Genomic DNA, 135,517 nt, shown 5'->3' on the forward strand with positions numbered 1-135,517 from the left:
GCACCTGGCATTTTCCAATCTTCTGCTTTCGGCCAGGTGACTGGAAGCAGACTGGTGTATTTGGTGGTTTTCACGTAATTGCCCCTGAGTCTGAGCCTCTCTTCAAAAGCAGAGGGGGCACTCACTCCATGAACTGCTTGCTGTCCGTCTTCTCTGTCCCTGTGCCTTTCTAACCTGAGAGCTCTGGGGGGGTAGGGGGCAGGGGTTGGGGTTTGGGGATGGGGTGGGGTGGCAGTTTTCAGGAAAATGCTTAAAAAATAAATTTGCTCTGGGGCGCCTGGGTGGCTCAGTCGGTTGAGCATCCGGCTTCGGCTCAGGTCATGATCTCCCGGTCTGTGAGTTCGAGCCCCGCGTCGGGCTCTGTGCTGACAGCTCAGGGCCTGGAGCCTGTTTCAGATTCTGTGTCTCCCTCTCTCTCTGCCCCTCCCCTGCTCACGCACTGTCTTTCTCTCAAAAATAACTAACATTAAAAAAAAGTAAAAATAAATAAAAATAAAAATAAAAATAAAATAAAATAAATGGGCTCCGAAATGCTGGACAAAGGGCCAAGTAAAGATTAGCAATTGATTAAGTCGGCACAGAATACACCCTTTTGCCAAGCGAGATTGCGCGTATGAATTTTACCTAATGAGGGATGTGGGTGTGCTTTAATATGCTGGGGATGAGCAAATAGGGCCCACAGCCAGGTGTGTGTGTATATGTGTGTGTGTGTGTGTGTGTGTGTGAGTGTGTGTGTGAGTGAGTGGGTGTGGGTGTGGTTGTAGCCGGTGAGTCTGGCAGGGTGACTCAGGAACAGGGAAAGTGAAGTAAGAATGTGGTCCTGGGACTGCCCCCCCACCCCCCAGGCGACATTCAAATCCCAGCTCTACCCATTTGTGGCTGTGTAACATCACATAATTGACTTTAGACTTCTGTGCCTCAGTTTCTTCTTGTTTAGGTTTTTTTTTTTTTTTTTTCCAAGTTGAGAATAATTACACCACCAAGTATTATGGAACCCATGTACCAGGCCCAGTCCTGTGTTGAACTATGCCTGGGGACAGCAGTGATGGGGCATATAGTCCAGCAGGGGAGACAGACCCATCACCAGACAGTGATGAGCCAGAGTGGGCAGGGCTGGGATGGAGATGCTTGATCCAGCGTGGGGGTTAAGGAGGGCTTCCTGGAGGAGGGGGCATCAAAGTTTCCTTGGAGGGTGTGGATTGTGTTGATCTTTTTCAGGGCTCTAGCCTATGTCCTCCCCTTGCTCCCTTCCACATCCTTCTCTATTTCCCATTTTAAGTGTAATAAACACCTACTGTGTGCATGGTGATGAACCAACCTGGGGTCCCTCGTTTTGGGCAGCCCAGTCAGGGAAGACTATGGCAGAGCAGTAGCCTCAGGTTGGGGTCCAACCCAGCTCTCCCCTTCCTGACAAGTGACTTCACCTCTCTGGGCTTCATAACTTTTTTTTTCCCTAATGTTTATTTATTTTTGAGAGAGAGAAAGGGAGAGAGAGTGCGAGCACAAGCGGAGGAGGGGCAGAGAGAGAGGGGGGACAGAAAATCTGAAGCAGGTTCTGTGCTGACAGCAGATAGCAGGATTGGGGGCTCGAACTCACAAACCATGAGATCATGACCAGAGCCGTAGTCGGACGCTCAACCGACTGAGCCACCCAGGTGCCCACCCCTCTGGGTTTCAATGCCCTCATGGAATTAACAGGGCCCAGATCCCAAGGTACTCATGAGGATTCTTTTGGGATCATGAAGGTCAAAGTCTTCAGCACAGGACAAGCAGAGAATTGCTCCATACATTTGAATCCTAGCCCCTCTCCCCCAAAGGCGCAACCCCTACCCTGTCCCATAGCCTTCTGCCTCCCAGCAAGGAAGCACTCAGAATTCTCTATGGTATTTTTATTGGAGGGTGGGGTCGATATGGACATCACAAAGTCCTCCTGCTGAGAGCCGGGGTATGGGAAATTTTGGAGCCCCCTCCTGGGGCACAGCCCAGAGGACAGAGGCAGCTCTCTTGGTATTCAGACCACGGGAAGTCTGAAATTTTTGAGCCCTTCAGCAAAGGAGGTCATTAATTTCCTGTAGGGAGAGAGGGAGAGCAAGAGAGGTCATTGTGTTTTGTCTCCCCTCAGGAAGCCCCAATCCTGCCCCTTACCTGACTCCCTATCTCCTCCTTCCCCCAAAGAAACAGCATAGCTCCCACATCTGTGAGACTGGGTAGAGCCTTGGGGTGGGTGGCCCAAGGTCGGGGTTTCAGTTTTCCAGATGGATCAGAGCCCTTTGAAGTCAGAACGCTTCACCCTGGCCTAGCTGTCAAGGCTTGCTGTCTCTTGCTACGGAGCACACTCTTTCCTAGCTTTCTTCTCCTTACTTATTCAAGGGCACTCTTCAGAGCCTCCTTATCTTTGCCCAGGATGTTCCCCTTGCCTGGAATGCCAGTCTCTCCTTGATTATGTACGTGTCTTCCTGGCTCAGGGCCTTTGTAGTCACAGGGAACATTCTTCCCATGTTTCTAGGCCTGGCTGGATTTTCCTAATCATTCAGATCTCTCTTTTTTTTTTCTAAGTAAGACAGCCAAGTGCCCCATGAAGCGGTAACGCTTTACTTTTTTTTTTTTTTTAATGTTTATTTATATTTGCGAGAGAGAAACAAAAGTTGAGTAGGGGAGAGGCAAAGAGACAGAGCCTGAAGCAGGATCCAGGATCTGAGCTGTGAGCACAGGGTCCGCCGCGGGGCTTGAACTCACCAACCGTGAGGTCATGGCCTGAGCTGATGTGGGACACTCAACCGACTGAGCCACCCAGGCGCCTTAGCACTAACACTTTAAATTGAGATCTGAAAAAGGAGCACCTGGCTGGCTCCAGTCAGTGGAGCATTCGACTCTTGATCTCCTGATCTCGGGGTCATCAGTTCAAGCCCCATGTTGGGCATAGCGCTTACTTAAAAAAAGAAAGTGTCTCCACTTCAAAGGGGACCCAATAACCAAATCTACAAAAGCCCCTCCCCAGTCTTTGGTTGTCTGTAAACCTACCCTGTTTAATGTCATCTGGGTGCTTAGCTCTGTTTGGGCTAATCTCCTGGAAATTCACTGGTTTTACAGTCTGTTCCCCGTGGGCTGGGACTTTATCTTATTCACCACGATTATTCCCCACATTGGAACAGTCCTGGACACTTAGCCCAATAACTATTTGTTCCTGAATGAATGATTCTCTAAGTCACCGGATGGAGTCAGTGTTGGTTAAACGGCGTATTGAGCATTTACAATGTGCCAGGCACTACGCAAATCCCCTCCATTTTAAATTCTTGGAAAAAGGCTCAAGATCTACTCCCGAGATCACACTGAGAGTAGTGAGTCTTGGCTGGCCTGTGGACCCAGGTCCGACTGATTCCCAAGCTGGTCTTAACACCACCACGCAGCACCATTTCTACAGTGTGGTCTAGATGGGAGTCGGCAACCTGTCCCCCACATCTGAGCACTCTGTGAGCCAGCTGCGACCACGGGGCAAGCTGTCAGCCGCTCCGAGCCTCAGTTTCCCCACTCTGCTAATCGACAGACCCAGCCCTCCCAAGCCCTGGGGAGATTCCTAACCGGGTCGCCTCAGGAATGTTCTCGAAGGCGTCCTTCAGGTTGTTACCAAACTCCTTCAGCGAATTGGGGATGTTCCTGAAGGTGCCGGCGATATCTGGGGCCCCCTGGGCCGGGGCTGGACCTGTCCAGAGAGAGGCAGGGGTACAAAAATTTCAGTATTGGGAGCCCTTAGGATGAGATACCAGAGATGAGAGAGAAGCTACTGTACTTGAAAGTGATTCTTGGAGGTCGTGGTGCTAGAATCGGAAGGAACGGAGTGGGGTGCGGGGGGCGGGTACTAACGCGACCAGATGGAGCTCAAGCTGCTGGGTGGTTATTCGCGTGCTCTCAGCACAGCCTCCTCCCCCGCCCCTTTCCAGACTGTAAACGCATGACAACCAATCGTGGAGGGGCGAGTGCATACATCATCGGTTGCTAGGGCTTCCCGGACAGATTTGCCCGTCGCTGGACCGCCCCTCAGAGAGCCCTCACCCATCTTTGCAGGGGTCGGGTGTGGGGGTGTCGGTGACACATAGGAAAACCAGGGCACAGAACGGGCCGCTGCGCTCCCAAGGGACCTCCAAGTTTGGGCCCCAGGCCCGTGTCCAACTTCAAGCTTCCAAATCTCAAATTCGCAGATTCTCCTATCCCACTTTTACCTTCCAAAACCATCAACAGAACCACCACCAAAACCGGGAGCCACAGGATGAGCCTCATGGCTGGACCGAAGGGGCGCTCTGGAAGCAGAAGCAGGGGTGGGAGTGATCGGTGACACCCCTCCCTCCTCCCTCCCCGAAGTTCCTTCCACCCCCTTTGTAGTGCTCTTGGAAGGGCATCCCTCCCGGGCATTGAGCACCAACCTGGATCCGCGGAGCCACAGCAACCAGGGGATGGGAGGTCCCGGCCGGGCCCAGGCCTTTATCGGGCTGGGGAGGGGGAGGCGGAGGGGGCGGGGAAGGTTAATCCCTCCCCTTCAGCCTCCTATCCCGTCCTGTGCCCACCTACCTTTTCCTCTTCTGCCCCTGGCTGCTGGTGGCGGGCGGGTCAGGTGCGGCCTAGGCACACCCCTTAGGGACAGTGCCTCTTGGTGTTAAGCACCTGCACCTCCGAATCTCCCTGACGGTGGGTGGATCTCAGCCCCGCAATGGGGGACTGCCTATATTCTCCACCCCCCGCCCCCCAAGCCATCTTCCCTCTGGGCTTTCTCCTGCATAACACCTTTCTTCAGGCCTCAGGGCTTGTCTCGGTCACTCAGTCACTCTGTCACTCCATTCGCTGTAACGCCCCAGGCCTCCTCCTCTTCCACCGCCCCTCCCTTCTCAGCAAGTCCCTTCAGCGCCAGCAACTGGGGTCACCCAGTCTGCCCCCACATTCCTACTCCCATGCTCCCATGCCACCTGCAGTCTTTCTTTCAGACTAGCCCTCAAGCCCCCCCTCTCCCCCCCCATCTCCCTGCATCCGGGAGCATCCCGGACTTCCGTGGATGCGTCCTGGGGTCTTAGTCCCACAGCCCCCAATCTCTTCTGGGAGGGGGTCTTTTCAGCCAGTCTAAACTGCAAAGCTTCAGCTTCAAGGATCCCAGTGTGTGTGCTTCCATCCATTCCCCGAGACCCCTCCTTTCCCTCTGCCGACCCCCCCCTCCCCACTCCCCAGGCCTCCAGGCCCCCTGGTAAACACTCCATCTGCCCTGACTCACCCCCTCGGGCCCCTCCTGGCACGAAGCACTCCCCCCCTCGCCTCCCCTCCCACCACATCCGTCCCTCAGGGCTGGAGTCCAGTGTTTCCCCCACCCCCCTTCCCCTGGCTGCCTTTGACCGCCAGTGATCCCTGGCAGCTGTGGGGAGGGCGGCCCTGGCCTCAGACTCGAGGTTGGCTGGCCTTGTGCCCCCACAACCACGTGTCAGCTTGGGGGTGGCGGGGGGACGGTTGTGAAAGGGATGCACAGACATGACCCTGGCAGGATTGCGACAACCCCCTGGCCAGCTCAGTGCCTCCAGTCCCTGTCAGCCCCCCAGCTGTCTCCCCAGACATCTGCTTCCCCTGTGAGCCTAGCATTCTCCAGACATCCACCCAAGGGTCTGCTTCCCTTCCTTCCCCACCCCACCGGAATAGAACACCAGCTTTGCTTTTCCAAGTCCCGTCCTCAACCCAGCTCAGGGCCTTCCGTTTACAGATGGGGAAACCGAGGCACAGCCAAGCACATTCAATGGCTCAGCAAGGGGCTAAGGGCTAAGGGGCGGCGGGGTGTTTCCTTGTCCCTCCCCTTTCCGGACTCCTGGGAGTCGCCCTGGATCTCTGTGGGGATCAGCCTCCGCCCCCACAGCACCCCCTGCCAGCCTCTGTTCCCCCAAACTTCTTTAGTCCCTGTGCTACCTCTAGACCTGACTGCTCTCTTCGTCCATGAGAATTCAAGATTCAGCTCTTCGAGGGGAAGAACATGGCCGATGCCAGCCCCCGCATTGACATCTGTGGTTCAGAGGGCTCGGCCCCAGCTCCAGGGCATACCGTGAATCAGCAGCACGCTTGGCTGGGACTAGATCCCCTGCCTCTGAGCCCACTGACCCCTCTCCTCCTCACCAAGCCTGGGGTGAGTCATCTGGGGGGGTGGGGAGGAGAGCCTGCCTCCCCAAGGGCGCTGGGGGCAGCTGGCAAAAGCCAGGAGCGAAGAGTGTGCACCAGCCACACGGAGGAGCGCAGGCTGGGCCCGGGAGTTACCAAGCTCAAGTCCTGGCCTGTCCCCTGGGCTGGGAACCCTGCTCCCCTCGTCTGGGAATTGAGGGGGTGGGGAGAGAACGCCAGCAGCAGGGGCTCCAGGCTCCAGTCCTCACTGCCCTGAGTGTCCACTCCCACCTGCTCCCCACCGCGGACTCCAGGACTCTACCCGGCGGGGCAGACCCTCGTGAGGGTGGGCGGGATGGGCAGCTTCGAGGGGCCCAAGTACAACAGAATGGTGGAGAGGACACACCCCAGATGGAGGGAGAAGGGAAACAAGAAACAGGCAGGGAGGGGGAGGGGGGGAAGAAACTGGAGGAGGAAGAGATAAAAGATAGAGGTGGAGGAAAACAGGAAGCCAGAAGAATGAGGCTTCTCAGCCTGGACAGGCCAGGAGGCCAGGAGAGGGCAGGAGGCAGAATTAGGTGAAACAGGGGAGCAACAGGGGCGCCTGGGTGGCTCAGTAGGTTGAGCGTCTGACTCTTTGATTTCGGCTCAGGTCATGATCTCACCATCGTGAGATTGAGCCCCCCTGTCGGGGTCTGCACTGTCAGCACGGAGCCGGCTCAGGATTGTCTCTTTCCCTCTCTCTCTCTCTCTCAAAACAAATAAATAAACTTAAAACAAAAAAAAGTTAAGGGGTGCCTGCGTGGCACAGTGGATTAAGAGTCTGATTCTTGATCTTGGCTCAGGTCATTTCATGGTTTGTGAGTTCGAGCCCTGCGCTGGGTCTAGGGATTATTTAAAAATAAAATCTTAGGGGCGCCTGGGTGGCTCAGTCGGTTGAGCATCCGAATTCAGCTCAGGTCACGATCTCGCGGTCCATGAGTTCGAGCCCCGCGTCGGGCTCTGTGCTGACAGCTCAGAGCCTGGAGCCTGTTTCAGATTCTGTGTCTCCCTCTCTCTCTGACCCTCCCCCGTTCGTGCTCTGTCTCTGTCTCAAAAATAAATAAATGTTTGGGGCGCCTGGGTGGCTCAGTCGGTTAAGCGTCCGACTTCAGCCAGGTCACGATCTCGCAGTCCATGAGTTCGAGCCCCGCGTCGGGCTCCGGGCTGACGGCTCAGAGCCTGGAGCCTGTTTCCGATTCTGTGTCTCCCTCTCTTTCTGCCCCTCCCCCGTTCATGCTCTGTCTCTCTCTGTCCCAAAAATAAATAAACGTTGGAAAAAAAAAATTAAAAAAAAAATGTTAAAAAAAAAAGTCTTAGGGGCACCTGGGTGGCTCAGTTGGTTGAGCGTCTGACTTCGGCTCAGGTCATGATCTCGCATCGCAGTTCATGGGTTCGAGCCCTGCGTGGGGCTCTGGGCTGACAGCTCAGAGCCTGGAGCCTGCTTCGGATTCTGTGTCTCCCTCTCTCTCTTTCTGCCCCTCCCCTGCTTGTGCGCGCGCTCTCTCTCTCAAAAATAAATAAACATTTAAAAAAAAAAAGAAAGAAAGAAAGAAAAAGGAGAGTGATAATAGTAAAGGCTCAATCATAATGGAAGGGGTCCCGGGGCCTTTGAGGTCACAACTCCAGGAAGCAGGTACTATGAAGCTTCCGAGTGAGCCAGGCTCGGAAAGGTGGCTTTTTTTCTTGCCCCTCCCCCCCACCCCCCCTTTGTCAGAGGGGACTGCAAGGTTTAACCCGGGGAAGGGGGATCTGTTCCAGAACCATGTCTCAGAGACAGAAGGGAAAGAGAGGTACGCAAGAGACAGCGAGCGGGGCTGAGCAGAGACAGAGCGAAAAAGGGAGCCTCTGAAAGGGGCAGAAGGAAGCAAACACGGAGATCAGAAGAGACAAAGAAGCAGAGGGGACAGGGCAGAGCGGCGTGGTGGCCGGGGCGAGAAACGGAGGCGGGAGCCGGGAGAAATGACACACGGAGGTCCAGCGGCTGCTGTGGAGCTTGGTGAATCTTTATTAAGCTGGGGCCTTCCAGGAGGGCGGCAGGGACAGGGCCTCCTGTAGTCGGGGTGGGGGGGGCGGGCAGGGGCGCGGGGGCAGGAGTGGGGCCCTCACTGTTTCTCCACGGGCGCCGTGGTGGGGCTGGTGCCCACGGCCGCCTGCAACTTCTCCACCAGCCCGGCCCACTGGCGCTGCATGTCTTGCACCAAGGGCTCGAACCAGCTCTTGAGGCGGGCCTGGAAGGCCTCGGCCTGCTGGCGCATCTGGTCGGCCTGCTCCTCCATCTTGACCCGCATCTCCTCCACCTGCTCGCGCACCTCGTCCAGCCGCCCGCGCAGCTGCTGGCCCAAGGCCTCGGCCCGCTCCCGCAGCGGCTGCGCGGCCACGGCGGCCACGTTGGCGTTGCGCGCGCGCGCCTGCTCCACCAGCGGCCAGAAGCGCTCGCGGATGGAGCTGACGCTGCGCTCGGCGCCCTCGCGCACCCCGGCGCGGTACACGGCCAGGCGCTTGTGCAGGTCCTCGGCGTCGCGGAGCAGCCGCTTGCGCAGCTTGCGCAGGTGCGAGGCGAGGCGCCCCCGCAGTTCCTCCGCGCTCTGGCCCAGCATGGCCTGCACCTCGCTGCGGTACTGCGCCAGGCGGTTGCGCACGTCCTCCATGTCCGAGCCCAGCCGGGCCTGCGCCGCCTGCAGCTCCTTGGCCACGCGGGCCTGTGTCTCCGAGGCCATGGGGCCCAGCTGCTCCTCCAGCTCCTCCCTGTAGGCCTTCACCTCCTTCATGGTCTCCTCCATCAGCACCCTGGGGGGCCGAGAGGGCGGGAGCGTGCGCGTGGGGAGGGAGGAAAACCGAGGTGGGGGGGGGGAGGGCAAGATGGGGACAGAGACACACAGGAGCGGAGATGGAGAGGGAGGCGGTGCGAGAGACTGAGCTAGCCTGCGGAGGGGCGGCCAGAGGCGGGAGGAGCTGAGAAGCACAGAGAGCCAGAGACCGCCAGGAGCCCCGAGCGGAAAGAGGAAGCAAGATGTGAGCAGGGACGCCGAAGAGTTGGCGACAGGGACACAAAGAGTCCCGGACCGGGGGGGGGGGGGGGGGGGGGGGGGGGGGGGGGAGGCTTGGGGGTCCAGAAGGAACGGCCCACCAGGAGCGTCAGGGGCACTCACGTCAGTTCCTGGGTGACCTGGGTGTTGAGCACCTCCTCCTGCACCTGGTCAGACAGCGTCTGCACCCAGCGCAGGTAATCCCGGAAGCGGCCCAGCGCCTGCTCCCAGGGCTGGCTGGCCTGCCACGGGGCCTCCGGCTCCAGCTCCCGCTCCAGCTGCGGCTCCGGCTCCACATCGGCCCAACATCCTGCGCAGAGCAAGTTCACGGGCAGTCAGGCTGCTCTGCCCCCTCCAGGCACGCGGCACTGGTACCCAGTAGGTGCTCCACGAACGCGGGGCTGCTTTACGGGGCACTGGGAGCCGGAGGAAGAAGGATGCCCAGTGCGTTTGACCGGCTGGCAAGCGTATATGTGTCTACGCCTGCTCCACGCGGGGCTGTGTGGTGGTGATGGGGAATAAAACTAGTCACGGCTGACACTAATCTGGTGCTTGCTGCCTGACAACAACGCGTTAGGAACTGTTAGAACTCCCATTTTAAGGACGGGGAAACCGAGGCCCAGAGAGAGTAAAACAGGTCCACAGAGCCAGCGGATGTGAGAGGCCTCCCCTCAAGGGGGAGACAGACCCGCAGAAGGAGGGACCCAGGGATGGAAGGAGGGCAAGGTGGGGGGGGGGGTGCACGTGAGGATGGGAGGGGAAGGAGGCGGGGAACCCTGAGCAGGCCCCGCCCCCATACCTGCCAGGAGCGCGACCAGCAGCGCCGCCCACAGAACCTTCATCTTCCAGCCTGCGATTGGTCAGTATGGGTGAGAAATGTCAATCAGCAGCCAGTGGGGACCCCTCCCACCCAGAGCCCCGCCCCACCCGTTCGGGGCCTTCCAAGTCTCGCCGTCGCCCCGCCCCGTATCTGCATCAGCCTAATCCGACCACAAACATTTACCAAGCGGCCCCTCCATTGTCTATTTGGCTCCCTCATTGTCTCCTCCTATCTCCCCGTCCCCAGGTCGGCCTCTGCCGCCCAAATTCCATCCCTCTCTCCCGGGGTTCAAATTCCAGTCACCCTGCCCCGAGTTCCACGTGAGCCCCAACTCTGGTTTGTAAGTTCCAACTTCGCATTCCTCGTCCTGCCTTCACATTCTAAGCCCCAACTTCACATCTAAACGTCATTTCCCACCTATTAGCTAATTTAATGCTCACTTGAAAGTCCTCCGATGAGCGCTCTAGCTACCTGACCGCCACCCCTGCCTCCCGCCCCGCCCTCACCCCCACCCCTGCTCCTCCAACTAATGGAGATCTGAGGCGGCACCGAGTAGTGACAGTGACAATTCGTGGGCTCCTGACATGTCTCATCTGGGTCTTCCTACAGGTCCAGCTCCCCCCCCACCCCCCTTCCAGCCAAGACGGAATGCCCCTGGGGCCCGCTCCTCCCCTCGATCCGTCCCCTGCTTCGGTCCTGACCCTGGCGTAGGACAGTCACCTAGCCCCCCGCCCATCCCTCACAGAAGCCTTGAGCTGGTCCCTCAACTGTTTCTCACCGGCTCCTGGGGAACCTCCTCCTTTGCCTCCGCTGGGGCTGACTAGAACTCAGGGATCCCAGACTCGTCCAATTATAAAGTTCCCCCTGCCCCGCCCACTCCTCCAGGGCCAGGGCGGCTGGGCCAGCCCCCAGTCACGAGGTGGGCTGTTCCCCACCCCCCCCCCCCTTCACACAGCCGGCAGGGGGAAGGAGGTGGGGGTTGGAGGCTCTGTGACGCCCAGCCCCCGAGAACGAGGTGACATCTTACCCAGTAACTCAGGCACCCTCCTCCATTCTGGGGGGCTAGGCACGAAAGGGGAAAGAGCAGCATCTTCCCGGAGCACCCACCCCCTGCCCGTGTCTCTTTCTGTGGATGGAGGAATAACACTTGGGGAGGGGGCTCGGGGCGGAAATCCTGGGTCAGGGAAAAGACTGGGGGCTTGGATTCCTGGGCTCTGAGGGGAGGGGGCTGGACAGAGATGGGATGAGAGGGGTGGGGCAGGGTAATGCATCTGCTAAAGGCCTAGGCTCTTAGAGGGGAAACCCGGGTTTTAATCTTAGCTCCTTCTTTGTGATCTGGGGCACGGATGGGCACTTCTCTGAGCCCCCTTCTCCCTGACGCGAACTTCGCAGATCCCAGGAGCGCCTACACCCGCCCTGCTCGCTCCTGGAAGAATTTGTGCTGCCGGTTAGGACCGCAGACTCTGGAACTAAAAGGCCTGGGCTTCAACCCGCGCTCAGCTGCCAGCTGTCTGACCTTGGCCCGATGATCTAGCCTCTCTGAACATCCTACTTCTTGGTCCACAAAACCAGGGGAAATAGTTGCACCCATGCCGTCATTTGTTGATGCAACAAGCCACAGCATGCATGAAATACGGAGAGTTCCTGGTACACAGCAGGGCTCGTCGCGGTGACCCACAGTGAGCTCGGTCACCTTCCCAGCAGCCTGTTCTTGAATCCTGTTTCACAGAGAACCCCAAGCTGAGTGGACGTGGATGAAGCCACACGGTAAAGGGGCTGGGTTTCCCTCCCGGTCCCTGGAGGGTGTGTGGAACACGGGGTTCTAGGAGGTCAGGGGAGGCCAAAAGCCTGGTCCCAGGAAGGTGACCCCAGTGCCAGCCGGGCTCAGGCCTGTTTGCTTTGGCCTCAGAAGGCGCCGGCAGGGAACTAGTGGGTGGCTTCTCTGGGTAACGAGGGGTCATCTCTGCTCAACCGTCTCCCTCCCCAAAGCCCGTGTGTGGCGTGGCGGGTTTCGGTTCCCGTCTGGAGAGGTGTGGGGTGGGAGTTTACTGGAGACCTGGGTAATTAAACGGACACCTCACCTCCTCCCCACCTATGCTGGAGACGACTCTGCCCAGGCCAGAGCCAGACTCCGGCCTCTCTCCCGAGGCCCAGAAGCCCTTCATCCCCTCAGGCACAGCTGATTGCTTCTCAAGTCTCTCGAGGTGCTGGAATCCTGGCGTGGCTTCTGAAAGTGCTGACCTTCCGACCCTCCTCTGCCCCTTTTGGAAGCCGAAGGGCCCACGGAGTCCCAGCTTGTGCCCCAATCCCTGCACGGACACATCGTCCCTGTGGTTTCAGCTGGCAGGCACAGTCTTCCGTGGCCACTCCGGCCAGGCCAAGCCGGGGTGAGTGACCACAAGAGCGAGCCCTCCCGGCGAGGGAAGGCCTGTGATGTGCCGGCAGAAGTCACACAAGTCACGGGGAGGATGTGTGATCTCAGGCCAGGCGGGGGCTCCCTCGCCGTCCACTGGCTTCCAGCCTCCGCCCCGCGGCGCCCCCTGCTGGCCACTGTAAGGTCCGTCTGGGCGGACCGGGCAAGAGGGGGCTACACAGAGGAAAACAGAGGCCTCCTATTCCACTTTTTTTCATGTATATTTTTTGTTGGCTTTTTTTTTTTTTTCTGTAAAATGTCCCGGTTCTTCCATAACTTATAAACATGATTTATACTGAGGGATGGGTGGGGAAGTGGGTGGGGGCAGACTGACAGGGGATGGGGAAGCTCCTCTTCTCGCTGCCCCCTCAGGGCCGGGCCCAGGGCCCTTCGGGGGACTGGGACGCCCCAACACCTCCCTGAGGTTGTCTGGCCACCTCTGCCCCTGGTGCTCAGAATCTGGCGTGCCCCTCGATTCTGGAATCCCTCCCGGGACTCCAGGCCCACGGGCACCCTGCCTCTGGTGCCCCGAATCCTGAAGCGCCCGTGGTTCTAGAATCCCCCCTCAGCTGCTGGGGTGATGGGTCCCCTCCTTTCCGCTGCCCCCCTGGCCCCGAGGAGGGAGGGAAGGGAGGGGGAGGAGGGCTCAGGTCTCCCCTCCGTGGCAGGGGGAGGGGGAGGTGGGATCTGAAGGAGGAAGGGTGGAAGGCGGGGGGGCCAGCAGGGGCTCAGCCGATGGTGAGGCCAAAGCCGCACTGGAACTTGTTCTTTCGGTGATTCAGGAAGGCCCCGAGGGCCAACGTCAGGGGCAGGGGCGGGAGCTTCTTCTCCAGTGTGGCGCCCACAATCCAGTTGCTGTCCATGGAGCCTGCAGGTAGATGGCTGGGTTGAGAGCCAACTTCCCATCCTGTCCCCAAAGAGTCGCGCTCCAGGCCACCTCAGATACCACCAGCCGGACTGTCGGCTTCTAGATCTCTGCCCACACTGTTCCCACCACCCGGAGACCTCTTCTCGAACCCCAAGTTCTCCAAGCCCAGGAACAATTGGCTTAGTCGTCCTCTCCCACGCTCCCCCTGCCACTCCGGGCAGCCCTCTGCCCCACCCCCAACCGTGAGCCTTGGGAGGACGGTGCCCGGCCACCACCCTGTCCCCAGCACCCTGGCACAAAGGTTGGCCTCAGAGCAGCTGCTCACATCTGCTGAACGAGAGACTGAGCCCTACGCGTGTGCAAGCCCGTGGGGCCATCCCCACACCGTGCGAAGGGCCAGTCGCTCATCTCACAGGAGCGGAGGGCAGCGCAGTGGGAACGCAAGCCCGGCCTCGGAGAGCAGGCTGACTGCGGAGAGAGGGGTCAAGGGGCAGGCACAGAAGGTAGGCTTCAGAGGCAAATAAACCCCTGGGCCTCGGAAAAGCCCTGCCCGGGGCTGAAGGAAGCGGCTTTGCGGGGTGGTCTTCACATACCGCCAACCTGAGAACCACTGAGGTCCGAGGGGAAAGACTTAAGACTTAGCGTCAGGACCAGAGTCAGCCCAGGAGGAGGCTCTGGATGGGGCTGTGACCGTGCACCTGAGGGAACCTGTCCCCACTCACGTCAGAGGAGCGGGGTGGCCCCGATGCACTCCGAGTCGCCTCCGCTTGTGAGAAAACAAAGAAGAGGACCAGGAGTGCCAAGCTCAGGTCTCCACCAGCTTAACAAGAGTCTCCAGGGAATTTGGAGGCCCCCCCCCCCCCGCCCCCTCGCCAAAGTGCCAGCGCGCTGCCCTCCACCAACTCTTTTGGCCTACACACCCGCCCCGGGCCCAGTCACCTGTCACCTGTTTTCCAAGTATGGAAACTGAGGCCTGTACCTTTGAAGAGGAGGTTGGCCTTGGGCAGGTCCAGCTGGTACCCGAAGGAGACACTGGTGTCCTGCATCCTTGTGCTGGCCTCGAACTCCACGCCCACCTGCAGCTGGAGGGGCCAGGGCAACACGCAGACAGTCAGCCTCCCGGGCCGGACTCCCGGGCACACGGGCCCCTGGCAGCCTGTGCCTGCAAAGTGCGCCCTCGCAGCCGGTCCCTGGACCAGCTCACCTGGTCGCTGGCTTTGTGGTAGTACGTCGCGTGCATGCCTGCCTGGCCCAACGTCACTGTCGCCAACCAGTTGTTCACTGTAAGACAGCAGGGTGGAGGGTGGGGCGGACCACCAAGGGGGCTTGGAAGGCAGGCCCGTCTCCTCTCTCCTCCCTCAGACCCGGGCCCCTGGCCCCCGGCCCTGACCCCTGCCCTCAGGCCCCAGGCTCACGTGTGTATTTCCCAGCTAGAGACATGACCGTGCCTTCCTCCCCGGGCCGCCGGTGGTAGACCAGCTCTCCACCCAGGGCCAGACACGGCGTGATGCTCTGCAGGTAGTGGGCCACGAGGATACCTGCGGGTGAGATGGGGGAGGGGTCACCAGGGCTCGGTGGTCAGCTTCCGCCCAGCCAAGGTGCCGGGCCGGACTCCCACTCCAGGGAGCTTTCCAGGTTCGCCCCTGCTGGAGGCGCAGGGCCTGCCCTCAGGCCTCCCGCGCCCCGTGGGACCTCATCAGGTCTGTACCGCCCCACGAGGCTGGCGTTCACCTGCCACTCTATTTACAGAGGAGTCCACGGAGGCTAAGGAAGTAAGTCACTGATCCGTGGTCACAAGGTACGTGAGGGGCAGAATCTGGGCTCCTCTACCTCCCAGGCCTGCGTCCTGAACCACTATGCTGCTGGGAGAGGCAGGAGGGTAGGGCTGGTAAGAGCACACCTCTGGGGGCCAGACAGCCTGGGTTCAAATCCCAGCCCCACCACCCGCTGGCAGAGTTAATGGCGGGCCACTGGCGCCACCTCTCTGTGAACGGGACTGTCTTTCGAGGTTATGCTGTGGCCTAGAGGAGCGAATGAGGCGCAGGGTAGCGTGACCAGTGCTTGGTGATTGCTGGGACTGGCCACGGTGAGCTTTACGACTGGTTTCCTCTGCTCCCTGGCTGTAGGGACAGCCCTGAGACCCCTACTGAGCGCTGGCCAGCAGGCGACCGCCCCCTGGTGGGCGGAAATTCTCGGAGCCGGAGGACTGGAGCCTGGGAGCGTAGACACCGCAAACCAGGTAAACAGAAGAAGCAGGGGGAGGGCCGGTGACATAGAAAACAGGGCACGTTCATGGACTACACGGGCATACACGGAGTCGGAGTCGGAGACATGGAAACGGGGTCAGAAAGGGAGGGAGGGAGAGGGAATGGAAGATTCCCTGGGGGGGAGAATGAGCAGACACAGACAGGCTGAGAGGATGGCCCAGTGAGGAAGAGGACGGAGAAAAGGGGAAGGCCGGACGCAGAGGGACACGGGGAGAGCGGAGAGCCGAGTGAGGGGCAGGAGGCACGGAGAGGCTTCCCAGACCAAGAAAACCACTGGGCCTAGGGAGGCTGACGGTTCATGGCCACAGCTCTGGGGCTGTGTCTTCTGGGGTCCAGGGTGGGCCGAGCTGGCCCCCTATGGGCTTTTGTGAGCCTCAGTGCGTATTCCTTCCCCCCCCAGAGTAGACTTGGGGCACCCCTCCAGCCAGGCTTGTCCCCCCATTCAAGGAGGGGCAAACTATGGCCCAGAGGGGAAAAGTTAACAGTCTGTGGTCACAGAGAGATTGGCACTTAAACTCAAGGGTCTCTGGCCTCTCAGCTCTGGCACCTACTGAGACTCGGGGCCGGGGGACCCCCAACATCCCCTCGATCTCCCTGCCCACCCGCCCCCTGCTCTGCTGGTCCCAGTCTCACCCTCTCCAAGCAACTTCATGGGCAGCACAGAGGGACCTTGTTCACGCACACACCGAAACCTGTTCTCCTCCTTGCTCAGAACTTGCCATGGCTCCCCAGTGCCCAGGAAGGAGAGCAGGCTGCAGGGCCCTGCATGGCTGAGCCCCAGCTTCAAAATCGGGCCCCTTCCTCTTCCCGTGACACGGTCAGCTACACCCTTCTAGCAAATGAATATGTAGAGCTCACTCTTTCCTCAGGACCACGCACACGCTGTCCTTCCTGCCCCTACTGCCCCTGATGAGTCTGGCCAACTACATGCTCGCACCTAAGCATTTCCTGGAGCAGGTTACTTCTCTCCAGCACGCTCCCTGATCAGAGGCACGGTCACCAGAGGACCATGGCAGTCGCCCTGTCCTGGCCTCCCTGCTTTCACCTTGGCCCACACCTGCAGTTGGCAGGTATACGCTGAGAACTATGGTCAGAACACGGTCTCCACTGCTCGTCTCGCTCCAACGGATCCTGGCTAGTTTCCATACTTCGCCCCATTCTCCCTGCTCCCCAAGCACATTCCCTGGGCCGCTTCGTCCCGGGGCTGCCCGGCTTGCAGATCTTCACCGGCTTCACCTCTTCCCCCATCTCTGTCTCCCAAACTCAGCCTGTGCCTCCCGCGTGCATCCAGACCCAGTTCCCCTAAGGCACCGGGTGCCCCGAGGCAGGGGCTTCGCCAGAATGAGTGGTTCTCAACCAGGGGCCATTCTGCAGTGTCTGGAGTGGCCGGGAAGGGTCTTGGGAGTCCAAAACCCCATGAGAAGGAAAGAAACTGAGTTAGACCTGTGAGCAAAGAGGTGGCCTTGGCCAATGGGCAGAGCCAGGCCAACCTGGGCAAGAGTCAGGTCTCCAGTTTTGCCTCCCCAACCTGCTGGGCAGGGAGGCAGGGACAGATGGGGCAGGAGGAAGGCGTGGGCTGACTCCCCCCACCCCCGCCTTTCCCCTGCTTGCCTGGGACCCACGCACACCAGGAGTCCTTGGCGAAGTCCCCCATGGGGCAGGAAGGGCAGACACCTCAGAGCAGATGGGCAGGTAAGGGCAGCACCCAGAAGGAACGCAGTTCTCGGCCCCAGCCAGTCTGCTCCCCACACTCTGTGCTCCGTAGGCCTCAGAAGCAGTGCCCTCCTCACCCTCCTTTGACTAAACACCATTTTAGAGAAGCTGTTCCCGTCGCTTTAGGTGAAATGGAGTGTGTATGTGTGTAGGGGGGAGTGGTAGTTACAAGCTTTCGTGGCAACCTGAACTTTTTCCGTGTTGAGTTTTTCCCAACAGTGATGAAGTCACTGTGTGATTATTTGTTTTAAAAGCAAACGTCGGGGTGCCCGGGTGGCTCAGTTGGTTAAGCATCTGACTTGGGCTCAGGTCATGACCTTAGTTTGTGAGTTCGAGCCCCGCGTCGGGTTCTGCGCTGACAGCTCAGAGCCTGGAGCCTGCCTCGGATTCTGTGTCCCCGCCCCTCCCCTGCTTGTGCTCTCTCAAAAATAAACATAAAAAAAAAAAAATGAAAAGCAGATGTCTCCTGCACTGGGCTGGGAGCCCTGTGAGGGCAGGAAGGGGCCGTCTCAGGCACTGCTGGGTCCCGGCACCGCCCTGCCTGGGGCCGGGCACATGCCGGGTTCTCAGGAGAAGGCAAAGGCTCCAGAGAACGAGTTGAGGCCACGTAGAGGGAACCAAGAAAGAACACGGGCCCTTGAGGCAGGCCACGATTCATATTCCAGCTTCTCTGTGGGATCCCTGGGCCTCACTTCCCCCACCTGTGACATGCGGGCCATGAAAACAGGGACAGCCCCTGCCGATGGCGGGACAACGTGGAGACCCCACACGGGGAGAAGCCTCGCTGTGCAGCTGGCCCCGCGCTCAGGGCTGAAGACGGGCTCCCCCCCCCCAAATCCTTCACCGAGACGCGGTCGCTGTTTTTGTGCCCTTGTGACAGGGGAGGCTCCATGGGGTTGGAGCCACCGGGGGCCTGAGGCCGAGCTGTCGGTGGAAAGTTACTCGCGTGCTCAGCGCTCATCTGGGCCAGCAGTGTTCGTGTCTCAGGGAACGGAAAGACCCCTGGGAGAACTCAGCGGTGGACGGGTCACTGCTGGCCTTGGGCTCCGGGGCAGAGGGACCCGGACGGAGGCCAGTGTTGGGAGGCACTGGGGGACCATCCAGTGAGCGTGTGCGAGGGTGGGGGCGGGAGGGGTACTCAGTGCCAGAGACACAGAGCTCGGATTCACGAGTCTGACCCGCTGTGCGTCCTGGGGAAAGTGCTTGCCCTCTCTGGGGCTCGGGACGATGAGCAAGCTGGCAGCGCCCGCCTGGCTCTCGGGGACTCAGCGAATGGCGGCGGGACGGACACACGTGCAGGAACCCGCCCCCCCATCCTGCCAGGTGTTCAAACCCGGACCTACAGAGTCACGCCCTCACCCAGCTCCCACCCCCAACCCCCCGGCCAACCCCAGGGGCTCCGCTCTCACAGCCCGTCCGGGCCTGACCTCCGCTCACCCCTCCCTCCAACGGCTCCCGCAGCGGAGCCCCCTGTAGCCTGCTCTCCCCGGGGGGGCCCGTTAGAAGCTACACCATCTCCTGTCCCTCTCATGCTGACAGTGGCCCCTGACGCAGAGTGACGGCTCAAGTCCTACAGAGAGAGCCTCCTGCGATTTGGCTCCTCAGCCCTCGGGCTTCTAGCTCTCCCTCCTACCCCACCCGTTATAAAGCCTCCGGCCCCAGGGCCTTTGTGCCTGTTGCCCCCTCAGGCTCAAGACCTCCTTCCCCCCACCCCTCTCTGCCGGGTACCTCCCCTCCCGCCCTTAGTCTTTGTTCAAGTATCACTTCCAGAAGGGGGCTTTCTCCGAGGACCCCATTTTCGAAGGCCCTAGTCTTTCCCAGCCCCTATCGCCTGACACAGACACCTTGTCTTTTACGCGATGCTCTGCCAGCATCTGCGTCCTCCGGAATGGAAGCTCCCGGAGAGCAGACTTAACTCTCCTTTGCTCCCTTCTCCTCAGGGCCTGGAATGTGCATGGTACACGCCCAGGCAACGCGCATTATGAACGTTGAGAAATCAGACACGCAGAGCCAGAAAAAAGGGGAACCATGGAGAGACCAGACGTACAGACACAGGTCGGTCGGTCCCTGCCCACACCAACCCAAATGGGAACTTTCCTCGGCCGCTTCTGTCTCAAGACGGCCGGCCCCCCGCCCCCACGACTGCACGGGGACTCACCCTCCCCGTTATCTATGCAGCCCAACAATCCAAGCCCGTAAGCAGTCAGAGCAGCTCACGTTTCCCTGGGACCCATTACGTGTCCCACGCCCCTTGAAGTTTTTTTCACACGGATGAACTTACACGAACTTAACCAGCCTGTGGGGCAGATGAGGAAAAGGAGGCCCACAGAGGTGATGGAGCTCGCCTACAACCGCGGCGAAGTCAGTGGCAGAACTGGGGTCTGAACCTGCTCGCTTGCGCCCAAATGCTAGACTGCGGGAGGCTTCGAGCTCACGTCTGCCCCTGGCCATTTCCAGACGGTGGGAAAGGATCTCCAGACGAGGGACTGGACGTGCTGGGAAAGCTGGGACTGAGATCTACCCTCCAAGCCCTGCGTCTCTTACCTGAACCCACCAGGACGTCCGGGTTCCCCAGAGTGACGGCGGCCGTGAAGTCAGAACCCCGGTACTCCCCATCCACCTGCCAGTTCACGAACTTGGACTGCTGGGTCTGTAGGCGGAAGGGACGGTGTAGAGGGCAGCCTGGTGCTCGGGGTGGCCGGGGGAGCAGCTGACCGGTCTCTCACTTACCTGGATGGCCATCTTGGACCTGAGGCCAGGGCCCAGCTGGTGAATGACCTGAGCATTGAGGCTGCCGCTATTGTCCATGTCACCCACCAGCACGGGGAATGCCTGTGGCACAGAGGGCAAGGTTAGAGGTCAGAGGTCTAACACAGAAATACACGAGTGATGAGCCTAGGTGAGAGGCCTAGCATCACAAAAACCCACACTGAAGTCCCCCTCCCCCAGGAAGCCCTCCCTGACCGCCTAGGCTGAGTCAGGCTCCCCTCCCCCATTTCAGTCCTGGCTACCCTGGACTGTCTGGGGACAGTCCGAAAGGTCTGTTCCCTTTCTCGACTATGCTGAGAACCCCATGGCTGTGTCAGTCACCGCTCCGTCTCCAAAACTGCCCAGCACAGGGCTGAGCACAAAATGGGGTACAAGGAAGGTTTGTCAAACACGTGAATTTATGGAATGGAAATAGTCGATATTAGCAGAGACCCGATTCAATCCCCTAGCTCCAGCTGTGTCCTGCCCAGCCTCCTTCTAGGCCCCCCGTTTTGCCCCCATTCCCTTAGCTTAGCCTCTGCATGGCAGCCTGAAGGGTACTTCTAAAAAAAATCTTTTTTTTTCACGTTTATTTATTTTTGAGACAGAGCATGAACGGGGGAGGGTCAGAGAGAGGGAGACACAGAATCTGAAACAGGCTCCAGGCTCTGAGCTGTCAGCCCAGAGCCCGACGCGGGGCTCGAAACTCACTGACCGCGAGATCATGACCTGAGCCGAAGTCGGCCGCTTAACCGACTGAGCCACCCAGGTGCCCCTGAAGGATACTTCTAAAAGCACAAATTTGACCACCTTCGTCGTTCAGATCTTTCCGTGGCTCTCCACTGCCCCCTAGAGAAAGCCCACATGCCTTGTTTGGCATTCAAAGCCCTGCACGCTCTACGGCGCAGCCCTGCCCTACTCTGGGTCATCACTGCTTGGTGACCCCGGCCCTGACCCAGCACAGGGCTGGGCAGACGACAGGGCTTCAGGATGAAGGAATGACCGGCCATGTTCTAAAGCACCTCGGAAAGCCAATCCCTACCTCCCAACATCCTCCGCTCCCTCAACAGCTCCCGCCTCCTGCGACACTGAGCCTTGGTTAGAAGAAAGACACAATACGTTACAGATAAGAGGAACCTCACCTCTGTGGGACTCAGCTGCTTTGTCCCCACGTACGTGACCCCGAAGTGGTAGTTGGACTCCCCGATTGTGCTGAGGGCTACCGTGTGGTTCACCTGGGAGAAGACGGAGGGCTGTGGAGCCGAGTCTGTGGGCCAATCGCCGATAAACCCAGCTTCAACCTGCCCCAGCAAAGCTCCCTTCCAGGCTAGGATGGGGACGCTTGCCAGTCGGGCTTCCCCACCAGGGAGGAAAAGACACGTGGCTAAGGGCTGGGCGGGGGATGAAGACGGGGAGGTTCGGCCCCACCAGATCACGTACTCAAAGCAACAATAAGTTGGAGATGCGGCTACGTACCCGGTACTTTGCTCCTGCCTGGATGTTAAGGGGGGGGGGAGGGGTACCTCTGGATTCTGGGTCCCTAAACACTTCCACTGGACCCAATGAGCAGTCAGCCTGGCACTGTGTCTCTGAGAGTCTTTTCAGGTACCAAGGAGCCTAGCCCTTCAGGGGAGTAAGGGGGCTGTATGTGTCGGCGCAGGGAGATGGTTGGGGTGACCGCTGGAGGGAAAGGGCACCAGGAAGGCTCACCTGGAAATGGTTACTCAACCCTTTGTTGACTGTGAGCTTGACACCTTCCATCTGAATGGGAAATAGCTCTGAAGAGGACAAACACTGTCACTCTCCACTCTCCACACACGCACCCCCCCCCCCCCACGCAAACACATCTCATCCCTTCCTGCCCTACCATCCCCGCACTCCCTTCTCCAGGGACCCAGAAGCAGAGCACTGCACAAAGTACCCCGACCAGGAAAGAGACCGTCTAAGCTAGTAGATGGGGCCAGGACCAGAGCCTCTGCCTGCATCCAAATCCCAAAGCAACCACCTACTGCCCATTTGACTCAAGACAAGTCGCTTTAACTCTCTATGTCAAACTTGTCACCTATGTCATCTGTAAGCTCACCACGTGGAGACACCGCACACAGTTCGTGGGTTGACATACCCCGAATGCCAAAACAATGCTCAATAAGCCATCACCTCCTTTGCTATCATACTTGTTCCAAGCCAATATCCAGAAGCCTTGAATTCCACCCCCACCGGACCCTTGCTGACACAGTGACCTTGGGCCTCAGTTTCCTTCCCGATCACACAAGAAGGCTGGCTCGGCTGATCCCTGGGGCTCCTAAGATCCCTAAGGCTTTACTCCACTGCTCTGGCATTCCATCCTGAGGTTCTACCATTTGATCCCCTCGTTCTGTGCTCCAAGTCCAACATTCCACCTCTCGATCCTAACGTCAACTCCTAACGCTGTTAGTTTCCAATGGTCCGTGCCAATTCCCAAGGTCCTCAGAGTGCTCTCCCTCCCCCACTCCCCCGAGATCCGGGCCCTCACACCCCTGCCGGGTCTCTCGCCCCTCACCCTTGCACTTCCGGTGGCACTCCTCGAACGTGCCCGGGTTGGGCAGGCAGCCGCAGGCCCCATCGTCCGCAGTCCCTGCGGCGCTGCCGGCCGCAGCACCGGGGGTCCTTTCCGAACCTCGACCCGCACCGGCCCCAGCGCCCAGACCGCCCCCGAGTGGCGGCAGCGTGAAGCCCGGAGGAGAGGGCGGAGGCGGTGGCAGTCCCACGAGGGCGGGCGCGGGCGGCGGCGGCGGCCCTGCGGGAGGCGAGCTAGCGGCCAAGACGTTCCCCATGGTCGCCTGCAAGGGGAAAGGTCAGAGGGCGAAGGTCAGGGCCCGCGCACTCCAGGTCCAGTCCCAGCCAAACCCGCCGTGTCCCGGGCCCCCGTTCTCACTGGCGGCAGCGCCTGCACCCGGCCTGGGCTCCGCTCCCACCCCGTGCGCCACGCGCAAACCGAACCCGCTGCCGCCGCCGCCGCCACCGTCGCCCCGCCCCGCCTAGCCCATTGGTTCAGCATGCCCTGGGATCCGCCTACTAGCCCCAAGGCCTGGCCCTGCAATTGGAGTCATGGCTGGGAGTCCCACCCACCTCTTTGAGACGTCCTTTTCTATTGGTTCCCACTCACAGGCAGGTCAAGGCACACCTCCCCGCCTTTGCCATTGGCTCGCAGTGCTCACATCTATTGGCTCGCAACGCCGCGGGTTCCGGTGTTCGTCCGTCATTGGTCTGCGCTGCGCACTTTGAAACGCCCACTGACTCGTCGCCCCCGCCCCTCTCCAGAGGGCGTCCCTCTTTCGGCTCCGCCCCGCGGCGAAGTTGCCATTGTAATTGGTCTGCTTTGGCCCTTGAAGCATTCTGATTGGATCCGCGGGTACAGGAGGCCGACCCTGGTGACGTATCCGGCCTGGTATGGTCATTGGCTAACGTGCCAGGGTCGAGGGACGCGGGTAAAGGTGGGTTGCGCGGCAGAAGCTGCTAGGCAGCAAGGTCAGGCCTCTCGTCCCACCAGGCACCGCGGCGGACGGGCAGCCCCTTGGTCCAGAGTCGGCGACCAAACACCGGAAGTGCTGACCCTTCCCACAGTGCCTCGGGAGAACTCTAACCGGTTTATGTGAACCCTGTCCTGCTTCTTCTTACCCACAATGCCCCTTACCTGTTTAACGCGAGACAGTTGCCGTAGACCCACCCCTTTCGTTACCCATCGTCCCTTCTGTTCCCCGCCCCCACTTGCGTCACTGCGGCTTCTATCTTTGGCCCATTCATTGCCGTCCTATTACCCAGCATGCCTCTGTCCCATTCATTTCAGCCTCATTTCTTCAACTACCTAGAGCTCGTTTCTGCCTGTTCACTTCCATCATCCTAGCGCGTCTTTAATTAGCCATGATGTTTTGGGTCCATTACCCATCATGCCTGCCGGCCCTGTTTCTCTATTATTCCTCTGCCTCTGGCTCATTCATTCAGTTCTATTAACCATAATGCCCTGAGCTCCTATGCATTATTCGTAATGTTGCCTTTGGCCTATTCTTACTTGCCATTTATCCTTTAAACCTGAGTCCCTCAAACTGAATTACTGCCATTTCTATCTTTGTTCCGTTTATTCCTGTCCATTACCCATAGATTGTCGTTCCCTGTCATTAACCACCGTTCCCTGGACTCCTCCCCCCCCTTTCCTTCCATTATCCACCATTATGTTTTTGGCTTACGCGTTTTTGCTCATTATCCGCTCGCTTAATTTTTTTTTTTTTTAGATATCTTTGGCCCTTTTATTTTTTGCCTGTAACCCATCTTGATGTCTATCCTACTGATTCCTTCGAGCTCTAGGCGCCCTCTTCATTTCCCATCATGTCCCACTCCCATCCCCTTCACATCCCGCAGAAAACACAAGTTGACACCCGGTCAAAGTATAAACTCAGATTTTGTAGGAAATGGTGTATTACAAAACTGTATTATATCCCCACCCACCCCCTCCAACCCCCACCCCCTGCCAGGAGACGTTTGGGTTCCATCCCACTGGGCAGGAGTAAAAGGACTCAGTAGTCTTCAGCGTAACAGCAAATTCTTCTCCTAAGGCTGGGACTGGCAAGGCACACTGCATGAGGCTTGCCTCATCCTAACCCCGGGCCGGGGCTTAATTCCCTCTAGACAGGAATTGGGATAGTGGGGGCTCAGGGAAGGGTCTGGACCCCTGAGACTCTTGCCTGCAGGAGGGAGATGAGGAAGTTCTGCTTTGGGCTGGGGAATCCCCTCCCTCTTGCCTTTGGGGAACAGACAGGGTGGGGAGGAGGAGAGTGGGGCTCTGCTGCCTGGAGGGCTCAGGTCTGAGCAGCAGGGTGCCCCCACCAACTGCCCCAGGAGAGCTATTGGGAGTTTACTTCCTGAGGACACATCAGAGGTCTGGGGTTCTTCTTTGGGGTTTTGAGGGAGTCTGGAGAGGACGGGACGAGAGAGGTATGATCTAAAGTCACAGTCTTAGGAGTCCTCGGGTCAGACGCTGTGCAGGAACGTGCTTCCCCACCCCCACCTGAGATAAGGTTGCCAGGTTTCTGTTGTCATGACTGGTTTCTCTGGGTCAGAGATCATGGATTAGAGGTCAGCGTGGAGCCACCGAAGTAGAAGTCACAGATGAGATGCATTTTTGTGTGTTAACTGACAGTGGCCTGGCCTGGCAGAAAGTCGAGGGATCAAACAGTGAGAGGCAAGAGGCCAGGGCCACGGCAGCTCACACATACATGGCTCGGGACATGACAAAGCCTTTGCTCCGGTAGGAATCAGCGGGGCTAGAGTAGGACAGGGCATCATAGATGGGGTTGATCTTGTCCACATAGTCTTCCTCCTCCTCCTCCTCTAAGTCCAGGGAAACCCTCTCCACAGCAGGTGGCCCTGGAGGCACCAGGATGGGGGACCCCAGGCCTGTAGCCCCCAGGAGCAGGGGCCCTGACCTCTCTTCCAAGGTGGGCAGCTCATGATATCGAGGCATATCCTGGGGGCAGGGAGGGAAAAAGCCCAAGGTCATCTCCTGAGCACACAGAATCCCAACCCGCCCCTTGACCCCCAAATCTCAACCATCTCCCTATGCCAACCAGACCCGACCTTGCCCCTTGCGGCCTGGGCTGAAATTGCTCTGGGGCAATCATACGGCTTGTCCAGAACTCAAAGCCCAGACCCCTTCGCTCCTGGGCCTCTCCTTTGTCTTTTGATCTCTGACCACAAGTCTTTCTCCACGAACCTTTGACTTTAATCTTATCCTCAACTACTTAACCTTAAGGCCGAAACAGCTCCTTGAACCTCGGTTTGTCTCAACTTTGATAGGACCCCTGATAGATCTCCCCCACTGAATCCTACACACATCTCGATTCTCTAAGCTCTGACCAGAGACACGGCCCTGACCTTGAATTGTGACCTTTAATGTCAGGAGCTGACCCCGGCCCTAAACCCACCCCTGACCTGCCCTGAGCTCCTACCTGCTCAGCACAGGAGACGCCAGCATCAAAGTAGGGAGTCTTGAGCGGGCTGTGCTCCGAGGCCCCAAGAGTGAAGAGCTGGGAGGGCTGCAGGGAAGGAAGAGGGGCGGGTCAGGACAACCCCCCCACGGCTGGCCTCTCCCCACCAGCTCCCCCTCCTAGCCCCCGCCTCAGTGGGGAAAGGTGGGTGTGGGTGTGGGCGCAGCCGGGTACCGGGGGAAGTGCTCACCATCTCTGGCTCCTCGACCTTCGCCTCGGGGGTTGGTGGCTTGTACGAGGGAGGCCCCTCCAGACTGTGGGGTAGGAGGTAGGTCAAGGTGGAGGCTCAGACGGGAAGAGCCCTCCTATCCCAGGTAACCGCACCTGCTCTCCCCTCTGCCTGATCTCCCTTTCCACCGCCCGCGTGCCCCCTTGCCCAGCTAATGCCTAATCATCGCCATCAATTTCTCTTCTTCCAGGAAGCCTCCCTGATTCTCCAGGAGGGTCAGGAATTCTGGACATATGATTACATCTAGCTTTTCTTCCCTCTCAGAGCATTTACTGAGTGTGTGTTTGAAATATTATTTCTGATATCGTCCAATAACCGTATCCCACTGTGAAGCAACGTGAAGGAAAAAATGAAATCTGTGTCTTCAACAGTGTTCTCAGAACTCGCCATGAGGAAGTCAGGAAGTATTTGTTAATAGAAAGAATGAACAAGCGAAATGCTTGCCTGGCCTCCAACCTACGATACATTTCCCTCATCATACATACCCACAGACCAGAGCATCCTGCATGCATAATGAGTGCCTACTGTGCCTTCAATCCCCACCTCGGATGTTGCCTCCCCCAGGAAGCCCTCCCTGACCCTCCACGCTGGGTCAGGGGCCCCCTCTGGCCTCTCACAGCTCTCTCAGCTTTTCTAGCCCATCGCCGGCCATGCTGCACTGCCACTCGCTAGGGATGGGTCTGTTTCCTCCAGACTGTGAGCCCCAGGAGGGCAGGGCCATCTCAAGCACCACTGGGTCTCAGCACTGGGTTGGACAGAGGAGATCGATGGCAAGTTGTTGGTTTGAACTGACTCGATGATTAAGGCAGTGGTTCAGAAACTTTCTTGTGCATCAGAATAACTCGGGGAGCTTGTTATAAATACAGATTCCGAGCCCTTCCTGTAAAAGTTCTGATGTAGTAGGTTTGGTATAAGCTGGGGAATCTACATTGTTAACAAGTGTTCCACGCCTGCCGTGCACGCGCACACACACACACACACACACACACTGGGTAGTGTTACTTCAGAACCATTTTGCCCCCCAAATGCTTACTTGCTGGGCGAATTTCAGCAAGTGAGCTCAGCCCCCTCTGAACCTGTTTCCTTTCTGATAAAATGGGTACCATTGGCTCCCTGCGAGAATTTATGTTTCCATGATGTACTTGTGTGTGTGAACACTTTAAAAATGTTTGTCTCGGGGCGCCTGGGTGGCGCAGTCGGTTAAGCGTCCGACTTCAGCCAGGTCACGATCTCGCGGTCCGGGAGTTCGAGCCCCACGTCAGGCTCTGGGCTGATGGCTCAGAGCCTGGAGCCTGTTTCCGATTCTGTGTCTCCCTCTCTCTCTGCCCCTCCCCCGTTCATGCTCTGTCTCTCTCTGTCCCAAAAATAAAAATAAAACGTTGAAAAAAAAATTAAAAAAAAAAAAAAAAAAAGAGAAGAAAAATGTTTGTCTCATCAGTGCGTCACTAACCTCCAGGGCCTGGCCCTGGTGGATACTTTCTCAACGCTTGTTGAGTCAACGAATGGATGTGAGGCTTCATCAAGGTCACACACGTAAAAATGCATCTCGCCAAGCCTGGCACATAACAAATGTTCTACACAGAGACGTGTAGCTGGTTCCCTCCTGGCCCCCCTATCCAGGCTCCTTCTTTCTCATATTAAGAGATTTTAGTTGGGGGTGCCTGGGTGGCTCAGTTGGTTAAGCATCGGACTCTTTTGTTTGTTTATTTGTTTTTTTTTGCATCCGTAAAAGGCATTTATTCCGAGAATCTAAAATTTGGACAAAGAATAGTGAACAGCATCGGAACTCTTAATTTCAGCGCAGATCATGATCTCACGGGTTGTGAGTTCAGGCCCTACATTGGGCTCTGCACTGATGGCGCAGAGCCTGCTTGGGATTCTCTGTCTCCCTCTCTCTCTGCCCCTCTCCTGCTCTCTCTCTCTCTCTCTCAAAATAAAGAAATAAACATAAAAAAGAGAGAAAGAGAGATTTTAGCTGGACACATGATCACCCAGAATAAAGACTACATTTCCCAGCATCCCTTGCGGCCGGTGCACCATGTGACTAGATTCTGGCCAATGGGAAGTGAGGGGGAGTGACGGGTTCCCTTATAGGGCAGCTCACCGCCTTCTGTTTATCTTTCCCCCTGGCAGGAATGCCTGTTTTGAGGCCAGGATGGCCGTATCTGGTTGTCCAGTATGTAGACGGTGATAGAGCGGGGAGCTATCATGGAACGGGAGGGAAGGGAAGGCTGAGTAATAAGGTAGCAGGAGCCTGGGCTCTGACGGCTTCACGGCGCATAGCTGTCATACCCGTGCTTTGTGGGAGACAGAAATAAGGCCTCCCTCCCACTGAAGTCACAGTTATTTTGGGTCGCTGTTTCCCACGGCCCTCACAGGTGTTTCCCCTCCCACCCCCTTGGGCTCCCCAATTCTGGGATCCCTCCTCCACCCACTTCTCAGGGCCCGTCACTCACTCATCCTCCTCCTCTGCCCCCTGCAGCCTCTGCTCTTTCCGCTGCTGCCGGCAGATGAGGACACCTGTGGCGGCCACAGCGGTGGCAATGATGGCAGCGATGATGCCCCCAATGATGCCACCCGTGGCCCCTGCGCCTGCTGTGTTGGGGGTCTCTGCAAGAAGAGGGACAGTGTAAGGGGATCCCCAGGAGAGGAAGCCACAGCTCTTTACTCCCAGGCACCCTCTTCCCTAAGCCATCGCCCACCTGCCCACCCCTTCTCCCAAAGGCAGAGGGCGTTCGTTCCTTTGCCTAGTCCTCACTGAGCATTTGTTGGGTCGCAGTGGTGAACAAGACATACAGAAGTCCCTGCTCCCGTGGGACACACGTTCTAGCTGGGCAGAGAGACCAACAGCGCAGAAACAAATACAATAGCTAATCTGCCAAGCGGCAGTGAGTGATACGGGGTGAAAACATAGGGGAAGGTGACAAGGAAGTGACGGGGGGGGGGCAGGGGTCGCCAGAGAGAGAGACTTAATAGGAGGTGACATTTGAGCAACGACCTGCAGGAGCCGTAGGGGGTGAACCGTGAGTAAATGAGAGCATTGCAGGCAGAGGAAACAGCCAGTGCAAAAGCCCTGAGGAGGAAGCCTCGAGTTCCTTTTAAGGAACAGCAAGGAGACCGTGCGGCCAGAAAAGAGGGGGAGACAGGGGAGATGAGGGAAGGGAGGTGATGGGGCAGAGCTAAGAGGCGCGGAACCTAGGGGATTCTGGAATCGGGATAGGAACCCTTCACTCATTACAGGGAACGGAGTCATCGAGTCATGGGGGGGGGGGCGGAGGATGTAGACAGGAAAAGGAATTGAGAGGAGCTGTGGCCCCCTGGGCTTCTCGATGGTAGCACTTCTCACCCCCTGATGTCACCTGTTTACTTGCCAATTTCCACACTGCACTGTGAGCTCCAAGGGGCAGGCTCTGGCACACAGCTGGCGTTTGCCAGATGTAGGAGGAGGGGCCGTGTGCCAGGTTGGCAAAACTCCCGCCCCTGCCTGCTGGCGCTAGCCTCCCGTGTTGGGGAGGAGGGGGCGGGGACCAGAGTGGGTGACAGGACCGTAAACAACCAGAGGAAACCACGCACACACGCAAGAGCCCCACCCTCTGCGAACCCCATTGCACAGATGCGGAGATCAAGTTGCCCGGAGGAATAATGGCTGGGTCCCCGGTTTCCACCACTCCGTGCACCCCAGCCTGGCATCCTCCGGAGGGCTTCAGGGCTGGGGGGTCGGGGGGACAACAGTAATCGCCGCTCGCTCAAGCCACATATAGCCATCCTAAGAGTCCTGGGATTCCTGGGTTGTTTTTGTTTTTTTTTTTTTGACTGCACGCCCAGGGGGAGGGGGCTGTCTGAGTCACCTCTGTGTCCCCGGCAGAATAAGTGGAGGTCAATACTGGTGGGAAATGAACTCCCCGAGCCCCACTTAGCTGCTCAGTGCCGGTTGTTCCTGGCACAGGCTTATTACACCCTGCCCCACGACAGCTGCGGGGGCCCACACAGCTCTACCTGTGTCTCAGAGGGATGGCCAGGGGCCACTGGGAGAGCAGAGGTGACTGGGACAGGACCCTGTCTCCCCCCCCCCCCCCCCCCCGCCACCTCATTCCCCAGCCTGGGTTTGGGGGCTTTTCTAGCTGGGGGTGGGGGAGGGGAAAGAGGGATACAGACCTGCAGACCCTCCCCTGAATCACCGAAAAGCCCCTTGGGCCCAGGGCAAGGAAAGAGGAAGGAGGCTGAAAAAGGCCCCGGGTGTCATTGGTGTCAAGGTGGGGTTTTCCTGGTTCCTTAGTCCCCCAGCACCTGCCCAGGATCCTCAGGGCCCAGAGAACACAGCGGGCAGTGCTCCCTCCCAAGATCCTCAACAACCTCAAGAAGGTCAGGTTTGAGCTTCACGCCCCTCCCGTCCCCCCCCTCCCCCAGCCAAGGAGTCCAGGTTCCCAGTCCTGTTCTGGGGAGCATAGGGTTCTCACCAGTCTGGCTAATCCACCCGAAAGGCACCTGCAAGTCCTGGGGCCGCCCCCCCCCCCAAGTCCAACCTTCCCAGCCTCTAAGCCCAGAACCCAGCAACCGGCTCCCCCGGTTATACTGGCCTCAGGGGTCTCAGGCATCCGGTGCGTCATTGATGGATCCAAAGAGTCAAAACACAGCCCCTCCCCCATCCCGCCCCCGGGACCTAGCAGTCCCTGTCCCACCCCCCAGGGAGGGGGTCTGATGTATTACAAGACACCCCCGCTGTTTTCCTCCAAGGCGTTTATTAACTCCTGAGTGTCGCGGGGCAGGGTGGGGCAGGCCAGAGCCAAAAACAAGTCTCTGGGGGTGGGGTGTGGGGGGGGGGTTCCTCTCTGGGTCCCCACTACTGAGCTCCGCAGGGGCCTCTCCTTCCCCACGCAGCCCTGGAGACAGAAGTCCAGTGTGTGATTCCTGCTCCCTCCCAATCCCAGGGAAGTGGGAGGGAGCACTCGAGCTCCAGTGTCGTCCAGAAAAACGAGTCCAACCAGTCTGGAACCCTTGGCTGGGGCGGCTGTCTCTGTCTCTGTCTCTGTCTGTCTCAGGGTCACACGTAAATTGCCCGCCGGGAAATGAGGGAGCCGTCCAGCTGGGACTCCATGTCGTCCTCGAGAGACTTGGGTGGAGGCAACATGAGACCTTCCTCTGCCTTCTCCTCCTCTTCCTCCTCGTCCTCCTCATCCTTGCCATCTGGCTTCAGGGGACCAGGGGCGGCTGGTGTCCAGAAGACAGGGCCCCCGTTCCCAAACACCTGAGTTTTTGGATCGTAGGATCCTCCTCCATTGTCGCCTCCTCCTCCTCCTCCTCCTCCAGGGCTCTTCCTCCTCCTCCTCACCCTCAGCAAGATGAAGGCCAAGGACCCCCCAGCCAGAAGCAGCAGCACCAGCAGTGTCCCCCCCACGGCCCCCCACACCACTGGACCCACGTCTCGGGGCGAGGCCCGGGGTGTGTCTGAGGAGAGAGAAGCGGGGCGAGAGACAGAAAGGGAGACAAGAGGTCAAGAGGACACATCTGGGGGGCGGGGCACAGGACACGACAGGGACAGTGATGGGAAAATCCGGGATGTGATTCAGGGTGTGGGCAGAAGGTGGGGGAGACCGAGGGAAGGGAGACCGCGCTAAGCGGCGGGCACCTTGGACAAGTGGGGGCACCTTGGACAGAGTGGGCGTTGGCCAGATGTGGTTCCTTATACCTGCACAGGGTTTTTCAAAACTTAACACTTGCTGGGGGCGCCTGGGTGGCTCAGCTGGTTGAGTTTCCGACTCTTGATTTCGCCCAGGTGGTGATCTCACAGCTCGTGGGTTCGAGCCCCACGTCGGGGCTTGGGGTTCTGTCTCTGCCTCTCTGCCCCTTCAGCAACCCCCACCCTCTCAAAATAAATAAATAAACTGAAAAAAAAAATTAAACTCGCTAACATTTGAAAACCAGGCTATCTCGCCACAAATCCCGATTTCTTTTAGGGAAAAAGGAAATCAAACTGATGGTGACACCAATCTCTCATCTGCCCCTGGTGACGGGCAGTGGCTGAGTGAAGGCTGGCTGCTCGTATCGGAACAGGGTTCCGCATCTGGCCAGCCGGTCACTTGGGAGGACCCCGTAGGTGTCCGAGTTTGTGACCCGCTTGGGACAGGCCGTGGGGCCCTCACAAAGGCTCTGATGTTCGAGTCACAGAACCTTGGGTGGATCCAGCCATCAAGAGGCAGAGCTGGGTTTGGGCTCGAGACTGTCACAGATTCCAGAGCTCTCTGGGCTGGACAGAAGGGGACGAGAAGGGTGAGGGTTCTCCTGATAGTTCCCTCCCCTTGGAAGTGGCTGGGGGGCACCTGGTCCAGGCGACATGGCCTGCCTCCTGTCTGGCCATGTGTGGAAAATGGAGCCATGAAGCCCCCTGTCCCCATCAGTGGCCCAGCAGCTGGGAGGGGAGGGGTCTGAGGGAGGGGGAGAAGGAAGCCAGGGAGTGCTAAGGGTGGGGGCGGGAGAGATGAGGGAGGGGACCCTGGGCCCCACATCAGGGAGAGACATTGATGCAGCTGGAACCAGGAGCCATTTTCTACACACCCCTTGCCCCACCCCTGCATGCCAGGCCTGATGGGGAGAAACCAGGGGGAGGGGGATCCACTTACACCTGAGCCCCTCCTCCCCACACCCTGCACACAGGAGAGGCTGGGACCCACGCTCCTGAGGGCACCTGCTTCTCCAGGTGTTTCTTTTCAGAGTGGCATTTGCAAATAGAGCCACGACCCACAGGGCTGTCACCTCACTTTAGGGACTCGCAAGGACCGGTAATAATAATAATAAAAAGCAGACCAGAAAAAGTGTGTCCGCAGTGTGAAGGCCAAGCGGTATTTTGTGAACCGGTTTTTCTGGAATGTGTGTCTGTACCTGCGCAGCGGACGCTTATCAGTTAATGTCTGGGAACCTGCTTTAGCGCGCGCTGGAATGTTTATCTGTGCTCCTGGAGGTGGTATTTTGGAGAAGGCGGGCGTGTTCGTGAAGTCGGTGGGTCAAAAGTTCTCCAGTCGCCCTGAGGCGAGGTCTAGCCCGTGGCACGGCCTGTGGGCCCGCGGCTGCGCTAACGGGAAGCCCGCACCATGTGTCTGTGACCGTTTCTGTGTGTTTCAGGAGTCTTCGGGGGTGTCCGTCTTTTCGTGGTTGTGGATCCCTTGGACGACCCTCAGGCAGGGCTGCACCTGTGCTTTGCGGGGCTCTACCCCTTGGGGGTGCCTACTGACTGAGGGCAGACGCCCAAGAGGGTGTGTACCTGGGGCACGGGTTCAGGGGATGTATTTCCAGTTGGGCATCTTGCTGGCTGGCAGGTGGGGCTGACCCTCCCTCCCCGGGGTGTGCCTTCGACGGCAGGGACTGGCCTCTCTGTTCGCCACCGTGTTCCCGACATCAAGGAGGCGGCTTGGCAAAGAGGAGCCCTCGACAAATATTTGTCAGATGACGATGTGTTGAAAGCAACGGGGTTTCGGGGGACTGTCTGAGGGCGTGCACCTCTGAGAACGTCTTTGAGTTTCTCCCTTAGCATCTGTGTTTCCGCGTGTGGAAACTGTCGCCGTCCGCAGGGCTCTCCCCACTGCCGGCACGTCTGTGCGATCAGGTCTCCCTGCGGGGGTGTGCGTTTGTCGTGTGAGTGTCAGCCTTGCTGAGGGCAGGCCGCCTGTCTCTGTGGGTGCGTTGGCCGTGACCGTGACCCGGACCACGCGTGTCGTATCTCCAGGGCGAGGGAATTCCTGAGAGGGGTCTGTTTCTGTTTGTTTCTCTAGGTGTGTGTGTGTGTGTGTGTGTGTGTGTGTGTGTGTGTGTGTGTGTGTGTTGTAAGATTATGTCTCGGGGCGCCTGGGTGGCTCAGTCGGTTAAGTGGCCGACTTCGGCTCAGGTCACGATCTCACGGTCCGTGAGTTCGAGCCCCGCGTCGGACTCTGTGCTGACTGCTCAGAGCCTGGAGCCTGTTTCAGATTCTGTGTCTCCCTCTCTCTGACCCTCCCTCGTTCATGCTCTGTCTCTCTCCGTCTCAAAATAAATAAATGTTAAAAAAAATTAAAAAAAAAAAAAAGATTACGTCTTAGTAAGGGGATCTGTTTTTGTTTCTGGCCGTGGCGCCTGTCTGCCTGTCTCTAGGTGTGGGTGTGCCTGTCCTCACGCCTCTGTGCCTTTGTCTGCAGTCCTGTTTCTGAGGGGGGGGGCCTCTCCTCCTCCCCACTATGCCCAGTGTTGCGTGTTTGCACAGGTGTGTTGTGTAGAGTGTCGAGCTGGGAGGGTGTTTCCTAGAATGTTTTTTTTGTTTTTTCCTCCAGGTACACATGGCATCTCGGTGGCTCTGTTCGTTGTGCGGCCCTGTTCTCTTGGGGGGTGCGTCTGGGTGACGGTGAGTCTGAGAGTGTGGGTTGCGGTGGGTGAGTTTTCTGTTTCGGTTACGATGCCATCTCGGAGCACAGGGCCCGTCTCTGTAGACGTGGGCCCCGCAGGCTGCTGGCTCCGTTCTCAGCCCTGGGGTTCACATGTCTGGGTCTCGGGGCACACCGCCTTGTAACAGTTCCTGCCTCCCGCTAGGTGGGTGGCTCCGCAGCCGTGACCTCGACCCCGCCTCCGTCAGCCTGGGCCACAGGCCCGGCCTGGCTTCGTTCTTTTCCTCCCCTGTCTTGGGGCCCGTCCGGAGTTTGAATTCAGTATCGGGGAGCGGGGGGGACTCAGAGAACTTTTGACTCACAGACACATCAGCTGCCATTCCCAAAATACGCCCCCTAGAAACACAAATGTTCCAACACACACGAAAGCTGAGTTCCTGGGGCGCCTGGGTGGTTCAGGAGGTGGAGCGTCCGACTCTTGGTTTCAGCTTGGGTCATGATCTCCCGATTAGTGAGTTCGAGCCCCGCATCGGGCTCCTTGCGGTCAGCATAGAGCCTGCTTCAGATCCTCTGTCTCCCTCTCTCTCTGTCCCTCCCCCACTCGCTCGCTGGAGCGTGCTACCTCTCTTTCTCTTTCTCTCTCTCTCTCTCTCTCATAAGGGGCTCCTGGGTGGCTCAGACAGTTAGGCGTCCAACTTTGGCTCAGGTCATGATCTCACAGTCCGTGAGTTCGAGCCCCCTGTCAGGCTCTGTGCTGACAGCTCGGAGCCTGGAGCCTGCTTCGGATTCTGGGTCTCCCTCTCTCTGCTCCTCTCCCCGCTCATGCTCTGTCTCTCTCTTCCTCAAAAATAAACATTAAAAAAAATAATAAATGAATGAAAATTAAAAAAAAACCAAACTGATTTCCTAATGTTACTTGACCAGCACTCCCTGTAAGAAATCAGTGTTTGAGTGTGTTTCTGTTTGCCTAGCTGTCTGACATGCGTCGCTCCAACTGGAGCCCAGGGCAATATCCCCGGGTCTCTTCCTGAAGACCCTTTCCAAGCCTCTAGTCTCGAGCAAGCCCCTAGCAGAGAGGCCTCATCCTCCCGATTCTTCTGCCAGTGCCTACCCTATCGTCCTGATCCAGATCCAACCGGGGTGGGGGGGGGGGGGGGGCGAGACAGAAAAGCCACACTGCCCTCCATTCCCATCGGCGAGGCGGGTCTGGATCCCTCCCCAGGCCGGCGGCACAGCCTCCCCGCAACGCGGCCCCGGAACCCAGGAAGGAGGAGCACGTGGGGGGTTGACCCGATCTTCGCCCGCCACCTCCAAGACCCGCTCACCTCGGACGAGGACCACCTGCTCAGCACGACCCGTGCCCACGGCGTTGGTGACGGTGCAGATGAACGTGGTGTTGACGAGTTTGTCCACCGAGTGGATGATCAGCTGGGGGCCCTGGGCTACTGCGGAAGCTGGGAAGACGCCTGCGGTCCTGGAAGGCATGAGGGGTCACCGGAGGGGAACATCAGGGCCCATAGCGGGGCACAGGCCTGGTCCCCGATGACGCAGCCTTTAACACCCAAGCTCCAGGGATATAAAACTTAATATTTAAGACCCGACACTGCCAGCATTCTCCTGGAGGACTCATGGGTTCAGATCCCTGGTGCTGCTCCTGCAGACCCAGAGTCCAGGCCCCCAACCCCTCCTCCCTCAGACCAAGACTCCAGCCCTGCACCCCCTCCACCCTCAGACCTAGGAATCCAGCCCCCAGGCCCTCCTCCCTCAGACCCAGGAGTCTAGGCCCCCAGCCCCTCCTCCCTCAGACGCAGGAGTCCAGGCCCCCAGGCTCTCCTCCCTCAGACCCAGAGGTCGAATGCCTCAGCCCCTCCTCCCTCAGACCCAGGAGTCCTACCCCCAGCCCCTCCTCCCTCAGACCCAGGAGTCCTGCCCCCAGCCCCTCCTCCCTCAGACCCAGGAGTCCTGCCCCCAGCCCCTCCTCCCTCAGACCCAGGAGTCCAGCCCCCAGCCCCTCCTCCCTCAGACCCAGGAGTCCAGCCCCCAGCCCCTCCTCCCTCAGACCCAGGAGTCCTACCCCCAGCCCCCTCCTCCCTCAGACCCAGAGTCCAGGCTCCAGCCCCTCCTCCCTCAGACCCAGGAGTCCAGCCCCCAGCCCCTCCTCCCTCAGACCCAGGAGTCCTGCCCCCAGCCCCTCCTCCCTCAGACCCAGGAGTCCAGGCCCCCAGGCTCTCCTCCCTCAGACCCAGAGGTCGAATGCCTCAGCCCCTCCTCCCTCAGACCCAGGAGTCCAGCCCCCAGCTCCCTCCTCCCTCAGACATAAGGAGTCCAGCCCCCAGCCCCTCCTCCCTCAGACCCAGGAGTCCTGCCCCCAGCCCCCTCCTCCCTCAGACCCAGAGTCCAGGCTCCAGCCCCTCCTCCCTCAGACCCAGAGTCCAGGCCCCCAGCCCCTCCTCCCTCAGACCCAGGAGTCCAGCCCCCAGCCCCTCCTCCCTCAGACCCAGAGTCCAGGCTCCAGCCCCTCCTCCCTCAGACCCAGAGTCCAGGCTCCAGCCCCTCCTCCCTCAGACCCAGGAGTCCTGCCCCCAGCCCCTCCTCCCTCAGACCCAGGAGTCCTGCCCCCAGCCCCTCCTCCCTCAGACCCAGGAGTCCTGCCCCCAGCCCCTCCTCCCTCAGACCCAGGAGTCCAGCCCCCAGCCCCTCCTCCCTCAGACCCAGGAGTCCTGCCCCCAGCCCCCTCCTCCCTCAGACCCAGAGTCCAGGCTCCAGCCCCTCCTCCCTCAGACCCAGGAGTCCAGCCCCCAGCCCCTCCTCCCTCAGACCCAGGAGTCCTGCCCCCAGCCCCTCCTCCCTCAGACCCAGGAGTCCTGCCCCCAGCCCCTCCTCCCTCAGACCCAGGAGTCCAGCCCCCAGCCCCTCCTCCCTCAGACCCAGGAGTCCTGTCCCCAGCCCCCTCCTCCCTCAGACCCAGAGTCCAGGCTCCAGCCCCTCCTCCCTCAGACCCAGAGTCCAGGCCCCCAGCCCCTCCTCCCTCAGACCCAGGAGTCCAGCCCCCAGCCCCTCCTCCCTCAGACCCAGGAGTCCTGCCCCCAGCCCCCTCCTCCCTCAGACCCAGAGTCCAGGCTCCAGCCCCTCCTCCCTCAGACCCAGGAGTCCTGCCCCCAGCCCCTCCTCCCTCAGACCCAGGAGTCCTGCCCCCAGCCCCTCCTCCCTCAGACCCAGGAGTCCTGCCCCCAGCCCCTCCTCCCTCAGACCCAGGAGTCCAGCCCCCAGCCCCTCCTCCCTCAGACCCAGGAGTCCTGCCCCCAGCCCCCTCCTCCCTCAGACCCAGAGTCCAGGCTCCAGCCCCTCCTCCCTCAGACCCAGGAGTCCAGCCCCCAGCCCCTCCTCCCTCAGACCCAGAGTCCAGGCTCCAGCCCCTCCTCCCTCAGACCCAGAGTCCAGGCTCCAGCCCCTCCTCCCTCAGACCCAGGAGTCCAGCCCCCAGCCCCTCCTCCCTCAGACCCAGAGTCCAGGCCCCCAGCCCCTCCTCCCTCAGACCCAGGAGTCCAGGCCTCCAGCCCCTCCCCTCTCAGACCCAGGATCCAGGCCCCCAGCCCCTCCTCCCTCACACCCAGGAGTCTAGGCCTCCAGCCCCTCCTCCCTCAGACCCAGGGGTTCAGGCCCCCAGCCCCTCCCCTTTCAGACCCAGGGACCCAGTCCCCGCAGCCCACCCCCCCTCAGACACTGGAGTCCAGCCCCCAGCCCCCTCCTCCCTCAGACCCAGGGGTCCAGCCCCCAGCCCCTCCTCCCTCAGACCCAGGAGTCCTGCCCCCAGCCCCTCCTCCCTCAGACCCAGGAGTCCTGCCCCCAGCCCCTCCTCCCTCAGACCCAGGAGTCCAGCCCCCAGCCCCTCCTCCCTCAGACCCAGGAGTCCTGCCCCCAGCCCCTCCTCCCTCAGACCCAGAGTCCAGGCCCCCAGCCCCTCCTCCCTCAGACCCAGGAGTCCAGGCCTCCAGCCCCTCCCCTCTCAGACCCAGGATCCAGACCCCCAGCTCCTCCTCCCTCACACCCAGGAGTCTAGGCCTCCAGCCCCTCCTCCCTCAGACCCAGGGTTCAGGCCCCCAGCCCCTCCCCTTTCAGACCCAGGGACCCAGTCCCCGCAGCCCACCCCCCCTCAGACACTGGAGTCCAGCCCCCAGCCCCCTCCTCCCTCAGACCCAGGGGTCCAGACCCCAGCCCCCTCCTCCCTCAGACCCAGGGGCCCAGACCCCAGCCCCTTCCTCCCTCAGACCCACGGGCCCAGCCCCCAGCCCCCTCCTCCCTCAGACCCACGGGTCCAGCCCCCAGCCCCCTCCTCCCTCAGACCCACGGGCCCAGACCCACCCAGGACTCACGTGCTCCAGTCGTAGCCTGTGGGCTCTGGTTTGCTGCGGACATCACAGTTCAGGGTGGCCTCGCTGCGGCCGAGGTACCAGTTGTCATCATAGCCGGAAATGGAGACCTCAGGGGGGTCTGGAGGAAATGGGGGGGGGGGGGCTGGCTCAGAGACGGGCGGAGTCCCCAGAGAGCGGATAGGTGAGCAGATAGATGGGAATCCTAAAGAAATAAGGTGGGCTGGCAGGACGTGGACCCGTGGAAACTGGGGCAGGTCAGTTTGGGCTACGTCTGCTGAGGCCAGCGCACCTGCTGTCCTGGGATGCCACCTGGACCATTTCGAGGAAGGTATCGTTCAATGGCGGCAGCGTCTGAGGGTGCCACAGAGATCGTGTTATTGCTACCACGACGGGGCCCACAGGGGCCAACGTGAATCATACGGGGGGGCAGGAGCTGGTATGGCGACCCCAGCAGGGTCAGTTTAGATGGTGTGAATGGGGGTGGGGGGGCGTAGACAACGTTGGGTTGGTCGCTACAAACCCACAGTAGTCGATGCACACGGTAAAGCAAGTGTCAACCGGGGCCCCCGCGGGAGCCACAAAAGATGTCCTTGGGGGCCGGTGGGGGCTGGTAAACCGGCTTTTTGAAAAGGGGGTTGGGGCGCCTGGGTGGCTCAGTCGGTTAAGCGGCCGACTTCGGCTCAGGTCACGATCTCACGGTCTGTGCGTTCGAGCCCCGCGTCGGGCTCTGGGCTGACGGCTCAGAGCCCGGAGCCTGCTTCTGATTCTGTGTCTCCCTCTCTCTCTGCCCCTCCCCCGTTCATGCTCTGTCTCTCGCTGTCTCAAAAATAAATAAACGTTAAAAAAAAAATTTAAAAAAAAAAAAAGAAAAGGGGATGGAAAAAAAAAAAAAAAAGAACAGGCCTGATTTGCAGTGTTTGCCGATTTCCTTGGTGTAAGTAGCCCTCAGCGATCGACACCAAGCTGTCAGTGTGACCTCGCTGGATGTGGGACTGGGAAGAAATGTATAAAACCGGCCCCTGCAAACCTTGCTTTACCACCGATGGGGGAGGCAGGGAGAGAGCCTGGAGAAGGCAGTAAAGACAACGAGGAGGCAGGGTGTAGACGTTGCCCATGAGAGCCAGTATAGACAACCGGCGGGAAGGCAGTGCAGAATCTGGCCCCGGGGGGGCTAACGCAGCCAGCACTCGGCGGTAGTGTAGACAGTGCCCTAGAGAAGCCAGCGTAGACAACACGGGGGACGCGGTCACATCCTGAAACACTCACAGCGCACGGAGAGGGTAACGGGCAGCAAGATGGGCTCCTCCAAGCTCTCATGCTCCACTTTGCAGGTGACCTTGACACCATCCGCTCGACTCAGGGCACCAAGGTGAAGCGGCTGGTGACGGTGACTGTGCCGGGCACAGGTCCGGACACCTGGCTCTCTCTGATCTCCCCGTCCAGGGGCGAGAACCAGGAGATTCGGGCGGGTGGCCGGCCCCCCTCGGAGACACAGCGGGCCACGGGCACAGGTTCCAGGCTCAGGGTGACCTCCTGTGTTTCGGCGTGGTTCTGGGGCTGTGCTGGGGAGAGCAACAGAGGGATGACGTCACCACTCACCCGCAGTCACTCAACAAACACCTCAGCCGTTAAGCCCCAACTGCCTGGGCTCCAATCCCAGTTCTGTTCAGCAGCTGCACGGCTTTGGGCCAGTCATTTCCCAGCTCCGGATCTCAGTTTCCTCTTCTGTAAAGTCGGGATAATAAAAATTCCCACCCCAGGGGGCCTGGGTGGCTCAGTTGGTTGACTGTCCAATTCTGGACTTTGGTTCAGATCATGATCTCACAGTTTGTGGGATCGAGCCCCACACTGGGCTCTGGGCTGACAGTGCAGAACCTGCTTGGGATTCTCTCTCTCTCTCTCTCTCTCTCTCTCTCTCTCTCTCTACTCTACCCCCCCCCCCGCCCCTCTCCCGCTCTCTCTTTCTCTCAAAAATAAATACATAAACTTAAAATAAATGCCCAGGGCGCCTGGGTGGCTCGGTCAGTTAAGCGTCCAACTCTGGATTTCAGCTCAGGTCATGATCTCACGGTTCGTGAGTTCGAGCCCCACATCAGGCTCCATGCTGTCAGCACAGAGCCTGCTTGGGACTCTCTCCCTCTCACTCTGCCCCTCCCCTGTTCACTCTCTCTCTCAAAATAAACTTGGGGGTGCCTGGGTGGTTCAGTTGGTTAAGCGTCCGACTTTGGCTCAGGTCATGATCTCGCGGTTTGTGAGTTTGAGCCCCACGTTGGACTCTGTGCTGACAGCTCGGAGCCTGGAGCCTGCTTCCGATTCTGTGTCTCCCTCTCTCTGCCCCTCCTCTGCTCGTTCTCTCTCTCTCTCTCAAAGAATAAACATTAAAAACAACAACAAAGGGTGCCTGGGTGGCTTGGTGGGTTAAGCATCCGACTTCAGCTCAGGTCACGATCTCACGGTCCGTGAGTTCGAGCCCCGTGTCGGGCTCTGTGCTGACAGCTCAGAGCCTGGAGCCTGTTTCCGATTCTGTGTCTCCCTCTCTCTCTGACCCTCCCCTGTTCATGCTCTGTCTCTGTCTGTCTCAAAAATAAATAAGCATTAAACAAAAATTAAAAAAAAAATAAATATAAACAACAACAAAAACAACAAAATAAACTTCAAACAAAAATGAATTTAAAAATGCCCACCCCGTAGGAACGTTGTGCAGATTAAATAAATTTCTACGTATAGCACTTGCTGCATCGTGTGCCACGATAGAATTCTGTCTGGAAGAGGCTAAGTGGTTTTTTTTGTTTGTTTTTTTAAGCCAAAGCAGAATAATGTAGTTCAAAGGTCCAGCTCAAAAGATTTCTACTTCTTTCCTGAAATCACCAGCAAATTGCGGGCCAGAAGTGGGATAAAGGTTACGGAGATTCCCAAAGCGGGAGATTTTTTGCCCTTGTCACCTACCTTCCTGGAAAACATGGAAAGATACGGGGAGGGAAAACAATAAAACCGCCATGAGGAATAAGCAACCCGCGGCTATCACCAGACTGTCCCGGGTGGTGCCTCGGCTCTCCAGCTGGCTTGTGGAAATCTCTATCTGGGATTCTCCTGAGCTCATCCATGCGGTAGGGCTCTCCTCTCCTTTCCCCGGACTGCCAGAGCCTCCGAGGGGCCTCCTCACATCCTCCCCGGTCACCCTGCTATCTGTCCTCTGACCGTCCTGGGCACCTGCCCCACGCCGCCCTCAGACCCTGCTCCCACCCGCTGCGGGGTCTTCTCCTGCAGATCCCAGCCTCACTTCCTCAAGGGAACTTCCCTGACATCTGACTCTCCTTTGGGGGGGGGGGGGGACTCACGGCACCTGCTCCTCCACGAAAAGCAGAGGTCTGGCTGGTCTGTTCCGTGCACCTGAACCAGGAGGCACCTGGGGTGAGACAGGTGCTCTCCGCGTATATCTCTCGAACAGAACAAGTGACGGCATGGGAAGAGACCTTTGCCAGGGGTGGGGTGGTGAAAGTCTTGTGTTTTGAATTCTGCAAAACAACCAGGGTTTTCGGGCGCCTCTGAAATGAAAGCCTCTGCCCAGGGACGGTACAGCCAGGGTGGACTTCTCAAACCCTCTGGGGCCGAGAGAGCAAAAATGAGAGTCCCGAGCGAGGTGGCTTGCGGGACATTGCCCGGGGAAGGTGGGATCCCGGGCGGGTGCCCGAGATGGAACAAGAAAGAGCATCCTTCAAAAAAAAAAAAAAAAAAAAAAAAGAGCATCTTTCAAAAAAAAGCCCTTCCCAAAGTCTCCCCCATTTTCTTTTTTTTTTTAATTTTTTTTTTCAACGTTTATTTATTTTGGGGACAGAGAGAGACAGAGCATGAACGGGGGAAGGGCAGAGAGAGAGGGAGACACAGAATCGGAAACAGGCTCCAGGCTCTGAGCCGTCAGCCCAGAGCCCGATGCGGGGCTCGAACTCCCGGACCTCCCGGACCGCTAGATCGAGATCGTGACCTGGCTGAAGTCGTAGGCTTAACCGACTGCGCCACCCAGGTGCCCCACCCCCCATTTTCTTAAGTGGCTGTGTTGGTCACGCCCCTCCCCTGCCCTCCCGGGCTGGAGCTGGAGGCTTTATCCCACCCACTCCTCCCCCCCCCCCCCCCCCCCCCCCCCCCCCCCCCCCCCCCCGCTGCATCTGCTCCCAAGGAATCCTTCGCCCAGGAGGCCCATGCGATCTGGCTCTGCTGGTTTTCCTGCTTCGGTGAGGGGTCACGCAAGCCCTGGCCACCAGCCTCCTTTCTGTTCCTGGTACGCGCCAAGTGCACTCCTGCGTCCCAGCTTTTTGGTACACGGTTCCCTCTTGCGGGTGCATCTATTCCCCTGCTCGAGGGCACACGTCCCCGCGTGACTCCTTATGCTTCAGGACCTAAGAGGCTTTCTTTCCCTGCCCATTCTGTCTAAAAGGGACCACCGGGGTCGCTTACTCAGAGTGAGTAGCGCATCATCCTGGTGTGTCCCCTTTGTTGGCTAATTGGCTCATTCCCCGGCATTACCTGTTTCCTGAATCTGATCTCTTCTTGCTGCCCCAACTGCCTCCGCCTTGCTGCCATTACCTCCTGCCGGGACTCACGCGCTCGCCTGCTCCCCTGTGGCCCCTGAGCTGCCACCCTTGCCCCCGACCTGCAGCTAGAGGAGCCTGTGAAAACTGAAGCCAGATCACACCTATCCCCTGCTCAGAACCTCCCACAGTCCTGGTTCTCTCAGGGCAAAAATCAAAGTCCCATGTGGTTCATGGGGCTGTCCCGTGGCTTCCGCTATCTTCTTGACCTTGTCCCCTCCTCCTTTCCCTTCAGCGGCAAGCCTCCGGTTACACTCACTTCCTTGCTCTACGGCAAATGTTCCAGGTGGGCCCTGCCTCAGGACCTTTGCACCTGCCATTCTCTCTGTCTGAAATGCTGTTCCCTTAGAGAACCTACGGGGCTCCCTTGCCTCCTTCGAGTTTTTCCTCGGATTTCACCCGGACGCTACAGCCAAAATTATAATCTGCCCCCCACCAGCTTCCATGGCACCTAGAACCACCCGACTCACTCCTGTTTTTCTTACTAACGTTAGTTACTGTCTGACCCTCCCTTATTGAAGTAGAAGCCCCAGGAGGGCAGGGAGCTGTCTTACTGCTTTGTTGCTAGAGCCCCAAACAGGGCCCAGCACATAGTAGGTGCTCAGTACGTCTTTGGCGAACGCCTTGTGCCTGCTGTAACCTCAACCCACAGAACACAGTCTGGCAACGGCAGGCGCTTGATGGATATCTGCCGACTGACCGAAGACCACGGAGAAAGCCGATTATTACCGCCGGAGCAGAGGGAGAGACAGATCTGCGAGAGGGCTCTGCCGCCCGACCCTGCTCACCTATGGCCCGGAGCCAGGTCGTCCCCCGGCTGGTGCCACTGGGGAACGTGGCAAATTCGCAGGTATAGTTGCCCTCATCCTCCACCGTCAGTCCCCGGAGGGCCAGCGTGGCATCCCGCAGCTCCGTCTCTGTGCCCTGCCTGGTCCCGCTGCTCTGCCCGGCGGTGACGAAGGACAGCCGCTCTTCGCCGGGCTTTGGGCTGCGGAAGCTGGGCCCGTACGAAGGGTGGAAGGCGGCCACGCTCCTGCTGGTGCCGGTTGCGTCCACGTGCAGCCACGTCACCTGCGAGACTCTGACGTCCGGTCCCGACGGCAGCAGGTGACACGGTAGCTGCACGGTGCCCCCCAGGTTGCCCCGCACCTCGGGCGGCACTCGAACTTGCACATCCTGGGCTCCTGGGGAGAAAAGAGAGAGGGAGAGAGAGAGAGGTGGGTGGGGGAAGGAGCCAGATACCTCCAGGCCAGGCAGGGCCGTCGCTGAGGGGCCCCACTGGGAAATGCAAGCCCCAGATGCGACGCAGGAGGCCTTTGCGAGGTCCCGATTCCCGATTCTTCCAGAGAGCACGTTTCACAGAAACACGGGGGACATAGGAATCTCGACTAGCTTACGTGCTAGTGTGGAATTACTGTTAATATCCTTTTAAAAACCGTTTGTTTATTTTAATATTTATTTCTTTTTGAGACAGGGAGAGACAGCATGAATGAGGGAGGGTCAGAGAGAGAGGAGACTCCGAATCGGAAGCAGGCTCCAGGCTCCGAGCTGTCAGCACAGAGCCCGACGCGGGGCTTGAACTCACGGACCGCGAGATCATGACCTGAGCCGAAGTCGGATGCTTAACCGACCGAGCCACCCAGGTGCCCTGTCTCACAACATAATATCTTAAATATTTAAAATGTGAGGACAGGGGCACTTGGGTGGCTCGGTCGGTTAAGCGTCAACTTCGGCTCAGGGCATGATCTCCGGGTCCGTGAGTTGGAGCCCCGCGTCGGGCTCTGTGCTGACAGCTCGGAGCCTGGAGCCTGCTTCCGATTCGGAGTCTCCCTCTCTCTGCCCCTCCCCTGCTTGCACTCTGTCTCTCTCTCAGTTATAGTTTCACCTTTCTAGAAAACCTACAGCCCTCTTAGCCACTTTTTTGTTTGTTTGTTTTGAGAGAGAGAGAAAGCACAAGTGGGGGAGGGGCAGAGAGAGAGGAGAGATCCAGAATCCCAATCAGGCTCCGCATGGGCAGCACGGAGCCCAACGCGCGGGGTGGGGGGTGGGGGGGGGGAGGGGGGGGAGGGGGGGGGCTCCAACCCATGAACCTGAGCCAAAGTCGGACGCCCAACCCACTGAAACACCTAGGTGCCCCACTTTTTTTTTTTTTGAAACCGCTTTATTGAGATATAATTCCCACCCATTGAAAGCAGGTGAGTATATATTGTATATTCATTCACAAGACTTGTTACATATAGTGTCTGTCACTGCAATCAATTTTAGGGAATTTTTAGAATTCCCCAAAGAAACTCGGTACCCACCGGCAGTCGCTCCCCGTGCCCCCAGCCCCTGGAAACCCCTCACTCACTTCCTTGGCCTCCACACATCTGCCCTTTGAGACATTTCGTATAAATGGAATCATACGCTAGGTGGCGCTGTGACTGGCTCCCTTCACCTGGCATCCTGTGTTCAAGTTTCGTCCACGCAGCGCCTGTCGGGCGCTTGGTTCCTTTTCGCGGCTGAATAATATGCCATTGTGTGGGTGCATTCTGTGTCATTTAGCGGCTCATCAGTTGATCGACACTCGGGTCGTCTCCACTTTGTGTTGATTGTGAACGGAACGGGATATGAGCAAACAGGTTTTCGCGTGAACGTCTCTTTTCCCTTCTCCTCGTTTGTTTTCTCGCGTTTAATAAAAAACACGGAATAAAGAAGGATGTTGCTCTGTGGTGCGAGGCAATACAGCACGGCGACCGCGGGCGCAGGCCGCCTGGGTTCGCATCCTGGTGCTGCCACGTGCTGGCTGTGTGACTTTGGGCAAGTCGTTGAACTTCTCTGGGCCTTGGTTTCCTCGGTTGTAAAATGAGAATAAACAGAGGGCTCCGCCCCCTATAGGGGCTGTTATAAAGATTAAAGAATATTTGTGGAGCACTCAGCACAGGGCCACAGGAAACAGGAGATCAGTGCTTGTTAAATAAACACAGCCAGGTAAGTATAATTACAAGTGGCCCTTGATACTCAGCCTTGAGGCAAGGCCGAGGGCACATGCCCTTGCTCAAGGGGCAAAGGCTGTCCAGCTGTCTTTGACCGAGATGGGGGTGGGGAGCACTGGCCTCATACAGAAACCCAGGGCACACTAATAGGAGACCCTAATGAGGGGGTCCCCGCAGAAGGCAGTCGCATCAGCGGGGCCGGTCCCAGAGACTTTTGGAAAGAAGCCCCCAGCCAAGACCACTGTGTAACAGATCTATCGCCTCGGGGCACCTGAGTGGCACCATTGGTTAAGTGTCCGACTTTGGCTCAGGTCATGATCTCACGGTTTGTGAGTTCGAGCCCCACAAGACTCTCTCTGTGCCCTTCCCCCACTTGCTTGCGTGCACGTGTGCTCTCTCTCTCTCTCTCTCTCAGAATAAATAAATAAACTTAAAAAGATACGTAAGGGGCACTTGAGTGGCTCAGTTGGTTAAGTGTCCAACTTCGGCTCACGTCATGATCTCACGTTCATGGGTTTGAGCCCCGCATTGGGCTCTGTGCTGACAGCTCAGAGTCTGGAGCCTGCTTTGGAGTCTTGTGTCTCCCTCTCTCTCTGCCCCTCCCCCGTCCACACTCTCTCTTTCTCTCAAAAAGAAATAAACATGAAAAAAAGTTTTTGAAAAATACTTTCAAAAAAAAAAAAAAAAAGATCTGTAATCTCATGGAATCCCCACGCATGTCCCCAAAATAACCCAAGAGTGACATGTTGGGAAGGGGGCCTCCTCCCCTTCAGACAGGCCACACTATAGAATGTCAAGAGTGTGGGACCCCTGAGCAGGGTGCCATGGGTGGTGTCATGCTGGTTCAGTCCCTTTCGGGGGGGGGGGGGTGGTGACCTTAGTTCTGAGCCTAAATCCCTCCATCTGCAAAATGGGGATGTTCAAGCAGGGTCCCTCGTGACGATTCCATGAGACGACTTCCTGCCACGAGGCCTTTGAGGGGCCCCGCAGGGGTGAGTCAAACAGAGGCCAGAGGCCGTTAGCTGCCAGCCCGCGGCAGGCCAAATCCGGCTTCGCGTGTATTCACTCTTGGCCCACACAGCATTGTTTCCAACACGAACCAGCACTCACCCATCTACTGACCCACAGAAGGGTCTGGAGATTAAAGCTCAAAATCCAGACCAAAATCAGGATATGGGGTCCCTGGGGGTCACCAACTGGGTGGAGCTGAGGAAAGGCTGTCCCTTCCCTCCGGTGCCAGGATCCTTCACCCACTCGGCCTCCAAAGGCACGGAATGTGGGACAAGGGTCCCCCAAGGGCCTGCCCCTTTCCAGCTGGGTGGGGAGGGACGGGCCCTCTGTCAGGAAAAATCACCCGGCCCTTGTGGGCTCTGGAGAGAGCAAAGTAGGGTCGGGCCAGGAACGTAGGTTTTCCCCTCTGAGGCAAGTGGGAGCTACGGAGGGTTCCGCAGCTGGAGAATGACTAGGCTTGAACCCAGGGAACCCGAGGGGCAGGTGGAGCCGGGCAGAAATGCCTCAGACAGCAAGAAGTCCTGCAGAGGGGTCACTAGAAGACCCAGAGGTTACGATGGAGGACTGGGTGCAGGGCTGGAGGCTGGCTCCTGGAGGGGGACTTAGAACTTAAAGGGATTGCGTGGTGGGGGAGGGAGGGATTGGAATCTGCTCCCATCCCAGGCAAGTTCGTGGGACGGTGACTCAGCAAACAGGTCCTGGGTGCTACAGGGTTGGCCCCTGGGGATGGGATGTCTGTCTCTCGTTCCCTGCTGTATCCCTGGAGCTGACACCAAGGCATGGCATGCAGTAAGCACTCAATAAATACAACCAAATGAGTATCTGGCTCTGTGTGGGGTGCAGGTGCCTCAGAAGAGACAGGGACATGTGTATCAGGTGAGGGTAGACAATGGGGCGGGAGACCCCTGTTGCCCCAAGAGTCATTGTCAAGGTGGCCGGGAAGACTGAAGGGGGTGAGGTGTGCCCGTAAGAACCCAGAGCCAGAGGCCTGACCCGCCTGAGGGAGGCCCGGAGGGCTTCCTGAAGGAGAAGGCATTCCTTTTCAACGTTTATTTATTTTTTGGGACAGAGAGAGACAGAGCATGAACGGGGGAGGGGCAGAGAGAGAGGGAGACACAGAATCGGAAACAGGCTCCAGGCTCGGAGCCATCAGCCCAGAGCCCGACGCGGGGCTCGAACTCACGGACCGCGAGATCGTGACCTGGCTGACTGCGCCACCCAGGCGCCCCAAGGCATTCCTTTTTCAAGGGAAGCAGAGCTCAAGCTCGAGGAGCCCCACCCCTACCTCTGGGTCCCTGGGACCCTTTGGTGAGCCAGATTTCACATGCTGGGGAGGTCCTTGTGGCCGCGTGACAACTGGATCTTCTGAGGGAGGGCTACCCTCCTGTATCTAGGGGGGGTGTCTCAGCATTGTCCGCTTCAGAGGTTTAAAAAAGACCCCACTCTTGGCTTCTTGTGGGGCAGGCTCCCCAGGCAGGGTTTTCATCCCCAACACTCTGCCCCAGAGGGCCATACGCGCCTCCCCCTGCTCCCCCACTTCCTCTGCAGAGCACTGCTCCCCCTCTTCCAGCCTGGACGTTCGTGACTTCCATGCCCAGTTAGGCCCACAAGCGTATGCCCTCAGTATCTGCGACAGCGGTCGGCTCCTGGTGGACACTCAATATTCTCTGAATGAATGAGGTTCTAAAATCCCATGGCCTGAAGTTCCCCATTCTGTTTTTTTTTTTTTTAATGTTTATTTATTTTGAGAGAGAGAGAGAGAGAGAGAGATGGAGAATCCCAAGCAGGCTCCGCGCTGTCAGCACAGAGCCCGGCACGGGGCTCGAACTCACGAACCTCGAGATCACGACCTGAGCCGAGACCACCAGTCGGACGTTTAACCGACGGAGCCACCCAGGGGCCTCTGGAAGTTCCCCCAATCTGTTTCTAATTCTGAATGGATGAACAGGATGGTTCAGCCCCTGTGGGGTTAGGGGTGTTTCCACCTAAACGTCGCCCCTCGTCCTCTACCCCCGCACGCGGTCCATCAGGAAGCCCTGTCGGCTCCATCTACAAAATATACCCACCAACAGACCACATCTGAGCTCCTAATTCACTGGTACCTGCCCGCACGGAGGACTGCAGTTGCCCTCACGGTCTGTTCCCAAACACAGCCAATAGGTCCCTCCTCCCGGCTCAGAGCCCTCCGGCGGCCCTCCTCACTCAGAAAAGAAACTCTCAAGGCCCCGCACGATCTGCACTGATCCTCTTTCCAGCCTCATCCCCCACCCTCTCCCCTTGGCTCACCCTGCTCTGACCACACTGGCTTCCCCACTGTTCCCCCAGACGACCTCAGGGCCTTTGTACTTGTTCCCGCATCCTGAAATGCTTCTTCCCCACATGTCCCCATGGCTCCCTCCCTCGTTTCGTTCAGGTCTTTGCTCAGCTAGGCAAAGACCCCCTGAGCGCCGTAACGGTAATAAAAACTGCCTCGACCCCGCTTCATTTCCCTCAAAGCACCTGATGTATCTCCCCCACTAGAACATCGGTGCCCAGGGGGAGGGGTCTTTGCTGACTAATGTATCTCCAGAGCCTACAATGGTGCCTGGCACACTGTAGGAGCTCCAGAAACATGATGGATGAACGAATGAGGTGAAGCTGGGGAATCGGCTGTGCACTAGATACACGGGCAGAGGCTCCATTAAGAGTTTGCGCTTTGGGGGCCCCTGGGTGGCTCGGTCGGCTAAATATCTGACTCTTGGTTTCCGCTCCGGTCATAATCCCATGGTTTGTGGGTTCGAGCCCCGCATCGCGCTCCACACAGAGCCTGCTTGGGATTCTCTATCTCTGTCTCTGCCCCTTCCCGGCTTGTTCTCTCTCTCTGTCTCTCTCTCTCAAAAATAAACATTAAAAAAGATGTTTGGTGGGAATGCAAACTGGTGCGGCCACTCTGGAAAGCAGTATGGAGGTCCCTCAAAAAAGTAAAAATAGAACTACCCTAGGACCCAGCAATTGCACGACTAGGCATTTATCCACGGGATACAGGTGTGCTGTTTTGAAGGGACACATGCACCCCCATGTTTATGGCAGCACTATCGACAAGAGCCAAAGGATGGAAAGAGCCCAAATGCCCATCGATGGATGAACGGATAAAGAAGATGTGGTCTATAGATACAAGGGAGTATTACTCGGCAATCAAAAAGAATGAAATCTTGCCATTTGCAACTACGTGGATGGAACTGGAGGGTATTATGCCAAGTGAAATTAGTCAGTCAGAGAAAGACACAAATCATAGGACGTCACTCCTATGAGGACTTGAAGAGACAAAACAGATGAGCATAAGGGAAGGGAAACAAAAATAATATAAAAAACAGGGAGGGGACAAAACATACGAGGCTTAAATATGGAGAACAAAGGGAGGGCTCCGGGAGGGGTTGTGGGAGGGGGGATGGGCTAAATGGGGGAGGGGCACTAAGGCATCTACTCCTGAAAGCACTGTCGCACTCTATGCTAATGAACCTGGACGTAAATTTTAACAAAGTTAATTAAATTTAAAAAGAAAAGAAAAAAAAAAGTTTGGGCTTTTGCCTGAGGGTGCTGGGAAGCCAGGGAGAGTTGTACCCAGGGGGAGGAACAGGGTTAGGTTTGTGCCTTCTGGAAGAACCCTCGGAATGGGATGGGGCAGGGACGCGGGGGGGGGGGGGGGGGGGGGGGGGGGGGGGGGGGGGGGGGGGGGGGGGGGGGGGGGGGGGGGGGGGCTGTGAGGAAGAAGGATCAACCGGACGTGGCGGCAAGTTCAGCAGGGAATGGCTGGGACGTGAGGCCCACAGGCTCTGAGAGTCAGGGGCACAGGGGTGGGCTGGTGCCCAGACACTCTGTGTCTTAGATGGAGCCTGGGGAACCGAAGCCAGGAGGACGGCTGGCCTGAAATTAGGACCCTGGTGCCCAGCGCGCTGTTGGGAGCGTGCCTGTGCCCTGACCTTGGCTGGGACGTGGCTGGTACCACGATGGGGGAGAGTCTGGCCATGGGAACACGGGCCTCCCTCGGCTTCCCTCAGCAAGGCAGACTGGTGACAGCTTCATGAGGCATCAGCTGGGTCCCCAGACACGCTTCCTGTCCCTATGGCCTGGGCCTGCAGGCTTTCTGGTGGCGGAGTGGGGGCTGCCCGGGGCATCGCATGAGCCCAGGAGAAAACTGAGAAAGACAGAGACACATAGCCTGAGACCCTGAGATCCGGGGTTGGAAGATCCAGGCAGAGAGGAGGGTGCCATGGTGACTTCGAGTAGGGGGCTGGGGGCCCTGACTCCCGGGCTCCTGCCTGGCTGGCTCCTGAGACCCATAAACACTGTGACCTGCCCTGTCGGGTGCGGCAGGACTCGAGCAGGCCCTTGAAGGCCGGCGTGCTAGGAGTGCTGGCCTCGGCTGCTGCCTCAGCCACCTTGCTAATTAATTAATTGCATTAATCACAGTGCCCACCCCCGCAGCGGACATCCGGGAGCCGGTCTGGGGTGGGGAGAGGCGAGCCGCAGCAGCGGTGGCCTGGAGATGGGGCTCTCTGTGCCTGGCTTTCTGCACCTGCCTCCCTGTCTCCCCCAACCATCTCTCAGAGGGTGGTTATTACTCCCTCCCCAGGCTGAGACCTCCCTGCCTTTCTGCAGCAGCCACACACACCCCCCCACCCCGGAAGGACCCAGGACCCCCACTGTGGGGTCTGATGTTTCTGGTGCTGGATCTCTAGGACTGCCCTCCCTGGCCGAGCCCCTCAGACAGAAGCTCTGACCGCTCTGCCCAGTCCACATTTACCCCAAAATGTTTCCATCCCCGAGACTCTGCCCAACCCCCCCCCCCCCCCGCCCCCGCAGGCCTTGATCTCTCTCTGCATCTGGTTCCTGGGCCCTGAGTCTGTCCCTACATGTCTTCAACTCCCCGGCTCTCTGGTTTCTGCCTTTGTCTCTCTCAGACTTTCTGCTTTCTGTGTCTGTCATATTCTCTCTCTAACAGCTTTATTTTTTTTTTAAGTTGATTTATTTATTTTGAAAGAGAGAGAGAGAGAGAGAGAGAGAGAGAGAGAGAGAATCCCAAGCAGGCTCCTTGCTGTCAGCACAAAGCCTAATGCGGGGATTGATCCCACGAACTGTGAGATCACGACCTGAGCTGAAATCAAGAGTTGGATGCGTAACCGAGTGAGCCACCCAGGTGCCCCTCTAACGGCTTTATTGAGATATAATTCCCATACCATCCAATCCGCCCATTCAAAGCGCACAGTTCAGTGGCGTTAGTATATTCCCAGATCTGTGCCTCCCTCATGGCAGTCCATCCCGGAACATTTTCACTGGCCCAAGAAGACGGCCCACATCCTTAGCTGTTCTCATATTCTCTTTCCTCTATGTCTGACACCTGAGAGGCCCGTCTTTCTGGGCGTGGGTCTCCTAGTCTCTGGAATTCGGCTCCCTGCTTTATCTCCTGGGGTCTCTAAACTCTCGGGGTTTCTGGTGTCTGTCTCTCACGGTCTATGTCTCTGGTGTCTATCTCTCACGGGCTGTATGTCTCTGACCCTGGGACCTCCCTGCCTCCTGGGTCTCCCCATCTCTGCCTGCCTCTCCGCATCTCTGATACCCTTTGTCTATGCCTGGGCCATCTCCCTGGGTCTCTCTTCTCCTCCCCCTCCTCCTCCATTTCTCAGCATGGTTGGGACATTAAAAATGTAACAGTGTCCCTGGCGGGGCGGGGGAGCTGGCCGGTGTGCCTTAACTCCCTGTCCTTTCTGTGTCCACCACTCCCTGCGCCCCCCCACATACTGCTGGTCTTCTTGAGACTGGCCTGTGCCCTGACCTCCCTGGGTCCTGGCACCTCGTCACTGATGGCTGGGGGCTTCTGGGCTCCCAGTCCCTCATCAAGGCTCTAAATCTCTCTCCTTAGGCTGTTCCTGCCTTTATCCTGGTGCGTCTGTCCAGCTCCCTCCCCCTCCTCCACCTTTCTGGCCCCATCTCAGCATCTTTCTGTCCCACCCTCGTGGGCCACATTTCATCCTCCCCCCCCCGCCCCCCGCCATCTCTCTCGGTTCCAATCTAGGGTTTGTCCCTGACCCCATCCCTAGATTTGTTTCTGACGCATTCTCCGTCGCCTTCCGCCTTCCGTCCCCAGCCCTGTATCTCCCTCCCTGTCTGTGAATCCCTTCCCCGCTCCCCTCCCCACCTCGCTGCCCAGTCCCCCTTCCCTAATGAGAAGAGACAGCAGGCCCTCTCCTCCCATCCCCCTCCACTACAGGCTGACTGACAGGGAAGAGCCAAGAAAGCTAGGGAGGACTGGAGAGGAGGCGACCCAGCAGGGGGCCCAGGTGGAGAGCCCTCGGTCCCCCAGGGGCCGAGGAGGGGGGAGGCAGAGGAGCCAGAGGCAGGTAAAGAGAGAGATGGATGGCAAGGAAAGACAGAAAGAAGGAGCTCTGTGAGAGGAGAGAGCCAGAGAAGCAGAGAGAGGCGAGAAATGAAGAGGGTAGGAGGTGGAGAGAAAGTGGGGGAAGGAGGGAGAGACAGAGGAAGAGAGAAAAGAGGGGAGGGAGAAAAGGTGGGAAGCAAAGGCACAGAGATGAGGGGTCAGGAGGGCGGAAGGCCCCCTCCCCAGGTGCTAAGGGCTTTCACACGGGCTCAGTGAGGCCTCTGAACCCTCCCACTGGCCCTAGAGGGAAAGGGTTACTGTCTCTGTTTTACAAAGGAGGAAATGGAGCCTCAGGGGCACCTGATGGAGCAGAGCCCAGGAAGGCTCTGAAGTCTGACGCCTGGCTTTCTGGGGACTGGCTGTGGACCCCGGGAATGTGGCTTGCCCTTTCGAAGCCTCCGTGTCCCCATCTGCGAAATGGAAATAGGAACAGAGGACCTGTCTCCTAGGGCGATCTAGAATTCTCCATGAGATCACGAGTCAAGTCAAAGCCTGGCTCAAGGTCAGGTGGGTTCTGAGCGTTTCTCACAAGCGGCAGGTCCTGACCTCATGTCCCTATCTCTGACACCAAGGGAGAGGCAGTATCCAACTCGGAGTCAAGGCTTGGGATACAAATCAGCGACAAGCTGGGGCAAATGAGGTCAGAGGGATAGCCAGGGTTCAGGGTTCTCGCAAGACACCCCCCCACCCCACCCCCTGCTCCCGCCTACACTTCCTGGGCAAACCCTTGGGAAACTCCAGTGTCCAGAGTTTCTAGCTGGGAATAAAGAGCCCAGTCACCTGCAAGGGGGCGGGGCCAGAACCTTCTTCACCTGTTCGTCCCAGCCTCTCCCTCCTCTGAGAGCTGCGCCCTCCCTCAGAGGGGTTGAGGGGACTGGGAGGGAGTCGGTGGGCAGAGCAGAGGGAGGGGCGGGGGATTAGGGCGGCGGCTCCTCGCGTCCCCCCCCCCACCCCCCCACCCCGCGGCGGCTCCAAGGGCGCGACCGGAGGAAAGATAAGGTCCCGAAACCTGGGAGTCCGGAACCGGGAGCCGGGGAGAGCTCCCGCCCCTCCCTGCCGGGGTTCAGCTAAAGTGAAACCGGTAAAACTTCCCCAGGGACGTCCCAGCCGACGGCTCACAAGGAAAGGGAAGCGTCTTCTTTCTTCAGGGGACACAGCCCACCGAGCGCCAGCTTCCAGAGAGAGCCTCCTGCCCTTGATTACATCTAGAAGCCAAGAACCGAGTGCCCCGCCCGCATTTACATCTGGATCTCAGGAGACATTCCAATGCCTACAATTAAATCTGAAACCCAGGAGATAGGGCCTCTTCCGCCTCCCCCCTCACCCCCTGTTTTACCTGGGACCCAGGAGCCACAGCCCCCTGCTCACAATCTGGAACCCAGGTTTGAGCCCTTCCTGCCCCCAATTCGACCAGGACCCCAGGACACATAGCCCCTAGCCTTCATTCTACTTGGGACTCAGACCCCGAGCCCCTAAGTTGTCTGGGTCCCAGGAGCCAGGCCCCAGCCCCTTGTTTCCTGGGTCCCAAGAACCTACAGCTCCCTGAGGCCCCAGGTTGGAGTCCTCAGGCCCTTCCCCAGGTCGCCGGAACTCTCATCCTTGGCCCTCCCAGGAACACGAAGTCCCAGCCCTCCAGCCCCTCTGGAGAGCCTGGACATCTGGCCCCCTGCCCTCAGTTCTCCCAAGGCCTCAAACGCCCAACCCTGGGAGAAGGAAAATGGGGGATGGCCTTGTCTCCTCGTCGCGACCCTCCTGCTGGGGAGCGGGGGGGAGAAATTCCCCACATGCCTGAGCGGGGAAGCGGAGATGGAACCTCAGATCCGGGTTGACAGCTCAGTGCGGGGTGGGGTGGGGGGCGCGAAGGCTCAGATTTAACCCTTTTGGTGTTAGAGTCTGAGGAAGGGGGAGGGGATAACCGAGAAGTCCGGTGTAGGATGGATGGAGAGTTGGGATTAAGAAGGGTGGTGGTGGGCGGGGGGAGAGGGCTGCCGAGAGATAAGGGTCGGAGTCGGTGCGGCCGGCCGGGAAGGGGGCTCGAGGGAGGGGGCTCGGTGAACTGGGGGTAGAGCGGGGAGGGTGCTCGGTCTTTCCCCACTCGGAAGGTGGGGAAGGGGTTGGGTCCGCGCGGAGGGTGGGCGTCTGCGGTTTCTCACCGGTTTCCCGGAGCAGCAGCAGCAGCAGCAGCAGCGGCGGCAGGAGTGGCAGCGTCGGCGACGATCTCGACGGCGAGAGGGCTGCGGCCCGGGCCATGGGGGGGCCCGGGGTGGGACTGGGCCCGGGCGGGGGCCTGCGGGCCACTCCGTGAGCGCCGATCGGCTGGGCGGTCGAGCAGGTGCCTGAGGGGCTCCGGCTCCCGGCCGGTTCCCGCCCGCTCTGCTCCCGCGGCTCTGCTCTCGGGGCCGGGCTCTCCCCGCTCGGCGCCCCCGGCCCCAGGCTTCTCTCTGGCAGCTCGGACTCGCTGACGTCACAGGACCCACCCCTTCCCTCCCCCCCCGCGGAGCCGACCTTGGGCTCCGGCCGCACTCGCTCACGCCGTCCCGCCCTCTCTGAGATTCCACGCTGGTCCTCCCCGGGATTTTATTCCCGCCCCGCCCAGCACTCTGCGCCCGCCCCCTCCCAGGGCTTTACACCTGCCTCTCCCCAGAATTCGATGTTGCCCCTCCCCCAGAATTCAATCTCCGCCTCCCCTGGAGCTCAAACCCCACCCCTTTTGCCCTCCAGGAGACCGCTCGCGCCCCGCCCCCGTCTCCGGGCGGCTGGTTGAGATTCGGTCACGCCCTCTCCAGAGTTTACAGCGGTCTCCGCCCCCCTGAAGCCACGCCTCCGCGACGGCCCCGCCCACCCGCTCTACTGGCAGTGGGTCCGGCCTCTTCCCGGGAACTCGGTCCCGCCTGGTCTCAGCCCCGCGCGAAGTTCTGTCCCCGCCTCTTCAGCTGTAGCTGAGGCGCCGTCACACCTGCGTGAGGCACGTGGGTTCTCATAGGCCCTCCCCCTCCTGGAGCCCCGCCCCCAAGCTGAAACCACCCCCCCAGCCCACCCTCCCATGCCCGCCAGGAGACTTTCCTAGTTCTTGCCCCTCGCCCAGTGCCTGTCTCGCTACTGGGTGCGTCTCGGTTTATCCTGTGTCTTTCTAAGCTCTGCCCCGGACTCTGGGCGTCGCTGCGCCATTCCTTTCCAGATTTCTCTTTGCCTCCCTGTGCCTCTGGCTTTATGTCTCTCACAATCTTTGGATCTCCTTCGTCCCTTTATTTCTCTGCCTCTGGAGTCCGCACGTGTCGGAGTCGCTTTGTGTCTCTGGTGTTGCTGCTCTTTGTCTTTCTAACACCGTTCCTGTGTCACTTGCTCCCCGCGTCTCTTTCCATCCCTTTGACTCTGTCCCTGTGTCTCGATGTGCCTTCTTGTTTCTGTCTCTCTCGACGTCTCTGTTCCTGCCTCTGTTCTCTGTGGCTCTCGCTCCCCGCCAACCCCCCTGTCCTCTCCTGTATTCGGTTCCTACCTCCCCGTGACCGCGGCCTCCCGCCAGGGGGCAGCACAGACCGGCCCCCCGCGCTCTGCTAGCCCTGCGGGGCTGGGCTAGGGTCGGGCCTCCAGATTCCGCCGGTCCCTCCCCTTGTCCTTGTCCCACTTCTATCTTCCCAGCCTCCTCGCGTCTTTGTGTCTCTCGCTCTGACTCGGCCCCTTTGTCTCTCCCCGGCGGCTCCCGCTCCTCCCCACCCCCACCTACCTCTTCACATTCCTAGGGCTGACCGGGGGAGCTGGTGAGGCCGCCCAGTGTGGCAGGGTGAGGGCGGGAAGCGGGAGGCTGAGGGAGGGGATGCCACTGAGCCCCTGAAATCCCTCCTTTCCATTTCCTCTAGGGTGAGGGTGTCGCCGATCAGCTGGGCGCAGATGCTTGAGACCTTCTTGTCCCCACCAAGAGGAGCCCCTAGACTTGCCCTCCTTCCCCACAGCACACGCCCCAGCTTTCCTCCCCAAAGGGCGAGGTCTCGAGTAGGGGAGACTCTTACTGACCTGCCTTCTCTTGGTAATGAGACTATTAATAACCGTATTTAGCACTTACTGTGTGCCACGTGCACATTTAAGTGCAGTATATTATCTCAAATAACCCACACCTGACCCTATGTGATAAGGAAACTGAGGCACAGAGAGATGAAAGTGACATGGCCCAACAAAGTTACAAAATGTCAAATCCAGGGGCGCCTGGGTGGCTCAGTCGGTTAAGCGTCCGACTTCCGCTCAGGTCGTGATCTTGCGGTTCCCGAGCTGGAGCCCCACGTTGCGCTCTGTGCTGACAGCTCAGAGCCTGGAGCCTGCTTCAGATTCTGTCTCCCTCTCTCTGCCCCTCCCCTGCTTTCACTCTCTCTCTCTCTCTCTCTCTCTCTCTCTCAATTAAATATATATTTTTTAATGGCAAATCCAGATCTGACATATCTTAGTTAATTCCTCGCAAGAATCCCACGGAGGAGACACCGTCGTGATCCCCATCTGACTGAAAAGTGCACCGAGCACAGGGTGGCCATTGGCCCCAAGCCACCCAGCAAGGAAGTAGCAAGCAGGGATTTGAACCCAGGCAGTCCGCGCTTTTATCCTCTCTACCCTACATGTCCTTCAGACAGCATGTATCTCAGGCTTGGCACAAGCCTGGTATGAGCCCAGCTGGACACATGTGGGTAGTAAATGTGATCTCTCTGGCCTCTCCCCAGTCTGGAGCCAGCCTAGAGGGTCAGGATCTCTGGCTTTTAGTGAGGGCTTTGCCACTAATTTGCTCTGTAATATCCTTGCCCCTGTCCCCACTCCCCTGTCTCCCTTCAACAAAATACCCAGTCCCCAGGGAGATTTCTTCCAGGAAGGGCCCGCAGCACCTGCTCTTTTCTGGCCCTGTCAGTGAGTGAGCTCAGCTTTTCTTTCTGGCTGGTCTTTGTTGGGTATGTTTGAGCCCAGGAGGGAAGCCCCAGGAAGGTAAGCTGGACTTTAACGCCCCTTCACAGGCGGAAGGGGACATACATGAGGCTGCGCACTGCCATGTTGATTGACAAATGCCTGGGTGGGTCTCATGCCTGAGGAGTCAAGTCAACTTTCAGTGCCGAGAAGTCCCGTGGCACTGCGCTGAAGAGCCATAGCCTCCGGGAGGTATAGGCACAAGGCCAAGGTCTTTCTGATAGAGCTTTGAAGTTGGTGCCAAATATTTACCTGCCTGGCAACCTGTAACCTCTTTTTCTTCTTCCAACAGTCTACTACCCTACTACCAAGTTTTCCTATAGGGCGTCCCCTACACTCAGTCTTTTTGGTTCAGAGGGAGCCTGATCCTGTCCTGGCCAATCAGTGCAATTGATCCCTTGGCCACTGGGATTGGTTCAAAGGTGGGGGTGGAGCCCATTCCTGTCCAATGGGAATTAGCCCTGAGACTTCCTCTTGAATTAATAGTAAAGGAACACAATTTTTTTGATAAGACTTTTATTTTATTTTGTTATGTTTTGTTTTATTTTATTTTATTATTATTATTTTTTTTAAGTAGGCTTCACACCCCGACATAGGGCTTGAGTTCAGGGCGCCGATGAGATCAGGACTTGAGCTGAGATCAAGAGTCAGATGCTTGGAGTACTTGGATGGCTCCGTCAGTTAAGTGACTGACTTTTTTTTTTTTTTTTAATTTTTTTCTTAACGTTTATTTATTTTTGAGACAGAGAGAGACAGAGCATGAACGGGGGAGGGGCAGAGAGAGAGGGAGACACAGAATCGGAAGCAGGCTCCAGGCTCTGAGCCATCAGCCCAGAGCCCGACGCGGGGCTCGAACTCACGGACCGCGAGATCGTGACCTGGCTGAAGTCGGACGCTTAACCGACTGCGCCACCCAGGTGCCCCAAGTGACTGACTCTTGACTTCAGTTCAGGTCATGATCTCATGGTTCAGTTCATGAGACCGAGCCCCACATTGGGTTCCTTGCTGAGAGTGAGAGCTCAGAACCAGTTTGGGATTCTCTCTCTCTCTGCCCCTCCCACTCTCTCTCTCTCTTTCAAAATAAATAAATAAACTGGGGGAAAAAAAGAAAAAAAGCCAGATGCTTAACTGACTGAGCCACCCAAGCACCCCAGGACAGCTTTCTGATGAGACTATTTGAGCCCCTGGATCCAGCTATGCCTGAAGATAGTCAGCCTGGTTATTACGAGTGAATAATTTCCCTTTTCATTTACACGAATTTTTTACTTCCTTTTTTTTTTTTTTTTTTTTTTTTGGTCGTTTGCAGCCAAACATATCCTTACTAATAAAAGCTATGGGAGCCCAAAAAAGGCACAGATTCCTGTAAAGTTGCCAGGGCAGGAAAAGGGGAGTGAAAACTTTTCAGAATCCTTCCAGATGCCCAGGCTTTGAAGGACAGGCAAGCTTTATGACAATGGGGGAAACCGGGAAGGGCATTCCAGGAATAGTAAAGTCATGAAGACACAAGGCAGGGGCATGTGTGAGAGAGGGAGGGGTGGGCTGTGTGTGAGGGGCAACATCTTAGGTCCTAAATGCCGGGTGAAGGGCGGTTCATGCACTTGAGAGCAATAGGAAGCCACAGAAGGTTGTAAACAAGGGTAGTTTACTGCAAACTTGCTTTTACTTCCCGGAGCCCCAGATCCTGCAGGAGATCCCTCTTGCCCCTTCCCCCAGACCCTTGTCCAAGGTGGGGGGGGTCAGGCTGAGGGCACAGGCTGCCATCTGTATGCAAATTGCCTGGGAGGCCAGACAGATGAGGGACCTTATGCAAATGTATGTCTTCCAGGGAGGAGGGCTGGGACCCTCCTCTCATTAACTCAAGGACCAGGTGCTGAGCACCCCCTTCCTCCCTGGGGTCCCCTCTCTTCCCTCCCCCTAGCCATCTGCTCACCCTCTCCCCAGCTCCCCAGATCCCTCCTGACCAATGTCGGTTCTTACAGTGGTCTCTCTCTCTCTCCACCTGGTCTCTTCCCTGGACCAAAGGACCCTATTTTGCTTTTCTCTCTTTCCCTCCATTTTCCTCGGATGATGATACTAATAATAAACACATACCGAAAACATACTCTGTGACAGGCTTTGTAGAAACACTTTGCATGGTTATCAAATTCTCTCAACTAGTCTATAACCCTCTATATGTTTCTGCTGTATTTTTTTTTTTAAATATTCACTTCTGCCATATAGAAAACAAGAAAACCGCACAAATAAGGAGACAGATAGGTGATGAAGCAAAGGATGGAACTGAAGAGGCGACTCACAGGGGCGCCAGGGGGGATGGCTCAGTCAGTTGAGCGTCCACTCTTGATTTCGGCTCAAGTCATAATCTCACGGTTGGTGAGCTCAAGCCCTGTTATCAAGGTCTGCAGTGACAGTTTGGATTGAACATAGGGGCGTCTGGCTGGCTCAGTTGGTAGAACTCGCAACTCTTGATCTCAGGGTGGTGAGTTCAAGCCCCACCTTGGGCGTGGGAGCCGACTTAAAGAAAATAAGAAACCTGCACAAAAATGATTTCAATATAGATGGGAAGGATGGAAGGGTCGAGGCAGCCCCAAGTGTCTGTGTGTCCATAGGCGCTTCTTGTTGGTGACCCCCAGCTTTGTTCCCTGACGCCTGTGCCCAAGCCACAGAGGTAAAAGCCATGGGCTGGCAAGCAAGCAGGTTTTCAAACAGCTACAGTCGTGGCTGGGGGCGTTTGCCCCCACGTGGCCCTGACACCCTTTTGGGTGCAGAACCCCCGGGTTCACCCTCCACCGTGAGCATCAGAGCCATGCCGTGAGACACGATTTCAGAGCTGTGTGTGTCCCAGAACTCAGGTGGTGGGGACCTTTGGTCACTCGTGCCCTGATCTAAGTGGGTTAACCTACCTCTTCTCTCCAGCTTCTCTCATTTGTTTTAAGCTGATTCAATAAACAGTGGGATCTGAGCATCTTAATTAGGCCGGTGAGCTCTTCTGTACCGGGGGACCCCGGGCGTGCTGCTCGGTCGCCTACCAGGAGACTCCCATAGCAGCTTGCCAGTTTCCCACGGTGATGGACCCCACTTTGTCCATTTTGTGGATGAGCAAACTGAGGACAGAGAAGCAGAACCACTTGCCCGAGACTGGAGGCCAGAGGGCAGAGACCTCCCGGCATGCGCATGCCTTATGGTGGCCCTCCACTGGCCAGATGTGACTGATCTCCATTTGATGGGCTCCGGGAGGTGGCCCCTCGGCCAAGGTCACACATACCCATCTCCCACCCCCCTCCCGCTGCTTCTCAGCTGCTCCTTTCGGCCTTGTTTTCTTTCCCTTTCTGACGGTACTTGTCTTTGGGTCCCAGTTCTCTGGCTCTCCTTGTCCCTGTTTGTCCGTCTCTGCCTCTCTCTCCCCAGATCTCTGTCTCGCTCTTATCTCCTCTGAGCTTCTGCGGTCCACCCCCTTCCCCACCTCCCCTTCTTTCCATCTCTCTCTCAAATCGCTCTTCCTTAGCCTCAGGGAGTCTAACCGGCCTCACTGTTTTTGCTATCTCTCTTCTCTGCCCCGGAAACCCTTCTGTGGGTTCCTCTAAGCCACCCCTCCTTCCCTAGGGAACCCTCCGTTGCAAACACCATGCCTCCCCCCACCACCGAGGGCGCGGCTCCACCCTAATGCCATCCCCTCCACAGCTCCCCCCCCCCATCCTGCAGCTTCAATTCCCTTGGGCTCTGCAAGACAGATTTGAGAATTTTCCTTATGGGAAGAGCACCCCATCCTCCAAGAGGGCGCCGGTTCTCAGCGCCCTCTGAACCCTTGGCGCCTCACTCTTCCACCCTCTTTCTTATTCTTTCTCCGTGACATCAGACTTCTCCCAGGTCTTGCAAGGAGGGTGGGGGCAGGGAGTGTCACCTGCGCCCCCTTCCCGTCTCGTCCCCCACAGGAGGCTCTGCCCACAGCCTGGCGTGATGTGACAGACAGCATTTATTCCGGACTCCAGTGTCCACAGATGATGGGAGCTGGGGTGGGGGCAGGGGCCCGGATCCAGTGTCGGACTACGCAGTAGGACGTCAGGTGGGGTGGGGGACCGGTAACGGGGGCGGGAGGTAAAACTCGCCCGAGCCGGCCGACCCTCAGAGCCTTGGAGCCTCGGAGCCTCGTCCTGTCCCGGGCCAGGTCCCGGGCTTGGGTCCAGGAGCTATTCTGGGGCCTGAGAGTCACATTCCCTGGAGGAAGGTCCCCTCCTCCCCACCGCCCCTCCCTCCCTCCCCGCAGCAGTGGCTGCTGTAGGTCCCTGCCCAGCCAGCAGAGGAAGGAAGGGAAGGGAGGGCCGGGGAGAAGTGGGAAGGTGGGGGCGGGCGGAGGCGTGAGCAGGCCTGGTTCTCTGACGCTGATTCTCTGATGTCGGGTCTGGTGCAGCCTCCCGGAGGCCCTTGGGCTCAGCACTGGGGACGAGGTAGAGAGGTCAGCCTGCGCCTGTGCTCACGAGGGCCGTTCCACCCCTCCCCCCCTCCCCCGCAGCTCCCCCCGCCACCATCAGGGTGCCCAGGCCCTCACCCACCTCATCTCCGAAGCCCCCGCTGCCATGCCTGGCTCCTCCAGAGGCGCCTCCTGTGAGAAGACCTGTCTGCTCAGGCCGCTCCGACCCTGAGTGGCTCAGCTCCGGCTCCCCAGGTGGCCTGGGAGAGGAGAGGGCACGTTGGAGGCGGTCATGCCTGGGGGAAGGACTGAGGATGGGGCTCTTCCGGTTGGGATGGCCTTGGGGGATGGGGTGGGGGGGGTGGTAAAGGCTTTGGGGTTAGGGACGGGTGGGCAGGACGCCGTAGGAGTTGGAGATGGGTCTGGAGGTGGCTACGGATTGGAGCGGAGGGTGGCCGTGAGCTCAGGCTCAGGAGAGGTTAGATAGAGACGAAATCAGTTAGGAATGGGAATGAGGTGGGGAGCCTGGGAACCAGGTCGGTTAAGCGACTCAGTCTTGGTTTCAGCTCAGGTCGTGAGCCCCGTGGTTCGTGAGATCGAGCCCCGTGTCGGGCTCTGCACTGACAGTGCGGAGCCTGCTGGGGATTCTCTTTATCCCTCTCTCTCTGCCCCTCCCCTGCTCACAATCTCTCTCTCTCAAAACAAATAAACTTAAAAAAAAGGGGGGGGGATGGGAACGAGGGAAGCATGGAGGGGAGGGGCCAGAGATGCAGTTGAGGAAGACACTGGGCTTCAGAGTGAGGTTAGGGGTGTGGCGGGGACTGGCGCTGAGGGTTGGAGAGGTTGAGGTTGGCTACAAACCGGGTGTGGGGTTGGGGCCGTCTGGGCATGTGTTCGGGGTCTGGGGTTGACTATGAGATGCGGGTCGGGGTTGGGGTCAGGGCCGGGGATGTGTTTGGGTCTGGGGTTGAGGACAGGAGGGAGCTGAGGCTGGCCACGTGGGCTGGGTTCGGGGTTCAGGTTGGAGGCGAAGTCAGAGTCGGGTGCAGGGGTGGGGTCGGGTCACAGAAGTCAATTGCAGGGTTGCAGGCCACTCACGGAGCCCCCTTTTCTCCCTGCCGGCAGCAGCCGGGGCGACCCTTGCGTCTCATGCAATAAAAGGCAGCAACGACAAGGAGCAGGAGGCCCACGCTGACGGCCACGGCCATGACAGCCACTCCGGCCTGGGAAGTCTGGGGCGCCACTGCAGGGACAGGACGGAGGAGGAGGGGGTCAGCCAGCGGTGCTCTGTCTGTCCCCCCTCCAGGGTCCTGTGCACACCCCCCCCCACACACCAAGTTCCTCACCAGAGCCGAAGTGAAACACGTGCAGGGCGTTCCCGTGGGGGTTGGAGGCCTCACAGGAGACCCCGTCTCTGCTCAGGGCACTGGTCACCTTCAGGGTCAGGGAGCTGCTCACCCAGCCCTGCCCTCCGGGGGCCGGCTCTGCTGGCTGTGGAGGCTTGGGTCAGCCCCGGCCCGTGGGCTCAAGGGCTCGGGTGAGGGCAGAGGTGAAGACGGCCAGTCCCCCGGGGAGTGGCTGGCCACGATCGGCGAGAGGGCAGGATTCCCCAAGGGGGTTGGGGGGAGGGCGCCTGGGTCCCGCAGGGCTCGGGATGGGGGGGAAGGTCCCTTACACTGCCCCCCAGTTGGCTCCAGCTGAGTTTGGGCTCCGGGTAGCCGCGGGCAGAGCAGACCAGCCTGACTTCATCTCCTTCCCTCCAGCTGCCCTCACTCCTGGGCTGGGTCTCTTCTGCCCTTAATTCTGGTGGCCCTGTGGGTGGCGGTGGGGGGAGAGCGGGAGGCCCATCGGAGAAGGGGAAGGAGGGGGAGAGAAAGAGAAGGACAGAGGGGACAGGAACAGAAGACAGAGGTACCAGCCGTGGACCCGTCTCGTTTGTCCTGCTCCCCCACCCCCACAGCCGCCCGCCCGCTGTCCCCCACCAAAACTGCCCCATCCCGAACCTTGGACCAGCAGCTTGAAGCTCTGGGCGCGGCTGAGGAGGGGGACGGTGGGCATGGAGGCCTCACAGATGTAGGTGCCCGCAGAATCGAAGGTGATGGAGCTCAGAGAGAGCGTGGGGCCGTTCCCCAGGGGGATTGAGTCCTGGCAGGGAGGGGAGGAGGCGGCCAGGCGGGTGTGAGGGAGGGGTCGAGAGACGGGAGAGGGTGCAGGCTGAGGGTCCCCAGGCCGCAGGGCTCCTCTCTCTCACCTTGGTCCAGCGCAGGGCAGGCGTGGGCAGACCTTGCACGGAACAGTTCACGGCTGTGCTGTTGCCCAAGGGTAAGGAAAGTTCCTCCCTGGTGCTGAGCTCAAGGGGGTCCAGGTCTGGAGGGGGGGACAGACTGTCACCTTCCCCAGACCCTCACCCACTCGGCTTAGGGGCTCTCTAGGGCGACTGGGTGGGGGTGGGGGGCGCAGACGTGAGTGCACAACCAGAAGAAGAGCTTGTCAGGTGTTTCTCCTTGTTTTTTCTCTCTCTCTCCACGGACTTTCCAGGCTCCCATCCAGGCCAAGCCTCGAGCCCACATCTAACTCCAAAACACAGGCCCCATCTCAGCCACCTTCTTCCAGAGCCGATGACTGGGCCCACAGTTAATGCATGACCGGTGGGGGGGGGGGTGGCAAGGTGTTCCTTCTCGGATTGACCACCCAAACCCCTCTACCCATCTTTTCATCGAGCCCCTGTCTGCCCTGCCTTCAAAATGGACCTTCCCACTTCTGTCCGTCTCTGACGTCCGGGTCCGACTGCCCGGACCACCTTGCAGCCACCTCCTCGCCGGTGTCCCCGCTGGCCAGGCTTCCTCCCCTGAGCTGCCAGACGGATCTTTTCGAAGCACACACCCGTCAGCCCTGCCCTCCGTGTGAAATCTCGCAGTGGTTACCCAGTATATAGAGGCCAAATTCTTTGATAAAGCCCCCAGGATCCTGCTTGGTCTGACCTCTACCTACCTCCTCAACCTCACTTCTCACCGCACGCCCCCACCCCCACCCCCACCCTTTGTCCCAAACACCAGCTACCCTACTCTCTTGGTTTCTCTCCAGTATGCCATGTTGGGTCCTGCCTCGGGGCCTTCGCACCTGCTGTTCCCCCGGCCTGGGAGCTCCTCTTCCGGCTCTTCGAGTTTCTGATCCCATTCTTTGGTTTTCCCAAACGGCCCCTTCTCAGGGAGGCCTCTCTGTCCCCCCCCCCCCCCCCCCCCCCGGTGGCGGACACTGAGATTTCCCCTCTAGCGCTGAAGGATTTGTCCTCCCCCAGCTGTTGAGAAGGATGTCAGCTGTCAGCCCTCAGCTGTCAGCCCTCTCTGGGAACTGCCTCAGCTGCGGAGAGCCCCTCGCTCAAGGTCATGCCCCCTTCCTCGGGCAGGCCACGTGCAATGCCCGGTTGGTGTGGGGTTATAAAGGCCCAGCTCCCTTACCCCCGAGTGGGGCTTCCCCAGCACCCTGCAGGGCCGACTGAGACCTTTAGACTACAACTGAGACCAATCTTCTGCCTCTGCCCAGTCCTGCTTCCGTGCCCTCCCCAGCCTCCACTCCAGCCTCCGTCGGTGGGGATCCCAAGGCGCTTCCCATAAACCTCCTGCCTGCAGCCCTCTGAATCCGAATCTGCTTCCTGGGGACGGAGACAGACGGAGCCTGCACCATCCTCCATCTAGAACAGTCCCCGCTCGCCTGGCCAGTCCCTCATCCCCTCACTCTGCGTCAGTCCCTATAGGGGCTCCATCGCTACTCAAAGCACCTTGTTCAGCATTCACCACCTGTCTCCCCTACTTGACCGAGATCTCTGTGAAGGTGGGGGCTGGGCTGTCTCGTCCATAGATGTCTCCCCAACCCTGGTCACGGGGTCTAGCCCCAGGAAAGGAGGCAGAAGGAGGGCCAAGGAGGAGCAGGGCCTTTGCACAGCGCTCAGGTGCAAGGAGACTCAGAAGGCTTTCTAGAAGGCTGGAAAGTGGATGGTAGAAAGCAGGGGTGTTAACCTGGAAACGACGAGAGGAGCTCGGCTGGGATGAGGAGACTGCCTTGCTGGGGAGATGGGTCAGCCAAAGGCGCGGCCAGCCAGGTGGGCCTTGAAGGCCGGGGTGGGTCGGGGCACTCGGGAGCCACGGCAGGTTCAGAGTGGAGGGATATCAGGTGTGTGCTTTGGAGTGAGCTCTCTGGCCGCTTCGTATGGGAGACTGGAGGGGGCTGGGGCTGGGGCAGGCACCCAGGGGGCAGAGGGGACCATCCAGACCAGGACGAGGACCCCAGAAGTGGAAAGGGTTGCCGGCGGGGCTGTGTGGGGGTGAGGGCGAGGAGGCCGCTGGTGCCGGGGTCCCCCTGCCCGTCCCCCCGGGACGCTCACAGGCCACGCGCAGCTCCAGGGTTTTGGAGAGCTCCGCGTCCTCAGCAGCGTCGTAGTCCTCCACCCTGCAGCCGTAGGTCCCGCTCTGGCCCCGCTGAACCCCCTCCAGGGTCAAGTTCCCCTCAAGATTTGTTTTCAGCACGTCCTCCTGCTTGTCCTGGGTGACCAGGGATGAGGAACCCGGCTCAGGAGCCGCCCTGGTCCGGGGGTGGGGGCGGGGGTCATGCTGGGTCGGGGTCAACCGGGTCAGAGTCAGGGGTCACCGGGTTAGCATCGTGCTAGATCAGAGCCCACTCAAGCAAGGGGGCAGAGGCCCTGCCAGGCCAGGGGCCACCCCGGCTGGGTATCGAGCTGAGTTAGGACTCTCTCAAGTCAGGGCTCAGAGGTCCCGTGAGCTCCTGGGTCAACAGGCAGGCGCCTCGCTAAGCCGGGGGCCACCCAGGTGAAAGGTCAGAAGTTGGCGGGGGCCAATATGTCACAGAGGTCAGGGGCCACGACTTCCAAAGGAACGACGGGGTGAGTCACCTGAAGGCGGAAGAATGTGTATTCCGGGTTGGGGCTGCCGTCCCCCCGGCAAAACAGCTGGACGGAGTCCCCCTCGCGTACCCAGCCCTCGGTGGTGGAGGGGCTGTCCACCCAGAAATGCACGTGCTCCGTGGGATCTGAGAGAAAGGGCAAAGGGGAAGACGGGTCAGGGCAGACTCACGGTCAGGGTCGAGGGTAGGTCAGGTCAAGGGTAAAAGGCAAGGGCGGGGTTAGGGGAGAGAGGTCAGGCCCCAGCCAAGGGGAAGGCTGCGGTCGGTCAAAGGGTAGAGGTCACATCTGTCATAGCTCAGGTTCCCGCTTATTCTGAGATCGGCGACCAGAGAGGTCAGAGGTGGGGCTGAGCTGAGAGTGCAGGTCAAGGGTCAGAGGTCGGCGTGGGCGACAGGTCCGTGCGGGATTCCGGGACCCCGAGCTGGTGTGAGAGGGCGGGGCGTGGTTCGGGTGCGAGGCTCTGTGGGCCTCCGGGCGCTCGAGGTGGTCGGAGGTCGGGGGGGGGGGGGGGGGTGCCTGGAGGGCTTGCGGGGCCAGGCCTCAGGGAGGTGAGGGGGCCGCGGCCGGGGAGGTGGGGACCAGCCTGGACTCACAGTGCAGGGTGAGGCGGAAGGCAGGGCTGTCCAGGCGGCCGTGCTGGCCCGCGGGCAGGTGGTAGCGCACGGAGCAATGGAAGCTGGCGTCCCGGTCGGCCTTGTGGAGCCGCAGGTAGAGGGTGCTGGTGAGAGACTGCAGGCCCGAGGCCTCCCGCACCGTGCGGCTGGTCATGTAGCCGGCTGGCAGAGGGGGAGGAGGCGGCGGGTCAGCCAGGCCCCCGCCACCACCCGGCGCCGTCCCGCGTCCAGCTGGGCTCCCGCGCCCGCTCACCTGAGTTCACCTCCATGGGCACCTCCAGCCGCTGCCCGTTCCGGTACCACGTGATCTGGGGGGCCGGGTTCCCGTTCCGGCTGTTGCAGGTGGCGATCTAAGGCAGACACAGGCGTGGCCCTGGGCCCTGAGGTCGGTGGCAGGGGGGCGGGGAGGGGGCCCTCTTTCCTGGGGAATTCTCGCTCCGGACACAGGAGTCTGGGTTCCCCAGCCCTCTCCTCCCCAGGATGCAGGAGTGCAAACCTCCCCCACCTCCCAGCCCCCTCACCCCCGGCCCCCCGGCCCCCGACCCTGGAATTGAGGTCCAGCCCGAGGTACCTCCTGGGCAAAGTCATCCACCACAGACAGGATCCCTTTGTTGGGGGAGACCTCGGTGGCCTCTGGTTTTGCTGTGGGGGAGACGGTCGGGTCAGGAGCCCCTCTCCTGGGCTCTCGCCCACCCGCCCCTTCCGGGGGGGGGGGGGTGCCGCAGACACTCACCGAACATGTGGAGCCGCGTGGTGGCCTCGGCGCTGCCCGCCGCACCCGCCTTCACCACGCACACGTAGTTCTGCTCGTCGCCCACCTGGGCCTCGGTCAGCACCAGGCGCCCCCGGGCGTCCAGCTGGTACGGGGGGCTGCGGCCCCGAGAGTCGTGCACCGTGCCCTGCAGCTCGGAGCCCTGCAGCTCGGCCGAGGCCAGGCGGTGGCGGACCCCAGAGCGGTCTGTCTGCGGGCGGCCGGGGGGGCGGGGCTCAGCTCCAGGCCGCCTGGCCTGCCTCCCCCAGAGTCTCTTTATCTCTCTCCGCGACCTTTGCCATCTGCTGCTCTCTGGGTCACCTGCCTCCTCTTGTCACCTCCCTCCGGTCCCCTGTTCCCTGGCCTGCGTGTGGGTTTCCTCTCCCCAGGTCCAGGTCCCTTGTTCTGCATCACACTCCGTTCTTATCTCTCTTCCTCTCTCTGTCTCCCCCTCCAGCCCTGTGTCTCTGCCTCTTATCTCCTCTTTTTTCCTCTCTCCTTCTAGTCCTGCACCCCTGGGGTCTCCCGCTATCTCCTTGTCTGTCTCTGAACGGTCTCTCTCTGGAGCCTGCGCTCTGAACGGGGCGTCTTCTTTCTAGTCTCAGCTGTGCCCAGACACCAGGGGACCTTGGAGTGTCCTCCCCCTGGCGGGGTCTCAATTTCCCCATCTGTAAAATGGAAAGGCAGCTGGATGGAGCCCTTAGGTCCTCTGGGCTCTGAGGAGGGAATGCACGTTTGCAGCCCTGTGGTGCCCTGACCCCCAGGCCCCTTGGCCACCCTCTGGCCCCCAGCCTGCAGCACTCACCAGGAACCATTCCAGCACAAAATGGTCGTGGGCCCCCTGGGGGGTGCAGTTCAGGGCGACGGGCTCCCCTTTCATCACCTCCACCAGGGAAGGCACGGATAGGTGGACCTCGGCCTGGGCACCTACAGGAGAGCCACTGAGCTCTTTCTGCCTCTGTTGGGGACAGCCCTCCAGACAGAGCCCCTCCTCCCCCAGACCCAGGAGTCCTGGGTCCCAGTGCCCTCCTCCCTCAGACCCAGGAGTCCTGGGTCCCAGTGCCCTCCTCCCTCAGACCCAGGAGTCCTGGCTCCCAGTGCCCTCCTCCCTCAGACCCAGGAGTCCTGGCTCCCAGTGCTCTCCTCCCTCAGACCCAGGAGTCCTGGCTCCCAGTGCCCTCCTCCCTCAGACCCAGGAGTCCTGGCTCCCAGTGCCCTCCTCCCTCAGACCCAGGAGTCCTGGCTCCCAGTGCCCTCCTCCCTCAGACCCAGGAGTCCTGGCTCCCAGTGCCCTCCTCCCTCAGACGCAGGAGTCCTGGCTCCCAGTGCCCTCCTCCCTCAGACGCAGGAGTCCTGGTTCCCAGTGCCCTCCTCCCTCAGACCCAGGGTCCAGGACCCCAGCCCCTCCTCCCTCCCATCAGCATTTGTCTCCATCTCTCTCCACAGGACTACGGGCTCCTCCCCCGGGCCACACAGGGCCCTGGCTGCTTCTATCCAATCCTCCTGGGGTAAGACCGCACCTGTCCTTGTGCTTTCCACTAGACCAGCCGCCCCCCAAGGGCAGGGCCAGCTCTGGCTCATCCCTTGGCCTCCAGCACCCTGCGCAGGGCCTGGCACGTCGCCAGGCCTCTGTGTCTCTCACTCTGGGTCTCCATCTCTAGTCCCACAGTCTCTGCCTCTCTGTCAGCCTGACAGTCTGTCTCCGTCTCTCTCAGCCCCTGGGTCTCTGTCAGGAGTCGGGGGCCGGGGCTGCAGCTGAGGCACAATGGGTGTGTGGGGGCGGTCAGGGGGGACAGGGCTGGGCAGGTTTCAGGAATGTGGGAGGGACAGGCTGGCCCAGACCTGCCCGGCCTGGCACCAGATCCCCCTACCCACCCCTTGGCCCCTCTGCCTCTTTGCCGAGCAGGGAAGGGGATAAGGTGTGTCCCCTCCGATTAGGCGAGCGGGAGGCCCAGGATGGCGGGTCCTGAGGGAGAAGGGAGCGGGAGTGGGGGCGGCTGGACTCCTGTCCCAGGATCCTGGCAGACAGAGCTGTTCCCATTGGGGAAACTATGCTCTCTCACCCTCTGGGCTGGCATCCTGGCATCAGCTCTCACTTCTGAGAACCTCCCTTTCCTTCCCCGCCCAGCTTGACCCAGCCCTGCCCCTGGGGACCCACTATTTGCCATGCTTGTGCCAGGGGCCTGGATTCCCAGGCACCCACCTCTGGCCCAGGCCTGTCCCAGGGGAGGGGTGTGGGGCCAGGCTGGTGCCTGGGGCTAGTCTGAGCAACAGACAGCAGGAGGATGGAGAGATCTCTCTGTCCCTGGCTGCCAGCCCCTCAAGGCCTCCTCCCCATCCCACCACCACGCAGGTGTGTGGATTTATCTGGGCCCCAGGAAGAGGGCACGGTCACTCGGAAACACTGTTCCGCCGTCACTGCCCAGGGCCAGCGCTCCAGCCCTTCCGCGAGGGAGGGGAGTTCTTTAGAGCCTGGCTCTGAGTCCAGATCCGGGGAAGCCTCAAACGCATGTGGTTCCCTGCGATCCAGCTGGAAGGTCCCCGACCCTCGCAAAACTTGAGAACCTTTCAGAGGGAAGCCCTGGGGTTTTGGTCTCCTGTGTCCTGGGGAAGCCACTCCGGCCACCGGAGGCCTGGACCTTTGGGTCTGAGGAAGCAGGAGTCCCGGGACTCCGATTCCAGGGGCTGAGGGCCCCTTCGCTCCTTGGTCCCGAGCGCGGAGGGGGCTGGCTTCTCAGGTGGTGACTAACCCGCTGCCTGCCGGCGTCTGCCCAGCCCCTCTGCCGGGCCGTCCCCAGCTCGCTCGTTGGGAAGGGTATCCCTCGTGCTCCCGTATCCCTCCTCCCCGGGACTCCCACCTTTGGCTTCCTGGGGTCGAGGAGATCCCCTTCCCCCTTCCCTTTCCCGGGGTCCCCAGGGGCCGCCCCCAGCGGCTCCCTGCTCTCTGCCCCGGCCGTACCTGGGTGCGCCCCCAGCAGGAGCGCGAGCACCAGCAGCCTGGGGGCCCTGCGCGCCCCGGCCCGGGCGTCCGGGGGCTCCATGTTCGCGGCGGCGGCAGCGGGCGGCGATTGCCCGGGCTGCGGCTCCGGCGGCCGCGGGGCTGGGAGCGATCAGGCCCCGCCCCTGGCAGCCCCGCCCCGCCCCGCCCTCCCGAGCCCCCCCTTGGGTCCCCCCCCCCCTCAAACCCGGGCGCCCCGCCAAGACCTCCCACTGCCCGGAGCGGACCTCCCAGCGCCCGGCCCCGGGCCCGGAGCGGGGCTCCCTCTGCCCCCAAGCTCTGGGCTGCCTGGCTCAGGCTGACCGGTGCCCGCGGCGGTGGCCTGACCGACCAGTCTAACCAGTGTCTTGGGCTGTGACCTCACCACCCCGCTGCGGCCGCCATCCCCCCTAATTCGGACCAGGGGTCATCACGGCAGGTGACCGGGGCTTGCCCAGTTGATTTTACCCAGCTGACCCCGCACGACCAGTGAGTGGCCTGCACTGGCCTCTCCCAGGGTAACCGGTGGTTCCCAGCATGACCGGGGGCTTGCACTCCCCTCTCCCAGTACAACCAGCGGTGCCCCGCCTGATCGGTGGCCTAGAGCAGCTTCCTCCAGGGTGCCTGGTGAGGCTCTTCCCTGGAGCCCGTGCTAGGGGCTGCTTTCCTGTCTGACCAGTGGCCTGGAACCCATCAGTTCAATCTCTTAAATTTCACGGCCTTCAAACCTCAGGTCAGCCCGGGTCTCTGTGATGATGGCGGGGGAGGGGTGGGGAGAGCGAGTGCTGTGGGGTGCTCTTTCCTGGGCTCTCCTCCGCTCCGTAGGGCCCTCCCTCTCTTCTCCCCTTCCAGGGAATCCCAGGAATGCCACCCTCCTTCCTCCCTTCCTCTCCCCTTCACTCCCTCACAACCTTGGGGGGCAGGGCAGGAGAATTAGGCTGGAGGGAGCAGGTGAGAGGGGGAGGGGAGCAGGCTAGGGCACCTGAGGGGAGGAGCGAAGAGCAGAGCTGTGGGTTGGAAGGGTCACAGGTCAGATGGGGGGGTCACAGATCAGACTGTCCAAAGCTTCTCACAAGCCAGGTCTGACTGGGGCAAAATCCTCTGGGGGTGGGGGTTGGGGGGCCGGAGAAATGTCACTGGTTATATAGGGAGTAGCTAGCCCTGGACACTGGTCAGAATGGGGGGGAGGGGGTGGTCACTGGTAAGATGCCATTGCCCATCAGACACGGAAGGAAGGCTTCAATTACAGGTCAGCTTGGGAGTTGTTGGTCAGACTGGTCAAGGTGCTACTTTCTTCCTTGGTGATACAGGAGAGCAACCGTTACACCGGCAGAAGAGACCCTTTAGTATTAGTCACACCATTGCCTCCTCCGGGATGCCCTCCCCGCTCCCTGGCTGGATCAAGGGCTCCCACAGCCCCCTGGGCTCCCCCACCCCAGTCCTGCACACTCTGGGTCATCCTGGAGATGACCACCACTCTGGGGATTAAGCTGTCCCCTCACTGGACTGTAAATCCATGAGGGCAGGGCCGGGGCCGTCTCTGTTGGTCACTGCTGTGTCCCCAGCATAAGGCCAGACACAGAGCAGGTGCTCAGGGAAGGTTTGCAGGGCTCAAAAGGCAGGAGCACACGGGCTCACTGGATCACCGCAGGACACATGATACAAAGTCACTCATGGACATGGGGTGCCTGGGTGGCTCAGTCGGTTAAGCATCTGACTTTGGCTCAGGTCAAGATCTTGCGGTTTGTGGGTTCGAGCCCCGTGCCGAGCCCCGTGCCAAGTCCCGTGTTGAGCCCCGTGTTGAGCTCTGTGCTGACAGCCTGGAGCCTGCTTCAGGTTCTGTGTTTCCGTCTCTTCTCTGCCCTTCCCCCGTTCGTGCTCTGTCTCTCTCTTTCTCAAAAATAAATAAACATTAAAAAAAAAATTCACACTCACTCCTGGACAAATACACCTTCAAGGGCTCGTGCCCCTGTTGCTTGGGCTGGACCCTAGTAGGCACCCTCTCATCAGTCCATCTTCCTCAAGAATCCAACCAGCCAAGGGTCTAGGTGTGGAGTGTGAATGAGGGAGGGAAGGCATAAATACTAGCCACAGTCCCTCACAGACCTGACCTGCAGAAACGGGTACCCTAACGTCATCTGCCCTCATCCCCTACAGTTTCTTCCCACAAAACAGCCGGAGGGATCCCGTTAAAATGGGAGTCAACCCACATCACTCTTCCGCTCAGAATCATCCCAGGGTTCCTCCCAAAGTAAAAGCTAAAGTCTACTCCATGGCTCACCAGGTCCTCAATCCTTGGTACCTCCCTGACCCCATCGTTCTTTCTCTTCCCCTTTGCTAGCTCTGCTCTTGCCACGCTGGCCACTTTGCTGCCGTGCCATTCCTCCGATGCCAGCCGTGTGCTGGCCTCAGGACCTTTGCACTTGCTCCTCCCTCTGCCGGGACATTCTTGTCCACACAGCTCCCTCCTTTACTGGCTTCAGAGCTCTTCTCCAACATCAGTTTCCCTTGACCGTCTTATTTCAAATAGCAATGCCTGCTATCCCAGCCATTCTTCATTTCCCTTATCTTACTATATTTTCCCTCCATAGCACTGATGCAACATGCTTATGTTTTATTGTTTGTCTTGCGTAGAACATAAGCCCTAAGAGAACCGAAACTTTGTTCTGTTTACCACTGAATCTCCAGCGCCTAGAACAGTGCTTGGCAGGAGGAACAGAGTAAATACGAATGGAATAAACAAATTTCCCAGTCCCATCCTTCCTGTCTCATGTGTATATAGTACACATTTCATATTTATTTATTTATTCTTATAACTATTTTTTTCTATGTATTTGAAGCACAGTAAAAAAAAATTGGCACACTTTGGAAATCCAGTGGCATAGTTATTTAATTTTTTTTTTAATTTTTTTTTCAACGTTTATTTATTTTTGGGACAGAGAGAGACAGAGCATGAACGGGGGAGGGGCAGAGAGAGAGGGAGACACAGAATCGGAAACAGGCTCCAGGCTCTGAGCCATCGGCCCAGAGCCCGACGCGGGGCTCGAACTCACGGACCGCGAAATCGTGACCTGGCTGAAGTCGGACGCTTAACCGACTGCGCCACCCAGGCGCCCCTAGTTATTTAATTTTTTAAATGTTTATTTATTTTTGAGAGAAAGAGAGAGAGAGAGAGAGAGAGAGAGAGAGAAATCCCAAGCAGGCTCTGTGCTGTGAGTGCAGAGACGGTTGCCGGGCTCGAACTCACAAACTGTTGAGATCGTGACCTGAGCCGAAATGGGAGAGTTGGCCGCTTAACCAACTGAGCTACCCAGGCGCCCCCACATTTTATTCATTTCATTTTGTTTTAGGGAGAGAGCGGGGGGGGGGGGGTGCGGTGCAGAGGGAGCCCGACACGAGGCTCCCTCCCATGACCTTGGGTTCATGACCTGAGCCGAAATCGACTAAGAGTCTGCCGTGCAATGGACTGAGCCTCCCAGGTGCCCCTGGTGTCACCACTTCCGCGTTGTCATGAACAAGACTCATTTTTCCTCTACAGCCCCTCCCCCCCTCCCCCATCCTCAGCTTCCCTTTCCAGGTTGCTTGCCCTCAACAGTGGCCCTGGAAGCAGATGATTCTCCTTTTGAAGTCCATTTAGGAAGGGCAGGTGTAGCCCAAGTTTATGTCCTCACGCTTGAGTCATTCCCCTCGCTTCAGCGGATTCCGCGGGCCTTTCATCGTCTCCCGTCATCACAAGAAGGGCGAGTTACAGTACAGAAGGCATTCCCAGGGAGACACCACAGTCACGTAACTTTGATCACCGCAGATTGTTTTCACTGCTCTTTTTCGTCGTTAGGTGTTGCTCATATCTTAGTGTACCTAGCTTGTGAATGAAACTGTATCGTAGGTTTGTCCAGACATCCACGCACTAAGTCGCGAGTCAAAAACATGAAGTATGGCTGCCGTTCGATACCCTCTGTGGTTGCAGGCATCCGGTCGGGGTCTTGGAACCGCCCCCCTCGTGGATAAGGGGGACCAGTGTGCCCATCATTGTACACACACTGTGTGATGGGCCACTTTAAACTAGTTCACAGCTTGGGCAACACGGGATCAGGATACGTTCGGAGGGCAATGGTGACTCCCCCGTCATTCCAGATTTGCGTCTGGAGGATGGAACCATCGGGAGTCTGTGTTGTCTTGGAGGTCACTGTGTGTGCATTTTGGGTTGGACAACAAGAGTTAGCTGTGCAGGGAAAGTTTAGATAAGAACTTTAAAAAAAAAAAACACGTTTGCTATTTATTTATCTTCAAGTAATCTCTGCACCCAATGTGGAGGCTGAGCTCACAATCCCGAGGTCGAGAGTCACACGCTCTTCCTAAAAGTGTTCGACATGTATTCATCTTTGAGAGAAACAGAACGTGCGTGGGGGAGGGGCAGAGAGTGAGGGAGACGCAGAATCCGAAGCGGGCTCCCCGCTCTGAGCTGTCAGCACCGAGCCCGACGTGGGGCTCGAACTCGCGAACCGTGAGATCATGATCTGGGCTGAGACCAAGGGTTGGATGCTCAACTGACGGAGCCACCCGGCTGCCCCCGTCCTGCTATGCTTTGAATCGGGAACTAATAATGCCAAAAAGCGGGGACTGGTTTCTCTGGGACACGTTCTATTTTCCTAAGATGCCTGCGACGGTATCTCTTGTTCCATATGCTACAGCCCCACCTTGATGCTCCACTGAGGGGGGGGGGGGGTCTAGGTCCCTTCCTCTTATATCTGTGCCCTTTGGGGACTCACGTGTAAAGATGAGAACGGGGCAGGGGTGATGCTGCAGGACTCCCAAGATCAGGTAGCCTCTGCCTGGGTCACTAGAAACCTCTCCATCAAGCCTTCAGCCACCACGCAAGCAGCCAGACTGCCTCAGGGGACCACGCTGTGGGGCGGGGCGGCGCCTAAACTAGGAGCTCGGCCACCACCCTGAGAGGTGTGATTGCACCCTGCCCAGAACCACAGGGCCGAGCCCTTCCCCAAATCCTGGCCCAGGAGAGATTCTGTTCCCTTTCACGGCTCACTTTCCCATCCTGGTTCTCTAAAATCGTTCCCCTCTGCACTGGGATACCTTCCCCACATCTTTTCAGTCCCAGCTCGGATGTCTCCTCCTGGAGGCCCTCCCTGACCTCCCAGGCTGGGTCAGCTCCCCGCTCTGGGCCCCTGTAGCGTCCCGCTTTCCCCCATCCCAGCCCTGCCCGCTCTGGGTCGTCACTATCTGTCCTCCACAGGACTGTGAGCCACCGGAGATGGGGGGGGGGGGGGGCGGGTAGTGATTACTGCTCCGTGCCAGCCTCATCCAGCCTGGGCTGGGCACAGGGCAGGGCAGGGCTCACGGTTTAAACCGAAGTGGAGGGAGGCTTGAACCTCCGAGATGAGTGATGAGGTAGGGAGACACTTCTTCGGTTTGATTTGGACTGGAAATCACTGTTACTCTGGGAGAAGATCCCAGGGAGGGATGGAAGAAAGAGAAGCTTAGGAACGCTGGGCAAGACCAGGTGCGTAACTCTTAAAGAAACGAGAGCTCTTTTGGAGTAGGGGCTTGGGACTTGGATATCTGGGTCTGGGTTCAGGAATTAGTATTATTTTTTCATTAATGGGGTAAGGGGGTTGGTTGCCTGATTCTCTGAAAACTTGGGACTCCGGGCTCCTGGGTCTGAGGGAGGAGGCTGGCGGCCTGGACTGTTGGGTCTGAGGGAGGAGGCTGGAGGACTGGACTCCTGAATCCAGAAGAGCTGGGTTCCCCACCATTGTCCCTCCAGACCCCTGGATTCAGCAGGTGGCGATCAGGCCTCAAGGACCACCTGTTCCCAATGTCAAGCTGCCCCCTGGTGGCTGCTATAGTTTTCTCCACACATCAGACGACAGACCAGGCTTGGCAGTTTATTATTCACAAACCCCTTGCAGCCCCTGGGGCTCCCTTTAGCAGCACGTGTGGTGCCCTGCAAGGCAGAAAGAGAGGTGGGTCAGATACTATCCCCGTCAGGTTGGGGGACAGGGCAGGGCCAGGCCGAGGGAACCTGGCCAACGCTGGGGTGGGGTCGACTCACCGGCCCCCATGCCTGGGCAGCGATCACGGGCCCCACGGGGGCAGCCGGAGGGGTGACTTTTCCTTTAGGAGTTTCTGCAGTGGAGAGAGTTTGAAGAGGGGCTATTGATTTTCTGGAACCAGTGTTTTTCCCTTCTGCCCCCCATCCCATCTTCCTTCAGACCTGGAAGCCCTGGATCCCAGCTGCCTCTCCACTCACCCTGTGGCTCCCTCCCTGGCCTGAGGGCTGGAGGTGATTTCCCATGGGGCTAAGGCCACAGTCTTAATTCTTGGCAAGGGTAGAGGGCCCTGAAGTCTGGGGAGGGCCAGAGGTACCTGGAGGGGAGGAGATTAAGAAGTGTCACAGCCGAGCTGCAGCGAACTGTCATTTCATAGGCCCAGATGGTGGTAACACATGGGTGGCTGGGGCCAGGAGGAGGGAGGGACAGCCCAACAGTCTCGTCCTTGTCCATGCTGTTTTTTTCCCTAGCACCTCTGGCTCGAGTAGGAAGTTCTGTCCGTCCGTCCATTCATCCATCCTTCCATCCATCCATCCTCCCTCCCTCCTTTCCACTCACCCATCCATCCATTCATCTTTCCATCTATCCATCCATCCATCCGTCCATCCATCCATCTCACAAGCATTCCCGGAGCGTCTACAGTGTGGGGCCAGGCACCCTTCTAGGCTCCGAAGAGACAGCCATGAACCAGGCAGACAAAATCTCTGTCCTCAGGCCGCTGATAAATTTACCGAGCAAAAGACTTACCATGAGTAATCAATGCATGAACAAGGAACTATCCACAGAGTATTAAGTGACCTTCAGGGAACTGGAATAGGCCTGGGGGGAGTGGGGGGCGGCTGGGGAAAACCTCTTAGAAGGAGGGCGATGGAACACAAGGCTGAGTGTGACAAGAATGTAGGCAGAGGTCCTGTGGTGGGTGGTGGGCTTATGGCCTGTTAGGACAGCAGTAGTCCCCTGTTGCTGAAAAGGAGTTGGGGGGGATGGTAGGAGGTCAGAGAGGTGGAGACGGGTCAGGTCTCCAGGCCCTGTGAGCTGTGGAGGGTTTGTTGGCTTTTTCTTGGAGCCCTGGGGGAATTAGTGGGGGCTTCGGAGAGGTCAGGGAGGGGTATGATCCAGGTTACGTAACCCAGGCTTGCTGACTTCATCGGGACCTGTGGGGCCCACGCCGGGCTGATTGCCATTCTCCACGTGGAGACAGCGAGGACGGGAGAGGTCCCCAGCGGCCAGCAAGGGGCCAGGGTCCCGCCGAATGACGATCTTGCTGCCTAGGGCTGGGTTTCTCAGACAGAGAACAGCACACGCAAACCGTACCCACATTGCCACTGGCCTCTGCCATGATGCCCATTTCACAGACAAGGGAAGAGAGGCCCACAGGAGTGGAGGACGGAGTCTGGAGTGTCGAGCCGCGGGCCTGGGATCCATTCCTGACGCTGTCATTTTGAGCCGATGGCCTCCACATCTCCGAGGCTCGGTGTCCCGTGCTTTATGGCAGGAATCACAACAGTACCCACCTCACGGGGCCTTCATGACCGTCAAAATTAATGCACGAAACACAGGGCCGGGTGCCCAGCAATTCAGACACACGTTAACATTAACACGTTAACTACGCTCATTAGGGCCGTCACTTTGCTGGGAGGCAGGACCCCCGGGGGCCATCCCTCTTACAGCGTGTTTTGAAGAACCAAGGGGGTAGGAGTTGAAGGGAATTTGAATCAGGCAGGGTTTGGGGAGAAGAGGAGAGGGCACGCCAGGCGGAGGGCACAGCCCGGGCCAAGGTGTGCCCACGTGGCCGGAGGCGCCCCCCCTGCCCCCCCCCCCAGCCTGCCATCCTGGCCGCGTCCCCCCTCATTGTCCTCTGGGAGCCAGCTGAGTGCCTCCTAATGTTTCCATTTGCCTTGGGCTGCAGGTCTGGATCTGTTTTTAGCTTCCCTGGCTGGTGTCACCGCCACCCCCCTTCCTGCTGGCTCACTTGTTTGCTGCGGTCGAAATAATGTTCCCGGACTTCCTGAGCTGTTTGTTTGAAGACGCCTCTGTATTGATTGAATCTTATGTGTACTCAGCCTAACACAGATGGGCCCCTCCCCAGCAGGCCAGGGTCTCGGAAAATCCTGGGGTAGGAAGTAGGGGGTGGGGAGGAGCAAGAAGGCTGGGGCTTGCTTCGAAGATCAGCAGACAATGGTAGGGTTTTTCTAAGCACCACGCCCCCTCCCCTAACCCCCCCACCCCTCCCCCGCCCCCAACACCAGGTTCTCTTGTATCAGCCTGTGAAATTTTGACAGGTACAGTCACCTCTCTGAGCTTTTTCTCCTCTGGAAAATGAGGAGGGGAGCATTTCTTTCATTTTTTGTTTACTTCACAGGGCTGTTGGGAAGGCTCTGTTCCTGGGCTCCTTGAAAGCCTATTTACTGAGCACCTACTATGTGCCAGGCACTGTTCTAGACTCTGGAGATCCAATGGAGAAGACGAAGTCCTAACCTTCGGGAGGGTGGCAACCGGCTGACGGTGACAGAAAATTATACGCTTCTGCCAGGTGGTGGAAAGAACTATGAAAATCGGCAGGGGGTGGGGGTGCTTTTTTTCAATAAAATGGGGGTGATCGGGGAAGGCCGCCCTGGGGAGGAGACGAGAGAGAGCAAGCCTGGGGGACAGGAGGCCCGGGCAGAGGGGACAGCTGGTGCAAAGGCCCTGGGATGAGACACGCCTGGGATGCTGGAAGGAGAGCCAGAAAGCTGGCGAGGGGTGGGGTGAGGAAGTGAACAAGAGGGCACAGGGGTGGTGGGCGCCAGATCGCCCAGCACCGGGTCAGTGGGTGCCGAGGGGGAGCGCAGGACCTGGTGCCCCTGAGGGACCCCGGAGCTGAACCAGACCAGCACCCGACTCACCATTTTCAGCCGGCCTGTAGCTGGGGACACATTCAGCTGAGGGGGGGCTGAGGAAACCACCTGGGAGTGATGGAGGGTGGGGAGGGGACTGTAAGTTGTCATTTTCTTCCTATCTACGTGTCCTTCTGCTTAGAGTCCCAGCATTCGGGCACTCTTCCAGGCTTTGGAGATGCAACAGAGAATAAGGCAAGGGCCTAACGCTCAGGGGAGTTTCATCTGGAGAAAGCCAGAGCCCCAGACCCTTGGGAAAGCAAAAGTCCAGGCCCCTAGGGCCCGACTCCTGTCACTAGCCCCCTCCTCCCTCAGACCCAGGATCCAGGTCGCTGGCCCTTCCTCCCTCGGACCCAGAGGTTCCAGCTCCAGCTCCTGCCTGGCCCTGCTTACCTGCCCCAGCTCCTCCTCCCCATCTTCCTGGTCACTGCTGGACCTCAGGTACTCGGCAGCGGCCGTGGCTTCCTCTGGCTTCTCTTGAAATTGATGGATACTCACGGCCTCTTGGCCCTTGATCTCGCCGCGGCAGAAGGGGCACGTCTGGCTTTCAAAGTTCTGGGGGTGGGATGGGAAGGGATAGAGGGTCAGGGTCTCCCTGTCCCCCATCTTGTCCCTTAGGACCACAAGGGCCTTCCTCCCCACCAGAGGGATGGGCTGAGGACAGGTGGAGGGAAACAGAGGGAGAGGAGTCAGGCAGAGAGGGGCTGGGAAGTGCAGGACTGACGGGAAGGGGGGCGGGAGCCAAATGGGGTCCGGAGGGGCACAGAAGCAGATAGCCCGGGGGAGCCGGGTGTTGTTGGGGTCTCGGCTGTCCACGGTGATGATGCTGTTGCCTAGGCATGCCTGAGCACTGGCCTGGGCCCATGTGAATCGTGGGGAGCCCCACAGACATCCGCCCCACTACCACCGCTGGGGCCAAACTTGTTGTGGCTCCACCGGCCCCTGTGGGTCTTAGGATCACAGGACCCACCTCATCAACAACCACCAGTGAGCTCTGAAGACCAAGATCGATTACCCATAGGTCCTGGGGGGTACGTGGCCTGCCTGGGGCCACACGGTGAGGTCCCAGGTAGAGACAGAGGGAAGACACAGGCACCACGGGGGCTCTGCCTTTATTAGGGGCTGAGTGGGGGGGGGGGGGGTGCCTTGGAATTCATGGGCTCATTCTCTATTGGTGAATTTAAGGCATTGGGGTGTGGGAAGGGAAAAGCAGGGTCACTTAAGGGGTCAGCTGGCTAGGTTTTCCCGGGTTGTCTGTCTTTCTTTCTTTCTTTCTTTCTTTCTCTCTCTCTCTTTCTTTCTTTCAAAAAAATTTTTTCCCCAATGTTTATTTATTTATTTTGAGAGAGAGACAGACACCCAGAGCATGAGCCGGGGAGGGGCAGAGGGAGTGGGAGACACAGAAGCCGAAGCAGGCTCCAGGCTCTGAGCTGTCAGCACGGAGCCCGACGCGGGGCTCCAACTCATGAACCGCGAGATCATGACCTGAACCGAAGTCGGAGGCTTAACCAACTGAGCTACCCTTTCCCCCCACCCCCACTCCGGGTTTTCTTAAAGGGGAACTTCATGCTGGGTGGCCTGTTTCCTTATTCGGGTCATTTTGCTAGGACCTGCATCCTACAGCCCTACAGTGGGGCAATGTGTATTCAAGAATGTCCTTGAGACGCATGCCTCAGCCATCACAAGCTTGCAAACACTTCCATTACAATCACAAAGCTTCGCGTCAGGCACCTACCATACACAGGGGCCACTGCCCTCTTTCCCCAAGGGCTTGGATCCTCACCATGGCTCTTAGGAGGTGACTACTATCAGCCTGGTTCTCCCAAGGAAGAGGCTGAGGCTCAGAGAGGTGAAGCCACTGGCCCCAGGTCACCCAGCCAGGGAACAAGGAGCCCTTTCGGCTAATAAGGAAGCCAGAGAACGAAAAGCGGAGGCGAGAGATGTAGGGCAAGACGGAGACAGAGACACAGAGGCGGACGGGTGGGCTCCTGTTCATTGTTCCCAAGTGACCCTGAGCCAATCTCTGCCTCTCCCCGGGCCTCAGTTTCTCCATCTGATCCATGAGGCGTGATCCCTCATGCTAGGGACCTCTAGCATGAAGGTGGAAGCTGGGGGGGTGGGGTGGTGGGGGGGAGACTGGGCGGGAAGGCAGGGCAGTCGGACCCACCTGCCAGGTAGCCAGGCAGCTGCCACAGAGCAGGTGTCCACATGGCTTGATTTTCACGTCCTTGTCCCTCTCGGTACAGATCTTGCAGAGCTCAAACGTGGAGTCCATGGCCCAGTACAGCTTCAGCTGCTCCTAGGAGGCCGGAAGATGGGGAGGATGGAGAGGGGTGGTGTTAGCCATGGGGATCCAAGTCAGGCCACAGGACGAAAGTCCTGAACGTCTGTGCCAGCCCCGAACCCTCCTAAGTCCAAGGCCGTGTATCTGGCTGCCTCCTATCTGTACCTGCCTATGAGACTTGTTCCCTGGGGTGGTCTCTATGCAGGGTTGCCAGACTGAGCAGCTAACAATACAGGATGCCCTGTTATGTTTGATTTTTAGGTAAACAATGAACCTATTTTGGGGTTTAAGTATATCCCAAGGGTTCTGTGGGATATACTTATACCAAAAGATTTCCTTTGTCGTTTCTCCCTTGCCCGTGGGGTGGCTGTGAAGACTACGCTGATACAGGGGCTATCCTCGGTGAAGGGTCAAGTGCATTAGCCGTTCTGACAACCTCAGCAGTATTATTTCCTGGTTTAATCCCCACAAAACCCCCCAGGGAGGGGGCAGGACGAGCTGTGCTTTCTAGAGAAGGAACAGAGGCCCAGAGAGGCCAAGTGATTTACCCCCAGGTCATGTGGCCACCGCACCAGCACGGAAACCCACAGCCTCTGGGATTCTAGGCCTGAGTCTCTAGGGAGAGAACTCCTGAGTTAAGGCCCTCGGGGGGCACAGTACGCAGGGACAGGGACAGGGCCGGTGGCAGGCCTGGGCCTCACCTCCGACACATGGATGTGCTGATAGGGCTCCATCTGGCAGAGTTCAGTCAGGTCTGGGTTGTGGTTCTTCCCATCTGGGTAGAGGAAGCTGGGCAAAGGAAAGACGGGGGTACCGAGGGCCGTCTGATACTCCTCACCCCAGACATGGGCCCAGAGCCCCCCGGATGAGCATCGCTCCCAAACCCATCGTTGGCCTGGGGATCTTTTCCCTCCCCTCTCCTCAAATTGGGACTTCCCAGGGCAAGCTGTGACTCCTCCGGCCCCGGGGCAGGGCCGTGTCCCCTCAGACTCCCCAGAAAGGGCACACGAGACCTCGGTGGCTGAAGCTCTGGAAACACAAACTCAGATCAACAAGAACCAGGAAACTGATTACATCCTAGGCTTTGACCTCCCAGAGTACCCCCGCCCCCCGTCCCTGTCCTCAAGTGTTCGGGCTCAAGCAGGAGACATCTTTGGGGCGCCTGGGTGGCTCAGTTGGTTAAGCATCCGACTCTTGATTTCAGCTCAGGTCATGATCCCAGGGTCGTGGGTGCCTAAGTACAAGCCTGGGATGTGCCGTATAGAGAAAATATGGGTGTCAGATGAGCTTCGTTGAGACGTGAGCTCACTGTGAAAGTATCAGTTATGTATATGTTAAAACATGTTTTTTAATGTTCATTTATTTTTGAGAGAGAGAAAGGGGGGGGGCGAGCAGGGGAGGGGGAGAGAGAGGAGACGCAGAATCCGAAGCAGGCTCGGGGCATGGAGCTGTGAGCACAGAGCCCGACACGGGGCTGAAACTCACGAACTGTGAGATCACGGCCGGAGCCGAAGTCAGACGCTTAACCGACTGAGCCACCCAGGTGCCCCTCAACTGTATATTTAAAAAGGTGTCTTCAGGGGTGCCTGGGTGGCTCAGTCGGTTAAGCGTCCGACTTCAGCTCAGGTCACGATCTCGCGGTCCGTGAGTTCGAGCCCCGCATCGAGCTCTGGGCTGATGGCTCAGAGCCTGGAGCCTGCTTCCGATTCTGTGTCTCCCTCTCTCTCTGCCCCTCCCCCGTTCATGCTCTGTCTCTCTCTGTCCCAAAAGTAAATAAAAAACGTTGAAAAAAAAATTTATAAAAAGGTGTCTTCAGGGGTGCCTGGGTGGCTCAGTCGGTTAAGCGTCCGACTTCAGCTCAGGTCACGATCTCGCGGTCCGTGAGTTCGAGCCCCGCATCGAGCTCTGGGCTGATGGCTCAGAGCCTGGAGCCTGCTTCCGATTCTGTGTCTCCCTCTCTCTCTGCCACTCCCCCGTTCATGCTCTGTCTCTCTCTGTCCCAAAAGTAAATAAAAAACGTTGAAAAAAAAATTTATAAAAAGGTGTCTTCAGGGGTGCCTGGGTGGCTCAGTCGGTTAAGCGTCCGACTTCAGCTCAGGTCACGATCTCGCTGTCCGTGAGTTCGAGCCCCGCGTCGGGCTCTGGGCTGATGGCTCAGAGCCTGGAGCCTGCTTCCGATTCTGTGTCTCCCTCTCTCTCTGCCCCTCCCCCGTTCATGCTCTGTCTCTCTCTGTCTCAAAAATAAATAAACGTTAAAAAAAAAATTTTTAAAGGTGTCTCCAGACAGAGACACACAAAAAGGTTACTATTGGTTACCAATCAGGTAGCAATTGGTTGACAAAAATGTGACCAGATGGGGCGCCCTGCTGGCTCGGCAGGTACAGCATGTGAAGATCTCTGGGTCGTGAGTTCAAGCCCCACGTTGAGTGTGGAGCCTACTTAAAATTAAAAAAAGAAATGTGACCAGAATCTTGCAGGAAACCGAGCCGGTATTTCCCCTACGAGCAACGGCTCAGTATTCAACAATCTAGTGTTTACAGCGACTTTATAGAACAGAACTACCAAACACAATGAGAACGGACTGCATATCTATCTCAGATCATATCATATCAACAGGACTAATAAGATAGCTCTGGCCAAAGGTTCAGGATGAGACTGGGGAACCTCACCTGCCTTTTTTTCCTCTCCTACCCAAGGCAGCTTCTGATCGAGGGGCTGTGGGGCAGCCAAGGTTACAGGTTGAGACCACCGGGTCTAGCTGCTTGCCCAGTGTTCTTTCTGCTTTAACCGTCTAGATTCTAGAATGGGATATGGATGTCTAGAAGCGAAAGCTGTTCAGCAGAATTCCAAGGAATAGGCCAGTGAAGCCAATTCCCCACACACTTCTCAGAGCTGCCTGGAGCCCACGGAGCAGCTTTCTCTGAACTGGAAAAGGCGCCCCTTCCTCTGGACCCTCGTCTGCCACCTACCGGAACACCATGGTATTGCAAACTTATAATGTGGGCCGTGTGAATTGCGCGCCCTCAGAGCGATCTGGGGCCGCCGGGCACCGCCTTTCGAAGTGCATTCTGCCGACACCCTCCACCTGCCGGGACGGCGACTCACAAGCCTTCCCTTTGTCCGTCCAGGAGTGTCTGGAACAGGGGCTTGTTGAGAGAAATGGTCTGCAGGATGCTGCCGTCTGAGTTCACGAATCCAATGGCCCATTGTCCCAGGTGAGTGCAGCTGGGCCGGAAGATGTAGCTGGCGGGAGAGGTTGGTAAGGGGGTGAGGGTGTGATCACCGCTGCCCCATCTGGGAATTCCCATCCCCTCATTCTGCTGGGGATCCGGGTGTCCAAGTCCTTGTCCTTTATAACCTAGCTTCCTGGCCCTTTTACCTGCCTGGCTTGTCTCTGCAGGCCTGCAGACGCGCTTGAACCTCATCGTACGTGAGGAAGGCCACGTAGCCCGGGTGGTTGACCGCCAGGAGCTGCCAGTTCTTGAGGAGTGTCGGCCAAGGCTGGAGCGGGGCAGCGCTGGGGTCACGGAGGGGCCGAGCAAGGCACACCCAGTGCCTCCCGGGGTCTCGGAACCCAGCCACGTTGCTTACACCCATCGTGGGCCTCAGGAATCTCGTACACAGAAGACCCCAGGCGCTCCCTTCCCCGGGACCCGGGAATCTGAGATCCCAGCCCCCTCTTCCCTCAGACCCATGTTCCCCACCTCTCCTTCCCCCAGCCCTGGCCTTCCCTGACCTGGAAGAGCCTGGTAAAGATGTCAAACTCGAAGATGGACACGTGGCCGCTGCCAGTGAGGTTGATGGTGGAGCGCAAGGCCAGGCCCGTGGAGCCTGATTCCACCGGGTGGCAGGTGCACAAGATGGACTCAAACTCAGCCCAGGTCAGGACACAACTGGAGGGGGGGCGTGGCACACAGCTGAGGCCTCCAGGAACCTAGCATGGGAGGGCCTCTAGGGAGGAGGGGCTGGGGGCAGGACATCTGGGTCTGAGGGAGGAGGGGCTGGGGGCAGGACTCCTGGGTCTGAGGGAGGAGGGGCTGGGGGTCTGGATCCTGGGTCTGAGGGAGGAGGGGTTGGGGGCAGGACCCCTGGGTCTGAGGGAGGAGGGGCTGGGGGCCTAGACTCCTGGGTCTGAGGGAGGAGGGGCTGGGAGCCTGGACTCCAGGGTCTGAGGGAGGAAGGGGCTGAGGGCAGGACTCCTGGGTCTGAGGGAGGAGGGGCTGGGGGCCTGGACCTCTGGGTCTGAGGGAGGAGGGGCTGGGGGTCTGGATCCTGGGTCTGAGGGAGGAGGGGTTGGGGGCAGGACCCCTGGGTCTGAGGGAGGAGGGGCTGGGAGCCTGGACTCCAGGGTCTGAGGGAGGAAGGGGCCGGGGGCAGGACTCCTGGGTCTGAGGGAGGAGGGGCTGGGGGGGCGGGGCTGCCTGGACTCCTTGGTCCCCTGGCAAGGACAGGATGAGTCTCCAGGAACTTCGGGGCCCCGGGGACAGGTGCTCACTCACCGGGCGCCGCAGTGCCCCCTCCAGAAGCTGTGGGCTGGGGCCTTGGCGAGCTGGTACGTGTGTCCACAGTACTTTCCTCCGGGGAAGAGTGCGCTCAGTTCGGCATGCACGTAGCGGAAGATGAGGGCCAGCTTGGCCAGCTGTCGCCTGCAAGGATGGGCTCTGAGGGCCTGGGCTGGACCTTGGGGCTCACGCTGGCACCTTGCCTGCTGTGGGGGACTCTACCCACAGGGACCAGGCCCCCCAGGCTCTGACAGGGTGGAGTCCATCCCGAGACAGCCTATCACATTCCTGACGCCTCCCCTCTGCGAACCTCGGTTTCCTCCTCTGGGAAGGAAAGGGAGGCGCTGCCCACCAGCCCAGCCATCCCCCAGCCCCCACCTGCAGCCCCACCGGGACTGCAGGAGAAGCCTGGCCTCATCCCGCCTTGAACCAGCTCTGCGGGATTCCTGACATCTGTTGTAGCCCACCAGCGCTGAGGGCGTTGACCGTGGTCTTGGAGCAGGTCGTGGGGGGGGGGGCGTGTTTCCTTCTTCCGGCTGCCTCCCTGGGGTACTGGTCAGGACGTGGGGAGCAGCAAAGGGGAGCTCTGAAACTCAGCTATGTCATTTTGGGGAGGTTCCTTTTTTTCCCCCCTTAAGTCTCAGTTTCCTCAACTGTGAAATGGGCGAGTGTTCGATAAGTACAGCCCCTGTCTTAGAGGGGAAGCTAAGAGGATTCTTCCTTATCTCATGAGCACATAAAATGCCCAGCGACACCTGGCATACAGTTGGCACTCAGTACGTGTTAGTTATTATTAGTTTGTATTATTTTATTCTTTTTATTTATTTTTTAAATATATGAAATTTATTGTCAAATTGGTTTCCGTACAGAGTCTGTATTATTTTATTTATTTAAAAAAATTTTTTTTTCAACATTTATTTATTTTTGGGACAGAGAGAGACAGAGCATGAACGGGGGAGGGGCAGAGAGAGAGGGAGACACAGAATCGGAAACAGGCTCCAGGCTCTGAGCCATCAGCCCAGAGCCCGACGCGGGGCTCGAACTCACCGACCGCGAGATGGTGACCTGGCTGAAGTCGGACACTTAACCGACTGTGCCACCCAGGCGCCCCTAGTTTGTATTATTTTAAATGTATATTTAATTTTGAGAAAGGGAGAGTATGAGCAGTTGGGGGGGGGCAGAGAGAGTGGGGGACAGAGGATCCGAAGCGGGCTCTCAGCTGTCAGCACAGCGATGCGGGGCTTGAACTCAAGAACCACGAGATCATGACCTGGGCTGAAGTTGGCTGTTTAACCGACTGAGCCCCCCAGGCGCCCCCAGGCGTGAATGTCTTAAGAGCCAACTCTGCATGCCAGAATAATTGTAACTGTGCCTTGGCATTTTCATTTGAAACACAGATTAATGTTGTTATGAAGGGCATTCTTTTTATCACTTCCTTATAACAGTTTGGGTATTACAGTGACCTTTAAAAAATGATGGGTAGGTAAGTAGCGTGGCCTACACATTTCATTTCAGGATGAATCTAAGGAGACATTACGAAGTTTTTACCGGACATGGTTGAGAGCTTCCTGGTCCACACCTTGTTTTGTTCCTGGCTCTAGACCCCAAGCCTCGGCTACTCCTGTCACTCAGGAGCCCCTTCCCCAGAGTTTAGAGGAGGGGGCTACAGACAAGCCCTAGGTCCTGAGTTAGCTGTTCTCAGGAACCAAGACGGGGGGGGGGGGGGCAGGAGGCGGGGCTGTGTGTGTCCCCCTAGGCAAGGGCGATGACGGGGATGTCAGTCCACCCCTCCTCCTGCAAGAAGCTCCCTGGGGTCCCCGCATTCTCAGGATGTATGTCTAGGCCTCTGGGAGAGTCGGGCAATTTGAAGAGGGCTGCTGGGTGGCCAAGAAAGAGGGGACATGGGGGGGGGGGGGTTAAAGGCATAGGTGCCCAAAGAAAAAAAAACCTGGCTGGCTCAGTCTTCTAGGTTCCCCAGGGAAGGGGGTTCTGACCTGGACTTCTGGGTCTGAGGGAGAAGGGACTGGGGGCTCTGGACCTCTGGGTCTGAGGGAGGAGGGGCTGGGGGCTGGATTCCTGGGTCTGAGGGAGGAGGGGCTGGGGTCTGGACTCCAGGATCTGAGGGAGGAGGGGGCTGGGGGCAGGAGTCCTGAGTCTAAGGGAGGAGGGGCTGGGGCAGGACTACTGGGTGTGAGGGAGGAGGGGCTGGGGGCAGGACTCCTGGGTCTGAGGGAGGAGGGGCTGGGGGGTGAGGACTCCTGGGTCTGAGGGAGGAGGGGCTGGGGTCTGGACCCCTGGGTCTGAGGGAGGAGGGGGCTGGGGGCTGGACTCCAGTGTCTGAGGGGGGGTGGGCTGCGGGGACTGGGTCCCTGGGTCTGAAAGGGGAGGGGCTGGGGGCCTGAACCCCTGGGTCTGAGGGAGGAGGGGCTGGAGGCCTAGACTCCTGGGTGTGAGGGAGGAGGAGCTGGGGGTCTGGATCCTGGGTCTGAGAGGGGAGGGGCTGGAGGCCTGGACTCCTGGGTCTGAGGGAGGAGGGGCTGGGGGCCTGGACTCTGGGTCTGAGGGAGGAGGGGCTGGAGCCTGGACTCTGGGTCTGAGGGAGGAGGGGGCTGGGGGCAGGACTCCTGGGTCTGAGGGAGGAGGGGCTGGGGGCAGGACTCCTGGGTCTGAGGGAGGAGGGGCTGGGGGCTGGATTCCTGGGTCTGAGGGAGGAGGGGCTGGGGGCAGGACTCCTGGGTCTGAGGGAGGAGGGGCTGGGGGGTGAGGACTCCTGGGTCTGAGGGAGGAGGGGCTGGGGGCCTGGACTCCTGGGTCTGAGGGAGGAGGGGCTGGGGGCTGGATTCCTGGGTCTGAGGGAGGAGGGGCTGGGGGCAGGACTCCTGGGTCTGAGGGAGGAGGGGCTGGGGGGTGAGGACTCCTGGGTCTGAGGGAGGAGGGGCTGGGGGCAGGACTCCTGGGTCTGAGGGAGGAGGGGCTGGAGCCTGGACTCTGGGTCTGAGGGAGGAGGGGGCTGGGGGCAGGACTCCTGGGTCTGAGGGAGGAGGGGCTGGGGGCAGGACTCCTGGGTCTGAGGGAGGAGGGGCTGGGGGCTGGATTCCTGGGTCTGAGGGAGGAGGGGCTGGGGGCAGGACTCCTGGGTCTGAGGGAGGAGGGGCTGGGGGGTGAGGACTCCTGGGTCTGAGGGAGGAGGGGCTGGGGGCCTGGACTCCTGGGTCTGAGGGAGGAGGGGGTGGGGGCTAGATTCCTGGGTCTGAGGGAGGAGGGGCTGGGGCAGGAATCCTGGGACTAAGGGAGGAGGAGCTGGGCGTCTGGACCCCTGGGTCTGAAGGAGGCCGGCGCTGGGGGCCCGGACTCGCGACCCCACCTTTTTCCTGGGGCAGGAGCCGCGGCTCACCTGAGTCCGGAGCCCTCCCGGAAGAGCTCGTCATTGGCACTCCTCCGACCCTGGGGTGCCAGCAGTGCCGCCACCTGCCTGATCTTGGCCTCCAGGTTGTTAAGGTAGACGACGAGGAAGTCCCGCGCACCGCCGGGACCCTCGGGGCCGCCTCCGTCGGCCGCCCGCCGGGCGTGGGCCACCTCGCGCAGCAGCTGCGCGGTGCGGGGCAGCAGGTCCCGCATCGAGGGGGGACTGGAGGCAAGCCGGGGGTCCCCGAAGTGCTCTTCCAGGCGTTCCAGCAGCCTCACCGCCCGGCCGAGCGCGCGGGCCTCTTCCCGCTGCCGCCCCCAGGGGGCTGCCACCGCGGCCATGGGTCCCAGGGCGTCCTGGGAGGTAGGCGTGCGGCTGGGAGAGGTGCGGCCGGGCCCAGCCCAGGGTGGGGGCGGGGTCGGGCGCCAAAGGTGAGGGGGCGGGCCCAGCCCAGGCTGGGGGCGGGGCCGGGCGCCAAAGGTGAGGGGGCGGGCCCTGGAGAACCGGGGAGGGGATCGCAGGTACCGGTGTCTCCCAAGGGGGCGGAGCCTGGGGGAATCTGGCACCTGGGTTCCTAGAGATGGGGTTCCAAGTCTGCTCCCCCCGGGGCGCCTGGGTGGCTTGGTCGGTTGGGCCTCCGACTTCGGCTCGGGTCATGATCTCACAGCTCGTGGGTTCGAGCCCCGAGTCGGGCCCTGTGCTGACAGCTCGGAGCCTGGAGTCTGCGTCGGATTCTGTGTCTCCCTGTCTCTCTGCTCCTCCCCTGCTCTCTCTCTCTCTCTCACACACGCACACACACTCTCTCTCTCTCTCTCTCAAATAGATAAACATTAGAAAAAAAATCTGTTTCCCTAAAGAGACCTGAATGGGGTGGCTTGGGGGGGGGGTGGGGGCGGAAACGAGAAGAGACTCTTCGATGGGCAGGAAGTGCAGGTACGATGCCTGGGCCGCTTCTGGGACCGGCTGGAGGCTGAAGTCTCCAGGTTGCATTGGAGGAAGGGTTCGGAGAGACCCGAGACTTTTTTGGGGGTGGGGGTAGGGCTGGGGGCTTAGTTATCCAAACTCTGCGGGGAGGTGAGTCCGGGAGGGAGCCCTCCTGAGTCTCTTGGACCCAGGTTTGGATCTTTGGCTGTGGCATAGGATTAAGAGCACTGAACTTTCTGGGAGGAACGGTCAGGGAGATAGTTCGATGCCTTTGTCCCGGACAGGGAAAGCATACATTACCAGGTCCCTTGGTCCCCTGGGAGCAGGAGCTGGGTGCCTGAGGGAGCAGGAATTGGGCAACATCATTCCTGCGGCCCCACGTGAGGGGCCAGCGGGAAATCAGGCTAGAGTTGAGACACCCAGACTTCCAGAGGAGGTAGGCCCCTGGGTCCTCCGGGGGATCAGGTGGGAGGGTGGAGTTCAAGGGTGCGGGGATCCAGGTGCGTCTGGCAGGCTCATGGCTGGAGGAGCGTGGTTTTGTCCCCAACCTGCAGCATCAGCTCTCCTCTGACTGTGCGCTGGGACCGCCACCCCGGGGGCGCCCAGGGCGGGGCCATCCCTGAGCCCCAGGCATCCCTTTGAGGTGGGGGAAGGGAAAGGGGGTTTAGGATGAGAACGGACCCTCTCCTTCCAACACCCTTTCCTACTCAGCCCGCATCCCCTTCTAGAACCCGAGAATTCTTCGCTTAACGGGATCCTCGATGGTGGTATCTCTCCACCCTGGCAGAGACCCGGTCTTTACAGCAAAGATGGTGGGGTCTGCCTTCCAGCTCCTTGCGTTTCTGCCCTCTGCGCCTGTTTCCTCTTCCAGCAATAGGATGAGAAGCCTTTGCCCTGGCAAGAATTCAGATTTTTGACGATGCTAAGTGTCGATGAGGAGCTGACGGAAGTGTAAGTGGACAAATTAGTTGCACTAATTAGTTGGAGGGAGCATTTGTGTAACACCCATCAGACCTTGGACAGGGCACGTCCATTGCCGTCTACACCTGCTAGGGCTGGGGCTCCTAAACACATTTGCTTATATCGGGACATTACATACACCTGCCAAAGGAAAAAACAAAACAAAACCCAGTTTCACACGGTAATCCTTACCCTGACTATGTGCATGCGTTACAATAGCTTCTGTTCTGTTTAATTCCATTTCATTAAGGGGAAAATTGTGTCTACAACCCACTAAATTGGTTTCGCAACCCACTAATGGATCTTGTTGGGCAGTTTGAAAAATCCTGCCCTGAGAAACTCCAAGAGACGTGTTCAGGGATGTTAATTGCAGCCTTGTCGGAAATGGAGAAAACTGGAAACAAGGTAAGTCCATCACCAGGAGGGATGAATAAATTGTGATGTACTCTCACAAAGGCCTCCCACACAAAAGTTCAAATGAATGAACTGAATGCACATGTCAATAGTGTGAGTCATAAAAACAGACTGATGAGAGTACTGGGTTGAAGAATGCGCCCCACCCCCAAATTCAAGTCCCTTCGAACCTTATTTAGAAATGGAATGTGACCTTATGTAGAAATGGAGTGTTTGTGGATGTCATCAAGTTAAGATGAGGTCACACGATTAGGGTGGGCCGTAAATCCAACGTGATTGGAAATTTGGACACAGACACAGGTACCTACACGGAAGAAAACCGCATGATGTCAGAGGCAGAGATTGGAGCCAAGGAATGTGAGGAATTGTTGGCAAACACCTGAAGGTAGGAAGAGGCAAGGAAAGATCTTCCTCTAGAGCCTTCAAAGAGAGTATAGCCCTGCCAACATCTTGGTTTGGAGTTTCTACTTTCCAGAATTGGGAGAAAATAAATTTCTGGTTTATTTTTAATTTTACGTTTACTTATTTTTGAGAGACACAGCATGAGCAGGGGAGGGGCAGAGAGAGAGGGAGACACAGAATCCGAAGCAGGCTCCAGGTTCTGAGGTGTCAGCACAGAGCCCGACACGGGGCTCGAACCCGCGAACCGTGAGATCCTGCCCTGACGTTGGGTGCTTAACAGACTGAGCCACCACCCAGGTGCCCTAAATTTCTGTTGCTTTAAGCCACTCCATTTGTGGTCCTTTGTTACAGCACCCCTAGGAAACTAATACAATGAGTAAAAACAAACAAATCCCAGAAAAACAAGCAAGCAAACAACCAACTAAACAAACAAACGAGAAAACACAAGTACAGAAGGATTACAGCACAGTGTCATTTATACCAGGCTTGAAAACATGCAAAACCGGTGCTATATATTATTTGAGGATACATCTGTATCAATGTGATAATAGTACGAAAACATGAAATGCAGGGTGTGGCAAAGGGAAAGCGTGGACTCTGAGAAGGACGTCATGTCATTAACGCTTTAATTTGAAAAATCTGGATCCGCTACGGCAAAGTGGCTAAGAGTGCATCTAGCCACATAGCGGATACAAAAACAGTGAAAGGGAAAGATCCGCAAGGTCATTATCAGTCAGATGAAAATCAAAACTACAGTGAGATACCACTTCACACCTGCTAGGGTGGCTGTCCTGGAAAAGACAGGCAGTAAGTGCTGGAAAAGCTGTAGAGGCGTTGGAACCCTCATACACTGCTGGTGGGAATGTAAAAACAGGGCAGCTGCTTTGGAAAACAATTCGGCGTGTCCTCAAAATAGAGGACACAAAGAGAGTTTCTCGACGGCAACATAGAGTTACCGTATGACCCAGCAATCCCACTCCTACGCATTTATATTCCAGAGAACTGAAAACATGCATCCACGCAGATATTTGTGGAAACAACCTAAATGCCCATCAACTGGCAGGTGGGTCAATTAAAAGCAGGGTACCTGTGCAGTGGAAGATTGTTTGGCCATTAAAGGAACAAAGTACCGGGGCTCCCGGGTGGCTCAGTTGGTTGAGTGTCTGACTCTTGATTTCGGCTGAGGTCATGATCTCACGGTTCATCAGATGGAGTCACATGTCAGGCTGAGTGCTGACAGAGCAGAGCCTGCTTGGGATTCTCTCTCTCTGTCCCGCCCCCTCTCATGCTTGCTTTTTGCGCTCTCTCTGTCTCTCAAAATAAATAAACAACAACAACAAGGAATGAAATACTGATACATGCTACATTATGCCAAGTGAAAGAAGCCAGTCACAAAATGCCATATACTGAAGGATTAAATTTATATAAAATGTTCGGAAGAGGAAAACCTGTAGAGACAGAAAGTATATTAGGGGTTGCCTAGGGCTGAAGGGGGTTGGGAAGAAATAGGGAGTGACTAGTAGTGGGTATGGGGTTTCTTTTGAGGGTGAAGACAGGTTTTTTAAAAAAAATTTTTTAACGTTTATTTATTTTTTTTTTGAGACAGGGAGAGACAGCATGAACGGGGGAGGGTCAGAGAGAGAGGGAGACACAGAATCTGAAACAGGCTCCAGGCTCTGAGCTGTCAGCACAGAGCCTGATGCGGGGCTTGAACTCACGAACCGCGAGATCGTGACCTGAGCCGAAGTCGGATGCTTAACCGACTGAGCCACCCAGGCGCCCCAAGACAGGTTTTTAAGTTGATTGTAAAGATGATCGCACAGCTCTTTGAATTTACTAAAACCATTGAGTTGTACCCTTTAAATAGCTGAGTTGCATGGTGTATACATTATATCTCAATAAAGCTGTTTAATTTAAAAAGTTTATTTTGAGAGAGAGAGAGAGAGAGGGAGAGTGAGCAGGAGAGGGGCGAGAGGAGAGGAGAGAGAGATCTCAAGCAGGCTCCATGCTGTCAGAGCAGAGCCCAGCTCAGGGTTCAGTCCCACCAACCGGAAGATCATGACCTGAACTGAAATCCGGAGTCGGTAGCCGTTAAACCAACAGAGCCACCCAGGAGCCCCTCAATAAAGCTTTTTAAAAAGTGGAAGCCAGAGGCGCCTGGGTGGCTCACCAGTCTGTTAAGGCGTCTGACTCTTGATCTCAGCTCAGGTCTTGAGCTCACAGTTGTGAGTTGACACGCCCAGTGGGGGAGCCTACTTAAAAAATATATAATTATATAATAATAATATATAAGAAAAAATAAAAAGGGGAGGCCAGATCCTAGAATAGCCACAAGAGGGCGCTCCAAGTACAGACGTAACGCCTCCCTCGGGAACAAGTTTCTCAGGCCACGCCCCAGACTCTGGCCACGCCCCCGACCCCCTGGCCACGCCCCCAAGGCTCTGACCACACTTCAGGCTGCTGCCTGCCCCTCATCCCAGCCAGGCCTCTGAGGCTGGCCACGCCCCTTAACCACACCCGAAGGCCCCGGTCACACCCCAAGGCCGTGTCTGAAGCAGCAAATTCACCGTCCCAACTCCCCAAACTCTGACCACAGATGCAGGCACGGACTTAGATACTCTAGAAACGCAGAGCCTGAAACCTTCAACTTTTAAACCATGACTTTTTATTGTGCAATCACTTTTTTTCTCTTTTGAAATCGTTTTAAACTGGCAGGAAAGTCGCAAGAATAGGACAGAGACTTCTGGCGTACCCCTCACCGAGAGTCACCGGTCGTTAACAGTGGCTAGGGGGCTCCATCATGGGCTGTTTCTGCTTTTCTCCCCTCGGAACTGTTGGAGAGTGGGTTTCAGGCGTTATGTCCTTTGCCCTAAACGCTTGTATTTCCACACATGAGGTTATTCCCCGACACAGTCACAGTGCAGTTATCAAAATCAGGACACTCGCCAGTGGAGTGCATCGTCTCAGAAGGCGCAGGATATTGGTCATTCCGTTACTGATGATGGTGAGTCTCAGAACCCTGGACTCCTAGGCTCACCAAGTCAGGCCCCACCCCCACCCCCACCCCCTCCCGCTCTCTGGGCCTCAGTTTCCCTTTCCGTAAAATGGCAGTTTGGCTTCCACGAGGGTCTGCAAACACATCTAACCAGTAGATGTGTCCGGGTTTGTTTGCATGCTCCTAAAATTGTTTTTTGGGAACGGCACCAACATTTAGGATTTGGCAGATTTCATGCGTGCATCTGGAAGAGATGTTCCATGACTGAGGGTCTGGATTTACCCAAGGGTGGTGATAGCAAGTGAAACTTTGCAGCAAGGGTCGGGGTCTCCGAGAAATGCACTTGAAAATAGGACCTTTGGCTTCAGAATGTTAGGACTGTCACAGACGAGGCGAGCAGTCTTGGTGGTAGTGGTTGAGGAACGTGGGCTTAGTTCTGTGAGGTCTGGGGGCGCTGGAGACCCTTTATATGGCCCTCCTCCCCCCTCCTGGGAGTCTGCCCTTCTCCGGGGGAAGGGGGATGGGGGTGTAAGGGGGATGGGGGTGTAAGGACACGCGCCCAGTCCCAAGGTTAGGAGGCTGAGAGGGGATTTCCATGTGTGGAGAAGCCAGATCCTTTGCTTTAGAGAAGTAACTTACCAAGGTCAATGCCCGGTTCAGCTCTTGAACCTGGGGCGAGTTTCTCACACATGAAGAGGCACATCACCCACAGCCTGGACTCACAAGTTCAAGGAGATTCCCAACACACACTCTAGGCTGATATTGGGCCAGGCCCTGTACTACACGTCTGGCGCCCACACTCTCATTAAGTCCTGATCAACTCCTTAACCCCGAGAGGCGCGTGTTAATCCCATTTGGCCAACGAGGATACTGAGGCTCAGGACGGTAAACTCATTTCACCTACGGTCGCGTTAGCCACTTGGTAGCAGAGCCCTGGCGTGACAGATACACTTGCTGCCCCTTGATGACTGTTCTCCCGTCTTCCTTTTGTAACAGAACCTCAGAATTTTAGCTGGCCAGAAAAAAAAAAAAAGACATTTCCTGGTCTCCCTTGTGGGCCCATGACCAAATTCTAGGCAATAGAATGTGATATGTAAAACTTCTGGGTTGACTTTCTTTTTTTTTCTTCTCAATGGTTGGAATGCGGATGTGATGGTGGGAGCTGGAGCAGCCATCTTGGGCCACAGGGTGGAAGTGCGAGGTGAAGGCAGCAAGCAGCAAGGTAGGAGTCTGGGTCTCTGACATTTTCAAGCTACTATTCTAGCCCTGGGTGTTCACTGGACCTTTACGTGAGAGAAACATAGACTTCCATCCTAGTTAAGCTGCTATGTATTTTTATTAATAATATTTTTACGTTTATTTTGAGAGAGAGAGAGAGAGAAAGTGTGGGAGGGGCAGAGAGAGAGAGAGAGAGAGGGAGAGAGAGAATCCCAAGCAGGCTCCACATTGTCAGCCAAGCCCCCCGGGAGGGGCTCGATGTCACAAACTGTGAGATCAGGACCTGAGCCGCAATCAATAGTCGGAGGCTTAAACGACTGGGCCACCCAGGTGCCCGTAGCCACTATCTATTTTTAGGTTTTGTTAGAAAAGCTGAGTAAAAAGTGTAGCTAATACACGCATCTAGGCTAGGACCTCGTTATCTAATTTTTCCGTTAAGATAAAGAATAGGCCTCTCCTCCTCCGTCTGGCCTCCCTCAAAACCAATTAATTCCCAGATGCTGACCACACCAATTCCCGTTTATCAACTTCTCTCTCAGCACCACACGCAACTCATTCGTGTCTATGACCCCCACGACAAACTGGCAAGGCGGACGCTATTATTACGTCCCCTTTCTGCAGATGAGGAAACTGAGGCGCAGGGCCCTGAAGTCCCCTGACTGAGGTCACACAGCGAGGAGGCGGGAGGGCACGACTCGAGCTCAGTTCTGACTCCGGGGCCCGTGCTGTCTCACTCGCACCCCTGCGTGTCATCCTTTCCAGCAGCACGCGACGTGTGCACGGGCGCGCACGGTCCCACGTGCAGTTAAAACAGACACGGGGCGCCTGGCGGACTCGGCTGAGCGTCTGATTTCAGCGTGGGTCGTGAGGTCACGGCTGGGGAGTTCGCGCCCCGCATCGGGCTCTCCGCTGTCAATGCAGAGACCGCTTCGGATTCTCTGTCCCCCCACCCCCCTCTCTGCCCCTCCTCTGCTCTCTCTCTCAAAAGTAAACAAACCTTAAGTTAAAAGAAAATAATAGATGCTACCGTGCACGACCTTCCTGCACGGGCAAGGGGGCCCAGGGATTACGAGCGTGGGCTTTGGAGGCGGCAGACCGGGGCTTGGGAAGATTTGCTCTGAGTCTTAGTTTTCCCGTCTGGAGTATGGGTGCTGTCATGGCCACTAAAGGGCTGCTGATATTTTCGTGTCTATTCATACCTTCCAACCGGTCCCAGGCAGGCACAAAGAATCGCGGGGAACCATAATGTAGGGGGGGTGGGAGTGGGGTGGGGGAGGCTCATTCATTCTGCCCCCTCGCTTCTCAAGGGTCTGCCCCCTGCCCCGCGGTGTGCTGGCTGCCCCTGGGAAGGGCGGCCGCAGGGAAGGAGCCCCCTGCTGGAGAGACAGTCATTGTACAAGGCCTTAAACGTGTGATGGGATTATCACATGAGAAGTTCTCACAGCTGCCGGCAGGGCTCAAGGTCACCCTCTGTAGTGGCTTGCATGGTGGCCAACCCCCCCCCCCCCCAGGCCCTCATAAAAATATGTCCCCATCCTAACCCCTGGAACTCATGAATATGACCTTACTTGGCAAACAGATCTTCGCAGATATAATTAGGGCAAGGTTCTTGAGATGAGACCATCTTGGATTACCTAGGGGGGCCCTAAACCCATTGTCAAGGATCCTTACAAGGGACAGAAGAAGAGGGGCGCCTGGGTGGCGCAGGGGGTTAAGAGACTGACTTCGGCTCAGGTCGTGATCTCATGGCCTGTGGGTTCGAGCCCCGCGTCGGGCGCTATGTTAACAGCTTAGAGCCTGGACCCTGCTCTGGATTCTGTGTCTCCCTCTCTCTGCTCCTCCCCCGTTCTTGTGCTCTGGCGCTCTCTCTCTCAGAAATAAATAAACATTTCAAAAATTAATTAAAGAGAAAGAAGAGAAGACACAGACACACGGAGCGGAGGCCCCTCGAAGACGGAGGCAGAGACCACAGGCTCAGGAGTGCCGGGGGGGGGGGGGGGGGGGGAGCCTCCGGGAGCTGGGAGGGGCAAGGAGCCTTTGGAGGTACATCCATCCTTTCCCGATGGTCAAATCCCTGTGCCATTGGGTCTGTTATCCGCATACCTACCTCCTAGTAACGTTGCTTTTCCAGCGGGCGCCTGGGGTCGGCTGAGTGAAGGCTCTCAAACGGTATCTATGTCCTAATCCCTACAATCTGTAGATGTCACTTTAAATTTTTAAAAATATATTTTATTTTGGGGGGGGTGGAGAGAGGGAGAGAGAGAGAATCTTTTTTTTTTTAACGTTTATTTATTTTCGAGACAGAGCATGAACGGGGGAGGGGCAGAGAGAGGGAGACACAGGATCGGAAGCAGGCTCCAGGCTCTGAGCTGCCGGCACAGAGCCCGACGCGGGGCTCGAACTCACGAACCTCGAGATCATGACCTGAGCCAAAGGCAGATGCTTAACCGGCTGAGTCACCCAGGCGCCCCAAGAGAGAAAGAATCTTAGGCAGTCTCCACACTTAGCATGGAACCTGATTTGAGGCTCGATCTCACGCGCCTGGGATCATGGCCTGAGCTGAAATCAAGAGTTGGCCACTCAACAGACTGAGTCACCCAGACGCCCCTGTGGATGTTACTTTATTAAAATGGTTTTTTTTAATGTTTATTTATTTTGAGAGAGAGAGAGATACAGAGCTCGAAGGGGAGGAGAGGCAGAGAGAGAGGAAGACAGAATGTGAAGCAGGCTCCAGGCTCCGAGCTGTCAGCACAGAGCCCAACGCAGCCTCGAATCCACGAACTGTGAGATCATGACCTGAGCCCGAGTTGGATGCTTAACCAACTGAGCCACAAAGGCGCCCCTGATCTTGGACTTCTGACCTGTGAAACTGTGAGTGAATAAATCTGGTGTTTTAAGCCACTAAATTTGTGGTGTTTTGTGACAGTGGTGACAGGAAATGAATGCAACCCCTGAGTGATACGTAAGTGACACATCCACAGAGTCAAAACACAAACACTGCATGGCGGCCGGGGCGGGGGGAGGGCTCTGGGATCACGGAGTAAAAAAAAAAAGGGGGCACGTGAGGCAAGGCAGCCACACGGAGTCACACGATGACCACAGGTTTCGACGTTACAAACACTCGCCAGCGCCACACGCACACAGGCCCGGACACCATCGGTCCCGTGACAGTCAGCCGTGATACCACAGGGACACACAAGCCTCGGAAGCCCGCCCGTCTGCAGACCCCCAGGGTCACTACGGAATCCAAAAAGGTCCCCCGGAAGGACGTCACGCCCTGTGTCATGCCCAGAAAACAGTGGCGCGGTGACAGGGCACAACGAACGCACCAGAAATCCCAGAGTCACCGCACCTGTCATCATCGGTCGGAGACGGACGCGGTCACCCATGGAGTCTGCGGGTTTGGCGGCCCCGCGTGCAAGAGGCCCAGCCAAGCCGGGTATGGTACAAAAATAGTTTATTACAAAAGAAATCTAACCAAAATGCCTAATAATTTACATTGTTATCAGTGCCTGGCTACAGCCCATCTGCCCCTCCTCATCCATCTGGGTAGAGGGGGCGAGGGGAGTGGCGATTCCCTGGTTCCACCAGCTCTGGGAGAGGAGAAGGAATTTGGGCGGAACTCAAGACAGGGGCCTGGTGTCAGAGGATAAAAGGTTTGTAAGAGTCCTGGGTCGGGGGCACGGGGCGCGAAGATATCTTTGCTCGGAAGAGGGGGCTTATGGGTAGATGCTTGTGCCTCTGTGCAAATCCTGGTCCTGAAGATGGGGGGGGGGGCAGAGTGAGGTTTTCACAGTTTCCAGGAGGCTTGACCCCAACAGGGGAGGGAGGTCGCTCCACATGAGTCTGAGATCTGCCCCCCCATCCCTCTCAGCTGCCTCCTGGAGCTGAAGAGGGGGGCACCGGCCGGCCAGGGGCTCGGAGGACCCCGGCGAAGGTCAGGAAGGCAGGTGGAGATGAGGGAGGAAGGAAGAAATTGGGGGGAGCCATGGGGAATCCAGGTGGGTCCTTGGGGGGAGACTGGGAGGGCGAGGAGGAGGGTGATGCAGAAAGGAGACCTGGGGGAAGAAGAAGGGTGGGCACAGTGAGAGACCAGCTCTAAAGAGAAGGGGTCCGGACCACCCTGGGTGTCTGGGGAGGGAGAGGGGTCTAGAAGGTTCTGCGAGGGTAGAGACAGGAGCCTGAAAGATTCTTAGAGGGCAGAGACAAGGGCCTGGATGGTTCTGGGGGAGGAGAGGCGAAGGGCTTGGGGTCCTGGATGGTTGTGGGGAGTGGGAGGAGGGGTCGGGGCCTGGAGGTTGGTGGGGGGGAGGGGCTGGGGACCTGGATGGCTAGTGTGGGGAGGGGCTGGGAGCCTGGATGCGGCCTGGATGGTTGGTGGGGGGAGGGGCTGGGGACCTGGATGGCTGGTGGGGGGAGGGGCTGGGGGCCTGGATGGTTGGTGGGGGGAGGGGCTGGGGGCCTGGATGGTTGTGGGTGTAGGGGCCAGGAGCCTGGATGGGGACTGGATGGTTGGTGGGGGGAGGGGCTGGGGGCCTGGATGGTTGGTGGGGGAGGGGCTGGGGACCTGGATGGCTGGTGGGGGTAGGGGCTGGGGACCTGGATGGCTGGTGGGGGTAGGGGCTGGGAGCCTGGATGGGTGGTGGGGGGAGGGGCTGGGGGCCTGGATGGTTGGTGGGGGGAGGGGCTGGGGACCTGGATGGCTGGTGGGGGTAGGGGCTGGGGACCTGGATGGCTGGTGGGGGTAGGGGCTGGGAGCCTGGATGGGTGGTGGGGGTAGGGACTGGGAGCCTGGATGGGTGGTGGGGGGAGGGGCTGGGAGCCTGGATGGTTGTGGGTGTAGGGGTCAGGAGCCTGGATGGCTGGAGAGACTGGGAGGGTGGCGGTGCGGAGCTAGGGTCTCACCATTGGAGCTGAGGAGGCTACTGCTCTCAGGGGAGGTGGTGGCACTGCGGTCCGGCGAGGGCTCTGGCTGTGATGCAGGAGCGGGCCTGGTCGCCTTCCCCCTCAGGATGTCGATGACCTGTAGGAGGACGGGGGTCACCACCAGGCTCCTCCAGCCCACGCTGCTCTCCCTCTCTCCAGTCTCGGCGTGCGCGTTCGGCTCCGTGCCTCAGCGTCCCCTGTCCGAGCTCGCTCCCACGGACCCACAGGCTGTCCCGCTCCCCAGCGCGAACGGCCACAGACACGCGCGCGCACTCCGATGTCCCATCCGCGCGGGCCGGCGCTCGGGCACAGGCCCTCCCAGCGCGGACACTCACCCGGCGGCTGCGCGCCACCATGAGCGGCGTGTCGTTGTGGCAGTTCTTGAGGCCACTGTCGGCGCCGCTGCGGACCAGCGTGCGCACGAGCGGGAGGAGCCCGCGGCCAGACGCGGAGTGCAGCGCCGAGCTGCCCGAGTACATCTGCGCGTTCACGTTGGCGCCGTGCTGCGGGGCGGGAGCCGAGGGTCAGGCCCGCCGCGGCCCAGCGGGACCCGGGCCGGGGCGGCGGGTGGGGCGGGGCCGCAGGAGGGGCAGAGCCGGGATGGGGTCCGAGCGCGGGGCTGGGGACTGAGGCTGGGTTCCCCACCCCCCCCGCCCGGACCGAGGCCAGGACCCGGGCGGGACCAGATCCTGGGTGAGGTGACGGAAGGGTGGAAACCAGAACCCAGGGCGGGTCAGAGCGGGACTGGGAGGACGGGCTGAACCAGCCGGAGCAGGACTCTGCCGCCCGGCCGGAGTAGGGGCGGAGTCCGAGAAACGAAGGGTCCAGAATCCAGGCGGGCCGGAAGGACCGCCCGGGGAAAGGGTCAAAACCGGCAGGCGGGGTGAGCAAGGCCGCCGCTGCACCGGGCCCGGCTCGGGTGGGGGCGGGGGAGGAAAGGGAGAAGGTCCGGGACCAGAGGGCAGCCTGGAGGGGTGAGGTCATTCATAGACAAATGGAGGCCTAGAAGGGCGAGACAGCGCTGGAAGCGGAGCACGAGAGGGAGCCGGACCTGGAAGGCAGGGTGGATGCCAGGGACGGGGGAGGCGGGTGGGGGCGACTGCTGGGCTGGTGCTGGAGGAGAGGGTGGGCGAGCGGCCAAGGGCGAGGGCAGTACCCACCTGCAGCAGGAGCTGCACCATGCTCAGGCTGTTGTTTTCCACTGCGTGGATGAGTGGGGAGCGGCCGCTTTTAATGTCCTGCAGAAGGGAGGGAAGGTCTCGGAGTCGCTCCAAGCTCTGCCCAATCAGCCGGCGGCCAGCATCCCAGCCGCCGGGTCTGGCGTCTCAATCCCCTTAGATACTTCAAGCCCCACCCCCACCCCCCGCTCGCGCGGCGTCCCACGCAAGCCCCGCCCCCTCGGGGGTCCCGCCCCGGCTCCTCTTGGCCCCGCCTCCGGCCCGCGCCTGCTCACCACCGCATCGATGTCTGCGCCTCGCTCCAGCAAGAGCAGCACGGCTTCGGGGCACTCCATGTTCACGGCCACGTGTAAGGCGGTGAGCCCTGAGGTACAGGAAGACTCAGTGTAAACCTGGGTTTGCGGGCCTTTGGACTTCAGGTCTTGCCAGACAGTCCCACTCGGCGCCGGGGTAGGTGCTCACCGTCGTAATTGCGGGCCTCTAGGTCCACGGTGCCCGGGGCTGCGCTGTCCAGCAGGGCCCGGAGGCAGGTCGGGCTGCGGTGCTCACACGCCAGGTGGGCTGCTGTCTGGCCATGACGGTCCAGTGCCATGGGGCTGGCACCGGCCATCACGAGGAGCCGGACCACAGATGGCAGTGTGGTGATCACAGCCAGGTGTAGCGGTGTCTGGGGGAACAGAGACTGTGAGGGACCTGTGCCCTGCCCTGCGCCCCAGTCCTGTCTCTCAGAATTTCCGAGTCCTGATCCCCAGCTCCAGTCTCACTCAGGAACCAGAAATCTGGAGTACATCCTCCCTCAGATTCAAGAGCCACGGCCCCCAGCTCCTCCCGTCCCAGGATTCAGGAGTCCGGACCCTCGGCCCGCTCTTCCATCAGATCCAGGCCCCCGGGCTCACCTGTCGTAGGTTGTTGTAGATATCCAGCTCCCGGCCCCCATGCTGGAAGAGGTTGACAAGCCGATGCACAGCAGGCAGATTGCCCTGCACCACGGCAATGTGGAGTGGCCTGGGGGCGGGGGAGGGGGTCACAAGCGTTAGGGGCTGGTTACCTCTCGCCCCCATAAAATTAGTGGTGCGCACTCCAACATGTGCCGGGGACTTTGGAGGAACATCCAGAATCCAAGCACTTCTGACCCTCACTCCCTCCATCCTGGTTCAGCCACCATCGCCTCCCTCCTGCACGGTTCCCTCCTCACTGGCCTCCCTGCTTCAACCCCGGCTCTACCGTCTGTCCCCCCCACGGCAGCCCGAGAGCCCTTTTTGCAACTTAAATCACATCAAGCCCCTTCTCTGCTCAGGACCCTCAGATTAAAGGCCAAACAGGCCTTGTGGGGGCTTGTCTCCCCTTCTTCTGCCCTTTTGGCTTCTCCTCCGTCTGCTCTCTTCACTCTGCTTGACTTTCTTGCTGTTCCTTGAACAAGACAAGCACGCTTGCCTCCCAGGGCCCTGACACTGGCTGTTCCCTGGAACAGTGGTCCCCCAGATACCTGCAAGACTTGGGCCTCTGCTAAAATGGTAGGGCTACGACTCCCTCCCCTTCCCCCTGCCCCTGCTTACTTTTCCTCCACACCATCATCTGACATTGTACAGTTTACTTGTTTCCTGTCTGAATCTCCCCCGCTAGAATGTCAACTCCACCAGGGCAGGGCGTTCTGTCTGCTTTGGTCACGGCCCAGCGCCCAGGACAGCTGCCCGGTGCTGAGCCCCGCACACATGTACCCAATAAATGAACCCATCGCAGTGATCCCTGGCCAGCCTGGAAGCTGGGGAGCCTGTTCCCACCTCTCTCCGGCCCCGGCTTGCTCATGTGTGAAATGCGCGGGGATGAGGCAGGTGCCATCCAGTTCCCTCCACCAGTGGTGACTTGCACGCCACATGCAGAGCATTTATTTGGAGGAGTGTTTGTCCAAAGGGGAGGTGGGATGTAGGGGGTTGGAGTCATTGTTCTGGACGCTGGGCCGCACGCATAACCCAGATCCCCCCTTCCAGACTGAAGGACTCATTCCCTTAGCTTATGGGAAGGTCGTGAGCTATCAGCTGTCTCTGGGAATTACCCTCTGCTGAAAAGAAGTGCTTGCCCGGGTCATGAGTGGGGGCAGCCACCATCCACTGGCATCCCGTGACTGGGCGCTGCTGGCACAGAGGGCCTAGCCTCTGGCGCCATGTCTAAAGGCCATTCCAGCTGCAGCATTCCCTGTGAGACAGCTCAGCCCCCCTGAGGCGACACAGCAGCCCAACTTCTGTGCAGTCCTGCTTCCTTCATCCCCACAGGCATTGATTTGGAGAGTATGTCCCAGTAAACTCCATGTGCCTTCCCACAGCCCCCAACCTGGAAGAGTCATTTAGAGTTGAGGGCAATCTGGGATGATGGTGTGTGTGTGTGTGTGTGTGTGTGTGTGTGTGTGTGTGTGTGTAGGGGGGACCATTAGCACTAAGGGTACAAGGTTAACTGTATATACACAGGCCACACAGCCTTCTTAAAGTCCATTTACTAGAGCAACGAGTTTCTCACCCATCACTGCCTCTTACTAACCCAAGCTGCGGGTGAGCATTGGCTCCCCCATGGAAATGTGTTTCCAGAATCCATACTTTATTGGTTTTTTTTTTTAATTAAAAAAATTTTTTTAATGTTTATTTTTGACCGAGAGCGTGCCCAAGTGGGGGAGGGGCAGAGGGAGACTACGAAGCAGGCTCCAGGCTCCAAGCTGTAAGCACCAAAGCCTGACGTGGGGGCTTGAACCCACCAACCCCGGGGAATCATGACCTGAGCCGAAGTCTGACGCTTAGCCCACTGAGCCACCCAGGCGCCCCTAATTTTTAAGTTTTTAAAATCAGAACCCGACGCGGGGCTTGAACTCACGACCCTGAGATCAAGACCTGAGATGAGATCAAGAGCTGGATGCTAAACCGTGGAACCAGGGATGGCGGCTTTGGGGGCTGAGCAGGCCAGGGGCAACCCTCCCTCACTCCAGGTGCTAGAGCAAAGTCACGTGGCCCTCCCGTTTTCTCCCCCATAAAGTATAGCCCACAATAGCGCCCACGTCCCAAGAGCAGCTCTGCAGGTGAAACGCTGAACCTGGATCCTGAACCTGGTGAAACGCCGAATTTAAAAGGAAAATGTTGGGGGAGGGGCCGGGCCTGGGCCGGGGTGAGGGTGGAGGGGCGGAGAAGGGCTCCCTTGGCTCCCTTCATCTCCCAGGAAGCCCGGCCTGCGTCCCCCTCGGGGCGGGCAGGGTTAAGTGAGGGCAGAGGGAGCGAATGATTTCAGAGAAACCGTCCAGGCCCGAGTTCCCATAAACGCGCGGGCTGCAGGGGGTGGGGCGGGGCTGGAGGAAGTGGGGACGGGAGGGGCGGCCCAGCCCTCGGACTTCCAGTAACAGGTCTGCTGGGCGGGGCTCCGCTTCCTGCTCCCGGGGGAGGGAAGCCTCCCGCCGGGGATCTACCCCGGCCACCCCCCCTCCCCCCGCACCCCCCCCTTCCATCCTCGCCTGGGGGGTGGGGCAGGAGGGAGGCCAACCAAAGAGACCAAGCTTCCCTGGAGGGAAGGACCCCAAGTCTTGCAGCCTAGGGGCGCGTCTCGAACTCCACCCTTCAGGGCTCAGACTCCAGCTGCCTCCCTGTCCCCCATATCCCGGCATCCACCCCTCAGCTCTCTTAGGACCCGGTAGGTAATACGGTGCCCTAACTCTTTGCGGATACCAGCTTCCCCAGTGCCTGGGAGTGATCGATCCCCAAGTTGCCCTCTACCCTGTTGCTTAACCCCTCAGAGGAATAGAGTACTCCGACCTCCCCTCTCTCTTGGAGACCCAGAGTTCTAGCTCCCCGGCGCCTGACCTCTTGAGGGTCCAGATGCCCTGAGATCGTTGCTCTCTTGAGTCCCTAGAGGTCCAGCCTCCCAACCAAGCTTTGCTGCTCTGGGGAACCAGACTTAGCGTGTCCCCCTCCCCCGCTCCCAGGCTAGCCAGCTGTCCATTCCGGTAATGTCTTGGCCCCAGCGGAAGGGGTTAAGGTTAGCTTGAACGCCAGGAGGGGGAGGCTGCGAGTGAGTGACGGGTGCTGACGTGGGGGAGGCAGAGCAGCTGGGCTGCGGTCAAGTTCTGCGGGAAGGGATTTCCCCCAGCAGGCAGCTGAGGAAGAAGTGTTTGCTTTGGAGGGGAGGGGGGGGAGGAGAGCGGGGGAGGGCGGGAGGGGTGCGGGCCTTGAGACTGGGGTGCCAGGTCTTCTGTGTTCACAGGCTGCAAACAAATCACCCCCGGGGGCAGATACAAATTAAACCTATTTCACAGATGACCCCAGAGGTACCCAGAGTGGGAGGGAACTAGTTTTGTTCAGCCTTTTAGGGATCAGGCACTTTCTCCTGCTTGGACTCACAGAGTGGCCCACAACCAGCTGGGAAGCTCTGTTAGAACATCCACTCCCAGGTGCTGAGGACCTACTGTGTGCCTGGCCTTGTTCTATGCTCTAGATGTAGGTACACCATTACGCCGAGTCTTAATCTGGATGGGTACTACAGGAGCCCTCCATTTTCCAGGAGGGGAAACTGAGGCTCGGGGATGTGCAGTCGCCTCCCTGGCCAGCGCTGGCGGCCCCCCTTTTTCTGCAGAAGTAAGCCTGTCCATTCCGTCCCTACCTCTCGTTTCCAGTCCCCAAACCAATGCCCAGATAAGCGCTTTATAAAAGTCATCTCACGCCTGCCTCGCAGACTCTCGCACACTTAGAGTTCTTGTTTTTATAGGGGGAAACTCAGGCAGAGGGTGGGGGGGTAGAAAGTGGCCAGCGGAAGTTCCAACCTAGGTAGGTAAATAAGAATCGTGATGTTCAGGTGTGTGGTGAGCACAGAGCTAAACCATCCAGCGCAGGGGTTCTCAGCAGCCTCAAGGGCAAGTTCTCCAAGCTGGAGGCAATCAACTATCGGATTTGTGAAATCAGTTTAAGGGATCGGCAAATTAATTGAATGGCCTACGACCGTGAGATCAGGAAACACACTAGAATAGAAAATACAAAGTAGATCCCATCTAGCAAGGGTGACTTGTTTTGTTCTGCGCAATTTTTATTTCAAGCTTGTCTGTGTGTACATGTGCTGGGCTGAACATAAGGTAATAATATGAATTAATACTTACTGAGCATTTCTAACCAACCAGGCTCCGTGCTAAGAGCTTAACGTGCATAATTCATACGACAAGTCAATCAATGAAATGTCTTTCTCGCGGTTGGATTTTTTTTAAAAAGAATTTTTGGGTGTATTTTATTTATTTAGGGACGCCTGGGTGGCTCAGTCTGTTAAGTGTCTGACTCTTGATTTTGGCTCTGGTCATGATCTCACGGTTAAGTGGGATAGAACCCCGAGTCCGGCTGCATGTGACAGCAAGCACCATGCTTGGGATTCTCTCTCTCCCTCTTTCTCTCTTTGCCCCTTCCCCGCTCATGCTTGCGTGCTCACACTCTCTCTCTCTCAAAATAAAGGATTAAAATTTAAAAAAAAACCCAATTATTTTATTTATTTAAAGTAATCTCAAACGTGGGGCTTGAACTCACAACCCCGAGATCAAGAGTTGCACGCTCTACCAGACGCCCCTCTCGTGTTTGCATTTTGATAACTATGTTGATGCCCCCTGCTTCAAAAACAGTCCTAGGTTGTAAGTGCTGTCAGACTGCCCATTTTTCAGAAGAGGAGACTGAGGCACGGCGGGGGCAGGGGGGGGGCAGGGGGGAAAGCCTTGCTCAAAGTCACAGCCAGCAGTGGAGACAGGATTCTAACTCAGGTAGAGGTAATTCAGAAGCCCATGTGTTGTGGTGGGTGAGGTGGGGGGTAGGGCTGACTCCCCCCATTAATGGGGGGCTTTACTCACGTGTCTCCGTCCTCATCTGCACGGGTGGCCACGGCGATGTCAGCCGATAGGGGATGTTCCATGGAGCACACCATGGGGTACAGGGGTGTAGGCACGTTCAGGAGAGGAAAGAGGGAGCCCATGGTCGGGGTCGGGTACAGGGGCAGTAGAGGTCCTGGACAGAGGAAAGGACATGGGTGGTGAGGCCAAGTCAGCAGACCCTCAACCCACCCCCACCTCCAGGCCTTCACCCCTCCTGTGTCACCTGTCCTTTTTTCCAGGTCCCTTTTGCAACTGATACGGGGGCTGAGAGGCCCAAGACAACCTGGCCTTGTACATCCATCTTCTGGGCTCTGGCAACTTCCTCCGCCTTCACCATTCCCCCTGAGCCCTGGTCACGGTCATTGTCACTTACCTCTTCGTGCTTCTGACCTCCATCTCTTACTAGGCAGAGTCCCTTAAGGACGGGACTGAACCCCATCATCACCCAGCAGGGGACCCCAGGGCCTGTTTGCTGGGTGAATTTGTGGCTGAGGGAGGTAAGAATGGGTGTAGGGTGTGGGGTGACTGTGTAGAGAGTTGGGGAGAAAGGGGGTCAGAAGGAGAGAGGAATGGCGTCAGAAGCCAAATATAGCAGCAAAGACATATCCACCCACCACACAGATGGGGAAAACTGAGGCCTGGGTTCTCATCCAGGGAATGGGGAAAGGGGAGGAGGCAGTGGCAGGCCTCCTGATGCACAAGCTGAGGCTCTCTAAGTGCTGTACTCCGATGGGGTGGAAGGTGCAGGAACGGGGCCAAAATCTGGGGGCCCTAGGCATGGGCTCTCTGCAGCTTTTGGGGTCACTCGGGGATGGTAAGGTGGTAGCAGATGCCCCTTCCTTGAGATCAGGGATGGAGAGAATGATGTTTGGCCTTCTTTATCATCTCCTGATCCTTGGGGGCCCCCATCCCTGTGCCCCCAAGTCCTCGTATCTCCGGTACCAGCTCTTGGTGCCCTGCAGCCTTTGGCCTGGACACCCCTGAATTCTTCATCCTGGCCCTAAGTCCTCCAGTCCCAGAACTCCCCGGTCCTGGGCCGCATTCCTAGAACCCTAGAACCCTCAGTCCCCAGGCCTTGACTTTGTGACCCCCTGACCCTGTGACTTCAGATGAGCCCCTGATCCGTCCTGTGTGACTGGATCTAACTGGGTGCCCAGAGCCCCGGACCTCTGTCCCGCTGGCTCCCCAGGACCCCCTTCCCTTCCATCCAGATATTGACTCGGATGCTTCAGACTCCCACTCTGTTCTCCTGACTCCCACTATTGTCTGGTATCTCCTGGGTTCCTGAGGTTCTGATGTCCTGACATCCCCAGTATCTGTCTTCTTAGAACCCCAGTCGCTGTTTCCCTGACTGCCTTTCACACCACGGATCTGGATGCCAGGAACCCCAGTTTCTTGGGCCCAAGTGCTGATTCTGCAAACCCTAGATATCTGGGTTCTAACGAGCTTGTAACTCTGTTCTTGGGACTGTAGGCTCTGTCCGCTTGATTCCCTGAGACCCCCTATCTATGCTGCTGGGCACTGTCCCCTGGGTCCCCATATCTATGGCTTTCGGATGCTGAGCTCTGTCCCCCAGAGCCCCCTGAACAGCCGGTGTTCTGGGACCCCCATATCTGTGTCCCAAGGCACTGCTCCCTGATGCTTCCACAGTGGTGTCCCTGGGACTTCAGGCTCTGCCCCCTCTCAGTTCCCCAGAAACCCCATATCGGTGTCCTTGGGACCTTGGATTCTGTCCCCCCCCCCCCCCCCCCCCCCCCCCCCCCCCCGTTTCTCAGCTCCCTGGGACCCCCTGTATGTGCGGCCTGAACTCAGTTCCCTGGCTCTGGTGACCGTCTGCCCCGTCAGACCCCCATCTGGCCAGGACCCGTGGGAGCCACTCACCCTGGTAGTAAAGCGCCTCTGGCCGGGCCAGCCCGTGGGGGGCCGCGGGGACCGCCGGGGAGTCGGAGCCGCCGCCTAGGGGATCCGGGGTGACAACGGGGCCCGCGGCGCCGCGGGGGGCGGCGGGTTCCGGGGAGGGCGCGCGCAGCGGGCGCTTGCGGAGCGGGAGCGCGGCGCCGGGGGGCCCGGCGGCCTTGGGCCGGGTGCGCAGGTCCACGGGCCCCTCGTCCATGGCCCCCGCGGGGCATCGGGGCATGGGGCCGCCGGGGACGGCGGCCGAGCGGGCGGCCGGAGCGCGGCTCGGCTCGGCTGCACGGGAGGGTGGCTGCGCCGGGCGCCGGGACTTCCCCTGCCGCCGGCTGAACTGAAGGGACTTTTGTCGGCCGGGGCGGTGCCGGTCGCCCGCCTCCCCGCCCCCGGCCCCCCCCCCCCGCCCCCGGGGCCACCCGTCCGCCCCAGGGGTTTCCTGGACCCGCCGCCGCTCCCGCCGCCCCGCGGTGCAGCCCGCCGAGCGTCCCGCCCGCGCCGCCGCGCCCCGCGCCCGCCCCTCTGCCGACCCCGCGGCGCCCCCGGCGGCTGGGCCTCGGTGGGGGGCGGGGAGGGGGGAGGGGGCGGGGTCAGGGCCTGGGGGTCCCCACCCCTACGGCTGCCTGCCTCTCTCAGTCGCTGTCTCAGTGCTTTGGTGTCTCTGGCTAATTGTCTCTATCTCTGCGTCTCTGAGTCTCTAACTCTGTCTCGTCTGACTCTCCGATCTGGAGAGTCTTTCTGGGCCTGGGTGTCTCTCTCTCTCTCCCCCGTCCCTCTATCTCGACCTTTGCGTCTTTCTCTGTTCTCACTGCCTCTGTCTCTATTTATTGTCTCTGTGTCTCTCACCATCTCTGTCTCTCGAGTGCTGTCTGCGCTCGGCCTCTTCCCTAGGGAGGCATTCCAAGCGGCCCTGGGCTCCCTAGGGCGCGGGTTCGAGTCCCGACTCCCACTTCCTCGCCCGGTGACCTTGACCAGGCACTTCCTTTCTGTGAGCCGTTTCCTCCTTTGCGGGAGCAGAAAGACGCACCCAGGTCAGGGGCTGCCCTCGGCGGGCGCCCGGGCGCTGTCCCTCTGCCAGCCCTGTCCCCATCCCTGCCTCCTCCATGTGTCCCAGCCGAGGGTCTGAACTTCGCTGGGGGTGGGGGGCGGTGGGGAAGGGCACAGGGAAACAGCGAGTGTCTCTCTCTCCGCGGGATCCCTGCACACTCAGCTCGAGCTTCTGGGCCAAGAGTTGGTGAGAGACCAAGGAAGAGAGACACAGAGAGATAGCAAGAGACGCGGAGACACAAGACCAGAGTCGGGGCGGCCACGGCCTGGGCCCGGGGGCGGCGGGGTGCTAGTCCGGCCACCCCTTCTCCCCCACCTCCCCCTCCCGCCCGGGCGGGGTTGGTGGGTGGGGAACAGGCCGGGCGGGTTGGGGGGCATGACTCAGAGGCGGGCTGGAGCTAGTGGGCGGGGAGGGGCAGAGGCGGGCCTTTTCCGGGTCCCCGCCCCTGCCTCCCTTCTCTCCGCCCCGGGGAGGGGCCCCAGCGGCGCGGGGCTTTCCCGGATTTCCCTTGAGGCGGGGCTGTCGCTGGGGTTGAGTCCGGGTCACTGAGTTACCGGAGGCCAAGGGGGAGGCTTTGGGGATCGGGGGCGGGGGGCAGAGGGATGGCGGCTGCACCCCGGATCCGTCCGGGAGGCACGCAGGTCCCCCTGGCTCTCCCGTGTCTCGCCCTGTCTCTGCAACTCTGTCCCTGCATCCCTGGCCCTCGGCTCCCTGTCTCCGGCCCCACCCCCTGTCTCTTTTTGTCTCCCGATCTCTGTCTGTGTCTCTGTCTCCCTGGCGGCGTCTCTCTGCGACCCTGAAAGTGGGTGTGGGGCCCCGTCCCCAGGAAGGGACTTTGCCCACGACTCTGGCCCCACCCCGGTGGATCGTTAACCAGGGATGTGAGGAGCAGCTGTGGAGAGAGAGAAGCCTCACCCCTTCCCCCTTCTCTCCTTTCTGCCTCTCTCTGGGTGGCCCCCAAGCCCCCTTAGCCCCTGTAATGGGGGAACATTTGGGGGCAAGGCCTGGGTCCAGTCCCACCTCCACCATTTGCTCCCTGTGGGACCTCAGGCGAATCCTCTTGTCTTGAGACTCAGTTTGGTCTTCTGCCAAATGGGACTGATGTCAACCCCCTGCCTCCCCGTGTCGGGGGAGCTTCGCCCAGGGCAGGAAACGAAGGAATTAGGCTGGAGAGTCTGGGTGCTGCCGTTCCCATCCAGACAGCCCTCCCTCACCTGGGGAGGAGCACAGCCCTGCTGTACAAAAGGGGAAGTTGAGCCTCCGAGGGGGCGGGTTTTGTCAAGGTGGTGACCCTAGGAGGTTGAAATGGAAGGACACCCAAGTTCCTCCTCCTCCCAGCCTCCCTAGGGCAGATAGAGCGATGGCTTTGGGCCCAGACGGGCCTGGGGGGGGGGGGGCGGTGATGGTGAGGGGGGTTATGCATTTGGCCCAGAAGGGGGTTTGGAGGGGCTGAGAGAGAAAGAGTGCTGGGGGGTCTGAGTCTGAGGATGGATGACGGGTAAAAGTCTGAGGGAGGAGGACCTAAAGGAGGAAGACAGGTCTGAGAGAAGTAAATGGTCTAAGAGAGGGGGAGAAGGGAGAGAGAATCGGTCTGAGGGAGGAGGTGAGGGTCTGAGGGAGAGGATGAATGTCTGAGGGAGGAGGTGAGGCTCTGAGGGAGGGGAAGAAGGTCTGAAGGAGGAGGCACTGTCTGAGGAAGTCTGAGAAGGACCGAGTGAGGAAAGCAGCTCGGAGGGAGGAGGAGAGAGCTGGCTGGCGCGGGGAGGGGGGTGGGGGGTGGGTTGTGATGGAGGAAGAGGTTGGAGGGTGGGGACATGAGGGTCTGAGGACGGAGAGCATGGTCTGAGGGAGGAGGAGCAGTTCGAGGAGGGCCTCCTTGGGACAGGGGGAAGAGAGGAGTGCTTGGGACCAAGCAGCGGCTGAGGGAAGGGAAGAGAAGGGAGGCCTGGAGTCAGCCCCGCCCTGCAGCTGTCTAATTTCCCAGAATCTTCTACTGCTCAGGAAAGTCCCAGCTCCCACAGCCGCCTCCCTCCAGTGTCGGGAATGGAGGATGCGGAACCAGGACGGCTGCCCCCTCCTTTCCCCCCCTGGCTCCCAGCACCCCAGGCTGGGAGGACTAGGGTCTCCCCTCTCCGCGCTTGAGCTCCGGAGGTCCCCTGCCGGCAGGGGGCAGCCCCTGGATGAGTCCCAGAAAGTTCCCAGAGAGAGCCCGGAAGTCCTGCAGGGTGTCTAACCACTTTCCCTCACGCAGGCTGCCTTTTGTATCTGTGCAAATCTTTTCTTCCCTCCCACTGCTCCCTCCCTTCTACCCCTCCCCCCAGGGAAGGAAGGGCTGAGCCCGTCCAAGGTCCCGAGAAGGAAACAAAGGCCTAGCTGGAAGGCTGTGGGCCTTGGGGCACTTTCTTGCTCGTGGGGGCCTTCCAAGAGGGGAGGATAGTGCTTGTGAGATACTAGATTCCCATTGGCTTAATTCCTGGGCCTTTTTCTGTCCCCAGTTTTGCTCCCAACTGAGGCCCGAGCTTCTGTTTTCGTCAGCTGTGTGGCTTCCAGGCCATTACTGAACTTCGTGGAGCCTCAACTTCCCCACCTATCAGACAGACTAAATCGAGGCCCTATTGCTTCCGTCCTCTAGGGCCCGATGGATAGGAAGTGCTAAAGGCAGTGTGGCTGCAATTATTACGATCCCTATTATAACCACAGGAACAACGGTGATAATTATTCCTATCCAGGAACCTAACGTTTCAACAGCTGGGCCCATTTCATTGAGGAAATTGGGACCCAACATGCTGGGCCTGGAAGACATGGGTTCGAGGCCCGGTTCTGCCATGTGTCAGCTGTGCGTGACTTTGGATAGGTGGCTTTCCCTCTCTGTGCCTTTGTTGGTGACTTTACTGTCGGGGATCATAACAGCTCCTGCCTCACAGGGTTGCAGAGCAGATTGAGACCACGTGTACAGAATGAATAACTGAATGAATGAATGAACGGTGTCCCTTCTTGCCTCCATATTGCCTGCCTTAACTCATCGGGCCAGGCCTTCCCTGTAACCCTCTCCGCCCAGAGATAAAGCAAGATGGGCCCACTCGCTGTGGGCTGAACTCCCATGAAGAATTGGCCCATGTAATCCTCTTGACATCTCGTGAGGAAATCCAGCTGAAACTCCCATCTTACAGAGACACAACAGAGGAGCAGAGTCCCTGCTCAGGGTCATCAAGATTTTATGCCAGGTCTCGGTGTCCCCCGCACCCCGGCTGCTGGGGCAATCGGTCCCCGAGACCACAGGCCTTCCCCCTCCTGTCTAACTCCAGACCCCTATCCCCTAAGAAGGGAATGGCTCAGGAGGGGAAAACTCAGGCACAAAGAGGCAAAGTCACGGCCAGAGATTAGCAGGGCTACAGTCTGTCTGCAGGCTCCAGGCACAGGGAGGGTCGAGCTGAGGGAGGGAAGGTCGCGTCGCAGCAGGAAGGTATAGATTTAGATTGAAGAGAGGGTTCCGGGAAAGTGAGCAGATTGCATAGACAGAGGAGAACAGACCTGAGCCTGGAGCTGGGGGGCCCTGCCCAAGGTCACACAGCTTTGGGCTGCGATTCCACCCTGGGTTTGCAGACTGCCCTGCTCCCAGAGGCTGCCCTTCCCCCCACCCCCCAGGAGTGAATACAGGCCAGCTTCCTGCAGCATGGCCTGTACCTCCTGGTTCCTCCCCACCCTGGGGCCTTGGCAGCTTCTGGAACCCCTGGCACCAAGCAGGATCGGCCCTTCTGGGGCCTTGGCCAAGACTTGATCTTCCCCTTTCTCCCTCTTGCTGGGTCTGCACGCACGACGCTGAGTCAGAGGATTGCAACATCCTCTCCTCGGGCTTTGAGACCAGACATCCTCTGCCCCGTGCACTGCCTCTATCGGGCCAAGGTGATGCATGCGGTGGGAGACATCTATGGATATTGGCATCTGCCCTGGGTGGGGTTGGGCAACCTCAGAGGGATCCCGGTGAGGCAATGGTAGACAGACGGTAGGCGGCGTAATGCTGGGCCTCAATGTCCTCATCCATAAATGGGGCTCCCTGTCCAATTGGCTTCGAATCCCAGCTCTGCCTCTTACCAGCTGCGTGACCTTGGGCAAGTGACTTATCCCCTCTGAGCCTCAGTTTCCTCATCTATAAAATGGGGACGAAACCCAGCGAACGCCTCATGGGGTGGTTGTGAGGGCCAAAGGAGTTAGCAATGCGTCGACCCAAGCTGGCGAGGAGTCAGTTCTCGGGAAATGGAAGGTAGTATTTTTCAACGATTGCTCTTATTCATACAGATATGGGAGTGGCAGAGGCTGCTTGGATCTCTCAAGAAAAGACATGCGGCGTGGCTGCCCCGCGTGCAGATGGCTGGCTGAGAGCCTCCCACAGTTGGTTCCTTCAAGTTCTCACTCAGCTTGCCAGTCGGGGACACCAGCTCCTGGCAGCGCCTGGCCATTGACTGAGCCAGGCAAGGTAGGGGATTCTGGCCATTTCTGCTACTCGGGGCTTCCTCTGTGTGCAATCTTTGCTGCAGGGGCTCCCCCTTGGGCTGACATGGTGGCCTGATCGTTCCTCCCCCCCCCCCCCCCTCCCAATCCCGCTTCCCCCTTCCCTTTCTCACGGACCGCTCTCGGTAACTTTTTGCCCTCCTGACTCTAGGCACCTCCTTTCTGGAAGACCGGATCCGTGCCGATGGACTTTGGAGTCAGGCAACCGGAGCACGAGTGTTGTCTCTGCCTGGGTGGCTTCGGAGCGGCATCTGATCTCTCCGAGCCTCAGTTTCCCCCTCTGAGTCATGGGAACGGTAACGTGACGGCTGAGAGGCTCCAGTGAGTCAGCAACGAAGCCCTCAGCACACTTACCTGGCACCCATACGTCACACTCATCCATCGGGAGGGAGACAAATCTGGGCCTATTTTCCACTCTGCCGGTTTCTGGCCTCTGAGCCTGGTCTGTAAGGTGGGGATGGACCCCGTCCTTCCCCGAGTAGGGCGCCCTGAGTCAGGTGCGGAAAGCCCCGGCCAAGCCTGGCACACCAGAAGCTCGATAGCCGGGTGGTGTCATTACGGCCACTGCCTTGAGGGGCTGAGCCGGCCAAGTCATCTGAGGAACAGGTGAGCAGAGAGCTGTAGGGCAGGCATGTCTCACCCCCATGGGGCCCTGGTCTTGGGCTGACCAACGAAGGGAAGTCCCAGGGCTGGGAAACCGTGGCGTCCTCCTGTAGAAGCTCCCTGATTCTGGGATACACCACAGAGGTGGGGAGGAGGGAGGAGGAAGCCCCCTGCCTTGCTCATTCAGTGGGCAAGAAGGGAGGGAGAATGTACGAGAAAAAAAAAAAAAAGTCGGTCTCCCTCGTCAGACTAGAGCAGACCTCCTCCATCAGACTGGGAGGTCCCTGGGGTGGGGATAGGTTCCCCGTCAGTGTAGGAGTTCTTTGTGCCTTTGAGTTGCGTTCTCCCTCCTCCATCAGATCAGGATCTCCCTCAGAAGGGGGCGTGTGTCACTTGTCCACGGATTAGATTATCTCTAAGAGTGAGTGATGCCTCCCCTATCAGACTGGGAATTTTCCCCGGGGGCGGGGGGGGGGTGTCTGGGGCATGCCTCTCTGGGGACTGGGAGGTCGCTCGAGATGAGGCGACATGTTCCCCTCGTCTAAGGACATCGGTTCTCAATTGAGGGGGACATCCGGATGAGTATTAGACTAGAGCTTCCTGAAGATGGTGGGCATGCCTCCGCCATCGTTCTAAAGTTCCCTGAGTGTGAGTCTGGGTCCTGCCTCCTCCATCGGACTGTCGCGCTGAGTTGTGGAGCTTGAATTGGCCGTTGTATGGGGAGCCCTGTGAGGGTGAGATTAATCTTATCCCCAGCATTAAATGAGAAGTATGGATTACTCAGGAGGAAGCTGTTGCCTGTCTCCTCCATCAGATTAGTGCTTGCTTCCAGAGCCCTGAGTCGGGGAAGTCTCTCTCTCCCGTCAACCCAGTCACTCCCTGAGACGGGACAAGCCTCCCCCAGTTGGAGTCCCCGCCACTTTGCAAACGCACTCCCCAGGGCACAGCCCAGAACCCATCCCGGAGGAAGGGACAACACCTTCCCTGGAGAGCCAGCTTTTTTCCTGGAAGTTGGCATGTCCCCAGCCCGAGGCCACAACCACTGCTGCGGCCACCAGGGCCTAAAAATACAGATGTAAAAGTTCCCTGGGCTCCTGGGAACGCCGAGGTCACACCAGGCTCTTCCTCATTTGAGCCAGAGCCACAGCGAAGTGTCCTCTCCTGTGCCCCAACTATCGTCCCAGAGGGAGCCACCCCTGCCCTCCAGCCCCCTTCCCAGGAGAGTGAGGACCAGGGCGGGGGTCTCCACCACCAGACTTTGTGGAGTCGGGTCGCCAGCCGGAAGCAACGCCTGGCACCGCTTCTCAGCTCTGCAACTCTGGGCAGGCCGTTTGCGCATCTGGAAGGCGTGAGGCCGCACCCGTGGATTGCCTGGCCCTGGGCTGGCTGGTGACAGATGGGGTAAACCGGGGCGGGCGGGGGGCGCTCCTCCAGTCATGCCCTGCAGGAGCTGCGGGTGGGGGTGGCTGTCGGCTTGTGGCGGCTCCTTTGGCCATTACCCATCTCTGAACTTGTCACTTTGGCCTCCTGTGGTTACGTGGCATCACAGTGCGTTGGCTCACTTCTGGGAAAATCAAATCGTATTGTGTGTTTCAGATCCCAATTCTCCTGCGGGTTCCCTCTGCCGCCCTCCTGCCTTCGGGCCCAGGAATGTTACCCCCCTGGAGACCCAAGTCATCTGAGGAGCAGAACGGGGCCCGAACGGTGGGATTCAAAAAATACGTATTTTCACATTATGAAACATAATGCGGAGAATTACATACAAGACAATGTTCCATTTTACGACCTGTTGTAAAGAGAACAGTAATAGTTTGCCCAGTTCATCAGGAGCCCCTTTGTGCCTCTTCCAAATCACAACACTTTTCCTCCCTTCAGGTAACCCGTGTTTCTTTTATGTGTTTATTGCCTTCTTTTATACATTTTTTTTAATTTTGTAAATTGTATTTATTAAACAATTGTTTAATGTTTGTTTATTTTTGAGAGACAGAGACAGAGCACGAGCAGGGGAGGGGCAGAGAGAGAGGGAGACACAGACTCCAGAGCAGGCTCCAGGCTCTGAGCTGTCAGCCCAATGCGGGGCTCGAACCCACGAACCCTGAGATCGTGACCTGAGCCAAAGTCGGACGCTTAACCGACTGAGCCACCCAGGCGCCCCATACTATTTTTTGAAAAGATTTTATTTCTAAGTGATCTCTACGCCCAACATGGGGCTCGAACTCACAACCCTAAGACCAAGAGTCACACGCTCCACCGACTGAGCCAGCCAGACGCCCCTACAGTTCTGAGTTTTTAAATAAAGGGATCTTACAGTGCAACCTCTCGGATCCGGCTGTTTGCAGTCGCTTTTACGCCTGTGAAGTGTGTCCACATTCTCGTGTCTATTGGCCTTCAGTTTCATTGCCGCGTACGACTTTCTTGCCCGATACACCACAATCTGTTAATCCATTCTCCTGTTGATGAGCGTGGGTGTGATTTTGACTTTTTGGACAATGCCGTATGTATCTCCTGGTGCCAACGAGCCCCTGTTTTTCTGCATCACCCAAGAGTGGGATTGTCGTAGGATGGGGGAGATGATGTGTATACGTCCAGCTGGGTGAGATATGGCCGGACGGTTTTCCCGTGTGATTGTCCCAATTTTCACTCCCATCTCCAATGTCTGCTGCGGGTTCCACTCGCCCTGCATCCTTGCCAGCACTGGTTTTGGCCAGACTTGTAAAATATGAGTCATCCTGCACGCAGGCGTGCGTGTGTGTGTGTGTGTGTGTGTGAAAATCTCACGGTGGTTCTAACTTGCAATTCCTGGCTCAGGAACAAGGTTGAGTACTTTTCCCTGTGTCCATTGTCTACTTGGGTCCAAGCACAACAGAATCTTTAGGACAAAAAATTCTAGAACCCTACAATCTTTTTTTTTTTTTTTTTTTTAAGTAGGCTCCATGCCCAGCGTGGAGCCCGATGCAGGGCTTGAACTCATGACCCTGAGATCAAGATCTGAGCTGAGATCAAGAGTCGGACACTTAACTGGCCAAGCCACCCAGGTGCCCCTAGGACCCTAAAACCTTAAGGGTAAAGAAATCTAAAGTCCCGGACTTTCTGGAACAAGAGCATTCCGGAATCCTGGGCCTCAGTTTCCCCACTCGTGAAATGGAGATGATGGGGGGGGGGGTGCGGTCTGTAACTCCCAGGGTTGGTTGAAGGATAGGATGAGTTCTATGTGTGCACCTAGAATGGAACCTGGCGCCTGGTGATGGCTCAGTAATTGTGGTTTCCTCTGAGGCTGGAATTTTATATGTTTTGTTCTTTTCTGTATCCTCAGCCCCCGACACGCAGAGAGGCTCACTAAATAGTCACTGAATGAATGAGCAACTCCTAGAATCAAAGGTTCAAAGGAGCAGAGAAACTTCAGGAGCCAAGACCAACAGAATCGAGGAAGGGGGAACGCTCCGATCAGAGAGTCTTGGGAAGTAAAGAATGATAGAAATGCATTCTCTGCAAACCTAACACGCACCTGCCTTAAAGGTTCGGGATGGAGGAAGCTCCGCTGGCAAAGCCCCCCCACCCCCCCCCCCCCGACTCTGGCTGGGGAGGGCCTCTCTCCAGTCTCTCCAGCAGGCCTGAGGACCAGGTCTTACTGGCTGCGGGCTCTTCCCACCTCTTCATTCCCATTGCCTCCCTTAGCCTTCCCTGCAGGTGTGGACGGACCCGGGGGAAGCCGCTAGGCTCCTCACTGTTAGCACAGAGGAGCCCGATGCGGGGCTCGCACTCCCCAACCGTAAGATCATGACCTGAGCTGAAATCAAGAGTCGGGTGCTTAACGGACTCAGCCGTCCAGGCGCCCCTCCCTGCTTTCAATAGCAACCTCTTCCCACCCCCCCCCCACCCTCCACCCCCCCCCATCCCCGCAACAGGCCCTTTTCACTTCAGCCTCAAAAATAATGCCTCTTCCTCTGAGAGCCAACCCAGGGCATGAGGTAGGTGTTCCAAAAACGCAGTGGGGGACGAACCGAACTCCGGCAGCTTCTCCTCCAGGAAGCTCTCCCTGATTTCTCTCGGTAGGCTGGGCCGGGTTCCCACCTCCCCCACCTCTTGCCTGGGTTGCCTCCGCACCCCCCCCACAGAGCCCCAATGGTTCTGGGGTGTCACGCCCCTGTCCCCCCCGTGTGTGAGGCTGAGGACAGGCCCCACGCTGTATACACCCAACAAATACCGCCCCAAACAGCTGGGACCTCAGGGGATGGGTGTGTCGGGCCCATCTATTGAAAAAGGCTTTCTTACAATGCTCTGAATTGTGCCGCTTCGTACTGTCCCTCTGGGGCCCAGGGATGGCTCCACTGGCTTTTCTAGGTCAACCAAGGAGTGCGCAGGGACCCAGGTAAGACCTGACAGAGCTCGGTCCAGGACCAGCCCTCCCAAAACACAGGAGCCATTGTGAGCAGCTCATGGATGTGTCGCCAGTTCCTCCCCAAAGGCTCACAAAGACCTTCTGTTTTGTTTATAATGTTTCTTGCGTGTACCTGTGTACCTGTGGGTGAGACCTGAGTCCTCACCCTGGATGTGATCGCTTCCTCCCCCATCTCCCTCCTCCTTCACTTGATGCACAGAGAGGTGAGGGGGCTCTGCCTGAGGTCACACAGCCAGGGAAGGTAAAGAGGAGATAAGATTTTAAAAATCGACTTTGTTAAAGAAATCAACTTTATTGAGGTGTCATTTGCATATAGTAAAATGCACGCATTTTAGGCGTCTACGTTGGAAGGGTCCTGATAAAAGTTTATAGTCGTAGAATCATACGCAAGCTGCATACAGGACATTTCCATCATCCCAAAACCCCCTGTTCTCCTTCACAGTCAAACTCTCCCTGCATCCTCAGTCTCTGGCAGCCACTGATCTGTTTTTTATTGCTATAGTTTTTTTTTTTTAATTAGTTAAATTTTTTATTTTTATTTTTTAATTTTTTTCAACGTTTTTATTTTTGGGACAGAGAGAGACAGAGCATGAACGGGGGAGGGGCAGAGAGAGAGGGAGACACAGAATCGGAAGCAGGCTCCAGGCTCTGAGCCATCAGCCCAGAGCCTGACGCGGGGCTCGAACTCACGGACCGCGAGATCGTGACCTGGCTGAAGTTGGACGCTTAACCGACTGTGCCACCCAGGCGCCCCTAGTTAAATTTTTTAAATTAAAAAAAATTTTTAATGTTTATTTCTGAAGGAGAGAGACAGAGTGTGAGTGGGGGAGGGGCAGAGAAAGAGAGAGGCACAGAATCCAAAGCAGGCTCCAGGCTCTGACCTGTCAGCACAGAGCCCGATGTGGGGCTCGAACCCACAAGCTGTGAGATCATGACCTGAGCTGAAGTTGGACGCTTAACTGACAGTCCTTCAGGTACCCCTAATTAAATTAAAAAAATTTTTTTAATGTTTATTTAGTTTTGAAGGAGAGAGACACAGAGTGTGAGTGCAGGGGTGAGGCAGAGAGAGAGAGGGAGACACAGAATCTGAAACAGGCTCCAGGCTCTGAGCTGTCAGCACAGAGCTCGACGCAGGGCTCGAACTCACAAACCATGAGATCACGACCTGAGCCGAAGTTGGACGCTCAACCGATTGAGCCACCCAGGTGCCCCCTAATTAAAAATGTTTAAGTTTATTTATTTATTTTGAGAGAGAATGAGAGAGAGAGAGAGAGAGAGACCACAGCAGGGGAAGGGCAGAGAGAAGGAGTGAGAGAATCCCAAGCAGGATCCGAGCTGTCAGCAAGGAGCCCAATGCAGGACTCGAACCCATGTACCATGAGACCACACGACCGGAGTGGAAACCAAGAGTCAGACGCTCACCCGACTGAGCCGCCCAGGCGCCCTCGCTATAGTTTTGCTTTTCCAGAATGTTACAGGAATGGGATCACACAGTATTAAAATTATTGAAAAATGTGCATGCAGAAAAATTCACTCTTTGATGTGCGGTTCTGTAAACGTCCCCCCCCCCTGCGTTTGTAGAGCCACCACCAGAATCAAAATGCAAATGATTTCCATCGCCTCCCCCCAAATCCCCTCCTCCTGGTCTTTTGTAGTCACATCTTTCCCCAGCCCGCCTCTGGCAACCACCCACCACTCTGTTTTCTGCCCCTATTGTTTGGCCCTTTTCGGAATGTCTAACAAACGGAGTAATGTAGCCTTTTGAGTTTGGCTTCTTTCCCGCAGCTTGATGCATCTGAGATTCACACATGCGGTGGTGTGTATTGTCAGTGGCTTGCTGATTTTCACTGCTGCCTGGTATCCCACTTCTGGGGGCGTGGCTGGGGGTGCCACAGTTGGCTTATTTATGTACCAGTTGGAGGACATTTGGGTTGTTTCCAGCTACTGGTGATTATGAATAGGGCTGCTATAAACATGTGTGTACAGGTTTTTGTGTGACCCTAGGTTTTTATTTCTCTTGTGTAAATTACCCAGGAATGAAATTGCTGGGTCATATGGGAAGTGTGTATTTAACCTCAGGGGAAATTGGCAAACCGTTTTCCAAGGTGGCTGCACTAGTTTGTGCTCCGGCTCGCGGCGTGCAAGGGTGCTGGTGACAGAACTACCATCTGTTTCTGGGTCTATGAGGTGGATATGAGCTCCTGGCCGCCAAGCCACAACCACTTTTTTTTTTTTTTTTAAAGTATAATATATTGTCAAGTTAGCTAACACACATTGTATACAGTGTGCTCTTGGTTTCAGGGGGGGGGGGTAGATTCCCGTGATTCATCGCTTACATACAACATCCAGTGCTCATCCCAACAAGTGCCCTTCTCAATGCCCATCACCCATTCCCCCCCGCTCCTCTGCCTCCCCAACAACCACTCTTGGTAAATGATAATTGTGACCAAAGCGGTCTCCACTATGGTCACCATACATGCAGTTGCTTGCAAAAAAAAAAAAAAAAAAAAAGAAAGAAAGAAAGAAAAAAAAAGAAAGAAAGAAAGAAAGAAAGAAAGAAAGAAAGAAAGAAAAAAAGAAATCAGTTCCTGGCATGATGCAATCGGATCTTCCAGATGTGCTTCTAGAGGAAAAAAAATGCAGGGCAGGGTCAAGGTGTGTGCCACTGGCATAAACGGCGGGGGAGAGGGGGGAAGAAACATTTGCGTGCATTTTCTTGTCGGTAAACAATCTCTGGAATGAACCACAAGAAACTGGAAAAAGCAGAGGCTGGGAGGGACAGGGTCAGGGGTCATGGTGGATAGGTGGCTTCTCTCTTCCATTTAGTACTTTTTGAAACTAGCGGACGTCTTACTTCTTCCATTCACTCTGCCGACGGGTATTTTAGGCCTTGCTCTGGTAGTGAACAAATAAGTTTCCGGCCCTCGGGGAGTCAGAGTCCAGTCCCTGAGACAGATTGTCAATAAGACAAGGAAAATCCACACAACGTCAGGTATTTGCCATGGAGAAGAACAAAGCTGGTGAGGGACGGGGGTGGGGAGTGGTTGAAAGTGTTTCTTAAGTTGAGTGGCCAAGGGAGGCCCCTATAAGGAGTGATAGTTGGGGAAAAAAACTGAAGGAGGTGAGAAAAAAAGCCATGCGTGCGTCTGGGGGAAGGGTGTTTAGACCAAGGGAACAAAAAGTGCAGAGGCCCTGAGGCTGAGGCGGGTCCCAGTGGCTGTTAGAGGGCAGTGTGGCCGGAGCAGAATGAGCAGGGGGGCAGTGAGCGGAAGTGAGGTGGGGGCGGTGTTGAGCGGGTCAGGGGGGCCACCACAAGGCCTTTAGCTTTTACTCAGAGGGAGATGGGAGCCATGGAGGGTTCTGAGCAGGGGAGGGATGTGATCTGACTTAGGCTTTAACGGGGTGCCTCTGGCTGCATATGGGGGGCAAGGAGGGAGGCAGGGAGCCTGGTGGGGAGACAGTGATGGTCCAGGCTACAGGTGATGTGATGGTGGCTGGGCCGGGATGGGGCCGGCCGAGACGGGAAGAAGTGGCAGGATTCAGAGGCTATTTTGACTGTGGCACCCCAACACTTGTTCCTTCTACCGTGGTGGGGGCTATGAGGGGCAACAGAGAGCCGGGAAAGGGAGGGAAAGCCCGCCATGATCAAGGTGATCAGGGAAGACATTCCTGGAGCGGCGATGTTTTAGCACCCGAACCCCGTGGGGGGAGTGTTTGAAAGAGGAGAGCACAAGGATGTGTCTGAAGGACAGAAAGGAGGGCAGAGACAACAGTGGTCACTTCGCACAGTAGGCCCTAGTAGGCCCGTGGCCTTGGTGAAGTGCCAGCATTCTTCCCGAGGGCACTGGGGAGCCATAGCAGGTCCGGAGCTGGGGATCAGGTTGAGTTTTGGGAAGACCTCTCTGGCTCTGCAGGGAGATCAGCTGTGCAGGGAGAGAGCAGGTGGCTTGGGTTAGGAAGGTAGGGGAGGGTAGAGTGAAGAGGGTCAGTGCCGAGAAGGGGGAGGGAGGGGTCCATGTTGAAACCCCCGGCCACTATCAGCCACCGCCCCTAGGATTTCTTTTGCGTGAACTCAGGGAGACTTCACAACCATCCAGAGAAGTATCATGCCCTTTTCACAACTGGGGAAACCGAGGCTTGGAGAGGCTGCAAATTCCCGGTCCAAGGCCACGCAGGTGGGACCCGGAGTGGGGAGGTTTGAACCCCACCTCACCTCCATTTGCAGGGACATGGTGCCTCCTTGCCCATCCTTAGCCCTACCGGCCCATCCCCTGTCCTCCACAGCTGGGAAGGCTTGTCCTTCTGGGGAGTCCCTCGCGGCTTAGGCCACTGCCCCTCCCTCCCTCCCTGCCCTGAACCCCAAGCCCAGCTCCAGACTTTAACCCCGGGCCTCCAGGCGCCACCCCTATGGGCAAGCAAGCTCAGAGGCCGGCGGGCAAAATTCCCCTATTCCCTGTGCCAGGGGAGTTACCCAGGGTGCGGGGAGGGCGGAGGGCAGGTGTGGGGAAGGGGTGAAGGGGGAACCGAAGCATGTGCAGCTCCATGAAGCAGGGTCATGCTGCATCACTGCTTGGTGCCTCAGTTTCCCATTCCATAAATCGGGCGTGGTTCCTTCCACAAAGAGAGGAAGGACCAGCAAAGCTTTGCAAGGTCGGAAGATTCTTCCCCTTTGGTCTGAGCAGGAGACAAAGGTCTCCTCAATCCGATGGGGGAAACAAAGAGACTCAGCTGGTTGGGGGCATGTGGAGCCCTCGGCAAGTCTGACGAGGGAGGCAGAACTTCCCGGATAGAGAATCGGATAGAGAGGATGAATCCCAGGTCCCTGGGTGAAGACGTAGCTAGTCTGGGTTTCTAGTCTGCTGGGGGAGGTAAGGAGGGTCCATGCTGACATGTAGGATGATGGTTTTCTAATCAGGTGGGGGAGACAGGGAAGCGCCAGTCTTATAGGGGAGGTAGAAGTCCTCCCGTCTGGGAGGGGTGACAAGGTGACCCAGTCTGAGCTTCCAGTGTGATGACAGAGGTGAACCTGTCTGCGGCTCTTTTCCTGGAGCCCTGGGGTCCGAGCAGCCTCTGGAAATCTCACTGTTAGCAAGTTCCAGCTCCGGAGGGAGCTGGGACGGGCACAGGGAGAGGCAAAGGGCAGGTGAGATTTGCTCCCCTGACCCAGGGGCCGGGAAGTTCTGCAGGGCTGTGGACTTGACCGCCCCGTGTGGGCTCAGCCCCGGCTAGTGGTTTACTGGCACCACCTAGTGGTTGCTGTGGGCCAGGCTTCCCACCCGGAGCACCCAGAAATGGTGGATCCCCTCCCTCAGACCTGGGCACAAGTCTCCCGGACCTTGCAAAGCGCCGCCTGTGATTCTGTGGCTTCCCTACGTTCATCCTCTGTGGATGCTGGGGAGGTCTTTCTGACTCACGAGCCTACCTTGTTGCCAGTCCGCTCATACCTCTTCCATGGCTCCCCAGTGCCCCGGAAGGAAGCCCGCAAGGCTGGCCTCTCTAGCCTCTCCCAGACCACCCTGTTTCATCTGAGCCATGAGCAGCTTGTTTGACTCAGAACTTACCTTCAGGCCTTTGCACAGGCTGTTCCCTCTGCCTGGGACACCCTTCCCTGCCTCTTTCCCCAGCATCCCTCCTACCGCCCTTTCGGGTCTTGGAGTAGATGCCTCCTCCTCCAGGACGCCCTCTTTGCCACCCTGGGTCGGGGTCACGGTCCCAAGGGGCTGCTGTAGTCACTGCTATGTCCCCACGGGGGTCTGGCACTAACGACATGCCCCAGGGAAGGTTTGAATGAATGAATGCATGTCAGGCTGAAGGGTTTGCCATCGGAGAGTTTCATCAGTGGAGGGACATGGTCACTGAGGAGCCCTAAGGTTTCCTCTCAATCCTGGGCCTTTGTGCTGTTCCCTGCCTTGGAACATTGGCAGCTGTTAACTCCCGCTTACCTTCTGGGTCTCCTCCTCCTGGAAGCCCTCTGTGGCCCCTGGCTGGGTCAGGTGTTCCCCCACCCAGTCTCCCGGGCTCCCCCATCCCAGCCCCGACCAGGGGTTGGGCTGTCATTGTCCGCGACCGGTCTGTACCCCCACTGCGCCCTGGCAGGACGGGGCTGGGTCCCCCACCGCCTTCTCCACACAGCTCACAACGGAGCCGCCCCGTCCGTCAGGAGCTGGGTTCACATCCCAACGCTCCCGGTCCGTGCGGCGTCTTGGGTGAGCTCGGGCCTCCCTTGGAGCTCCAGTTTTCTCGTGTGAAACGTGGAGACAAACCTCTGCTTCCTCCCCACCCCGCCTCCCAGGGCTGTGGTGGGGCACCGAGGAGACGGGACCCTGAAGGCCTGAGTTGACCACATGCCAGGTGACTCTGGGCCACCCGCTTCCCCTTTCGGGGCCCATCTGGCCAGATGAACGGGTGGCAGGGGCCTCGTCCTGCAGGGACATTTTCGGAGGCCGGCGCGGGGCTTCCCAAGGCGGGAGGGTCAGGGACAGGCAGAGGGAAGAGGCGTCTGCTGGGTTAGGGGAAAACCAGGCTTCCCCATCATAAAACGGATGACGAGAGGGAAACAAACAAAAGGCCGGCTCCACCCGGCGTGAGGGGAAGTTGGGGGAGAGGATAAGGGGCCCCTCGAGGTGGGTGAAAACCACAGTCCGCTGCTTGTGCCAACTTCCTTCATGGAGCCGCCTGTGCGCCTCGGGGTCTGGGCCCGGCTCCCGCTTCGCCGGCCTCTCGAACGCCCAGGCCTCCATTCCAGCCCCCGCCCTGCGTCTGCTCAGGCCCTGAGCTCGCTCGGAGACCCCTTGACTCCTCTCTTCCCTCCGCCGCGTCCTGCCCATCAGCAAATGTTGTCAGCTTCACGTTCAAAATCTATTCTCCCCGCCGTGTCCACAGCCTCCCCCGGCCCGGCTGCCATCGCCTCCTGTCTACCTGTTACCTGATCTTTTTCTTATATTTCTTCCAGCCGGAGGGATCCTGTTAGAACCCGGGACGGAGGCTGTCCAGCTCCGCCCACCCCCCCCACACTGTGGCTCCCACTCAAGGTGAGGGCCAAGGCCAAATTCTTCCTGGTGGCCTGCTACCACACCAGCCATATTGGCCGTGAACCTGGTTTCCTGCCTCCTGGACTTTGCACATTCTGTGCCCTCTGTTTGAAATGCTTTTCCCTGCCAACTTTCTACCTAGATCTTCTGTGCTTTCGGGTCTTAGCTTGCGGTAGGCTGGGTAATGCCCTGGAGCATCCAGAAGGAACCGGGCACTGACACTGACTTAGGTGATAGACACACACTGTAGTGAACAAAAGAGAGAAAATCCCTGCCTTGTGGGGCTCACAGTCTGGTGGAGAAGGCAGATAATGAATAGGTGAAGAAAGAAATATATCCTATAAAGTTGGGCGTGGGTGTGTCATAAATGCTCGGAAGGACAAAGCTAGACAACACGGGGTATTCGGGGGGCCCCTGTGAGGAGGTGACATTTGAGCAGAGACCTGAATGGATTCATTCAGGGTAAGACCTGAATCGATTGAGGGTAAGACCATTTTTGGCAGGAAGAAAGGCCAGTGCAAAGGTCCTGGGGCAGGAGTTGTGTGGTTTGTTGGAACAATAGTCAGGGGGCCGTTGTTTCCCCTTCTGAGGACTTCAAGGGCTGACACCTGTTTCTGAAGGTCACTGTGGGGACTCAGGGAGCTCTTGCCTGTGGTTGGCGGCTAAGGCGAGACCCTTTGGCTGCTCTGGTCCTGTGCAACCTTAGGGGGCTGGGACATCCTCTCTGGGCTCTGCACTGTGTGTTGGGCCTGGCTGGAGCTGAGCAGACTCCCTGCTTGGTTCCCAAAGTCTGGCCTTGGCACCCTGGTGCCGGGCACCCCCCCCCCCCCAACCGCACCCCCCACCCCTTCTCCTCTTCTCATCCTTCTCCTTCTTCCTCTCTCCTCCCCTCCCTCCTCCCTCCTCCTCTTTTCCCTCCTCCTCCCTCGGCTCGCCCTCCTCTCTCCATCCTGCATCAACATTCCAGCCCAGGGGAGAAAAACAGGGCATGTTTCCTTCCTCTCACTGGCAGGGCTCCAGACAGTGACTGGGCCATTGTGTGCTCTGGCCTCAAGGTCATTCCTGCCCCCACCCCTGCCCTCCCCACCGCAGGAGGGTTACTTGAGAAAAGGCATCTTAGGTGAGGGGGGAGGAACGGGGGCAAGACAGAGGCCGCGGCTCCCCTGGCCGCCCAGTCTGGGCCCCACCCATAGCTGTAGTGGAATCCGGGGACCCAAGCGCCACCCGGCCTTTGTGGCTTTGTGGGGGACTTGGGGGGCTGCTCTCGACCTCCAGGGGCAGAGGAGAGCCCCAGTCTCCAGTCCGAAACCTGCTGTGTGATCCTGAGCTGGTTCCTGCCCCTCTCTGGGCCAACTCGGCCCTTCCTGGCTGAGTAGCCTCGGACAAGGTGCCTCCCTCTCTCTGTGCCTCTCTTTCCTTTTTTTGTGAACCAGTCCCTGCATCGAGGCCCTCCAACTTCCCAGGTGACAAAGATCAGCCAGACTATTGATGTAAAAAATTCAGCTTCCGGGTCTCTTCCCTGGAAACACAGATTTCCTGGAGCCAGGCAGGGACCTGGGATGCGTATGTTTAATAAACAGCTAGGAGATTGGAAAAACGTGGCCCCATTTCAAAGGGAGGCTGTGAGCAGCAAGTCAGAAAATCTGTGCCAAGAGCACATTACCCCGGGGCCAGTGATGATCAGCACCGTGATTCTGAGAGCTCACACGTGGGGCACCCGGGTGGCTCCGTCGGTTAAGCATCCGACCTTGGCTCTAGGTCATGATCACGAACTGTGAGTTCAAGCCCCACATCAGGCTCTGTGCTGACAGCTCCGAACCTGGAGCCTGCTTCAGAGTCTGTGTCTCCCTCTCTCTCTGTCCCTTCCCCACTCACGCTCTGTCTCTCTTTCTCTCTCAAAAATAAATAAACATTACCCCCCCCCCCCAAAAAAAAGCTCATACACTTTATTATTTTTCCTTGGAAGACACTTTCAGCGATTAAAATTTTCAAGAACATCACATCTTACATAAAGTGCGGCAAACCTGTGCAGGAGAGGATCAGTTAAGTCCCCCCAAGAAGAACGTATTACAGAAAAATCGTGATTTTTGACTTTTCCCTCTGCCTGTTGCCAAAAGCTCACGCCTAGGGCCGAAAGCATTTACCAACCTTTTCTGCATAGATCCTTTCCTCGTGGTGGACTCTTTTCAACAACTCTAGGGGTGGGCACTATTATCTCGGTTTTATAGGCGAGGAAGAGCAACGTCCCCGCCCCCGGCTGCAAGTGGCCAGCTCAGCTCTGTCTGGGCGCTCAGCCTCCGCTCTTGACCGGCCTGCCCTGCTGAGGAATGAGGGGGACTTACCAGCTAGCTTCTCCACCCAGCAGCTGTGGGAACTGGGGGACCCAGAGCAAGGTTTTTAAGCTCTCTGTGCCTCAGTTTCTCTTTTTTCTTTCTCTTTTAATGTTTATTTTTGAGAGAGAGAGAGAGAGAGAGAGAGAGCCAGAAGGGGAGGGGCAGAGAGATGGGGACAGAGGATCCGAAGAGGGCTCTGTGCTGACAGCAGCGAGCCGCATGTGGGGCTCGAACTCACGAAGTGTGAGATGGCGGCCTGAGCCGAAGTCAGCCACTCCACCCACTGAGACACCCAGGCGCCCCGTGGCTTCAGTTTCTTCATCTAGAAGATGGACCAAGTGGCAGTAACTACTCTGAAGCGTTGCTGTAGAAATTCATTGAGCACGTGTTCGCACAAGGACGGTCGATACTCGAGATACAGGAGCTAGTATCGTTTTGCGGTCACTGTTCTTTCCTGCAACTGCTAACATAAGGGGATTGGAGCCCAGGGATGCCTAGAGGGACGGGAGCTTTGGTCCTGGGGACATCCGAGCCTCCACACCCTGAGGATACGGGATCTGGAATCCGACTGACCTAGAAACCCAAGCAGCCTCCTCCTTGGCTCCCTCCACCCTGTCCCTCCCGCTGGCCTCATTCTGCACTGCACAAAGCAACCCCCAACTGAACACAACCACTGTCTTTCGCAAACCCTGAATGCCGTGGCTGTGGCAATTTCCCTTCGGGCTTAGGTGAGAAAGGCTGTTTTGTCCAGTTGAGGAAGGAGTTCCAAGGTCCCGTGTGGCCCGGCCTGCCAGCTGCCCACCCGGGATCCCTTCTTCCTCTCTTCCTTGCGACGCAGGACCCTGAGGTTCTCTGGGGGGGCGGCGATATACCCAGGGGAAAGACTACAAGTCCCAGCCTCCCTTGCAGCTAGGGTGGCCATGTGACTAACAGCTGGCCAATCAGATGTAAGCGGCCGGCGCAGGCCGGGACTTTGGGGAAGGTTCCTTAAAGGGGGCGCAACCTGCGTGGGGTTGCGTTTGCCCTCGGTCCCTTTCTTTCCGCGGCCGGCCCGGAACGTGGACGAGGCTGCGGCGGCTCCAGCAGCCATCTTGGACCACGAGGTGACCCAGGGAATGGCAACCCCGCGTCACGAACGATGGGGCAGAAACCCAGAAGGCGCTGTGTCTCTGATGCCCCCCGTGGAGCCGCGATTCCAGTTCTGAGCAATCCGCCTCTGGGAAGTCTTTCCGTGAGAGAGAAATAGTCTTCTTTCCATGTAAGCTGCCCTCACCCGTACCAGTCTCCCTTTCATCGTGTATGTTAGTTAGCCTTCTCTCTCTTTGCCTTGTGTTATTATTTCCAGTCCCTTCCTGGCCACCGAAGAGAAATTCTAACTGGTGTTCCTGGGCTCCAGCCCTAGGTACGTTGCTCGCTCTTACGTGAACTTGGTGGAAGGGCGCGCATGCGAGAGCCATTTCCCATTTGGGGGGCTGGATAATATCAGGGTCAGGAGTGTGGACTCAAAGCCATCCACGCTTCCTAGTTGTGCCGTTGCCCGGAAACCTAATATTGGAGACCACTGATGTAGGAAATAGCGTTCAAACTCCATGGAGAGCGCTCTTGGCGCCTCCCTCGGCCGGGGGCAGAGGCGTGGACGCGACTTTTGGCTCGCTCCTTCCTTCGTTGGCCAGAACTTGGTTACACGGCCACCCGGAGCTGCGAGGCCCTCTGGGAAAGTGAGCATCTGACACTTTGAGTTTCTTTTACCGGAGGCGGCGACTGCCATCATGAGAGAGGAGTGGCTGCTGGGGAGCTATTCCCCGGGTATTCCACACCCTCTTCCCTTCGTGTGTTTGGTTATTGTGCATCTAACCAAGAACCAACCCTCTACTGCAACCAGACCAGGCTCTCTTTTTATTGTATTTATTGTTTCCGATTTATATTTTTAACTAAGCTCTACACCCAACGTGGGGCTCAAACTTACAACCCCAAGATGGAGAGTCGTGTGTTCTACCGATAGAGCCAGCCGGGCCCCCCCTCTTTGATTGTAGATATTGGCCTCCCCTGTCTCTCATCACACTTGCAAAACGTTTGCCTAGTCCGTCAACATTTCAAAAATGTCCGTCAACATTTCAAAAAACCGTTAGGTTTAGTTGACACACTCTGTGTTTTGTTTTATCCTTCATCCATTTCTGCTTTTGCCTTTTTACGTTCCTTACCTTTTTTTTCCCCTTGGTTTATTTTTCTGGACGGCTTATTTTGTTCATCGTCAAGCTCTTTCCGTTCTAGTATTCCCGATGCATTTAAGCATTTAAGACTATCATTCCCCCTCCAAGTGCGGCTTTGGCCCTATACCACAGGTTTCTGGATCTAGCATTTTCACGGGCATTTGATTTTGGTTGGTATTTTGCATTGTAATTGCCTCTGTAATTCAAGGTTTATTTAATTGACATCTCAGGAATTTTCTAGGTGTAAATAAACTTTGGGGGAGAGAGGGCTGTACCTACTTTTATCGCATTACTATTTTTTTTTTAATTTTTTTTCAACGTTTATTTATTTTGGGGTCAGAGAGAGACAGAGCATGAACGGGGGAGGGGCAGAGAGAGAGGGAGACACAGAATCGGAAACAGGCTCCAGGCTCTGAGCCATCAGCCCAGAGCCCGACGCGGGGCTCGAACTCACGGACCGCGAGATCGTGACCTGGCTGAAGCCAGACGCTTAACCGACTGCGCCACCCAGGCGCCCCTCGCATTACTATTTTGAATCCTATATTGACCTACCATGTAAGCTTGCGTTTGAGGAAAGGGCTCTGAGGCTAATAAAATGGTTTGAAAAAATTCTAGCCTGCCCCAAGCCCACACGTTTTTTGCTGATGGACAGACTGAGAGTCTAATGAATCCATGGCAAATGGAGGATCATAATCCAGATTTTATAACCCTCACTGTGGTGTGCGTTCACCACCCACCATCCCATCTCAACGTGGCCACCCCCAGAAAGTCTCTGTCTTGAAACTTTCTAGGAAATCTCTCTACTAGGCCTTTCTATCCCTGCCCAAACCTCTCTTGCTACCCTGAGTCTGTGATCACCACTTCTGACCAACACTGAGTCTCC

At 58.2% G+C, this 135,517-nt stretch overlaps 7 protein-coding genes and 1 long non-coding RNA gene across 11 annotated transcripts; 1 reads left to right on the forward strand and 7 right to left on the reverse strand.

The window, feature by feature from the left end:
• Positions 1-1,874: 1,874 nt before the first annotated feature.
• Positions 1,875-4,540, reverse strand: APOC1 (apolipoprotein C1). Its single transcript, XM_043598643.1, has 4 exons — positions 4,419-4,540; positions 4,218-4,295; positions 3,580-3,700; positions 1,875-2,069 (listed from the first exon to the last, which is right to left on the reverse strand). Exons 2-4 carry the CDS (start codon positions 4,273-4,275, stop codon positions 2,012-2,014), a joined length of 237 nt encoding a protein of 78 aa, XP_043454578.1. The 5' UTR covers positions 4,276-4,295; positions 4,419-4,540; the 3' UTR covers positions 1,875-2,011.
• A 3,601-nt stretch (positions 4,541-8,141) lies between these two features.
• Positions 8,142-10,902, reverse strand: APOE (apolipoprotein E). Its single transcript, XM_043598646.1, has 4 exons — positions 10,784-10,902; positions 9,985-10,035; positions 9,309-9,495; positions 8,142-8,946 (listed from the first exon to the last, which is right to left on the reverse strand). The coding sequence occupies exons 2-4, from the start codon at positions 10,025-10,027 to the stop codon at positions 8,262-8,264; spliced, it is 915 nt and encodes a 304-aa protein (XP_043454581.1). The 5' UTR covers positions 10,028-10,035; positions 10,784-10,902; the 3' UTR covers positions 8,142-8,261.
• Positions 10,903-11,374: 472 nt separating this feature from the next.
• On the forward strand, positions 11,375-17,575 carry LOC122493910. 3 transcript variants are annotated; one of them, XR_006300060.1, is made up of 5 exons: positions 11,375-11,772; positions 12,201-12,392; positions 15,036-15,084; positions 15,413-15,525; positions 16,423-17,575. It is a non-coding gene; the product is annotated as an uncharacterized LOC122493910 (long non-coding RNA). The 3 variants fall into 3 exon arrangements; XR_006300061.1 differs by having other exon boundaries at positions 12,210-12,392; XR_006300059.1 differs by lacking the exon at positions 11,375-11,772 and having other exon boundaries at positions 11,791-12,392.
• Positions 12,715-23,038, reverse strand: TOMM40 (translocase of outer mitochondrial membrane 40). The gene is made up of 10 exons (XM_043598645.1): positions 22,929-23,038; positions 22,554-22,833; positions 21,725-21,792; positions 21,157-21,249; positions 19,997-20,098; positions 19,811-19,916; positions 14,702-14,824; positions 14,491-14,567; positions 14,266-14,368; positions 12,715-13,286 (listed from the first exon to the last, which is right to left on the reverse strand). The coding sequence occupies exons 2-10, from the start codon at positions 22,825-22,827 to the stop codon at positions 13,147-13,149; spliced, it is 1,086 nt and encodes a 361-aa protein (XP_043454580.1). The 5' UTR covers positions 22,828-22,833; positions 22,929-23,038; the 3' UTR covers positions 12,715-13,146.
• Positions 23,039-25,144: 2,106 nt separating this feature from the next.
• On the reverse strand, positions 25,145-56,487 carry NECTIN2 (nectin cell adhesion molecule 2). Its single transcript, XM_043598644.1, is given in 10 exon segments — positions 25,145-25,514; positions 25,996-26,082; positions 26,225-26,288; positions 28,720-28,873; positions 35,934-36,082; positions 38,982-39,099; positions 40,248-40,340; positions 40,343-40,543; positions 44,356-44,751; positions 56,122-56,487. Coding segments are annotated over 10 exon segments (1,620 nt in total). The 5' UTR covers positions 56,219-56,487; the 3' UTR covers positions 25,145-25,253.
• A 6,371-nt stretch (positions 56,488-62,858) lies between these two features.
• On the reverse strand, positions 62,859-72,697 carry BCAM (basal cell adhesion molecule (Lutheran blood group)). Its single transcript, XM_043598649.1, has 15 exons — positions 72,554-72,697; positions 70,400-70,521; positions 69,577-69,805; positions 69,415-69,485; positions 69,097-69,193; positions 68,823-69,005; positions 68,218-68,354; positions 67,693-67,849; positions 65,563-65,678; positions 65,315-65,456; positions 64,987-65,123; positions 64,658-64,802; positions 64,410-64,554; positions 63,454-63,571; positions 62,859-63,337 (listed from the first exon to the last, which is right to left on the reverse strand). The coding sequence occupies exons 1-15, from the start codon at positions 72,633-72,635 to the stop codon at positions 63,332-63,334; spliced, it is 1,887 nt and encodes a 628-aa protein (XP_043454584.1). The 5' UTR covers positions 72,636-72,697; the 3' UTR covers positions 62,859-63,331.
• A 5,757-nt stretch (positions 72,698-78,454) lies between these two features.
• On the reverse strand, positions 78,455-92,106 carry CBLC (Cbl proto-oncogene C). Its single transcript, XM_043598650.1, has 12 exons — positions 91,696-92,106; positions 88,299-88,445; positions 87,536-87,692; positions 87,179-87,300; positions 86,905-87,042; positions 84,501-84,588; positions 83,683-83,814; positions 81,909-82,070; positions 81,525-81,584; positions 78,840-78,955; positions 78,642-78,715; positions 78,455-78,533 (listed from the first exon to the last, which is right to left on the reverse strand). The coding sequence occupies exons 1-11, from the start codon at positions 92,046-92,048 to the stop codon at positions 78,706-78,708; spliced, it is 1,485 nt and encodes a 494-aa protein (XP_043454585.1). The 5' UTR covers positions 92,049-92,106; the 3' UTR covers positions 78,455-78,533; positions 78,642-78,705.
• A 9,954-nt stretch (positions 92,107-102,060) lies between these two features.
• On the reverse strand, positions 102,061-112,877 carry BCL3 (BCL3 transcription coactivator). Of its 2 annotated transcripts, none has more exons than XM_043598651.1 (9): positions 112,475-112,877; positions 110,573-110,726; positions 105,621-105,729; positions 105,187-105,391; positions 105,000-105,088; positions 104,707-104,784; positions 103,882-104,049; positions 103,526-103,643; positions 102,061-102,678 (listed from the first exon to the last, which is right to left on the reverse strand). In XM_043598651.1, the coding sequence occupies exons 1-9, from the start codon at positions 112,728-112,730 to the stop codon at positions 102,491-102,493; spliced, it is 1,365 nt and encodes a 454-aa protein (XP_043454586.1). In that variant the 5' UTR covers positions 112,731-112,877; the 3' UTR covers positions 102,061-102,490. The 2 variants fall into 2 exon arrangements, with proteins under 2 accessions (XP_043454586.1, XP_043454587.1); XM_043598652.1 differs by lacking the exon at positions 112,475-112,877 and adding an exon at positions 110,830-111,741.
• Between the last annotated feature and the right edge of the window lie 22,640 nt (positions 112,878-135,517).

The sequence above is a fragment of the Prionailurus bengalensis genome, chromosome E2 (genome assembly GCF_016509475.1).
Source record: "Prionailurus bengalensis isolate Pbe53 chromosome E2, Fcat_Pben_1.1_paternal_pri, whole genome shotgun sequence".
Classification (NCBI taxonomy): domain Eukaryota; kingdom Metazoa; phylum Chordata; class Mammalia; order Carnivora; family Felidae; genus Prionailurus; species Prionailurus bengalensis.

Excerpts from the sequence above, each read along its gene's own strand:
- APOC1 (XM_043598643.1), bottom strand. The coding sequence starts at position 4,275 with ATGAGGCTCATCCTGTGGCTCCCGGTTTTGGTGGTGGTTCTGTTGATG. Across the intron at positions 3,701-4,217 it reads TCTGTTGATGGTTTTGGAAG|GTCCAGCCCCGGCCCAGGGG; the intron begins GTAAAAGTGGGA and ends CTCTCTGGACAG. Across the intron at positions 2,070-3,579 it reads AACATTCCTGAGGCGACCCG|GAAATTAATGACCTCCTTTG; the intron begins GTTAGGAATCTC and ends CTCTCCCTACAG.
- APOE (XM_043598646.1), bottom strand. The coding sequence starts at position 10,027 with ATGAAGGTTCTGTGGGCGGCGCTGCTGGTCGCGCTCCTGGCAG. Across the intron at positions 9,496-9,984 it reads GCTGGTCGCGCTCCTGGCAG|GATGTTGGGCCGATGTGGAG; the intron begins GTATGGGGGCGG and ends TGCTCTGCGCAG. Across the intron at positions 8,947-9,308 it reads CAGGTCACCCAGGAACTGAC|GGTGCTGATGGAGGAGACCA; the intron begins GTGAGTGCCCCT and ends TCGGCCCCCCAG.
- TOMM40 (XM_043598645.1), bottom strand. The coding sequence starts at position 22,827 with ATGGGGAACGTCTTGGCCGCTAGCTCGCCTCCCGCAGGGCCGCCGCCG. Across the intron at positions 21,793-22,553 it reads GTGCCACCGGAAGTGCAAGG|AGCTATTTCCCATTCAGATG; the intron begins GTGAGGGGCGAG and ends TGTCCTCTTCAG. Across the intron at positions 20,099-21,156 it reads AGCAGCTGAGTCCCACAGAG|GCATTCCCCGTGCTGGTGGG; the intron begins GTGAGGTTCCTC and ends TCTGTGCCACAG.
- BCAM (XM_043598649.1), bottom strand. The coding sequence starts at position 72,635 with ATGGAGCCCCCGGACGCCCGGGCCGGGGCGCGCAGGGCCCCCAGGCTG. Across the intron at positions 69,806-70,399 it reads TTGTGCTGGAATGGTTCCTG|ACAGACCGCTCTGGGGTCCG; the intron begins GTGAGTGCTGCA and ends GGCCGCCCGCAG. Across the intron at positions 65,124-65,314 it reads CTTCAAGCTGCTGGTCCAAG|GGCCACCAGAATTAAGGGCA; the intron begins GTTCGGGATGGG and ends CGCCACCCACAG.
- CBLC (XM_043598650.1), bottom strand. The coding sequence starts at position 92,048 with ATGGCCGCGGTGGCAGCCCCCTGGGGGCGGCAGCGGGAAGAGGCCCGC. Across the intron at positions 87,693-88,298 it reads AGGGGGCACTGCGGCGCCCG|TTGTGTCCTGACCTGGGCTG; the intron begins GTGAGTGAGCAC and ends CCCCCCCTCCAG. Across the intron at positions 84,589-86,904 it reads GACGGACAAAGGGAAGGCTT|CTTCCTCTACCCAGATGGGA; the intron begins GTGAGTCGCCGT and ends TCCTTTGCCCAG.
- BCL3 (XM_043598651.1), bottom strand. The coding sequence starts at position 112,730 with ATGCCCCGATGCCCCGCGGGGGCCATGGACGAGGGGCCCGTGGACCTG. Across the intron at positions 105,089-105,186 it reads AGAGGCCCGCAATTACGACG|GGCTCACCGCCTTACACGTG; the intron begins GTGAGCACCTAC and ends CCTGTACCTCAG. Across the intron at positions 104,785-104,999 it reads GCGCAGACATCGATGCGGTG|GACATTAAAAGCGGCCGCTC; the intron begins GTGAGCAGGCGC and ends TCCCTTCTGCAG.